This window comes from Dendrobates tinctorius, unplaced genomic scaffold (genome assembly GCF_039654945.1).
Source record: "Dendrobates tinctorius isolate UK_male_01 unplaced genomic scaffold, ASM3965494v1 ptg000028l, whole genome shotgun sequence".
Taxonomy (NCBI): Eukaryota; Metazoa; Chordata; class Amphibia; order Anura; family Dendrobatidae; genus Dendrobates; species Dendrobates tinctorius.
Window position 1 is genome coordinate 49,136,155 of NW_027361696.1, and position 125,963 is coordinate 49,262,117.

At 45.4% G+C, this 125,963-nt stretch overlaps 4 protein-coding genes across 5 annotated transcripts; 3 read left to right on the top strand and 1 right to left on the bottom strand.

The window, feature by feature from the left end:
- Nucleotides 1–1,179: 1,179 nt before the first annotated feature.
- On the bottom strand, nt 1,180–77,818 carry LOC141084921 (uncharacterized). The gene is made up of 9 exons (XM_073569867.1): nt 77,611–77,818; nt 71,552–71,743; nt 46,868–47,017; nt 42,905–43,051; nt 30,730–30,870; nt 29,963–30,082; nt 27,770–27,916; nt 27,099–27,242; nt 1,180–1,690 (listed from the first exon to the last, which is right to left on the bottom strand). Exons 1-9 carry the CDS (start codon nt 77,660–77,662, stop codon nt 1,476–1,478), a joined length of 1,308 nt encoding a protein of 435 aa, XP_073425968.1. The 5' UTR covers nt 77,663–77,818; the 3' UTR covers nt 1,180–1,475.
- A 2,387-nt stretch (nt 77,819–80,205) lies between these two features.
- Nucleotides 80,206–84,771, top strand: LOC141085356 (uncharacterized). Its single transcript, XM_073570643.1, has 6 exons — nt 80,206–80,221; nt 80,502–80,616; nt 80,935–81,054; nt 83,134–83,277; nt 84,132–84,275; nt 84,418–84,771. Exons 2-6 carry the CDS (start codon nt 80,565–80,567, stop codon nt 84,600–84,602), a joined length of 645 nt encoding a protein of 214 aa, XP_073426744.1. The 5' UTR covers nt 80,206–80,221; nt 80,502–80,564; the 3' UTR covers nt 84,603–84,771.
- A 10,796-nt stretch (nt 84,772–95,567) lies between these two features.
- Nucleotides 95,568–110,449, top strand: LOC141085357 (phospholipase A2 inhibitor gamma subunit B-like). Its single transcript, XM_073570645.1, has 5 exons — nt 95,568–95,698; nt 97,577–97,696; nt 101,869–102,015; nt 106,099–106,245; nt 109,406–110,449. The coding sequence occupies exons 1-5, from the start codon at nt 95,650–95,652 to the stop codon at nt 109,564–109,566; spliced, it is 624 nt and encodes a 207-aa protein (XP_073426746.1). The 5' UTR covers nt 95,568–95,649; the 3' UTR covers nt 109,567–110,449.
- Nucleotides 110,450–113,665: 3,216 nt separating this feature from the next.
- On the top strand, nt 113,666–118,286 carry LOC141085358 (uncharacterized). Of its 2 annotated transcripts, XM_073570646.1 has the most exons (6): nt 113,666–116,101; nt 116,173–116,236; nt 116,374–116,457; nt 116,555–116,765; nt 116,964–117,120; nt 117,236–118,286. In XM_073570646.1, the coding sequence occupies exons 4-6, from the start codon at nt 116,651–116,653 to the stop codon at nt 118,209–118,211; spliced, it is 1,248 nt and encodes a 415-aa protein (XP_073426747.1). In that variant the 5' UTR covers nt 113,666–116,101; nt 116,173–116,236; nt 116,374–116,457; nt 116,555–116,650; the 3' UTR covers nt 118,212–118,286. The 2 variants fall into 2 exon arrangements, with proteins under 2 accessions (XP_073426747.1, XP_073426748.1); XM_073570647.1 differs by lacking the exons at nt 113,666–116,101; nt 116,173–116,236; nt 116,374–116,457 and having other exon boundaries at nt 116,482–116,765.
- Nucleotides 118,287–125,963: the final 7,677 nt, after the last annotated feature.

A 125,963-nucleotide genomic window follows, 5' to 3' on the forward strand; every position in this document is an offset into this window, starting at 1 on the left:
ACCGCTCCCCCGGCTTTCTGGACAATGACTCATCTTTAAGTCGAGGGGGGCGTTTTCAGCACAAACAAAATGTGCTGAAAATCTCGACTTATACACGAGTATATACGGTAGTAATAACTTGTGTTGGTAGATGAAGGCAGCAAGACTATACTTTTCTACAGAGTCTTAAAAGCTTGTTTGGAAAAAGAAGAAATGTAGAGGATCAAAGAGACAGAAAACATTTATCCAAGATCTTGGTAACAAAGCCAAAAAAAATGGGTGAGAACTAGAAATGCATGGTAGTCATTAGGTAAATTTTCCTCTACTCCTCGCCTTCTTCTCCAAACTGCACCATATTGCCGTTTCTAAGGGCATTAAGTAAAAAAAATAAAAAGAAGAGGTATGAACTAGAAATGCATGGTAGTCTGTAGGTAAACTTTCTTCTAATCCCCGCCTTCTTCTCCAAACCGCACCCTATTACCATTTCTAAAGGCATTTAAAGGGTTTTTCTGTGCAGATTCCTTGAATTAATCATTGATTATGCAGATATTTGCACTGTGAGGATGAAGGCGTGTGCTAATAAGGTGACATTGTGCATGTGGGTCACAGAGGAAAGTTGCAGGAATTTTACGCTCCATTGATTCCCACAATGATCAATGCCCCAGATAATGTTAATTACATGGTAGAAGTTCCACTACTGTAACTAATCGGTTAATCCACCAGCAATTACTCATCTCCTAGGACTCTATTGTCTCTTCTCTGTACCCATAGCGGTGCCCACACACCCAGCCAGAGATTGGCACAGAGAACAATCAGTCCTCTCCCAAAAAGCAGAAGTTTACATAATTCAGTTGAATGGAAATTCTGATAGTGGTGAAATTAACGTTTCATAGTAATCATTAATTAGGGGGCAAGTTGCTGTTTGTCTGGGCTATTGATTAACTACCCAAGACATTGCCAGCAGGTGAAACCTTTTGGGGAATTTCAGAAGTGCCACTTTAATAACCCTGGGTCTAAATTTTACAGCTCAGCTATTTTTTCTTCATCTAGGTGGCAGTACCAGACGCAACCTACAGACAAGAGTGGCACTGTTTCTGGATAGAAGAAAAACATTTTCCTAATTACACCTCCTTTTATTTCTCATGCAATGTAACAATATAAACACCAACGATCGACTTAATTTTAGAATTAAATCCACTTAACTAAACATGCAGGAAGGATAGTTCACTGCCTAGGGGTAGACGAGGTGAAGGGGGCCTGGCATTTCCAAACTCCAATTTCTAATTCTGAAAGAAAAGTTTTGGATGGGATATTTTGGCTCCATGACACCCAGCTATCCCCTTGTATGAGCATCTTACGCATTCAGAGAACCTCAGGGGCGGGGCTGCCGGTGATTGGTGGCTGCACAGAGAGTGAGGCTTTATTGCTCTGTAGACATCAGCATTGGAGGAATTGTAATTATTTCCCAAAGAGAAAAAAAGTCAGGACATGCGATTTTATGAAGATGCGATGTGTGTTAGGATAATGAATGTGAGAGCCATAGAACACAGGATAGTGCAGAGAGGAGCCCTCCACCCCACCGCACTGCTGCACATAACGGAAGTCTTTATGTTTCTGTGGTATTGTCCTTTTGTGTAGGTTATGGCTGATCCAGCTTCACAAATCTCATCAGTGGTGCAGCCATGTAAGCTCTCTGTGGTAGTGGCACTTTCTATCAGAAACCAAGAAAAAGAAAAAAGATATAACTAAGGATAAACTTAAAGCTGAGTCACTATATATATACATTACTTAATCTCCGAAGCAAAGAGGAAAAAAAGAACAGCACTAGGGAACACAAATCACCACTTAATAGACCAGGAACCAAATAAATCTGAACACCACTCAAAGCATAGCTGGTAGTGGTGCATAACGAAAACAGACGAGATCCAAGGAACAATAGAAGAAAAAACGTAGCACTCCCCAGCATACATCAGTTCCAATAGTCCTTTATTCACATAAGTGCCATGGACAGAAAGTGGACAAGCAGGACTTGTGAGACGAGCGGGGGAGAGAGGACGACAGCCGTTTTGCGATTACTCGCTTCTACACCTGGATTCCTCATGATATTGGCATTGCAGCTATAAAAGAGATTCTTATGAATACTGATAAATCTCATGTTTGTGTCTCTTTTGTGGTTGAAGCACTTGATTTCACATTGACACACGATGCTTTCAAGTAGTGGCGTAACTACAAAGTTATGGGCCCCGGTGCGAACTTTCAAATGTGCCCCCCCATGCCAAAATACACGCACATCTCCACTCTGCCCACCTTGTACATGCACGGCTCCACTCCGTACATGTGCGGCTCCTCTCCGTAACCCCGTACACGTGCGGCTCCGCTCCGTACACCTCGCACACACAAGGCTCCACTCAGTACACACATGGCTCCACTCCGTACACCTCGTACACACGTGGCTCTGCTCCGTAACCTCTCTGCTCCGTACACAAACGGCTCCACTCCATACACCTCATACACACGTGGCTCCACTCTGTACACCTCATACACACGTGGCTCCGCTCCGTACACACACGGCTCCGCTTCATACACCTCGTACCCATGCAGCTCCACTCCTTCCACCTCGTACACACGCGGCTCCGCTCTGTACACTTTGTACACACACAGCTTCTCTCCAGCCACCTTGTACACACGCGGCTCCACTCCATCCACCTCATACACACGCAGCTTCTCTTCGTACACCGCATACACATGTGGGTCCGCTTCATACACACATGGCTCCGCTCACCTCGTACACACACAGCTGCGCTCCATACACTTTGTACACACGGCTCTGCTTCTTACACCCCATACATGCGCGGCTCCTCTCTGTCCACCTCGTACACACATGGCTCCATTCCATCCACCTCGTACACACGCGGCTTCTCTCCATACACCTTGTACACACACATCTCTGCTACATCCACCATGTAAACTCCTCCTGACCCCACACATAAACTTACCCTCATCCAGTGAGCAGCACCATGACAACCAGCAAGCAGAGTCCTGCATACACATAGGCTCCTGATCATGTGACCCCTGACTCCTCCCCTCCTGTGACCTCATCACAGGTAGTGTGCTCACAGAGCAGCCATTGCGTCAGGCCAATTGCAGCCTGGCAGCCAATCAAAGCACGCAGCTGCACAGCCAATGAGCGGCTGCAGCTCTGACTCCTCCCCTCCTGTGACCTCATCACAGGTAGTGTGCTCACAGAGCAGCCATTGCGTCAGGCCAATTGCAGCCTAGCAGCCAATCAAAGCACGGAGCTGCACAGCCAATGAGTGGCTGCAGCTCCGCGATCAGGCCCCTAAGCATCCCGGGCCTCGTCACAGCTGCAATCGCGGTAGTCATGCCCCTGCTTTCAAGTTCTTAGATAAGTGGTATCTTCAACAAATCGGTACAGCAATGGGTACTCCTGTATCATGTGTTTTTGCGAACTTATTTTTAGCCAGATTTGAGGAATGTTACATTAGATCTCGTTCTAATCCATATCTTAAATATATGCACACTTATCTGCATTTTGTGGATGACATATTTATTATCTGGGATGGCTCTGAGGGGGATTTTGTGAATTTTGTTAGCTATTTGAATGAGGTTAATCTTTATAATATGCGCTTTACCTCTTGTTTTGGAAGACAAACTTTGGAATTTTTAGATGTCAAAATTTGAGGGAGAGATGGGAAATTACAAACAGAGGTGTTTAGAAAACATACAGCAACTAATAATGTTTTACATTACAATAGTTCTCACCCATGGCACACTAAAATAAAGTCTTCCTTATAGTGAGATGTTGAGGCTACGTAAAATCAATAATAATGAGGAGATTTTCAATAAACAGATTATGGAACTGAAAACACGCTTCTTAGAGAGCGGTTATCCTCTAAGCTTGTTAGATGAAGCCCATGAGCGAGTAAAAAAATTTTCACAGTTTGATCTGTTGAATAAAAAAGTGAAAAAATGTGATGACCTACTGCAAGTTGAAAAACCGCTAAAATTCTCCTTTTGTTTTAAGCATAGCCCTATGGACAAGTTCATTCATGCGGCTATTATGAAGATTTGACACCTTATCCGTTCAGATAAAGTTCTTCAACAGATGGGTATGCTAATTCCACAATTTGCTTAGGGCCCCGTTACACGCTTCAATGTCCCAGCGATCCCACCAACGATCCGACGTGGATGGGATTGCCGGGACATAGACAGACTCACCAGCGATCAGGACCAGCGAGCAAGCTGGTATCCAAGGTAAACAGCGGGTAACTAAGAGCCGCACGGCTCTTAGATACCCGCTGCTTACTCTGGAAACCAGCGTGTACGCTGGTATCCAAGGTAAACAGCGGGTAACTAAGAGCCTCGCGGCTCTTAGCTACTCGCTGTTTACCCTGGAAACCAGCGTGCATGCTGGTTTCCAGGGTAAACAGCGGGTATCTAAAAGCCGCATGGCTCTTAGATACCCGCTGTTTACCTTGAATACCAGCTCCCAGCGTCGCTGCCCAGCGGGAGACCAATGATCAAAAAATGGCCCAGGACATTCCTGCACGATCAGCGACACCCGGCGGGGGGGCCGGTCGCTGATGTGTGTCACACACAGCGATGTCTCTGGAGAGATCGTTGTGGTGTCACAAAATCAGCGACCTCGCTGTGTGATGGGGCCTTTACAAGACAGCACATAACATAGGAGATTTATTGGTGGCATAATCACTTGCTTCCCTCTGACAATAATTGGTTGCGTTCCAGCTTACCACAAGGTAATTATAAATGTGGACGCTGTAAATACTGTCATCTGCACTTAACATCTAATCCCATACATTTTGGCTCTGTTAAGCATACGGTTCAGAATTATATTTCTTGTCAAACCAAAGGTGTAGTTTATATTCTATTCTGCCCATGACATTATTTCTATATACTGTAGGTAAGACTATCCGGCCGCTGACTGTGTGGTTTAGTGAGCATTACCGTTCTATCAGTACAGGCAAAGGGTCACTGAGCCTCATTAAACACATTAATGAAAAGCATAATGCTAATCCTGAAACTTTAAGTTTTGCAGGTATTGAAAAAATTGATTTTCCACCGCAAGGAGGCAATTTTGAAAAAATTTTATTAAGACAAGAAGCCTGTTGGATTTTAAAGGCTAATGCGCAGGGTCCGCTTGGTCTGAATGACAGAATTGATCTCTTGTTTTTTCTATGATTGTGCTTTAAAGCTGTCTTGATATAGTACTATTTAATGTCATTAATTCTGATAATATATTGTACTCTACATATAGTAGTAATCATGATTAGTGTTGAGCATTCCGATACTGCAAATATCGGGTATCGGACGATATTCACTGTAACGGAATTCCGATACAGAGTACCGATATTTTTACAATATCGGATACCGGAATTGGAAGTTCCCATAATGCAATGAGCCAGTGTTGTGGCTCCGATTCGCTGCTGAAATGATGTCATCATGATGCGTGGTCTTTGCGCATCATGATGCACGGTCTGTGCAGGCCTGCCGGGGGTCTGTGCGGGCTGCCAGGGGTCTGTGCGGGCTGCCAGGGGTCTGTGCGGGCCTGCCAGGGGTCTGTGCGGGCTGCCTGCCAGGGGTCTGTGCGGGCCTGCCGGGAGTCTGTGCGGGCTTCCGGGGGTCTGTGCGGGCCTGCCGGGGGTCTGTACGGGCCTGCCGGGGGTCTGTGCGGGCTGCCAGGGGTCTGTGCGGACTGCCGGGGGTCTGTGCGGGCCTGCCGGGGGTCTGTGCGGGCCTGCTTGGCGTCTGTACGGGCCTGCCGGGGGTCTGTACGGACCTGCCGGGGGTCTGTGCGGGCCTACCGGGGATCTGTATGAGCCTGCCGGGGGTCTGTGCGGGCTGCCGGGGGTCTGTGCGGGCTGCCGGGGGTCTGTGCGGGCCTGCCGGGGGTTGTGTGTGTGTGCAGGCATCGTCCGATGGGACTACAAGTCCCATCGGGCTATGCCTGCTACAATGACAGTGATTGACACATTAGCCAATGATGGGACAGTAGTAGTCCCATCATCCGGCTAACGTGTTGAATGTAAAAAAAAAAAAAAAACATACATACTACATATATACAACATTCATACAACATACATACATACATACTACATACATACTTCATATATACTACATTCATACAACATACATACTACATATATACTACATTCATACAACATACATACTACATATATACTACATTCATACAACATACATACATACATACTACATAGATACTACATTCATACAACATACATACATACTACATATATACTACATTCATACAACATACATACTACATACATACTACATACAATACATTCATACATTCATACAATACATACATACATATAGACATACAGTACATATAACACAGAATACATACTCACCATCACTTGTCACTTTGATCCCCAAAGCTAGAGTCATCTGTAAAAAATATTAAAATAACAAACAAGCAATATACTCCCAGATCCGCAGAAATCCACGAGTGTCCCACGACGATCTCCTGCAGTGCATCACTGAGAGGTTACTATAGTTCACTGGTCTCACTTTATGGCAAAAGCTGCGTGGGAGTGGGAACTTTCTCACACAGCAATGCCAAAAGTGAGACTAGGGACTATTTTTTTACAGTGGCGGAGGAATACAGTGTGGAAGGATACCTACCTCCCGTCATTGTATTCCTGGAGCCCCTAGAGAGCGGTGGCATCAGCTGATGCTGCTGTTCTCCACGGGAGATCATCATGGGACACTCGTGGATTTCTGCTGATCAGGGAGTATATCGGTTGTTTGTTATTTTAATATTTTTTAAAGATGACACTGGCTTCGTGGATCAAAGTGACAAGTGATGGTGAGTATGTACTCTAGGTTATATGTACTGTATGTCTATATGTATGTATTGTATGAATGTATGAATGTATTGTATGTAGTATGTATGTTGTATGTCTGTAGCATGTTTTATGTATGTTATATGTATGTAGTATGAATGTAGTATATATGTTGTATGTATGTTGTATGAATATAGTATATATGTAGTATGTATGTAGCATGTAGTATGTATGTTGTATGAATGTAGTATGTATGTAGTATGTATGTAGTATATATGAAGTATGTATGTAGTATGTAGTATGTATGTATGTTGTATGAATGTAGTATATATGTAGTATATATGTAGTATGTATGTATGTTGTATGAATGTAGTATATATGAAGTACAGTCATGGCCAAAAGTATTGACACCCCTGCAATTCTGTCAGATAATATTCAGTTTCTTCCTGAAAATGATTGCAAACACAAATTCTTTGGTATTATTATCTTCATTTAATTTGTCTTAAATGAAAAAACGCAAAAGAGAATGAAGCAAAAAGCAAAACATTGATCATTTCACACAAAACTCCAAAAATGGGCCGGACAAAAGTATTGGCACCCTCAGCCTAATACTTGGTTGCACAACCTTTAGCCAAAATAACTGCGACCAACCGCTTCCAGTAACCATCAATGAGTTTCTTACAATGCTCTGCTGGAATTTTAGACCATTCTTCTTTGGCAAACTACTCCAGGTCCCTGATATTTGAAGGGTGCCTTCTCCAAACTGCCATTTTTAGATCTCTCCACAGGTGTTCTATGGGATTCAGGTCTGGACTCATTGCTGGCCACCTTAGAAGTCTCCAGTGCTTTCTCTCAAACCATTTTCTAGTGCTTTTTGAAGTGTGTTTTGGGTTATTGTCCTGCTGGAAGACCCATGACCTCTGAGGTAGACCCAGCTTTCTCACACTGGGCCCTAAATTATGCTGCAAAATTTGTTGGTAGTCTTCTGACTTCATAATGCCATGCACATGGTCAAGCAGTCCAGTGCCAGAGGCAGCAAAGCAACCCCAAAACATCAGGGAACCTCCGCCATGTTTGACTGTAGGGACCATGTACTTTTCTTTGAATGCCTCTTTTTTCTCCTGTAAACTCTATGTTGATGCTTTTGCCCTAAAAGCTCTACTTTTGTCTCATCTGACCAAAGAACATTCTTCCAAAATGTTTAAGGCTTTTTCAGGTAAGTTTTGGCAAACTCCAGCCTGGCTTTTTTATGTCTCGGGGTAAGAAGTGGAGTCTTCCTGGGTCTCCTACCATACAGTCCCTTTTCATTCAGATGCCGACGGATAGTACGGGTTGACACCGTTGTACCCTCGGACTGCAGGGCAGCTTGAACTTGTTTGGATGTTAGTGGAGGTTCTTTATCCAACATCCGCACAATCTTGCGTTGAAATCTCTTGTCAATTTTTCTTTTCCGGCCACATCTAGGGAGGTTAGCCACAGTGCCATGGCCTTTAAACTTCTTGATGACACTGCGCACGGTAGACACAGGAACATTCAGGTCTTTGGAGATGGACTTGTAGCCTTGAGATTGCTCATGCTTCCTCACAATTTGGTTTCTCAAGTCCTCAGACAGTTCTTTGGTCTTCTTTCTTTTCTCCATGCTCAATGTGGTACACACAAGGACATAAGACAGAGGTTGAGTCAACTTTAATCCATGTCAACTGGCTGCAAGTGTGATTTAGTTATTGCCAACACCTGTTAGGTGCCACAGGTAAGTTATAGGTGCTGTTAATTACACAAATTAGAGAAGCATCACATGATTTTTCGACCAGTGCCAATACTTTTGTCCACCCTCTTTGTTATGTTTGGTGTGGAATTATATCCAATTTGGCTTGAGGACAATTCTTTTTGTGTTTTTTCATTTAAGACAAATTAAATGAAGATAATAATACCAAAGAATTTGTGTTTGCAATCATTTTCAGGAAGAAACTGAGTATTATCTGACAGAATTGCAGGGGTGTCAATACTTTTGGCCATGACTGTATGTATGTAATATGTATGTATGTTGTATGAATGTAGTATATATGAAGTATGTATGTAGTATGTATGTTGTATGAATGAAGTATATATGTAGTATGCATGTAGTATGTATGTTGTATGAATGTAGTATATATGAAGTATGTATGTAGTATGTATGTATGTTGTATGAATGTTGTATATATGTAGTATGTATGTATGTAGTATGTAGTATGTATGTTTTTTTGTTTTTTTTTTTACATTCAACACATTAGACGGATGATGGGACTACTACTGTCCCATCATTGGCTAATGTGTCAATCACTGTCATTGTAGCAGGCATAGCCCGATGGGACTTGTAGTCCCATCGGACAATGCCTGCACACACACACAACCCCCGGCAGGCCCGCACAGACCCCCGGCAGCCCACATAGACCCCCGGCAGGCCCGTACAGACCCCCGGCAGGCCCGTACAGACCCCCGGCAGGCCCGCACAGACCCCCGGCAGGCCCGCACAGACCCCCGGCAGGCCCGCACAGACCCCTGGCAGGCCCGCACAGACCCCCGGCAGGCCCGTACAGACCCCCGGCAGGCCCGTACAGACCCCCGGCAGGCCCGCACAGACCCCCGGCAACCCGCACAGACCCCCGGCAGGCCCGCACAGACCCCCAGCAGGCCCGTACAGACCCCCGGCAGGCGCGTACAGACCCCCGGCAGGTTCGCACAGACCCCCGGCAGGCTCGCACAGACCCCCGGCAGGCCCGCATAGACCCCCGAGAGGCCCACACAGACCCTCAAGAGGCCCGTACGACCCCGCCCGCACACACAGACACGCACAGTGTCCGCCCACGCACCGCCCACACTCTTCCCCCCTCCCGAACTGGATGTACAAGTAAAGAAAGGGTTTTTTTTAATTCCGATATTTCTGTCCCATTGACTTGAATGGGGTTTCCGGTATCGGAATCGGCGATACCCGATACTTTTTGGGTATCAGGCCGATCCAATCCGATCAGATACTTCATGGTATCGGATGGTATCGCTCAACACTAATCATGATATGTTTTTATGTATTTCTATATTTGTGAATGTCGGTGTAAGTTTGCACAGATTGTTATAATTTGTTAAGGTCTTGACCTCTATAAAGGAATTGACCTGAGGTTGATTATTGCACCTGGACCCGTAGAAGCGAGGAATCGCGAAACGGCCATCGTCCTCTCTCCCCCACAAGTCTCACAAGTCCTGCTTGTCCACTTGCTGTCCATGGCACTTATGTGAATAAAGTACTATTGGAACTAATGTATGCTGGTGAGTAGAGATGAGCGGAGTTCGAGTCGAACTGTTCGCCAATTTCAAATCCGAGTTGTTTTGGGCGGTGTTCGATCCGTTCGCCGAACTCGAACACTTTGCTTAAAATTCGGCTGTTCGAAGTTACGTTCGAGAACGGTTCTTCACCAAAAGCGTAACTTTATTTTCATAGTAATAATGGTTTTCAAGGTTAAGATACAGTTTCATGTCATAGTTTCCGGGGATGGGGGGCGGGGGATAGATCTGTGCTCAAATAATGCACATCTCCTTTTTTTTTCTTTACAGTGGGGCGGTGCAGTCTCTCAGCCTATCAGCAGTGCACACACACAAAGCAAAGTGCATGTTTTTTCACACAAGCAAGGGCATTGGCTGTGTATGTCACATGTCCTTGCCCTATAAGAAGCAGCCATTTCCCCCCATCATCACCATTTTATCACTGCTGCAGCTTGTGTTAGACGGCACCGCTGCTGCTGTGGGCGCTCTACAGTAAAACCGTGTGAATTTACAGCGAATTCAAGCTTACATACAGAGAGAGATTTAGGGAGTACGGACTAGTTGTAATTACAGCACTTTTCAGGGCTACGTTACAGCAGTTCATAGCAAGTGTAGGCAGGCAGGTCTGTGCCAATGCTGTGCTAGTCTTTTTCACAGCATCTGTCCAAATCTAGCTCAACCAATCCTAGCATTGTCTGTTACTCAGTGGTGTAGTCCACCTGTCAAGGAGCTACACCGTGTGTGTTTCTAATAATTTTTTACCGCATCTTGTTCAGAAAAACCTTTTGGGCCTAGTAGCGGTGTGTGCTACGCAGCGGTGTAGTCCACCTGTCAAGGAGCTACTCCGTGTGTGTTTCTAATAATTTTTTACCGCATCTTGTCCAGAAAAACCTTTTTGGCCTAGTAGCGGTGTGTGCTACTCAGCGGTGTAGCCCACCTGTCAAGGAGCTACACCGTGTGTGTTTCTAATAATTTTTTTACCACATCTAACCCAGAAAATCCTTTTGGGCATAGTATCACAATTTGGTCGCTAAGCTCTGCTTTTTTTCCATCCATTGTTATTTGGGCAAACATCTACAGAGTTGCCAATAAATAGCTTAACCACCAAATGAGTGGCAAAAGGCCTGCTGCTGGTGGAAAGGGGAATAGGCGTGTTGCAAAGGGAAAAAAAGGTTGTGTCCATGCGGTAGGTGCTAAAGCAACTGTAACATCTGCCAAAGAAAGACCATCTTCCAGCCAAAGTAAGATGTCTACTTCTTTTCGTGGACAATCGGATATGATCCCTTTCTTGCGGACACGCCAATCACAAATTCCTGATGAGGCACAAAAAGAGCAGGTGCTTGAACGCATATCAAGTGCTCCCTCAAGTGGGCTCTCCTCCACCTCAACTACAACCTCACAAATACGCCAGTCCTCAGAGTTGTCACCCCCAGCGCACTTGCTTCCTCACAGCTCCCAAGTCTCCAGCCGCCCATCTGAGTATGGCGTATCACAGATGGTTGAGTCTGCAGAGCTGTTTACTCATACTATCGCCTGGGAATCAGAGGTCTGCTCCAAAGCTTATGTGAGTCCAGGCGAGGAAATGATGTGCACTGATGCCCAGAAGCTTTGTGAGTCAGATCCAGGCCCAGATGAACAAGATTCTCCTGAGCATAATCTAGACCCTCGTTCCCAAACTGTAAGTCATGTTTGTGGAGAAAATGAGGAAGATGATGATGAGACTCAGATACCTGATTGGTCACGGCAGGAAGAGGTCGGTTCTGAGGACGAGGGGTGTGGGAACACAGAGGGTAATGATGACGAGGTTGGAGATCCCACTTACCATCAACCCACAGTCCTCCAGTCGATGAGGTCAGCAGAGGAGGTGGAGGAGGATGATAGTGACGAAGAGGTTAGGTTGCGCCTTCCTGGACAGAGACGGAGTACTGGAAGCACGTCAACTGCATCCTCAACCACAACTGTACCTATGAGCAGAAGTCATGGTGGCTCCTCAGGTCACATGGTCTCTAAGCCTTGCATAGCCTGGGCATTTTTTTAAATTTCAAAGGATGACCCAACGCATGTGATCTGTAAGATTTGTCACCAAAAGCAAAGCAGAGTGCAAAAACTCACTAGTTTGAGTACTTCATGCATGAACCGTCACATGGATATGAGGCATAAGGTGCAGTGGGAAACTCACTGTGCTACAATGTGGCCCAGCGGCCCTGCCCAACCACCGTCTGCCCCAACTTGTGCATCCGCGGCCTCTTCATCCTCTGTGACTGGGGGGACAGCAGGCACACATGTGTTTGGACGCAGAACATCCACCTCTTTACCCGGAACAGCCAGTGTGCTTGGCAGGTCGTCCTTTAATTTGGAAGTGGAAACACCTGCTGGTGTCTCTGCGACCTCGAGAGCACCACATTCAGATCAAGGCAACATAATTGTTCCGCCTGCACCTTCCTCGCAGACCAGCAGTTTGCCGGAGATACCCTACTCAACCCCGTCTACGCCTGGCAGCCAACCCTCTGTCCCTTAGATGTAGACAAGTAAAAGACCATTTCCTCCTACCCATGACAAAGCTAAGAGGTTGAATTTCACCATCTGCAAGCTCTTGGCTACAGAAATGCTGCCTTTCCGCCTGGTGGACACAGAGGATTTTCGAGACCTTATGTCGGTCGCAGTGCCCCAGTACCAGATGCCCAGTCGCCACTACTTCTCAAAGAAAGCTATGCCTGCGCTACACCAGCATGTTGCACACAACACCACCGCTTCCTTGAGAAACTGTGTGTGACCGGGGGCATTTCACCACAGACACGTGGACGAGTAGGCATGGATAGGGGCATTACATGTCTCTGACTGGGCACTGGGTAACTATGGTGACAGCAGGAGAAGGGGCTGCTGTCCAAGTCTTGCCGTCCCGACGAGTTGTGCGTCAATCCTCTGTAGGTCGAAGTTCCTCCACTGCTTTTGCCTCCTCAACCTCCTCTCGGTCCTGCACCCAAAGCCTGTCTGGTAATGCCACCTGCGTTGTAACTGCGCAGAAGGAATCCTGCACACCTCCTTACTAAGTTGGCACCAGGGCTCAATGGCATCAGGCGGTGTTTACGTTAAAATGTCTGGGAAATGTGAGTCACACAGCTGAGGAGTTGTGGTCAGCTCTGGAGACCGAGTTCCATCGATGGCTGACTCCACTGAACCTGCAGCCAGGGAAGGCCATGTGCGACAATGCTGCAAACCTGGGTGCGGCCCTTCGCCGGGGCAATGTCACACACATGCCTTGTATGGCTCACGTTTTGAACCTGGTTGTCCAGCAATTTGTAGCCCGCTATCCCAGACTAGATTGCCTTCTGCAGAGAGCATGGTCGCTGTGTGCTCACTTCCGCCGTTTGCATCCCGCAGCTCAACGACTCACATCTCTCTAGAAGTCGTTGGGCCTGCCAGTCCACCGGCTAAAATGCGACGTGCCAACACAGTGGAATTCAACTCTACACATGTTGCAGCGACTGTGGCAGCACCGACGAGCCCTGGTGCAATACGTTATGACGTATAGCCTGGGCCACCGGGATCCAGAGGTGGGGCAAATCACGCTGCAGGACTGGTCTCAGATCAGGGACCTATGCACCCTTCTGCAGAGTTTTGAAATGGCGACAAAAATGTTTAGTGCTGAAGATGCCATTATCAGCATGACTATTCCCATCATTTACATGCTAGAGCACATTTTAAACATTATTCGGAGTCAGGTGATGGGACAAGAGGAGGAGGAGGAGGAGGAACAGGAGGAGTCGTATGCGGAAGGGACAATATCTCCAAGGTCCAGACGGTCGGCAGTACCAAGGCAGCTGGCATTGGAGGGTCTGGGAGAGGGAATAACGAGGGCGCATGGTAGCAGCCAAACTGTTGAGGAAGGCGCAGGAGCCGAGGAAGAGTTGGAGGATGAAATGGCGATGGGCATGAGGACTCATCAGATGAGGGAGAGCTTGATGATATTTCTATTGTGCGAGGTTGGGGGGAGAGGGCAGAGGAACGAAGCATGACTCTTGACTTGCTGCCACCAAGACAACAAGGACTTGGTCCTCCTGGATGCGCAAGACATATGAGTGCCTTCTTGCTGCACTACCTGCAACATGACCCTCGGATTGTCAGAATCAGAAGTAATGTTGACTACTGGGTTGCCACTCTCTTAGATCCAAGGTACAAGCGTAAATTTGGCGAACTAATTCCTACCATAGACAGAGATTCACGCATGCAGGAGTATCAGCAGAGGCTGTTACAGAATCTTACATCTGCATGTCCACAAAACACCAGTGGTGCACGTAGTGAATCTCAGAGTTCTAACTTGTCAGCGGTGGGACTGTCGAGTCATCGCTCAAACCGTACCACTAACATCGTGTCTGGTGGTAACAGCAATTTTTTGCAGTCATTTCACCAATTTTTTTGGCCATCCTTTGCAAGGCCACAGGAAACGCAAAGTCTGACACATAGTCAGCGCCTAGAGAGGATGGTACAGGAGTATCTCCAAGTTAACATCGATGCCATGACTGTGGAACTGGACCCTTGCTCTTTTTGGGCTTTCAATCTGCAAAAATGGCCTGAGCTTGCCACTCACGCCTTGGAGATCTTGTTGTGCCCCGCAGCCAGCGTTCTCGCTGAACGTGTGTTCAGCGCTGCTGGTGGTGTGCTGACAGACAAGCGCACGTGGCTCTCCACTGACAATGTAGACAGACTTACGTTCATAAAGATGAACAAATCGCAGATCCGCAAGGAATTTTCAATCCCTGTGTCATCCTGGGGAGACTAAAAGCGTAATGATTTATGAAAATCACCTCAGCAGAGTCAGCAAGCATTTTAAGCAACTCTGGGACAAGTGAAGCCACTTAAGTGGTTTTTGTGCCCCAATTTTTGGACAAAATGGAGACTCTTTTTGGAGTCCCCTTGCTGTGTTTTACATGGCGTTGGCATCGGCAATTCAGGGTGGGTGGGGTCACCCCCCCTTTTAACCTTAAGAAACTACATAGATTATGGCTTGGGGTTACACAGATGGGTGAGTCTGCAGGCCTGTGATTCAGAGGTCTGCTCCAAAGCTTCAGTGTCTGCTAGTCAGTGGAGTAGCCCACCCGTGAAGCAAGCTGCAACGCCTGTTAATGTAAGAAATAGTTTTTAACTCCATTTAGCCCAGTGAATACTGTTGGCCGAGTACCTGTGTCTGCTACTCAGCAGAGGAGCCCACTAGTCAACCAAGCAACCTAGCCCATTCAATCTTTTTGGGCCTTGAAGCGCTGTCTGCTACTCAGCAGAGGAGCCCACTCGTCAACCAAACTATGCCGCCTGTTTATGTAAGAACTAGTTTGTAACTCCATTTAGACCAGTGAATACTTTGGGCCTAGTACCTGTGTCTGCTATTCAGCAGAGGAGCTCACCCATGAACCAAGCTATTTCAACTGTTTATGTAAGAACTAGTTTGTAACTCCATTTAGCCCAGTGAATCCTTTGGGCATAGTACCTGTGTCTGCTACTCAGCAGAGGAGCCCACCCGTGAACCAAGCTATGCCGCCTGTTTATGTAAGCACTGTCTGCTACTCAGCAGAGGAGCCCAACTGTTAAGCAAGCTACAGCACCTGTGCTTTGGACACTTAATTTTCTCATTCTTTCAGGAATGCCTGTTAGGCCTAATTCCGGAATTCCGGTTGACCTGCACTTACTGGGAAATCGTCGTTCATGGGGAAGAATTGGAATCCCAGATCCCCATCACTAACGGGGTTCAGCGGGTTACCCGCACCTGTCAGCGAAGAGTAGACACACGCTTCAGTGTAGCGCGCGTGCAGCCCCGGACATGTAAGGGCATGACAGACCTGTTATTGCTCGATCACGTGTGGCAGAGCCTCGCGTGTCCCTCTAATAAGATGGATGCGGACCGCGGGGGCATGCCGGAGTCTCGTTCGTTAACGGAATTAAGCTGACAAATCGCTAGCACAACTAAAAACGGCCATGCACCACCACCCACAGAATCGAGAAAGCTTGCAATCTTCAATGCTTTCCGTGGCCGGCCAGGGTGAGGTTTCCCGTGTGGAGTCCAATTAAGCCACAGGCTCCACTCCTGGTGGTGCCATTCCGGACATTCCTTTAAGGTTCAGCTTTGCAACCATACTCCCCCCGGAAACCAAAGACTGTGCCTTCATGGACGCTGTTCGGAGGGTCGTGGGAATAACGCCGCCCGATCGGCAGTTGGCATAATTTATGGTGGGAAGTCCGACGGTATATGATCGTCTTCGATTTTAGAATTTTTTTTTATTTTAGATTTTTATTCCAGCCTTTCTTGATTTTATAAGGGCATGACATGCCTATATCTGTGTCTCCTCCTCTTCCTTTTACTCCTCTACCTCTTTTCTATATGTAGTTGTCCCATTTCCATGTGTTATTTGTATCTTCTGAGCAGTTTGTCTGCTTTGGGACACCTTTGAAGGTGTTTTGTATGTGTTTGTATGTGTTTGTGTTTGCCGGCCATTGTTTTCAATGGGGTTTGACGGTGTTCATCGAACCTTCGACGAACTTGCCTCCTGTTCGACGAACCGAGCTGAACTCGAACACTAGGGGTGTGGCTCAACACTACTGGTGAGTGCTACATTTTTTCTTTTTTTCTTCTGTATACATTACTTATCTTGTACTGATCCCGAGTTGCATCCTGTTTTATACTGCAGTGCTACACTCACTATTCTGCTGCTGCAGTCACTGTGTACATACATTACATTACTGATCCTGTACTGATCCTGAGTTACATCCTGTATTATATTCCAGAGCTGCACTCACTATTCTGCTGGTGCAGTCATTGTGTACATACATCACTGATCCTGAGTTACATTCTGTATTATACTCCAGAGCTGCACTCACTATTCTGCGGGTGCAGTCACTGTGTACATACATTACATTACTGATCCTGTACTAATCCTGAGTTACATCCTGCATTATACCAAGAGCTGCACTCACTATTCTGCTGGTACAGTCACTGTGTACATACAGTACATTACATTACTGATCCTGAATTACATTCTGTATTATACTCCAGAGCTGTACTCACTATTCTGCGGGTGCAGTCACTGGGTACATACATTACATTACTGATCCTGTATTGATCCTGAGTTACATCCTGTATTATATTCCAGAGCTGCACTCAATATTCTGCTAGTGCAGTCACTGGGTACATACATTACATTACTGATCCTGTACTGATCCTGAGTTACCTCCTGTATTATACCTCAGAGCTGCACTCACTATTCTGCTGGTGCAGTTGTAAGGAGGTGTGTTATGAATGGGTCACTGAGGAGAAAAAAGAAAAACAAGCTAAGTCACAGAAAACCAGAGAGGTTGGTAACTATGCAGATTGCAGATCGCTGATCCTACCACACAACTATCAGCAGCCGTGCCGTGTACCTACGATGTTCCTAGACGCTTCGTCACAGCCGGAGGACTAAATAAGCCTGAAGCATGAAAAGGGGAAAACTAGCTGCCCCAGAGCAGACCCCAAAGGAATAGATAGCCCCCATTCATGTATTGACGGTGAAACAAGATGAAGGCACAAACACAGGCAGGAAAATAGGCTGAGAAAACGATGGGGCCCAAACTAACTAGAGAGGAAAGGAAAGACACTGTCTGCAACCTGCAAAAAACCCTACAAAAATAACGTCCAACACTTCTGATAGCAAAATTAACCCTGAAGTCACTACACTTCTCCCACTATATCAGCACTCTGAAATATTCTGAGATAGAGCAAAAAGAGACCAAACTAGTAAGGGACAAAAAGCAAATTGGCAAAATACTGATAAATAAGAGTGGAAATTCAGCACAGCCCCCAGCCAGGGCTGGCTGACCACACCAAAAAACTGAATAGACCAACAAAATCAAGTGTGAACATTAGCAGAAAAACTTAGCTTTAGATGACTGGAACAGAGCTGAAAACCAAGAGCTGACAAGCCAGAAGTAATCACCAGCAACTGAATAGGGCGTCGGCTGTCTTAAATCCAATCTGAGACTCCTGAGGTCAAATCGTCATCCTCATTCTCAGGTGGCAGATCTCCACCGATCAAATAAGCCTCACTAACTCCTGTTACCACTAGAGGGAGTCTGGAAGGAGAACTCACAACTGGTGAACCAGAGAATGAACTCACAACAGTACCCCCCCTTGAGGAGGGGTCACCGAACCCTCATCCACACCACCAGGCCGATCAGGATGGACCCGATGAAAAGCACGAACCAATCTATTGGCATGAATATCGGAGGCAGAGACCCAAGAATTATCCTCCTGACCATAACCCTTCCATTTGATCAAATACTGGAGTCTCCGTCTAACCAAACGAGAATCCAATATTTTCTCTACCTCATATTCCACATTGCCTTCAACCAACACAGGGTCAGGAGGTGCTGCCATAGCAACCACTGGCTCAACAAACCTCTTCAACAGAGATTTGTGAAATACGTTATGGATCTTGAACGTAACTGGAAGAGCCAATCGAAACGAAACAGGATTAAGAATTTCCAAAATCTTATAAGGACCAATAAATCTTGGCTTAAATTTTGGAGATGCAACTTTCATAGGAATATTCTTAGACGACAACCAAACCATATCACCCACTTTAAACTGGGGACCAATGGTCCTATGCCGGTTGGAAAATCGCTGGGCCTTTTCCTGAGAGAGTGTCAACTTATCCACCACTTGGTCCCATATCTGCTGCATTCTCATAACCACAGTGTCCACACCTGGGCAGGACGAAGATTTCACTTGCCCTGAAGAGAATCGAGGATGAAACCCAAAATTACAGAAAAAGGGTGACATCAAAGTGGCAGAACTAGCTCTATTGTTCAGTGCGAATTCGGCCAAGGGCAAAAATGAGACCCAATCTTCCTGATCAGCAGATATAAAACATCTCAAATAAGACTCCAAGGTCTGGTTTGTTCTCTCAGTCTGTCCATTGGTCTGGGGATGAAACGCAGAGGAGAAGGATAACTGAATTCCCAGATTGGAACAAAAGGTTTTCCAGAATCTGGAAACAAACTGGACTCCTCTGTTGGACACAATGTTCTCAGGAATCCCATGTAACCGAACCACCTGTTGTAAAAACAAGGGCACCAACTCAGCGGAAGATGGCAACTTTGGGAGTGGTACAAGATGGACCATCTTCGAAAATCTATCACAAATCACCCAGATAACAGTCATTCTCTGAGAGACAGGAAGATCACAAATAAAATCCATTGAGATATGGGTCCATGGCCTCTTGGGCACTGGCAAGGGCATCAGCAACCCACTAGAACGAGAACAGGGTTTAGACTGAGAACAAGTCCCACAGGACTGCACAAAATTCCTGACGTCACGAGATAAGGCAGGCCACCAAAAGGACTGACTCACCAAATCTCTGGTACCAAAAATACCTGGATGACCAGCCAATGCGGAGCAATCAATTTCAGACATCACTCTCTTTCTCCACTAGTCAGGAAATACAATTTTCCCATAGGGCAACGCTCAGGTTTATCCTCCTGAAATTCCTCCAGGGCGCGTCTCAAATCGGGCGAAATGGCAGAAAGAACTACCCCCTCACCTAGGATGGTAGTAGGCTCGGACACACTAAGAGAATCGGCAAAGAAACTCCTAGAAAGGGCGTTTGCCTTAACATTCTTAGTGCCCGGAAGAAAAGAGACCACAAAAGTAAAACGCGTGAAAAACAAGGCCCATCTAGCCTGTCTAGGATTCAAGCGTTTGGCCGACTCCAGATAAATCAAATTCTTGTGATCGGTGAGGACCACAACTTGATGTCTAGCTCCCTCCAACCAATGTCTCCACTCCTCAAATGCCCACTTCATGGCCAACAATTCCCGATTCCCCACGTCATAGTTGCGTTCAGATGGGGAGAACTTTCGAGAAAAGAAGGCACAGGGATTCATCTTAGAAGTCACAGGGTCTCTTTGGGACAAACAGCTCCTGCACCAATCTCAGAAGCATCTACCTCCACCTGAAATGGAAGTGAGACATCAGGTTGCCGTAAAACTGGAGCTGAATTAAATCTCTGCTTAAGCTCCTGAAATGCTGAGATAGCTTCAGGAGACCAATTCAGCACATCAGCGCCCTTCTTGGTCAGATCAATCAGTGGTTTGACAATACCAGAAAAATTACCTATAAATTTACGATAGAAATTAGCAAAACCCAAAAACTTCTGGAGGGCCTTCAAAGAAGTAGGCTGAACTCAATCATAAATGGCCTGTACCTTGGCCGGATCCATTTCAATAGTCGATGGAGATAAGCTAAATCCCAAAAATGAAATCCTCTGTACACCAAAGAGGCATTTCGATCCCTTAACAAACAGGGAATTCTCCCTCAAAATCCGGAACACAGTCCGGACATGTTCCACATGAGAATCCCAATCACTAGAAAAGATCAAAATATCATCCAGATAGCTGATCAAAAACTTATCCACAAAGTCACGGAAAATATCATTCATAAAGGACTGGAAGACAGAAGGGGCATTAGTGAGCCCAAAAGGCATCACCAGGTACTCAAAATGTCCCTCCGGAGTATTAAACGGCGTCTTCCATTCATCCCCGAGCTTGATGCGAATAAGATTATACGCCCCCCTGAGGTCAAGCTTAGTAAACCAGCAGGCACTCTTAACTCTGGAGAATAAATCAGACATCAGAAGTAACGGGTACTGATATTTAACCGTCATCTTATTAAGGGAATGATAATCAATACATGGTCTTAATGAACCATCTTTCTTGGCCACAAAAAAAAACCCAGCACCTAAAGGTGACGAGGATGGTCTAATATGACCCTTCTCCAATGACTCCTTAATATAGGATCGCATAGCATCATATTCGGGTACTGATAAGTTGAAAAGCCGACCCTTGGGAAATTTACACCCAGGCATCAACTCAATTGCACAGTCATAACTCCTATGAGGAGGCAATGACGCAGACTTGCTCTCACTAAATACATCAGAAAAATCGACTAGATAATCAGGAATATCATGAGACTGAGGAGAGGTGGAGAAAACAGGAGCGTCCCTAAGAACATACTGACAACCCCAAATCACCACAGACCCAGATTTCCAATCCAAAACTGGATTATGAGTTTGCAACCAAGGAAAACCCAGAACAATAGTATCATGCAAATTATGAAGCACCAAAAATTTCCAATTTTCTGGGTGGTCTGGAGCAACTCGCATTGTCACCTGGGTCCAAAACTGAGGTTTATTCTCCGCCAAAGGAGTAGCATCAATACCCCTCAAAGGAATAGGCGTCCGCAGAGGCGTCATGGAAAAACCACAACGTTTAGCAAAGTCCAAATCCATCAGATTCAACGCTGCTCCTGAATCCACAAAAGCCTTCGTGGAAAACGTGGATAAGGAGCAGATCAGAGTAATTGCCAAAAGAAACTTAGGTTCTATACTGCCCACAGCAAATGTGTGTTCAAAACGTTTCTCTCATTTTGGGCAAACAGAAATAATAGGAGAGGCGTCTCCACAGAAAAAACACAGCTTATTACGCCTTCTAAACTCCTGACGTTGTGCCCTAGACAAAACCCCACCACATTGCATAGGTTTAGACGTTTGTTCAAAAGGTGGCAGCTCCTCCCGTGTAGTTTTACGTTCACGTAAACGCTAATCAACTTGAATGGCTAATGACATAGAATCATCCAGACCAGAGGGAACAGGAAATCCCACCATAACATCTTTTACGGTCTCTGATAAACCCTTCCGAAAGAGAGCTGCCAATGCACTATCATTCCATGTAGTAAGGACCGCCCACTTTTGGAATTTTTGACAGTATAACTCTGCAGAATCCTGACCCTGGTTTAATGCCAACAGGGTTCTCTCAGCTTGATCAACAGCATTAGGTTCATTATACAACAACCCCAAGGCTTGAAAAAAATGCATCCACATTAGTCAGAATAGGATTTTCAGGTGTCAGAGAAAAAGCCCAATCCTGGGGATCGCTGCGCAGCAAGTAGATGACAATTTTAACCTGCTGCACAGAGCTCCCCGATGAGTTAGGCTTCAAGGCCAGAAATAATTTGCAATTATTCTTAAAATTCAGAAATTTAGACCGATCCCCAGAAAACACATCAGGAGTAGGGATCTTAGGTTCAGCAGCATGTGACTGAATGAGGTAGGTGGAAATTCCCTGCACTTCAGCAGCCAGCTGCTCCACACGATCAGACAATTGCTTAATCTCCATTAGGAAAAAGAAAAAAAAAATCCTCCTACGGCCCCAGAGAAAAAAGAGGAAAAAATATAAAAAATAAAAACTCTGACAATTTTTTTTTTAACAACTTTTTGCTGCTTTTGAGTACCCTAGAATCTGCGGTATGGTTGGTGATTCTGCTATGAATGGGTCACCGAGGAGAAAAAAGAAAAACAAGCTAAGTCACAGAAAACCAGAGAGGTTGGTAACTATGCAGATTGCTGATCCCTGATCCTACCACACAACTAGCAGCAGCCGTGGAGCGCACCTACGATGGTCCTAGACGCTTCGTCACAGCCAGAGGACTAAATAAGCCTGAAGCATGAAAAGGGGAAAACTAACTGCCCCAGAGCAGACCCCAAAGGAATAGATAGCCCTCACACATGTATTGACAGTGAAACAAGATGAAGGCACAAACACAGGCAGGAAAATAGGCTGAGCAAACGATGGGGCCCAAACTAACTAGAGAGGAAAGGAAAGACACTGTCTGCAACCTGCCAAAAACCCTACAAAAATAATGTCCAACACTTCTGATAGCAAAATTAACCCTGAAGTCATTAGACTTCTCCCACTATATCAGCACTCTGAAATATTCTGAGACAGAGCAAAAAGAGACCAAACTAGTTAGGGACAAAAAGCAAATTGGCAAAATACTGATAAATAAGAGTGGAAATTCAGCACAGCCCCCAGCCGGGGCTGGCTGACCACACCAAAAAACTGAATAGACCAACAAAATCAAGTGTGATGATTAGCAGAAAAACTTAGCTTTAGATGACTGGAACAGAGCTTAAAACCAAGAGCTGACAAACCAGAAGGAATCACCAGCAACTGAATAGGGTGTCGGCTGTCTTAAATCCAATCTGAGACTCCTGAGGTCCAATCGTCATCCTCATTCACAGGTGGCAGATCTCCACCGATCAAATCAGCCTCACTACCTCCTGTTACCACCAGAGGGAGTCTGGAAGGAGAGCTCACAACTGGTGAACCAGAGAATGAACTCACAACAGAGGTGGACCAGACCGTGGGTACCTGCATGCCTGGTCTGGAACTGAAAGGGCTGCATCCTCTGTTTCTGGGGGGAAGCCTGAGGGAGGTGGACCTTCCCCTACTGCAGGAGGGAAGGAGAGGAGAGGTGGAGTTTCCTGCTGACAGGAGGGGGCGGGGAGAGCCCAGGGAGAGCACGCTGACACAGGGACATAGGAAGAAAAAGCGCGCGCTGTAGCAGGAGTTGGCACAAAGTCAGTGCAGCACGCAGAGAAGAGTGCACTCTGTTCCCCCTCCAGAGAGTGCTGGCCCTGTGACAGGCCGTGCTGCTGCTGTCCGGAATGGGAGCTATGATGCTGGAGGAATAGCTGTGTCAGCAGCTCGGAGTTTGCGGAGCCGTGCCAGCAGAGCGGAGCATGCAGAGCTAAGCCAGGTGCCATACACTAGGAGACAGTGAGTACCGCACCAGCTCTGCCCAAGAGTGACTCAAAAGAGCCCTCCTGCTGAGCACTGAAACAGACCGACAGTACGCGGTGAGCGCCCTCTGTGTAAATGTGGACCCGCCAGCCTCCATGACCGGAGGAGACTCCTTTGACAAGCCTGAGACAGTCGCTAGTGCGTGCAGGCCCGGCGTGCACAGTGACAGATCTGTGCCCCTGAGAGTAGTAGCTGGACTGACCGAGGAGCACGGCACTGTTCCTGCAGTGACACGTTCTGAGTATGGACTTATGACTAAGAGTGGTGAGAGCAGGACCCTCTCTCCACCACCCAGCATCCTGTTGTTTTCCCCGGAGGCTGTTTCTTTATTGTGGACAGAGACTGCATGTGCCACTGTTTTTTGGTGTCACCGTTGGATTCCCGCCTGTCAGAGACTGCGACGAGATGACCCGCGCCTCTGTTGCCACCGTTGGAACCCTGTACTCCCTCACAAAAGAAGACTACAGTCTGATAAGTTTAACCTCTTTGTTACTGAGCTCTCGTTCGTCCCTCACCTACCTTGCCAGCCTACCAGTTCTGCCCCATTCCTCGCTGTCACCCTACAATCCCTCACTCACTGCGTGGAGCACATCTCCCTGTAAATAAACCTGTTTAACCCTTGCTCTGCCTCCACGCGCGTGACTGCAGGTTATTACACAGTCACGGTGTACATACATTACTGATCCTGTACTGTTCCCGAGTTTCATCCTGTAATATACTCCAGAGCTACAGTCACTACTCTGCTGGTGCAGTCACTGTGTACATACATTACAGATCCTGTACTGATCCTGAGTTACATCCTGTATTATACTCCAGAGCTGCACTCACTATTCTGCTGGTGCAGTCACTGTGTACATACATTACATTACTGATCCTGAGTTACATCCTGTATTATACCCCAGAGCTGCACTCACTATTCTGCTGGTGCAATCACTGTGTGCTTACATTACATTACTGATCCTGAGTTACATCCTGTATTATACCCCAGAGCTGCGCTCACTATTCTGCCAGTGCAGTCACTGTGTACATACATTACTGATCCTGTACTGTTCCCGAGTTACATCCTGTATTATACTCCAGAGCTACAGTCACTATTCTGCTGGTGCAGTCACTGTGTACATACATTACATTACTGATCCTGAGTTACATCCTGTATTATACTCCAGAGCTGCACTCACTATTCTGCTGGTGCAGTCACTGTGTACATACATTACATTACTGATCCTGAGTTACATCCTGTATTATACCCCAGAACTGCACTCACTATTCTACTGGTGCAGTCACTGTGTACATACATTACATTACTGATCCTGAGTTACATCCTGTATTATACTCCAGAGCTGCACTCACTATTCTGCTGGTGCAGTCACTGTGTACATACATTACTGATCCTGAGTTACATCCTGTATTATACTCCAGAGCTGCACTCACTATTCTGCTGGTGCAGTCACTGTGTATATACAATACATTACTGATCCTGAGTTACATCCTGTATTATACCTCAGAGCTGCACTCACTATTCTACTGGTGCAGTCACTGTGTACATACATTACATTACTGATCCTGAGTTACATCCTGTATTATACTCCAGAGCTGCACTCACTATTCTGCTGGTGCAGTCACTGTGTACATACATTACTGATCCTGAGTTACATCCTGTATTATACCCCAGAGCTGCACTCACTATTCTGTTGGTGCAGTCACCTTGTACATACATTACATTACTGATCCTGAGTTACATCCTGTATTATACTCCAGAGCTGCACTCACTATTCTGCTGGTGCAGTCACTGTGTATATACATTACATTACTGATCCTGAGTTACATCCTGTATTATACCCCAGAGCTGCACTCACTATTCTGTTGGTGCAGTCACTGTGTACATACTTTTAGGCGTCGGATTTCTGTCGCTGCACAGCGAGAATCCCGAGCCTTTCTTCCGGCGGTCTCCCATTCTTCTTCAGCCGCAGAGGAGCTTGCTCAGTAAACTCGTTGGTCCCGGCGCTCTGCCCAGACCAGCTCCGTTGGTTTGCTTGCTGCTGCCACCTCTGGCACAGCTATGGCAATGCATGCTGCTCAGCAGCGAGATTCTCCAGGGACTAAGTCCTCATGTCAGGCCACTGAGCATGCCCGTGGTGTGATCTCCCATTGGAGATCGAAGGTCACGTGCTCAGGTCATGCTCGTGTTCAGATTGGCCCATCCGAGAAGCCAGGAAGATCCCGGACGCTCGCGGCTGTAAAAGATTCGCATGGACGCTCGGCCATGCGCTAAGATAGCCAGTATTTTCTGACTATAAGAAGTGAGTGATGGATGCACGTATGAATGTCTCTGGTGACTGACTCATTATGAAACCCCTACCCTTGGTACACATGTGTTGTGCAGCCTAGCCTGATAGCGCCCAGGCTTAGGCGTAGGTAGGACAGAGTTGAGTCAGATATTAGTCACTATCAGTGACTCGGCATGCCTCAGAGCAAGTGCTCCGCACTCCTTAGCCAGCGTCTATAGCGGCGTTCGTGGCAGCGACGCCACGCGCTCAGTGGCCTAGAAGGACTCTAACCCCTTGCCTTGGGGTGGAGTTCTGTGGCTGTTTGCTGTGCGCTCTGTGAGCTAAACAGACTCCGGCATTCACTTTCAAGCGGCTGTGCGGTTCTGTGAAGTAACAGAATCCGCTCCTGTTCACACTGGGTGACGTAACCCACGTGTGACTGTTTTCACGCCGCTCTTCCCTTCCACCATTACCTAGCAGCAGGGTACCACCTCTGCACGGTGGACCCTGGGCTGCAAACGCACTCTCTACTATTTTATAATCTGGTGCATTCTGCCAGCCCTAACACATACATTACATTACAGATCCTGTACTGATCCGGAGTTACATCCTGTATTATACCCCAGAGCTGCACTCACTATTCTGCTGGTTGATATGAGATAAAGTCAACAAGCTTGTAGACTGACACTCTGATGTGCTGCTATAATTAAGTACTAACAATGTGTTTTTCCTTCGCACATTTGCTGCAATGTCAAGTATAAAGATATAATTTATCCTAATGCAAATCACCAAAGCAATCTCTAGAGAATCTTAGACAATGATCCAGGAAAGAATTCTGAGATTTTTCAGCTCTGCAGCCTACTGATCTGTGAATGCAGCTCTGAAGTACATTATTGTCATTTAATGTGCACGTTTTTGGTGACATTGCTTTCCACCTTTATCAAACACACTATAGATTTGATGCCAAAGTATCATCAAGTTTTTACATTTCTAGCAAGTTAACTACTTTTATTCCACTTTCCTCAGTAATAGTTGGAGCACTTACCACGCACTTCGGTTCTCATGTAGTGAATGCAACGTTGCTCATTCCCGGTACATTTCAAGTTACTTCTTCCTAGACAACGGTCTGAGTTTGGGACGAAGCATGCTGGGCATGTAAGACCATTTTCATCATCGTTGGCTTGGGGCACTAAGAATGAGAGAGCAAAAGACACAATATACTTGCTGGTGCCCCTGTACAATTCCCAATTGGTCATAAAGGTCTACAGTTGTCAAGAATTCCAGAATGATCTCCAGATATATTATAGATACACAAGAGGGGCTCACAATGCTGGAGCCAGTGAGTCTTTAGACCACCTTAGTTTTATGGATAGAAAGGTCTATAGACCACTTAATACCCTACACCAGATTTGAGATGGTCAATGATGGACTTCTCTAGGGATGAGGATGGTCATCATACGGCTGACACTTGTGTAGCCTTCTCAGAAGTCTCCATAAGTCAGAAGTTAATTAAATCTGGATTTTCTTGACTTGCCCTAGTGTTCTTATGGACAATTATTGTCTCACCTGACGACACCAAAAGTTGCAAAAGTCTTGATCCCTATGGTTAACATTATACATGATGGAAAAGTCCACAATGATATCATAGAGGACAATACTCTATCCAGCAGATAGACTTCTTTTCATAATAATGGAATGATCCATGTGGACACTTACATGTTGGTAATGGCGCCTGGCACACATTATAGTCACAACACGTGGTATTCATGAAAATAGTCTTGGTTGAACTTCGTATGGTGCCACTTCTGCTGCATTCGTTGCTTTTCCCACATCTTTTAGTAATTGTTACTTCTTCTCTACCATCTGGAAAAAACAAATAAATCCAACATATATTCTGAGGAAATATGGTTATGACCAGTTATCATATACAATTGTGCTGAAAAATTTACATATCCCGGCAGAATTTTTGCTTTTTTGGCCTTTTTTCAGAGAATATGAATAATAACACCAAAACTTTTTCTCCACTCATGGTTAGTGGTTGGGTGAATCCATTTATTGTCAATCTACTGTGTTTTCTCTTTTTAAGTCATAATGACATCCCAAAACTTCCAAATAACCCGGATCAAAAGTTCACATACCCTGGTGATTTTGGCCTGATAATATGCACTGAAATTGACACAAATGGGTTTGAATGGCTACTAAAGGTAACATCCTCACCTGTGACCTGTGACAAATACCAGGAAAATTGTTCGGGATGCAAAGAAAAACCCACAAATAACATCAGCTGAAATACTGGACTCTCTGAAAACAAGCGGTGTGGCTGTTTCAAGATGCACAATAAGGAGCTACTTGAATAAAAATGGGCTGCATGGTCACGAGGGACACAGATTTGACATTCTACAGGGTGCCAGCTTTGGGGACCATGGCCCTGGCTGGAACAATACAGATATGCTCCACTGACCATCACTGAACCCATGGATATGTTTGGGGAAGTCAGGTTTTGGACCAATCAGTCACCTGAGCCCTATGGATAAGTTTGGGAAAGCCAGGATTGGGACCCACCGGTCACATGGCTCCATGGAGATTTTCAGAGAAGCCGGGTTGTGACCCTTCAGTCCTTCAGACCCTTGAGGCCTTGTACCTCAATGGACTGTCAGCTTCCTAAGCTTGTCATTACCTCCTCTCTGTGTGTGTAATAACATGCAGGAGCGGTATATGTCACCACGGAGCAGGCGGACCAACAGTAAAAGGTGAGGTTTATTTATAGGGAATAATACTGGTAAAACAGGCAGTATAGAAGTGAATATGATAGGAACAGGTTATATCAAACAACAGAGAGGCATATACGGTATACAAACAGTATAGTCACCGCGACGCTGTACGTAACACAGTCTCTCTGTACAGGTCACTGTCCCGTTCCTGAATGCCCCTTGGTCACAGGAGAGCATCTCAGCAGTTAACCCGGTCTCTCTGCGAGGAAGCGTCTGGTCGCGGGACACAGTCTCTCTGTGGGGCGATGTCTTGTCAAGGAGTGGAGTCAGCAACCTTCCTGTCAGTGCAGTACTAGGCTTCACGTACTCACTGACCATCGCCTGTGCCCGTGCTCTCTCTGACTCCAGTGGCTGTCTCCGTGTACTCTCCCCTCCTGCGTCAGTGTCCTCTCCCCTCTGGTCTCTGCGCAGCTCCGAGGAAAGCGCGCGCAGGTTTCCTGCTCCCAGTCCTCCCCTCTTCCTGTTCCTGGCTTCAGTGCAGTCTCCTAAAGTGCCCCCCCGGGGAACCTAACGCCCTGCTCAATGATTCCGGGCACGGAGCTGAGAAGGCAACTCCCCCTTGGCTCCTTCGGTGCTTCACCCCCTTACATGTGCCACAGGTGTGGTGGTTGGCCCTGGAGGTTGCCACTGCTTTAATTCTGGCGAGTCAGAATAATAATTTTGCAACATCTTGGGTATTCTGCTTGGACTGTTATATGTGTTATTGTCTGTTTGTGATTCACGCTGTATTACCCTCACCCAGTGTTATCTGTGTAATGTTATGCCCATGATAAAGGGAGTGTGGGCGTTCTGTGGGATGAGCCCTGGTCCAAACCAAATTTATTATTCAACACAAATGAAAAAAAAAAACTATACAACTTACTATAGTAGTGTCGTTGTAATTGTACTAACCTGACCTCATTTTTACCACATTTCATCACATATTGGAATATTTTTTTCCCTTTTGAAGTATATTTTATAAGTAAAATGGATGATGTCATTCAAACCTTCAACTTGTCCTGCAAAAAAAACAAGTCCTCCCACGGCTATATGGATAGTTCTGGTTCTTAGAAGAAGGGGAAAGTAAAAATGAAAGTGCAAAAAACAAAAATGGCAGAGACTGGAAGGAGTTAAAGAGAAAAAGGAATGTTTTTTTTACCGTATATACTTCTTACTCTTTCAAACACACATACGTCCTCCTCCGGCTTGCATAGATATGCCTTGTCTGAGCAGTTGTTGACATTGTAATCGTGACAGAAGAAGCACCAAATGAAATGCCCTAAAGCACAAAGAGGAAGAAGAATAATTATATTGGGACATATGGTGGTGTCCAACAGAATAATAATTAAAGGGGTTTTCCTAAGTCAAGTGCTTATATTATACCTACCAGACAAACACCACATTTTGAAAGAATAGGAGCCTTAATTAACAATTCAGGCAGTCAGCATGAATAGGTGGAAAAAGAGAGTGTTAGAGTAGCCCGATCTACTCCACAAAGTGTGAATTCTACAGATTGTATTCAGTAGGAACGGCCGGAGTGCAAAGAGTCAACCCATTAGTTGTCTGGTCAATATGGCTCTGAGGGAAAACCCAGAGTTGACTTTTCTTCTACCAAGTAGTTCAAACCTTGAGCATTTTTACAAAGTGATATATAAGCAATAATACATTCCTGTAAATAAGCCAGAATCAAGATCAAAAAGTTACGGTCTCTTGGAGTACTGTCAATACATCTACCAGCACATCTGCATGTAAATCTAGGCAAGACATATTTAATCAAGCAATAATGATTATTAAATTAATACTATATCTTTAACAAGTTGCATGCATGGAAATCTATGGGAGTTCTGGAAAACAAGACAAGCAAAGTAGGTGCATCCATCAGAGTTGACCCATCAACCATATATACCCATTGACCAATTTACTCACCTGTCTGCAATTGCTCGTTGTGAGTCACAATATGGCACTTGACTTCTTCCAATAATCCAGGTTTGCCTAAGTTATGCAGCGCTCCGTTTTCTGTGCAAACATTTTTCGAGGCACAACCCATTGCATAGACATAATTGGTTTCTACAAGAGAAATATGAAAGTTGGGAATGAAAAGGAGGTCCAACTTCAACATTGGTAACTAAGTACAAGAAGCCATGAAATTCAGAGAAGTTTAGTTGGAGCATGGGTAGCAATCATCTAACATTGTTCATCATCATGTACTGACAACACATCAATAGGATATGCTACAAATATCCAATAGATGACATATCATCACAGCACTTTAGTTGTCATCCATACCGTACATGGCATGCTTTCAGACATGGACATGTGCAGTTCTTTGCTGCAGTGCAAACGATAACAGGCACTCACTGTTAGGGCTGGTGGAACGCACCAAATTATAAAATAATAGTAGGTTCGTTCGCAGCCCAGGGTCCACCGTGCAGAGGTGGTACACTGCTGCTAGCTAATGGCGGGAGTATAAAGCGGTGTGGAAAGGTCACACGTGGGTTAACGTCACCCAGTGTGAACAGGAGCGAACTCTGTTAACTCACAGAGCCGCACTACCGCTGAACATAAATGCTGGAGCCTGTTTAGCTCACAGAGCCCGGCCAATGAGCGCACAGAAAGCGGTCACAGAACTCTGCCCCAAGGACATGGGGTCAGAGTCCCTCTAGACCTTCTGAGAGGTGGCGTTGCAACTGCGGTCGCCGCTATAGATGCTGACTACAGAGTGTAGAGCATGTGCACTGAGGCGTGCCGAGTCACTGATGGAGACTGATGCCTGTCTCAGACTCTGTCCTACCTTCACCTAAGCCTGGGTGCTTAACAGGCTAGGCTGCACAACACATGCGTACCAAGGGTACGGTTTTCTTAATGAGTCAGTCACCAGAGACATTCATACATGCATACAACACTCACTCCTCATAGTCTGATAATGCAGTCTGTACTAGCGCATGGCCGAGCGGCCATGCGAACCTTTTATAGCCGCGTGCTTCCGGGACCTTCCTGGCTTTTGGCATGGACCAATCCGAGCTGGAGAAGGACCTGAGCACGTGACCTTCAATCTCCAATGGGAGATCACTCCACGGGCATGCTCAGGAGACTGACAGGTTGACTTAGTCCCTGGAGAGACTCGCTGCTGACCAGCATGCGTTGCTATAGTTGGGCCAGAGGTGGCAGCAGCAACAAAACCCATGGAGCTAGTCTTGGCAGAGCGCCGGGACCGACGAGTCTGCTGAGCAACTTCCTCTGCGGCTGGAGAGGAATGGGAGACCGCCGGAAGCAAGGCTCAGGATTCCCGCTGTGCAGCGACAGGAACCCGACGCCTAACATTACCCCCCCTCCTAGGGCCCCCTCCTCTCTGAGCCTCACTCTGCTCAAATTCCGCAATGAGAAGTGAAGCGTGGATGTTCTCCACTAGCTCCCAGGTCCGAGCCTCTGGACCATGACCCTTCCAATCCACCAAATAAAACTTTTTGCCCCGCATCACCTTGCATCCCACGATGGCATTGAACGCAAACTCGTCCAAAGACAGGTCTAATGTCCCGGCAGATGACTCGTAGAACCGGGTCATGTGAACAGGCTTAAGGAGGGACACATGGAACGTGTCAGAGATAGCCAAGTGTGGTGGAAGGGCCAGACGGTAGACCACAGGGTTGATCAGCTCAAGGACCTTGAAGGGGCCAATGTAGCGTGGTGCGAACTTAGCGGACTCAACCCGCAGCCTGATGTTTCGGGCGGAGAGCCACACTAAGTCGCCAGGGGCAAAGGTCGGAGCAGGGAGCCGGTGTGCGTCAGCGGAGGTCCTCATTCTCTCCTTGGAGGCCCGGATAGCATCCTGAGTGCAATCCCAAATGTCACATGCCTCCACCGCCCAGTCTGCCACCCTAGAGTCAGTGGATGACACGGGCATGGGCACAGGGACGCGCGGATGCTGGCCGTAATTTAGGAGGAATGGGGTCTGACTGGTGGAGTCGGCCACAGTGTTGTTCAAAGTGAATTCCGCCCATGGCAGCAAGAATGCCCAGTCATCCTGCCTGGCCGAGACAAAATGTTGTAGATATGTGACCAGGGTGTGGTTGGCTCTCTCTACCAACCCGTTCGTCTTCTCGGGATGATAGGCTGAGGAGAGATTTCGCTCAATGCTGAGCAGGGAACAGAGCTCTCTCCAGAACCGAGAAGCAAACTGAGGACTCCGGTCACTGACAATCTTATATGGCATGCCGTGCAGGTGGAAAACATGCTTAATAAACAACGCTGCCAGGCCCCGTGCAGAAGGTATTCGAGAGAGTGGTACCAGATGCACCATCTTGGAGAAATGGTCAGTGACAACTCAAATGACGGTGCTGCCACTGAACTTGGGCAGTCCCACCACAAAGTCCATAGCAACCACCTCCCAGGGCCTGTCCGCTTCCGGCAGGGGGTAGAGTAGCCCAGTGGGCCGCTGCCAAGAGGACCAATTCTGGGCGCAAGAGACGCACGTCTGAATATAGTCCCTGACGTCACGGGCCATATGCGGCCACCAGTACGTCCTCGCTCAGAGGTCCTTTTGGTCCCAAAATGTCCACCCACCCTGGGCGAATGAGCCCAAGAGAGGACCTCCGGTCGCAGACGGGCAGGGACAAAAGTCTTGCCCGGAGGTACAGACTCGAGGGCGACCGAAGCCATGGTCCTCAGACTCTCAGATGGGACTATCAGCCGAGGCTCCTCCTCCTCCTCTGATGACACCACGGAGTGGGAGAGAGCATCGGCCTGGACGTTCTTCTCCCCGGAGAGAAAATGCAGGGTGAAGTGGAATCGGGAGAGGAACAAGGACCATCTGGCCTGGCGAGATATCATCTCCTGATGAGATTGAGACACCGAGAGTAATAGTGGAGTGGTTTGGTGGGTAATCTGCGAGGGCAGGGTCGCGCCTTTCACTACTCTGATGGTGACTGGCTTGGACATCATAACCAGTGGTATCGTGTGCCGTTGAGCAAAGGCAGATGACATAAAATTGCCCTCCGCTCCGGAATCTACGTAAACCTCCACCACCAGAGTGGAGGAACCAAACCCAAGTGTCCCCTTAAAGGACAACTTGGAGGAAAACGCTGTGGCGACCGGACTGCCGGCAACCATGACAGATCACAGGGGCTTGAGCGGGCCAGGGCCTGGATCCCTCGCGGGAAGCCCCCTGACGCTCGGACGCCCGATCGGGAGATTCCAGAGGTTTAGCAAAACTGGGTGCCAACTGTGAGAATCATGTGGGAATAGTGGATGAGGGAAGGTATATCTCGCCCAGATTCCTTTCCTATGTGGCCTAGGCTGGTCAGTATCGCACCTGCTTACTAATGAATAATGGGAGGTGGAGGATGCCAGGTGGTTGTGTGAGTGTCTCAGCCTGGGAACACAGAGAGTCTGTTTGTGTGAGAGACACACGTGAGTGAAAGCAGTGCCCACTGCAACTGTGGTTTGGCTGGACGGGAGAAGCCCGCCAGTTGGTAGTTAGGTTGTACCTTGTTTAGTTAGTGCCGGACAGGCAAGGATTTGTTTTATGTTTTATTTCTTTATGCATTGCTTTCACCGTTAATAAACCTGACCCAGTGTCAGTTATACCCGAATCCCAGCTCTGCGCCTGAGTTTCATGCTGAACGCACGTGACCTCTGACCCCAGCAAAGGCGATCCCGGAGTGTTTTATCACATTGTGGTGGAGAACGTGGGCATCACGTTGCAAGCATGAGCATGGAGGACGTGGTGAAAGCGCTGGTACAGTCCACCGCCGTCCAGCAAGAAGCTAATCGGGTGATGATGGCCCAGCTGAAGGAGTTGGTGGACATGACAGCTACCGATCGTTCGCTTCTCCAGCAGGTGGCGCAGCGCCTGCCAAGCTTACCTGACGTTAACCTGGAAGCAGAGTCGAGAGTGATTCACGTGAGTCGGTACTGGCAGAAGATGACGACCGAAGATGACGTCGAGGCATACCTGACCACGTTTGAACGGACGGCGGTGCGAGAAAAATGGCCGAAGGCACGATGGGCCGGCCTGATTGCCCCGTTTCTTTCCGGTGAGGCCCAAAAGGCTTATTATGACTTAGAGCCTGAAGCTGCGCAGGACTTTGACAAACTGAAAGCCGAGATCTTGGCCCGGCTGGGAGTGACGACCGCTGTCCGTGCACAGAGAGTGCATCAATGGACTTATCAGCCGGATAAACCACCGCGGTCACAGATGTTCGACCTGATCCACGTGACGAAGAAGTGGCTACAACCCGAGGTGCTGACAGCGCCAGAGATAATCCAGAGAGTCGTCATGGACAAGTACCTGAGAGCTCTACCGCCAGCCCTGAGGAAGTGGGTAAGCCATGGAAATCCTACGACGGCAGATCTACTGGTGGATCTGGTTGAACGTTACTCCATGGCGGAAGGACTCCGAGATGACGCTACCCCACCTCGTTCTTCATCGTCTCCACGTGGAACCGGTAAGACTGTTCCAGGGAGTAGGGGAGATGGAAAAATCCCTAAGACAGTGGGGGAGGAAAACGGGACTGGCCACACTGCGAGGCCGAGAGTAACGAACTATGGTCTAAGCAAGGGGCCCGTTAGGTGTTTCTGCTGCCAAGAGATGGGCCACATTGCTGCGAACTGTCCGGTCACTACTGAACCCATGCAGTGCGACGTCACAGACTCTAAAAACCGCATGTCTATGGTTGCACGGGTAGTGAGTGTGAATGCTGGTGAAAAGGAGGTGGAAAAACACTTGTGTGATTTGACTGTTGATGGAAAAAATGTGGTGGCATTGTTAGACTCGGGAAGTGTGGTGACTCTGGTGAAGGCCAGTCTGGTGTCAGCCCCGACTGGACCGGCAGACAAATTTTCTGTAACGTGTGTGCATGGAGACACCTGTTCGTACCTCACCACGGTCATATGCATTACTACTTCCTATGGGTCTTTGCAACATAAAGTGGGACTCGTCCCGGCGTTATTGCATGATGTTATCCTGGGCCGGGATTTTCCCCACTTCTGGCAATTGTGGGAGAATCAGCTGATACCCCAGGGTAATAGTGTACATGATTCTTCTCCCAGGGCGAATGTGGGTCCCGAACCCCTGGAAGAGGTCTCCCCGGAAGACTCGGGGGAAGAGTCTGCTGGAAATGACCTGCAGTTCCCGTTTTCAGTCATGGCGGGTGATACGGAGGAGAACAGGGAAGAGGAGGAGGCCGACAGCCGTCCACCTCCCCGTTTGCCGGATTTAGAAGTTCAGAAAGATGACTTCCAAAGCGAGCAAATAAAGGATCCTACCCTTTCTCAGGCTAGGACAAATGTAAAAGTGATAAATGGGGTACCCGTAGAACCTGGCTCTAGGCTGGCATATCCTTACATGGTTCTGGAGAATGATTTACTCTATCAGATAGAGAAAAAGGGGGAAGACACGGTGCAACTATTAGTCGTGCCAAAACCCTACCGGCAGAAGGTGCTGGACCTGGCCCACGGACATGTGATGGGAGGTCACCTGGGAGTCCAGAAAACCACCGAAAGGATATTACACTGTTTTGTTTGGCCAGGCATGCATCACGATATTCGTGTATATTGTGAGTCTTGTCCTGACTGCCAAGCCTCTGCGCCTAAGCCCCGGTTCTGTAGCCCTTTGGTACCCCTACCTATTATTGAGGTCCCGTTTGAGAGGATTGGGATGGATTTAGTTGGGCCCCTTCCACGGTCTGCACGTGGACACCAACATATCCTGGTCATCTTGGATTATGCCACTCGTTACCCGGAGGCCATCCCTTTGCGTAACACGACCACCAAGACGATTGCCAAGGAACTGGTGCATGTGTTTAGTCGGGTCGGTATACCAAAACAGATACTCACCGACCAGGGGACCCCCTTTATGTCCAGGGTAATGAAGGAGCTCTGCCGGTTGTTACAAATCGAACCATTACGCACATCCGTGTATCACCCTCAAACAGACGGGTTGGTCGAACGGTTCAATAAAACTCTGAAGCAGATGCTGAGAAAGGCGATAGACAAGGATGGGAAGAACTGGGACTATTTACTTCCGTATTTGCTTTTTGCCATCAGGGAAGTGCCCCAGTCTTCCACGGGGTTCTCGCCTTTCGAGTTGTTGTATGCCCGACGTCCTCGCGGACTGTTAGACGTCGCCAAAGAATCCTGGGAGGGTCAGGTCACTCCGTTTAAAACGGTGATAGATCACGTCACACAAATGCAGGACCCTATTGCGGCTGTTATGCCTATAGTCAAAGAACACATGATGCAGGCTCAAGGAGCCCAAAAAAGAATCTATGATAGGGGCGCCAAGATCCGTACGTTTGCACCCGGAGATAGGGTGTTGATCCTGGTCCCCACGGTGGACAGTAAGTTCCTGGCAAAGTGGCAGGGCCCCTTTGAGATCAAGGAAAGAGTTGGTGAAGTAAACTACAAGGTATACCAGGCAGGTAAACGGAAACCTGAACAGATTTATCATGTAAATCTGATAAAACCCTGGAAAGATCGGTCTGCCTTGTCAGCGGAGCTGGCCCGTCCCGTCTGCTCGCATACCGTACCGGAGGTATGGGTTGCAGAGACTCTCTCGGAGTGGCAAAAGACTGAGGTCAGGCAGTTTCTACTTCACAACCAAAAGTTTTTCTCAGAAAAACCCGGGCAGAATACGCTAATGAAACATGACATCATAACGGAACCTGGTGTCACTGTTCACGTGAAACCCTACAGAATTCCGGAAGCGCGCCGTGAAGCCGTTTCCCGAGAAGTGAAGGCAATGTTAGAGTTAGGTGTCATTGAGGAATCGCACAGTGCTTGGTCCAGCCCGATTGTGTTAATTCCTAAACCGGACGGCACAATCCGGTTCTGCAATGACTTCAGGAAACTGAATGCGGTCTCAAAATTTGATGCCTACCCTATGCCCCGGGTCGACGAGTTAATAGATCGGTTAGGTAAAGCCCGATATATTACGACCCTAGACCTAACAAAGGGGTATTGGCAGATCCCTCTGGCGGAGGCTGCCAGAGAAAAGACGGCATTTGCTACGCCGGAAGGTCTATTTCAGTATGTGTATATGCCGTTTGGACTGCACGGAGCACCGGCAACCTTCCAGAGACTGATGGATCGAGTCCTGAGGCCACATAGGCAGTACGCTTCGGCCTATTTGGATGACATTGTCATTTACAGCTTGGACTGGGAGACTCATCTCCAGAAAGTACAAGCTGTGATTGATGACCTGTGGGAGGCAGGTCTAACCGCGAACCCCAAGAAATGTCATATCGGGCTAGAAGAAGCCCGGTATTTGGGGTATGTAATTGGGAGGGGTGTTGTTAAACCCCAGGTTGATAAAATTCAGGCGGTTCAGGACTGGCCACAACCTGTCAACAAGAAGCAGGTGCAAGCCTTCCTGGGGATCGTCGGCTATTATCGCTGGTTCATACCCAATTTTGCAGCCATCGCTACCCCCCTGATGGATCTTACAAAAGGGAAAGACTCCGTCATGATTAAATGGAGTTTAGCGGCTGAAGAAGCCTTCCATAGCCTAAAACGGGCACTTTGCTCTCAGCCCGTACTGGTGACTCCGGACTTCCGCAGCGAGTTTGTGGTACAAACGGATGCCTCTGATACCGGTATCGGGGCCGTACTGTCACAAGTGAGGGACGGAGTGGAGCACCCAGTCCTCTATCTCAGCAGTAAGCTGAATAAACACGAGCAAAGGTATGCAGTCATAGAAAAAGAGTGCCTCGCCATTAAGTGGGCTCTAGAGGCCCTCAAATATTACCTGGTGGGCCGGAAGTTCAGGCTGATCACTGACCATGCCCCTCTCAAGTGGATGCACTTGAACAAGGAACGGAATAGCCGGGTGACCCGGTGGTTCCTTGCCCTGCAGGCCTACACTTTTACGGTGGAGCACCGCCCAGGGGTACAGATGGGGAATGCAGATGCCCTGTCCCGAGTGCACTGTTTGGCAGGTGTCATTGCTCGACCGGAGTGGTCTGAGCAGAGGGGGGGGATATGTGAGAATCATGTGGGAATAGTGGATGAGGGCAGGTATATCTCACCCAGATTCCTTTCCTATGTGCCTAGTCTGGTTAGTATCGCACCTGCTTACTAATGAATAATGGGAGGTGGATATTAAAGGATGCCAGGTGGTTGTGTGAGTGTCTCAGCCTGGGAACACAGAGAGTCTGTCTGTGTGAGAGACACACGTGAGTGAAAGCAGTGCCCACTGCAACTGTGGTTTGGCTGGATGGGAGAAGCCCGCCAGTTGGTAGTTAGGTTGTACCTTGTTTAGTTAGTGCCGGACAGGCAAGGATTTGTTTTATGTTTTATTTCTTTATGCATTGCTTTCACCGTTAATAAACCTGACCCAGTGTCAGTTATACCCGAATCCCAGCTCTGCGCCTGAGTTTCATGCTGAACGCACGTGACCTTTGACCCCAGCAAAGGCGATCCCGGAGTGTTTTATCACACAACCTAAACCTCTGCCTACACTGGGACCGCTCCAACCTTCGCTCGGCAAAGCGAAGTTCTATATGGGTGGAGACGGTGATAAGCTCCTCCAGTGTAGCAGGAATCTCCCTGGTGGCCAGAGCGTCCTTCACATGGCCAGCCAAACCTCTCCAGAATGCCCGAATGAGGACCTTATCTGGCCACTCTAATTCCAAGGCCAGCGTCCGGAACTGGATAGCAAAGTGGCTGACCATGGACGCGCCCTGTGACAATGCCAGCAGCCGGAGCGCGGTGTCATGGGTGACTCGCGGTCCCAGGAAGACCTGCTTCAGAATGTCCAAGAACTGTGAGGCACTCTGCACCACATGATCACCACGCTCCCACAGCAGTGTAGCCCACTCCAAAGCCCTGCCCGACAAGAGGGAAATAATAAATCCCACTTTGGCCCGCTCGGAGGGGAATCATGCTGCCAGCAGCTCCAGCTGTATAGAGCACTGGCTCACGAAACCCCTACAAGAAGAACTATCACCCGAGAACTTCTCGGGCAGAGGGAGGCAGGACTAAGTCAGGGCAGGGATGGCAGTGGTCACACGGGAGACAGCCTCTGTGGCTGCCTGAACAGCGACCGCAGTAACATCCGCAGCTGAGGCTGAACGCTTGAGAGCCGTCAACCTGCCCTGCAGCTGCCGGATGTACTGCAGCAGTCGCTGTTCGTCCGCCATTACTAGCCAGACCCTGGCGCTAGTATAATGTTAGGGCTGGCGGAACGCTCCAAATTATAAAATAATAGTAGGCGCATTCGCAGCCCGGGGTCCACCGTGCAGAGGTGGTACACTGCTGCTAGGTAATGGCGGGAGTATAAAGCGGTGTGGAAAGGTCACACGTGGGTTAACGTCACCCAGTGTGAACAGGAGCGAACTCTGTTAACTCACAGAGCCGCACTACCGCTGAACATAAATGCCGGAGCCTGTTTAGCTCACAGAGCCCGGCCAATGAGAGCACAGAAAGCGGTCACAGAACTCTGCCCCAAGGACATGGGGTCAGCGTCCCTCTAGACCTTCTGAGCACGCGGCGTCGCAACTGCAGACGCCGATATAGACGCTGACTACGGAGTGTAGAGCACATGCACTGAGGCGTGCCGAGTCACTGATGGAGACTGATGCCTGCCTCAGACTCTGTCCTACCTTCACCTAAGCCTGGGCGCTTAACAGGCTGGGCTGCACAACACATGCGTACCAAGGGTAGGGGTTTCTTAATGAGTCAGTCACCAGAGACATTCATACATGCATACAACACTCACTCCTCATAGTCTGATAATGCAGTCTGTACTAGCGCATGGCCGAGCGGCCATGCGAACCTTTTATAGCCGCGTGATTCCGGGACCTTCCTGGTTTTTGGGATGGACCAATCCGAGCTGGAGAAGGACCTGAGCACGTGACCTTCGATCTCCAATGGGAGATCAATCCATGGGCATGCTCAGTGGACCGACAGGAGGACTTAGTCCCTGGAGAGACTCGCTGCTGACCAGCATGCGTTGCTATAGTTGGGCCAGAGGTGGCAGCAGCAACCAAACCCACGGAGCTAGTCTGGGCAGAGCGCCGGGACCGACGAGTCTGCTGAGCAACCTCCTCTGCAGCTGGAGAGGAATGGGAGGCCGTCAGAAGCAAGGCTCGAGATTCTCGCTGTGCAGCGACAGGAACCCGACGCCTAGCACTCACATCTTATTAAAAGAAATGCTTTATTGATACAGTAGTATAAAACGCACAAAAAATAGTTGAACACAACAGCACAAAAATTAAAAAGGCAGTAAAGAAATATCTGCTGCACTCTGAGGCAACATGTTTCATACCTGCATGGTCCTTTCTCCAGACTTGACAAAAGACCATGCCAGTCTGAAACATGTTACCTGGGAGGGCAGCAGATATTTCTTTTCTGCCTTTTCAACTTTTGTGCAGTTGCATTCAACTATTTTTTGTGCCTTTTTTACCACTGGATCAATAAAGCAGTTCATTTAGGAAGATGTGAGTCCGGCTGTCGTTTGGACTGCTGCTATTGTTGGAGTATATTGCCAAGCACGTGGGCAGGTGAGCTGATTGCTCCTTTTTCACATGTAAGAACAGAATCCACTGATATATAACAGTATATATGTCAATTGCCAGACCAATGCCTATACCACAGGACAGATACAAAAATCAATTGGACACTCCAAATAAGCATAAATCCTAGAAAAACAACGGAGTATTCTATTCCACAATGTAATAAAAAGCTGATTTATTTTTACAATCAAATGACAACTAGAAAACAGACTCAAGAACAACAAAGCGTATTACAAAGGCTCATGTGTGCTAGGACAAAAACAGCACTGTTGTAACAGCAAAGGGACAACAAGCAAAAAACCTCAATAGATTTCAAAATTCATGTGCACAAAGTGCTAAGTGCATGTAAAGTGCGTGTAAGGTGCATAAAAGGGAAAAGGGCTGAATAGTAATCCCCATTATTCTTTAGTTGAATGGCATTCAGGCCTCAAACCCTAATAAAGACCAAAATAAAGTCCAAAAATAGCGGTATGCAAGTCTTACCCATATTTTAGCTGCCAGTGTGTGTCCTCTAGCAGCCCCAACACGCGTTTCGCGTGGGCTTCCTCGGGGGGCTGCCTAGAGGACACACACTGGCAGCTACAATATGGGTAAGACTTGCATACCGCTATTTTTGGACTTTATTTTGGTCTTTATTAGGGTTTGAGGCCTGAATGCCATTCAACTAAAGAATAATGGGGATTACTATTCAGCCTTTTTCCCTTTTATGCACCTTACACGCACTTTACATGCACTTAGCAGTTTGTGCACATGAATTTTGAAATCTATTGAGGTTTTTTGCTTGTTGTCCCTTTGCTGTGACAACAGTGTTGTTTTTGTCTTAGCACACATGAGCCTTTGTAATACGCTTTGTTGTTCTTGAGTCTGTCTTCTAATTCTCATTTGATTGTAAAAATAAATCAGCTTTTTATTACATTGTAGAATAGAGTACTCCATTGTTTTTCTAGGATTTATCCTTTTTCACATGTATTTCCATTCATTTCTATGGGAGCTCTGAAAATTTCCAATTACCAATTTTCTATTGATGTTCCATAAATGTCCCCCTTTAAGTTATTCCTTTCTATCATGCTTCAAAAATTCTATCATTTGCCATCATATTTGATTATCTATAGAGATGACTTCCACTTTAACTACTACCAAAGTGGCTGTCATTAAATCGCTTGCTCTTGTGCTAGGCGTTTTTGAAATATATTGATCCAGAAAAAAACAAAGTACAAGCCTTGTGGCAGCCATATTAGTTGTCACCCTTTAAATGCCAGGTCGTTAAAGGGCACTGAAACCGGATGTACAAGAGTTCAATGAATGATGGAACAGAAGTGGTGAAAAGACTTGGTGGGAAGTAAGAGGGTGCATAAACCACTCTGATCAAACTCCTTGAGTGATAGGAGATGGAGTCTACACCTTAAAATATCTGGCCCATATGGGCAATAAAAACTATACAGTCAAAACAGTGATGCCTTGTGATAGGACTCTACATGCAGTCATCTACTACTATAACTTCCAGTGAGACCTGCAGGGAATTTTACACCTGGAAGTTTAACGTGTGACATGTAGAGAAACAACCACCGATTTTAGGTTTAGCCTTCAATTACCAAATGGAGCCCTCCTTTCATAAGCAATGCAGTATTTCTCCTTTCCTGTACACGTCACTGAGTATTTGGCTTCACAATTTTCCATGGTGGACGAAAGAAAGCAGGACTGGCACTGCACTCCATTTTCAGTGTTGTTTTCTGGTGGCACTAAAAGTAAAAATACACAATCTTGTGAAAGAGAAAGGAGAGGTTGTGATGGATAACACCAGAGAAACCACTCAGAATCCCACCGCTGCCACCACTTGTGAAGGATGGCGCTGGAGAGATCACACAGAAACCAACTGCTGCCACCACATGTGATGAACTCGCACCTAGCCACCCGCCTGGCGTCACAATTGCGACAAACGGGTCATGTAATGCGGTCTCCCCACTATCACCAATGAGAAGTTAGGACCTCCTGGGGAAATGCAAGGTCAACTTTATACAGTTTTATACAGTTGCCCCCCTATCCACACAGGCCAAGGGAGGAAGAGGATGTGGCCTAGGCAGTCACTGACGTAGCATCACACTCGTGTAGATTGCTAGCAGGTGCGTAGGATGCAGTGACGAGCAGGAGGCAAAGCAAGTGTTAACGGGTGTTTTTTATATAACAAGAGGAAAAGAATGACAAAGCTTTCTCCATGCAGGGAGTTGATATGTACAAGTCACACAGCAGTATTGCGCGGGCAGATATGTGGAAGCACAGTATAATGCAGTGACAGCCTGACTTCAGCTGTCAACAACGGTAAACAAAGAAATAGCTAACGGCGGGGAATCGAAAAACCATAGGGTTCAACTTATCAGACTCTGACGTCCGGAGGGAGCTGGTTGGAAGATCCCACGATGGCGCCGTAGACGGCGCATCACATTGAGGAAGCGGTCCTGGATGTATCGGAGGCACTGTCTCTTGGCCGCGGAGAAAAGTCTGGGAACTTTTGGTGGGCCGCTATATGTCTGGGTACCAGTGGCTGGTGTTTCAGCTTATGAGGAGGAGGGAACCGGTCTCAAGGCCGCAGCTGTAGAGTTAGAGTCTCCAATGGGGGCTTTGCACTCCAAGCCATCAACGGTCAAGCGTTGTGCAGTACGGTCAGAGTTTCCTGCCTGCGGTCACATAGGGTCCACGTCCAGCAGCGGTAAGCGGTCTCAGTGCTGTTGCTGGGAGCAGGGTAGTACACACTCAAGCGTAGTCTGCCGTCTGTTGGATTGCCCGCAGGGAGGGAGCAAACCTTCACCTGCCACAGCTCCTGTCTTCCTGCCAAAAGCCCCGGGATCCTGCACCCAGCCCCTTTTATAACAGACCTGCCCTTGGCAGCAGGGGTCACAGGTCTGTCCCAGTCAGGTTCTCTCTTCCTCTGCAACAATAGTGGCAGTCCCAATGGTTCCGGCCAAGAGACACCTTTGCCTCTATTGTTCTGGTCCTTCCTCCCACACTCGTTCTCAACTCTGACAGGCTGAGAAGCCCCTTTCACTAGCACCAGTGAAACAGAGCACTGCCAGCCTGGTAGGATTGCCACGAGTTTCTCGTTAGACATAAGCCCGGTCTGTTAACGTGATTATAATGGGACAGAAACCAGCCCCGGGAGCATGGAAAGTTAAACTGAGAAACGAATGTGTGGATTTGTGGATCGAGATAAAAGAGCAACCCAAGGGTAAATTATATATTTAATGGACTTAAGGGCACACTAGTCAATACATTATATACACAATAGTTACACATATATAATGGTCAGATATGCAAATACAGGTAAGACAAAAGATATAAGCAGAATATATGTCAATTACTGGGTTGATGTTCGACTGTGTGTGCTGGGCCACAGGGGGCATATGCTCCCAGCTGTCTCCTTGGTCCCTTCTCAGCATGTTACTCAACACAGTCCCCACTTTTGAAGTGACCAGCAAGCATAAAAGAGAGAGAGAGTCTACATGGCCTTACACACACCTTTATCCCCTTTGGGTCACTCCCCTCCTGCCCTCTGAGATGAACCTAAATCCCCCCTTGCCTCTGGCAGCTAATAATGCCAAAATGTAAGATGAGTCATAAATCCTTAATAGATGATCCTAGGGAGGTGTTCTTGGCGCCATCGTAATCAGCCGGGACCCTGCTACGAGATAAGATCAAAAACAGCTTTCCTACCTGGTTTCTACTATGTGTTCTATGTATCTCCATACCCCTGGGTGCTAGAACGGGTGAGACCCAGGAGGGCATTCGCCGTGTTCTGGAGATCTTAGAAATATACACAATGTACAGCTAGAACGTAGAGTATCTCCATAACTCCTTATGAAATCATAGCTGACTCAAGAAAGCAGTTAAATCACATGGCTTGGATCCAGCAGGGAGTCTTTCTGTAGGAGCTAGTTGGTGGGGGTGTGAATTCCTTCTTTGAGCTGGGAAGCTGGGCCCTCCTGTTGAGTCAGGTGTCCTATCACAACTGCACATTTTCAAGAGGATTGTAAGCTGTCAATCAATCCCTCCATCCTTCACAGAGGTCATAAAGGTTGCTATTCTGGTGTAGTCATGTTAGGATCTGTGGGGGTCAATAATCTACATAGAAGGAAAGGGCTCATATAGAGAAGATGAAACTTGGCCTCTGATTATGGTGCTGGGACCTGCTGTTTCTATCCACCCTAAATGCCTGTAAATCTTGGGCTGAAACCACATACATTTCTTTTGAAAGGAGTGTCCTGCACAGGTTCTCATACCCCAACAGCAAAATGTAAGAGACCAACCAGGACTTGGCCCACACTCTCTATGAGCTCCATTGCAGCCAAACAAACTGTCGATAATTTGCACTTCCTTTACTTAGATGATACAATAATGTCCTCTCAATTACCTGGAGAAAGGAGTCTCACTGGTATTATGTTACGCCACATGTCACGCTTTAACGATCTTCAGTAAGGAAGGGGGCATCCAACTGTTGCTGGAACTGGGACTGTAAGGATCCGTGTCCCGGAAGGTAGAGAGGTGCAAGTCTCCAACCTCACTATGCTCCTGATAAACCTTGATCTCTTCCCCCTCCCCACTCCATGAGGCATGGGACAGAATTGTAAGGTAATCAAAACATAAAGACAAAACAGGGATAACGGAAAACTTATCATACAAAAGCACTAACCAACAAAAGGGTGGAGGATAGGGATAGGGAGAAATAAACTAAATGGCGACAGGGAGCAGGAGATAAACACACACATACTACAGCAACCACAGAACACTACTGCAACAACTCTATTCCAATCACTTAGATTAAGCACACAGCACAGGAAGACAAGTCTTTCATGGGCAAGTAGAGACAAGAAGCTCTGACCAGTCTTTATAGGAAGAGATGATGACCAGATCAGAAAAAACTATAGTGGAGCTGCATTTTTTTGACCTGTATAGAAAGGGTCATTAACTTCTTCAGCACCAGAGGAAACTAAATCCATTTAACATGGGACACAAATCACACCATCTCTAAAGAAGACCTGCGATTCATTACCGGACATGACCGTCTAACTCCAGGTCTTCCAGGGGGACATGACATCATTGTGACACCACCATTTGGCAAACAATTGCATAATCTTTTTTCATGTATTATATTCCAGAGCTGCACTCACTATTCTGCTGGTGCAGTCACTGTGTACATATATTACACTCCTGATCCTTTACTGATCCTGAGTTTAATCCTGTATTATACCCCAGAGCTGCAGTCACTATTCTGCTGGTGTAGTCACTGTGCACATACAGTACATTACTGATCCTAAGTTACATCCTGTATTACACTCCAGAGCTGCACTGACAGTTCTGCAGACATTAGAGCTCAACTTTCTTAACATTCTCTTTTTGTTCAGTGTTTGCTTCTGATTTGTATCATTTGTAGCAAAAAAAATGACTGCCCAAAGTATTAAAGGAGTAAATCTCAGCTGCATTAACATTACAAAACACAGGTGAGACCTAGAAAGTGAATATAATAAAAAAGTGTGTGAAATACTAATAAGTAATGAGACACTTACAGATCTGCGGGGCAGGTGTGCAGTTGTCAGTGTTACAGCAGGTGACAGCATATAACGTTTTTAGCACTGGGGTGGTGAAGCTCTCGCTGACGTTACATTCTTTCGCTTTTATACAGTCTCTTTTGATGAAGATTTCCTGCGATTGATCATCTATGAAAAAGTAAAGATAACAGAACTTCAGACCCTCGAATGGCCGATGAATAAAACAATCCCATTGGCTCCCCATGTCGTAGCAGATGCTGGGATTCTGCAGCCCCCTCACCCGGACACGCAAGAAAACTGTGGCTCAAAGTCGTCATCTACAAGGTGTCCTGCATTCATATTCTGTAGATGTGAAGAAGATGGAGATGGGGCTGTATGGCACTGTTATTTGTACACTGTATGGTACTAGTATTTGTAACGATGTATGACACTACTATTTGTGCACTTTATATCACTATTATGTGCACATTGTATGACAATTATTTGTACACTGCACGGCACTAGTATTTGTACACTGCATGGTACTAGTATTTGTAACGATGTATGACACTACTATTTGTGCACTTTATATCACTATTATGTGCACATTGTATGACACTTATTTGTACACTGCACGGCACTAGTATTTGTACACTGCATGGTACTAGTATTTGTACACTGCATGGTACTAGTATTTGTACACTGCATGGTACTAGGACTCACAGGAGGAAGGTCCTGTTCAAAAATCTGCCTTGTCCGAGTCTATCCTGCAGGCCACAAGGAGAAAGCCCTCAAGATATGCGCAATCCTGGATGACCAAAGTAACAGGTCCCTAGCCAGGTCCATCTTCTTTGACAACTTCAGTATTGTAGGCCCTGGTTCTCCCTACAATCTGAGGACGTGTTCAGGTACCATTGAGTCAGGGGGGGAGAAAAGCTACCGGATACAAGGTGGAGTCCATAGATGGCCAAACCTGCCTATCGTTACCGACCATCCTGGAGTGCAACCAGATTCCTGGTGTGGCGCCCCCAGGAGTATGGTCGCCACAGTGGCATTACCTTCCTCCTAGGGAGTGTGATGTTATGCTTGGAAGCAATGAAAGGGTCTCTATCAGGTAAATCTAGCACACAGCACAGTTCCCACTCCAGGCCAGCAGATGGAGCTCTGAACCAAACTGGGGGAGGAGCTGCTCTCTGTGGCCAGGAAGGGGAAGTTAGTTCAGTTTGTGTGGAGAGGGAAAAGAGTACAGATGTGGAGAGAGGAGCTGGAGGACTGAGCAGAATTCAAGCTCACTTCTAGTTATAGCGCATGGTCCGGAGTCTGGTATCCGAGGTTGTATGGATGCTGATGGTCCTGCAGCAAAAACCAGAGGAACGAGAGGCTGTAAATGCTCTGTTCCCACATAAGACTCGGAGGCACAGCAGCAACGTGTGTGTGAGCCAGAAAAAGGCGGCTATGGCTGTCTGCCATACGAGGGGAGTTCTAAAAGAGAGCAAGCAAGAGGAACTTCAGTGTAACTCGGTACTGCAAGTGCCTCAGATAAGTGCTAGAAAGGAGACTGCACAACTCATCTGCATAGAGAGATTCCTAAGTTGCTTTCAGGCTGATCAGCTCCTGTTCCATCTGTAATCTGGATCCTGGACTGCACTTACAAAGCAAAGTAAAAAGGTAAAGGAAACTGCAACCTGTTGTGTCATTGCCTTCTTCCTGCAACCCCTTCAGCACTGCTACATCTCTGTGCCTAACACTGCACCCTCTTCCTGAACACCTATTACTACTGCCCTGGGACTTCAGCTCTACCTGTGGGGAGCTCTAACATCTTGCAGCCTTATAGCACCTGTCCCAGAGGATCTGCCTGCAGCGTCGGCTTAACCCCTTCATTGCCGAGCACCACAGGTGGCGTCACGTATCATCCACCTATAAACTTTATTCAGCCACGTTTCACCCCTTTTGCATGGACGCCCAGGGCAACGGACCGGGTCACCGCCACTGTGACACATCCCTCTGAGACACCTGCCCAGTACAGAGTACCCCACTGCCCTGGCAGGCGATCCACTGGCAACAGGTCAGAAATACCTTCACGGGAGGTGGCGACACATCACCCCCATCTAAAGCGTATAGCCCACCTGATACCAGACACTACCGCTGCTGCTGCTCTTTCATATGGTGGACTACACTTCTCTCATACCCCAAGATTAGACAATAGAGCAGGTAGAGGCGTTGGTCTGCTCCTATCACCAAAATGTACCTTTCAGGTTATCCCTCAAGTACCCTCACTTGTCTTCCCTTCTTTTGAGGTCCATGCCCTCAGACTCTACACCCCCTTCTCCATGCGATTGGCGGTAGTATATCGTCCTCCTTGCCCCTCCCATCAGTTCCTGGATCATTTTGCCACTTGGCTTCCACATTTTCTCTCCTGTGACATCCCTACCCTCATCATGGGTGATTTCAACATCCCAATTGCTCTTCCCCTCTCCCCATCTGCTACTCACCTTTTATCTCTAACCTCCTTGTTTGGCCTTTTGCAGCTTACTAATTCTCAAACGCATGATGATGGAAACTCCCTCGACTTGGTCTTCTCTCGTCGTTTTTTGCAGTGGATGATTTTGCAAACTCCCCTCTCCCGCTCTCTGACCACAACCTTCTTTCATTCTCTATCAAGAACTGCCAGGCTACTCAGGTCACCCCCACTGTCCATATTTATAGAAACATACAAGCCATTAACACCCAGAAACTTATGAAGAACTTGCGGTCATCATTGGCCCCTATCTCCTCCTCTCATGTCCTGATTCTGCATTGAAGCATTAAAATGAAACACTTCAAAGTGCCCAGGATGAATTTGCACCCCCTATACATAGAACACCACAACACAGACGGCGACAACCCTGGCACACCCTGCAAACACGTTTCCTGCAGCAGTGTTCCAGGTACGCTGAACGTCTGTGGAGAAAATCCAACCTACCCGAAGATTTCATCCATTATAAGTTTATGCTTCGAACATACAACACTGCCCTTCACCTCTCAAAGCAAACCTATTTCAACACCCTCATCACCTCACTGTCCAATAGCCCTAAACGTCTCTTTGACACTTTTCATTTTCTACTCAACCCAAGAGTACAGGCCCCAACCACGGAGCTTCGAGCTGACGATCTGGCCAATTACTTCAAAGAAAAAATTGACCAGATCCGACAGGAAATTATCTCCCAATCACCTCATACCATGCACTGTCCTCCCTCCCTCACTGCATCTAGCTCACTCTCTGATTTTGAACCAGTCACAGAAGAAGTAAGCAGGCTCCTTGCATTTTCTCGCCCAACCACTTGCACAAGTGACCCATTTGCGTCACATCTACTCCAGCCCCTTTCCTCTGCTGTCACCCCTCACCTAACTAAAATATTTAACCTCTCTCTCCCTTCTGGTATCTTTCCCTCCTCATTTAAGCATGCCGTTATACATTCACTACTTAAAAAACCATCCCTCGACCAAAACTGTGCCGCTAACTATAGACCTGTCTCTAATCTTCCCTTCATCTCTAAACTCCTGGAACGCCTGGTCCACTCCCGTCTTATCCACTATCTCTTTGTTAACTCTCTTCTCGACCCTCTCCAATCTGGTTTCCGCTCTTTACACTCTACTGAAACTGCCCTCACTAAAGTCTCTAATGATCTACTAACAGCTAAATCAAATGGTCATTACTCCATGCTAATTCTCTTGGATCTCTCTGCAGCATTCGACACTGTGGATCATCATCTCCTCCTCACTATGCTCCGTTCCATTGGCCTCAAGGACACCGTTCTCTCCTGGTTCTCCTCCTATCTCTCTGACCGCTCCGTTACTGTATCTTTTGCTGGCTCCTCCTCCTCTCCTCCTTACTGTTGGGGTTCCTCAAGGATCAGTCCTAGGCCCCCTCCTCTTCTCTTTGTACACTGCCCCTGTTGGTCAAACAATCATTAGATTTGGTTTCCAGTACCATCTCTATGCCGATGACACCCAATTATATGCTTCTTCTCCTGACATCACGCTTGCCTTTCTAGAAAACACCAGCGATTGTCTAAACGCTGTGTCTCACATCATGTCCTCACTATATCTGAAACTGAACCTGTCAAAGACTGAACTCCTTGTGTTTCTTCCCGCTACTAATGTACCTATACCCGACATTGCCATTTCCGTGTGTGGTTCCACTATTACTCCCCAGCAATATGCCCGCTGTCTTGGGGTCATGCTTGACACCGAGCTTTCCTTTGTCCCCCACATACGATCACTGGCTCGCTCTTGTTATCTGCACCTCAAAAACATTTCTAGAATTCGACCTTTTCTTACTTTTGACTCCGCAAAAACTCTTATTGTTTCTCTTATTCATTCTCGTCTCGACTATTGTAACTCTCTTCTAATCGGTCTCCCTCTTACCAAACTCTCCCCCCTCCAATCTGTCTTGAATACTGCTGCCAGGATCATATTCCTCGCCAATCGTTACACCGATGTCTCTACCTTGTGCCAGTCATTACATTGGCTATCCATCCACTCCAGAATCCAGTACAAACTTATTACCCACACCGACAAAGTTCTTCATGGCTCAGCACCACCCTACATCTCCTCCCTTGTTTCAGTATACCATCCTACCCGCGCCCTCCGTTCTGCTCCATACAGTCAGGGCAACTATTACCACCCACCTTTTGTGTCTCCCTTTTTTCCTCATAGATTGTAAGCTTGCGAGCAGGGCCCTCATTCCTCTTGGTATCTGTTATGATCTATGTGATTATTGTTATGCTGTAATGTCTATTGTCTGTATAAATCCCCTCTGAAATTACCTGAGATGGAACCAGGAACTCCAATAGCTCTACTTCTGGGAAGAGATATCCTACAAGTCCACAAGGCTGGAGAATGTATAAATGGCTCCAGGAACGCTCCGTACGCACAGAGGTATGACCTTGGATGGGTCATCATAGGAGATTTCTGCCTTGGAAGGGCACACAAGCCGGCCTTAGTCGACGGCATGCTTACCAATACTTTTGAAAATGGATGTCCATCTCTCTTCCAGCCATGTTAGAGTAGCTTCCTGGTAAAAGAATTGCTGCACAATGCTCCTCTACCTTGTCCGTTAGCTAATCCTTCCTGTGAAGACCACACATGTGACGGTGACCAAGAGAGACATAGGGTGCACAGTTTTCCACAGAACAAGAGAGGACAACAAGGTAGCAATGTCCATAGAAGACAGACTGTTTTTGGACATCATGGATCGAGAGATGGTAAGAGATGAGTCAAAGAGTTGGATGGCCCCTCTACCATTTAAACCCCAGAGGCAACGCTTACCCAACAACAGAGAACCTGTCTATGGTCGATTTGTCTACCTCAAACGCAAATTTCAGAAGGAACCTGAAATGAGAGAGCATTTTTTTGCCTTCCTGGAGAAAATACTTCAGAATGGCCATGCAGAAATTGCACCTGTGCTTCAAGATTCCGAGGAATGTTGGTATCTACCCATTTTTGGCGTGTATCATCCTAAGAAACCTGGTCAGATGAGGCTACATGCACACGCTGCGGAATGGGGTGCGGATTTGGCCGCGCGGATTTTGTAAAATCCACAGGTAAATCTGCAGGTCAAAAGACCTGCGGTTTTACCTGCGGATTGCTCTGCGGTTTTGCCCTGCGGTTTTTCATCTCCACAATGGAGGAGATGGCAAACCGCTGCGGAATCCGCAGAAAGAATTGACATGTCAATTCTTTCTGTGGTTTCAAAACCGCAGAAAAACAGCGCGGAAAAATCCGCACCGTCTGCACTGCGGTTTTGTATTCCCATAGGGAATAATGGTACTGTACACCGCAGCAAAAACTGCTGCGGGTCCGCAGCGGCCAAATCCGCAGTGTGTGCACACACCCTAAGAGTAGTATTTGACTCAAGCGCCAGATATGAAGGTGTCTCGCTAAACAATGTCTTTTTGTCTTGCCCAGACCTCAACAACAGACTTCTAGCAGTACTTCTTCCTTTCCGCAAAGATGCAGTGGCATTCATGGTTGACATACAACAGATGTTTCATTGCTTCCTTTCTTCTGTCCTTAGCGCTTTGTTATAACTTTGCATTCCACTTAAGGGCCTGTCACACTAAGCGATATCGCTAGCAATATTGCTATAACTTGTGACGTTATAGCGATATTCCTAGCGATATCGCTGTGTCTGATACTTACCTACGACCCGCTCCCCCGCTGGTTATCGCTGATCGCGCGAGAACGTCCAGGACTGTTTCTCGTCGTCAGCTTCCTGCGGCGCTTCCTGCTGTGACGACGAGCGTGGAGCCGGGCGGGAGGATGTCAGGATCGCCTGGTGTGACAGGTAAGTAGCGACCCCCATCCCCAGCGATGTTGCTGGTGAGATCTGCCTGTGTGGCAGCTCACTAGCGACCACTTAGCGATGTACCAGCGATCCTGACCGTGTCATATCACTGGTCGGGATTGCTGGTACATCGCTAAGTGTGACAGTACCTTTATTCTTTATGCAAACTGCAGACACTTCTTCGATTTCTCAGACGACTTTACATACAGTATATTTTGACTAAGGCACATCTATATTTTTCTACTTATTCTTGTATCACCCTGATGGCAGACTTTATGTATTTTTATGTTACATCGCTCTTATTTGTATACTATATGGCGCTGTTATTTGTATATTGTATGACACTTATTTCTACAATATATGATACAGGTATTTGTACAGTGTATATATCATACTTATTTGTATGCTGCACGACACTGATATATAAATACTTATGGCAGTATAATTATTACAATGTACAGCATAATGTATGATCTTACGCTGACTTGGCACTCCTCCTTAGGAGACTTTCAGGCCGCACGATGCTCCTCTGGGAATTTAAATATGGTAATAGCCTCTTGAGAAGGATTTGATCTCTGGCACCACCTAGTGGATCTAATTGCATAATGTTCAGTATATCACTGTATGACAGTCTTATTTCTATAATTTATTACACGGTTATTGGTATACTGTGTATAACTCTTATATGTATATTGCATGGCACTGTTATTTCTACACTGTATGAAATATAACACTGTTATTTCTACACTGTATGACACTATTATTTCCACACTATATGGCATTGTTCTATCTACACTGTATGATATAATTATTTTCACACTATGTGGCACTGTTATTTCTACACTATATGGCACTGTTATTTCTATACTATATAGCATTGTTATTTCTACAATGTATTACATTATTTCCACGCTATATGGCACTGTTATTTCTATACTGTATGACACCATTAATTCCACACTATATGTCACTGTTATTTCTACATTGTATGTCACTATCTATTATTTCCACACTATAAGGCACTGTTATTTCTACAATGTATGAAACCATTATTTCCACACTGTATGTCACTTATTTCTACATTGTATGCCACTATTATTTCCACACTATATGGCACTGTTATTTATACACTGTATGTCACTAGTATTTCTCCACTATATGGCACTGTTATTTCTACACTGTATGTCACTGGTTTTTCTACGATGTGTGACACTATTATTTCCTCACTATATGACACTATGTAGAAATAACAGTGCCATATAGTGTGGAAATACTAGCGACATACAATGTAGAAATAACAGTGTTATACAGTATAAAAATAACAGTACCATATAGTGTGGAAACAATAGTGTAATACAGTGAAGAAAAAGTGTCATAGTGTGGAAATAATAGTGTCACAAACTTTTTTCTTCACTGTATTACACTATTTTTCCCACACTGTTATTTTTATACTGTATAACACTTATTTCTACACAGTATATCACTCTTATATCACTCTTATTTGTATGCTATATGGCACTGTTATTTTCACACTGTACTACACTACAATTTCTAGACTGTATGACACTATATTAACACAGTATTTCACTCTTCTTTGTGTGACACTATCGTTTGTCTAATAATGCCCAAACGACGGCACTTTTTCACCTGCTTTTTCCCAAGTGCTGTCCATTTCTAGTATTAGATTACCAGACACAGGATTCAAATTAACAATACAATTATTTTCTGCATAAAATGCAATGTAGTAATCCCCAGGAGTTTCCTATTCCCTTAGATCTATCCCATGTTGGATCTTTGGGGTCCTGATATTGGACATGCCTGAGACTTTTCTGCTGGGTCACCCCAACCCTGTATATTTTTTGGTGCCTGCTGAGAAGTTTTATGCCCAATGTTTGAGATCTGGAGGCTCTTCTTGGTGATTATATCGCACACACTAAAGATCTGGTGTCATGAATGATCATCTTCCCTGGAGATTTCACCAGCTGCTATCCATCTGTTTATCTGCAGCATTATGAAAAATGGGACATTGCTCATTGAAAACAACATCACAGGTGGTCATAGCCTGCCTTCTGCTGTCCACAATAGTCCACTGAAAAAGTCATTTAGTGCCCTACGCAAAGTAGTAGTCCAAACATTTCCTACTGCCTGCTACCAAGCACACACCAGGCCATTTTCCCCACTGTTTTTGTGGTCCCAGCCTGCCTTTTGATGTCCACATTAGTCCACTGAAAAAGGCGTTTAGTGCCTTATGCAAAGCAGTAGTCCAAACATCATCAGAGCTGTGGCAAGCTTTAAAACAATAGACCGATCAGTGGCTCTCCCTGCTGCACCTCCAACCCGATTTGGTCATCTGCGATAATGGGCGTAACCTGGTGATGTCTTTGAAGGTCAGCAAGCTGGTACACGTGCCATGCATGGCTCACGTGCTGAATCTAGTTGTTCAGAAATTTCTGAAAAGTTACCCTGCCTTGACGTACCTACTTGAGAAGGTGCGCCGTGTTAGTGCCCATTTCTGCCATTCCGCTACCGCTTTTACTGGTCTTACAGCTCTGCAAAAGCACTTGAATTTGCCAAGTCACCGACTCATTTGCGACTTGCCCACGTAGTGGAACTCAACCTATCATATGTTGGCGAGGATTAGTGAGCAGCAGAGGGCAGTAGCTGAATACCAGCTTCAACATGCAAGTCAGACAGAGAGTCATCCACCACACATAACTGTCGAGTAGGTATGGGTCGCTGGCATTTGTGAGGTTCTTGAGAACTTTAAGTACTGCACCAACCTCGTGAGCGGTGATCGGGCTATTATCAGCGTCACCATTCCGCTGCTGTGTCTCTTGAAACAATCTCTGCATAATCTCAAAGAGGAAGCTTTGAGTGTTCAGCATGTTGGTGTGGAACTAGATTTCACAATGGGTGATACTACCCAGCCCAACCAATATTCTGAGGCAACACTGGGTGATGAGGAGGGAGAGGACTTGTTTTTCTGTGCTACCGAACGGACTCCTAATGCTACAGAAAGGACACCTAACCCAAGTTTCATGTCTGTGCAGCCTGGATGGGCTGGACAGGAGGAGGTGGAGGAGGAGGAGGAAGTGAGCCAGCATGAGGAGAGGATGGGTACTGTTCCTACATTTGGGGACACAGAACATTTGCCTTTTGCAGCTTGGCTCACATGGCACAGGTCATGATACACATTTTATCCAACAACCAATGCTAGTTGGCCACCTTTCTCGTTCCATGGTACAAGGAGAAAATAGAATTAGTCTTACCGGTAATTCGGTTTCTAGGAACTTTCCACGATAGCATACAGAGGTTGCCTCTTAGCCTTGATGGGGGACAGGAAACACAGAGAGGTAAAAGGCCCTTCCACCTCCCACTTGCCAGTGACTTACAACTGAAACCATAGCACCGGTTACCTTCTGAATCTCAGATTTTTTTATCCAGGAACATAGGGAGGGGATTAGCGCTGTCGTGGTAGGTTCCTAGAAACCGAATTACCGCTAAGACTAATTCTATTTTCTCTAGTCACCTTCCACGACAGCATATGAAGGAATACCAAATAATTCTGCGCTAGGATAGGACAACGGCCTGGAGTACTTTGCAGTCAAAGACTAAATCCCTATTGGACGATATGTCAAATCTATAGTGTTTGGAGAAAGTATGTAGCGAAGACCATGTCGCAGCCCTGCAGATCTGCTCCGCAGATGCGCCTGCTCTTTCTGTACAGGAAACTGATGTAGACCTTGTTGAGTGGACTTTGACCCCTGTTGGGGAGGACTTATTTTGAGGGTGATATGGCTCTTTTGATCCAATTAGAGAGTGCTCTTTGTCACCTTTTTCCCTTTATTCTGACCGGACTGATGGATAAACAGGTTCTGATCAACTCTCCAAGAGCTGGATTGCTCCAAGTAATGTAAGACGATGCATCGGACGTCGAGAGTGTGGAATTTCTCCTCTTTCGGGTTTGCTGGATTTTGGCAAAAGGATGGTAGGACAATTTCTTAGGAACGGTGGAAATCAGAGACTACTGTCGGGAGAAAGGAAGGATCGAGACGAAGAATTATTGAGTCATCTCTAATTAATAAATAAGGCTCTCTTATTGATAGGGCTTGTAATTCTCCTACCCTTCTAGCCGTGGTTATAGCCACCAAGAAGGCCGTTTAACAGTATATGCAAGGAACTGAGGAGAACAGGAGGACAAGGGTTCGAACGGTGGTCCTGTGAGCCCTTGGAGCACTAGATTAAGATCCCATGAGGGAACTACTAATTGTTTCTTAGAGTTCATTCTGAGGGCCAAAGTCGTGAATCTTTTGATCCAGCGATGACCGACTAGATCCTGGTCGAAAACCGAGCTCAGTGCAGAGACTTGAACCTTTAGAGTGCTAGGTCTAAGACCAGTCTCTAGACCCTTCTGTAGAAAATCCAGGATTTGTGATATATTTGGATGAAGTGGATCCGGTAGGTTAGGAAGACAAAAGGATGAAAATTTCTTCCAAACCTTGTTGTAGATAGCGTTGGTTATTGGCTTTCTGGACCTCTGTAGACTGGTATTTACTGAGTCCGACAACCCTCTGGCACTCAGAACCTGGGCTTCAGTAACCAAGCAGCTAGTTTCCTCTTCTGAGGGTCCAAGTGATGAATGGGTCCTTACAAGAGGAGATCGGACTCCACCGGCAACTGAATTGGACCGTCTATCTGCAGCTCGATGACCAGATTGAACCAACTTCTTTTTGGCCATAATGAGGCTACCAGGATAGTGGGGGTCCGATTTTCTCAGATTTTTCACAGAACTTTCGCTAGTATGGGAACATGAATGAATCCAGAATAGAACCAGAAGGGAACAGAAGGTAACTGGAAAGAGTCACTGTAAACAATGTTTCTGTTTGTTTCCACTCTGACCCCTATAATCCTTCACTTTCTGATAACCCCACTAATCCCTACACCAAGCAAGGAACTGTTCGTGTCTTCTTCAATCCTTCCAATCCATCTCACCTCTTGCTCAGATCTGTTTCTCAACATACAATCCTCTGTCTCCAAACACAGACAGCCCCGTCATGCCCTCTCCTGCTCCCACCTGCTAACACTCTCTCTACTCCTCCTCACTGCTGGCGAGATCTCTCAAAATCCTGGTCCTCCTCACCACATTCCCACAGTCATTTCTACCTCCCATCCATGCCCAATCACAACTTTCCGTAACCACTCCAACCTTATACACATTTGCCCGGCCCCAGCTTCCCCTGTCCCACTAACAGGAGCTCTTTGGAACGCTTGCTCTGTCTGCAACAAACTTTCCTTCATCCATGATCTTTTTATTACTAACAAACTTTCCTTCCTCGCCATCACGGAAACCTGCTCACCCCCTGTGACACAGCCTCTCCTGCTGCACTCTCGTATGGTAGATTCCACCTTTCCCACACCCCCCGCCCCAGCAGCAAGCATGGTGGAGGAGTTGGTTTTCTCCTGTCAGATAACTGCTCCTTCACCCCAATCCCACTGCCACCCTCTGTTACCCTCCCTTCCTTTGAGGTGCACTCTGTGCGCATCTACTCCCCCTCTAACTTCCAACTAGCTGTCATATACCGCCCTTCAGGGCCAGCCACCACCTTCTTTGACCACTTCACCACCTGGCTACTTCATTTCCTTTCCACTGATATCCTCACTATCATCTTGGGCGACTTCAACTTCCCCATTGACACTTCCCTCTCAGCTGCCACTAAATTTCTATCTCTCACTTCCTCCTTCAGCCTCACTCAATGGTCTTCTGCAGTCACTCACAAAGATGGCCACAAACTAGACATCATCTTCACCTGCCTCTGCTCCCTATCTAGCTTCTCTAACTCACCTCTTCCACTCTCTGACCACAACCTACTTACATTCTCTTCCCTCTCCTCCTCAGGTCCACAATCCCCACCTCAAAAACTTGCACACCCTCGCAGAAATCTTCAACACCTCGATCTACACTCATTGTCTGAATCCCTCCTCCCTCTTACAGACATAAGTTCCCTACACAATGCAGATGCCGCTGCCGCTCTATATAACACCACAATAGCTGTGGCTTTGGAATCAGTTGCCCCTCTCAAACATACCAAAGCTCGCAAAATCAACAGACAGCACTGGCACACCAGTCTGACCAAAGAACTGAGGCGGGCTTCCAGGGCTGCTGAGCGGAGATGGAAAAGATCCCATTCCAATGAGGACTTTATCGCATTCAAACAGTCCCTCACTACTTTCAAGGACACACTCGCTGCAGCAAAACAAACCTACTTCTCATCTCTCATATCCTCCCTGTCTCACAACCCTAAACAGTTATTCAACACCTTCAATTCTCTCCTCCGCCCCCCAGCACCTCCTCCCTCCCCACTCATCTCAGCTGAAGACTTTGCCTCATTTTTCAAAGAGAAGATTGATAACATCAGAGACAGTCTTGGTCAACAACCCCCAGTGCCCTTCCTCCTAACTGCCCTGCCCTCCTCCTCCAAAACCAACTTCACCACTCCACCATTACAGAAGATCGACTCTCCACTCTACTCTCAAGATCACATCTCACTACCTGTGCACTTGACCCGATCCCATCCCACTTCATCCCAAACCTCACCACAGTCTTCATCCCAACCCTAACCCACCTCTTCAACCTGTCACTAACAACTGGTGTCTTCCCCTCAAGCTTTAAACAAGCCTCAAAAAGCCCTCTCTTGACCCATCCTCTGTATCTAGCTATCGCCCCATATCACGTCTCCCCTATGCCTCAAAACTACTGGAACAACATGTCCATCTTGAACTGTTCTCCCACCTCTCTTCTTGCTCCCTCCTTGACCGATTACAATCTGGTTTCTGGCCACACCACTCCACTGAAAATGACCTAAGTTTACCAACGACCTACTAGCCGCCAAGGCCAAGCGACACTACTCTGTCCTCCTCCTGGACCTGTCCTCTGCCTTTGACACAGTGGACCATTCCCTATTACTACAGACCCTCTCATCTCTTGGTATCACAGACTTGGCCCTATCTTGGATTACGTCATACCTAACAGACCGGACATTCAGTGTCTCCCACTCGCACACCACCTCCTCACCACGCCCCCTATCCATCGGAGTCCCACAAGGTTCAGTCCTAGGGCCCCTGCTCTTCTCCATTTACACCTTCGGCCTCAGACAGCTCATAGAATCTCATGGTTTTCAGTATCACCTCTATGCTGATGACACAAAGATCCACATCTCTGGAACAGATATCACCTCCCTACTAAACAGAATCCCTCAATGTCTGTCTGCTATTTCATCCATCTACTCCGCTAGATTTCTAAAACTTAATATGGACAAAACAGAATTAATCATCTTTCCCCATCTCATGTGACCCCTCAATGGACCTATCCATTAAAGTAAATGGTTGCCCACTCTTTCCAGACCCACAAGCTCACTGCCTCGGGGTTATCCTTGACACTGATCTCTCTTTCAAACCACATATCCAAGCCCTTTCCACTTCCTGCCGACTTCAACTCAAAAATATTTCACGGATCCATACATTCCTCAACCAAGAATCTGCAAAAACCCTAGTCCATGCCCTCATCATCTCCCACCTTGACTACTGCAACCTCCTGCTCTGTGGCCTCCCCTCTAACACTCTCGCACCCTTCCAATCTATTCTAAACTCTGCTGCCCAACTAATCCACCTGTCCCCCCGCTATTCCCCAGCCTCTCCCCTCTGTCAATCCCTGCACTGGCTCCGCATTACCCAAAGACTCCAGTTCAAAACTCTAACCATAACATACAAAGCCATCCACAACCTGAGTCCTCCATGCATCTGTGACCTCATCTCACGGTACTTAGGCCGGTTTCACATTCGCGCTTTTGAGCGCAGCGACGGCCTGCGCACGGCCGCCGCTAAGCCCCGCCCCCTGCCCCGCCTCCACCGGTATCTCCGCCTCCGGGCGCATGACGTTGCATGCGTCGTGCGTCCCCTATCTTCATCACAGAGGGCGCAGGCCGTGCGCAGTCTGCGCACAGTCTGCGTTTGGCGGCGCATGCGTCCTTTTGACGGTGCGCCGAGCACAACCAAAATGCAACAGGTTGCGTTTGGCGCTGCTCGGCGCACCGTCAAAAGGACGCATGCGCCGCCAAATGCAGACTGTGCGCAGACTGCGCACGGCCTGCGCCCTCTGTGATGAAGATAGGGGACGCACGACGCATGCAACGTCATGCGCCCGGAGGCGGAGATACCGGTGGAGGCGGGGCAGGGGACGGGGCTTAGCGGCGGCCGTGCGCAGGCCGTCGCTGCGCTCAAAAGCGCGAATGTGAAACCGGCCTTACCAGCATGAAACCTCCGATCCTCACAAGAACTCCTTGTGTATTCCCCTCTTATCTCCTCTTCCCACAATCGCATACAAGACTTCTCCCGCGCATCCCCCCTACTCTGGAACTCTCTACCACAATATATCAGACTCTTGCCTACCATGGAAACCTTCAAAAAGAACCTGAAGACCTACCTCTTCCGACAAGCCTACAACCTGCAGCAACCACCGATCCACCAAACCGCTACACAACCAGCTCTACCCTCACCTACTGTATCCTCACCCATTCCTTGTAGATTGTGAGCCCTCGCAGGCAGGGTCCTCGCTCATCCTGTACCAGTCTTGACTTGCATTGTTTAAGATTACTGTACTTTTATGTATTATGCATACCCCTCCTCACATGTAAAGGGCCATGGAATAAATGGCGCTATAATAATAAATAATAATTGGTGGGAATGCATAGGCCAGGCGAAAGTCCCATTTTTGGGCTAAGGCTGGAGTCACACTAAACTATTAAAAAATCGGTCTAATTTTGACGGACCAAAATCGCACGAAGGTTTCTTCACCAGGGATCCGTCTGTCAGCCGAATTTCGTGTGATGATGCGATTTTACTCGCATCTAAGCATCCGTTCGACATCCGTCTGGCGAGATTTTCTCGCAGGCTAGCAAAATGGACATATAATGGAGCCCAATGACAGGTTTTCCAACACAAACTAAAGAATAGATCTAGACACATAGAATACACATATATATATATATATATATATATATACACACATGTCATATAGACACATTTATATATATATTTCTAATTCATACAGTTCTTCATAGCAGTATAGCCGCTGAAACATTTGCCGGCTTTTGGAAAATCATTCTCCTAACCGACATGAAATGACACATGGTTTACATACAGTTAACCATTTCATTTCATGTTTTTTTTAGATGTCTATCACTAGTAATTAGATGAGGGTTTGTGGGTTAAATTTTGGAGTTGTAGGGGTTAATTTAAGGGGTTAATTCATTGTATAAAATTGCGGGGACTCCCGCTGACGTCACTGAGGCTGCAGGGAGTCCCCGTAATTTTATACAATGAATTAACCCCTTAAATTAACCCCTACAACTCCAAAATTTAACCCACAAACCCTCATCTAATTGCTAGTGATAGACATCTAAAAAAAAACATGAAATGAAATGGTTAACTGTATGTAAACCATGTGTCATTTCATGTCGGGTAGGAGAATGATTTTCCAAAAGCCGGCAAATGTTTCAGCGGCTATACAGCTATGAAGAACTGTATGAATTAGAAATATATATATAAATGTGTCTATATGACATGTGTATATATATGTGTATATATATATACACTCACTGGCCACTTTATTAGGTACACCATGCTAGTAAGGGGTTGGACCCCCTTTTGCCTTCAGAACTGCCTCAATTCTTCGTGGCAGAGATTCAACAAGGTGCTGGAAGCATTCCTCAGAGATTTTGGACCATATTGACATGATGGCATCACACAGTTGGCGCAGATTTGTCGGCTGCACATCCCTGATGCGAATCTCCCGTTCCACCACATCCCAAAGATGCTCTATTGGATTGAGATCTGGTGACTGAGGAGGCCATTTGAGTACAGTAAACTCATTGTCATGTTCAAGAAACCAATCTGAGATGATTCGAGCTTTATGACATGGCGCATTATCCTGCTGAAAGTAGCCATCAGATGTTGGGTACATTGTGGTCATAAAGGGATGGACATGGTCAGCAACAATACTCAGGTAGGCTGTGGCGTTGCAACGATGCTCAATTGGTACCAAGGGGCCCAAAGAGTGCCCAGAAAAAATTCCCCACGCCATGACACCACCACCACCAGCCTGAACCGTTGATACAAGGCAGGATGGATCCATGCTTTCATGTTGTTTACGCCAAATTCTGACCCTACCATCCGAATGTCGCAGCAGAAATCGAGACTCATCAGACCAGGCAACGTTTTTCCAATCTTCTACTGTCCAATTTCGATGAGCTTGTGCAAATTGTAGCCTCAGTTTCCTGTTCTTAGCTGAGAGGAGTGGTACCCAGTGTGGTCTTCTGCTGCTGTAGCCCATCTGCCTCAAAGTTCGACGCACTGTGCGTTCAGAGATGCTCTTCTGCCTACCTTGGTTGTAACGGGTGGCAATTTGAGTCACTGTTGCCTTTCTATCAGCTCGAACCAGTCTGCCCATTCTCCTCTGACCTCTGGCATCAACATGGCATTTCCGGCCACAGAACTGCCGCTCACTGGATTTTTTTTCTTTTTCGGACCATTCTCTGTAAACCCTAGAGATGGTTGTGCGTGAAAATCCCAGTAGATCAGCAGTTTCTGAAATTCTCAGACCAGCCCTTCTGGCACCAACAATCATGCCACGTTCAAAGGCACTCAAATCACCTTTCTTCCCCATACTGATGCTCGGTTTGAACTGCAGGAGATTGTCTTGACCATGTCTACATGCCTAAATGCACTGAGTTGCCGCCATGTGATTGGCTGATTAGAAATTAAGTCTTAACACACAGTTGGACAGGTGTACCTAATAAAGTGGCCAGTGAGTGTATATATATATATATATATATATATATATATATATATATATGTGTGTGAAGATCTATTCTTTAGTTTCTTTATTTAACCGGTCAGTGTGATTTTACTGTATTGTAAGAAGAATTGCGGCTTTTGGTAAAGGACACCGGGTGCGATTTTTTCGCAAGTCACACATCTGGTCCGTTTGTCATCCGATTTTTTCTCACCCCCATAGACTTGCATTGGCGAGTCCGATATGAAAATCGGTGACAATCGCAGCATGCTGCGATTGTCTCGGTCCGAGGAACGGATCCGACAAAAAAACGCATGATGGGAGCAGCACCATAGAATAACAATGGGACGAATGCAATGCGATTTTTTATCGCATTGCATTCGTCCGATTTAATCGCTAGTGTGACTCCGGCCTAAGGTATTTAATCCCCTGGAATTGTCCCTGCGTTTAGGAAAAAAAAGGCTTTGCTCTATCTCTGGTAGGCCCCACCAGTCTACCAGTATTTTGAAGATTCACCTGTTCAGGCTCCATTTCCCCGTCTGGATGTCCTGGCGACTTAGAAAGTCTGCCTGTATGTTGGAAGAGCCTTTCAAATGGACTGCTGTCAGGGAGAGTTGGTGCTTTTCAGCCCAACAAAATATTCGGTTGAAAACACTTCGGTTGTTGAACCTTTTGCTTCCCTGATTCTTGATATGAGCTATTGTAGTCATATTGTCCGATTATACTCGGATATGTTGTCCCATGATCTGGCGACCTGCTTCCAGGAGGGCCTCCTCTACAGCCTTCAATTCTCTTAAGTTGGATGATTTTTCACTCATTCTTTGATCCCAGAGTCTCTGGAAGGGGATATGATTTATCATGGCTCCCCGGCCCCTCTAGCTGGCATCTGACAAAATTGAAATCAGCGGGTCCTGAGTCCAGCTCACGCCTCTGTGATGGTTGTTGGAGTTTAACCACCATGCCAGGGAGGCTCTTACACGACCAAGAGTGTGTATTCTCCTGTTCAGGGTACTGGGAAGTCCGTTCCAGTTTCCAAAATATGAGCCTGAAGAACTCTGGAGTGGGCTTGTGCCCATGCTACCGATTGAATACAGGCTGTCATGGAGCCTAAGACCAACATGCCTTCCCGAAGTGTAGGGGATCTTTGCTATTAAGACCAGACGATGGTACTCTGGAAGAAAGGATGTTTGTTTTGCAGAATCCAGTAGTACTCCCAGGAATTTCCTGGTCTTGTAGGGCTGCAGCTGAGATTTTTTTCTGGTTCGGAATCCACCCCAGAGACTATAGGACGTGGAGAGTCTTCGATACATGAGATTCTAGGGTCGCCGTGGTGGAGTCTACTATCAGTAAGTCATCCATGCCATGTAAGACACTATACAGATGCCTTGACTCTGGATGAAGGGCACTGCCTCCGCCATTATCTTGGAGAAGACTCTTGGCGCTGAAGAGATGCCAAAGGGAAAGACATTGAATTGATAGTGCTCCACCTGCCGGTTCCCCTGCACCGCAAACCTGAGAGATTTTCTCTGTCTCGGGTGGATTGGGACATGGAAGTGAGCACCCTTCAAGTCGATAGTCGATATGACAAAGTGAGGTCCGATCAGAGGAATGGCTGACTTTACTGACTCCATTTTGAATTTGCTGTACTTTACATGCCGATTCAGCCCATTTAAATTTATAATGATACGTGCCTCCCCTGAAGGCTTGTTTATCAGAAACAACCGGGAGTAGTGGCCTAGACCCTACTCTGACTCTGGAACCGTAGCGATTGCATTTGATTTTACAAGATTTCTGAAGCCTACTAGCAGCATTGCTTGGTCTCTTGGAGCTGGAAGGGAGGTGACTTTTAGACCCTGTGGAGGGGAGGAGTTGAACTCTATCAGTAGACCCTCTTTGATGACATTGAGGATCCAGTGACAACAGGCGATGGCTTGCCACTGGTGAACATATTTTGAGTCTCTCCCCCACCGGGTCGGAGTTATTCTTTATCCTGTTGGGCTGTTGCTGGGGGATATTTTTCCGTCTACTTTTGGCGTAGCTCCACCTCCTGGTCTTACCCTTCCCCCTTGATTGGGAGGTTTGAGGCTGTGAGGTACGAAAAAAATGCTTTTTGGATGGTTTTTGTCTGGGAGGGCTTTTTTCTTGTCTGTGGCCTTTTCTAGAATTTCATCTAGAGCGGGCCCAAAAACATACTGTCCTTTAAAGAGTATGGCGCATAATTTGGCTTTGGAGGTGATATCACCACTCCACATTTTGAGCCAGAGAGCTCTTCTAGCGGAGTTGGATTGTACAAGCGATCTGGCGGCAACTCTGATGGACTCCATAGAGGCATCTACTATGAACCCAGTGGCTCTATGAAGTATAGGCAGGGAATCCAGCAATTCCCACCTAGAGGTGCCCTGGGATATATGAGTTTCCAATTCCTCTAACCAGCGGGAGAGAGCTCTGACCACGCAGGTGAAGGATATGTTAGCCTTTAAAGCAGAAGTGGATGTTTCCCATGACTTTTTTAGGAGGCTCTCTATTTTTCTGTCAATTGGATCTTTTCAATTGCGAGGAATCTTCTAAAGGGAGTGCGGTTCTTTTCGCAGCCCTTGCCACCTGTGCGTCAACTTTGGAAATGTCACATTTATTGGAATATCCTTGCAGGGGAAATCTATTTTTTTTAACTCTGAGGAAATGCTGAGGCACTTCTCTGGCAGTTCCCATTCCTGTGCAATCATGTCAAGGATCTCACCAACAAAGAGTTAATCCGCACAGCCGGGAAGCTTATTCACCGCACAAAGAGTTGTGTAAACGGATACTGCAAGTATGCGTATTGTAAGAAGTGCACCAGAAACCAGGGTGCCACTCAAAAGCAATTAGTCACAGCAGCTATACCAGAAAGGAAAACGGATGGCACTCACCGGTTAAAATCTTCTTTATTCAGATACTTTAAAACAACGGCATACGGAGGATGGGAGCAGGAGTGGAAATTACGACAGCCGTTTCGCTCTGCAGTAGCGCTTCTACTGGTGACTTTGGTGTGACCAGTAGAAGCGCTACTGCAGCGTGAAATGGCTGGTATAATCATGTCAAGGATGTTAGCATGTACTTGGAACCCTATACGTTTCCCCATTTTCAGCCTGCCAAACATTTGGCACTGAATGGACTGGGGTTCTGATTCCTCTTCCAACCTCATAGTGCTGCATACGGCAGACACCAGCTCCTCTATATGATCAGAGGAAAAAAGGTATTTTCTGTTTTCGACGGCTTTAGGTGATACCGGTTCCTCCCATCTCCCAGAAGATGATGTATAGGACAGGTCTGATTCAGACTCAGAGGCCTCAATTTGTATTTTCCTTTTCTTCTCTGGAGAAGGGGGATGTGGCGGTGGAGGAGTAAAAGCCGCCAAAGAGGACTGCACCTCCTGTTTGACCAGAGAGCGAATCTCTTCAAGAAGGGAGGGTTGCTCTGTTCTAACTACTTTGTCAATACATGTTTGGCAGAGCTTCTTATCCCATAGGGAGGCTTTATGCTACAGATGGCACATTTTTTCTGGTTAGTAGCTCTGAGGGTAGACTTGTCTCCCTAAAAAAGAGGGAGAGCGCTATCAGAAGAAACCCCCTAGGACTATCCTCCCAAGGACCCCTTCCCCGTGTACACTTAGGATCCCGTTTAACATAGCGATGCACCAGCGATCCCGACAACGATACTACCTCATAGGGATCGCTGGTGTGTCACTACATGGTCGCTAGTAAGCTGCCAAACAGGCAGATCTCTTCAACGATGCACCAGCGATCCCAACAACGATGCGACCTGGTAAGTATCGCTGGTGCGTTGTCACACAGCAGCTATTCTGAATGATTCCAGCCTGCGTCCCTGAGTTCCGCGTCGCCAACGAGGTCGCTCGTCGGTGTCAAACATAGCGATGCATGCTGGCCAGCGGGAGGCCAATGGTTAAAAAATGGCCCAGGACATTTGAGTACGATCAGCAATATCCAGCGGGGGGGCCGGTCGCCGCTATGTGTCACATGTAGCGAGATCGCTGACGAGATTGCTGTTGCGTCACAAAATCGTGACACATCAGCGATCTCGCTATGTGAGACGGGGCAGCGCTGGTGCAGGGCATGAAGTGCCTTCCATACTGGTAGGGTATTAGTCTTACTTCTGTGGCAACTTCGGGAAGGTTTATATGGCGGCCAGCCCCTGCCCCCAGCGTGGTTAATCTCCCCTCCCCCTTCCTGGGTCCATGTGCAGGTTGGCGCAGCATCCGCAAGCACCGTGCACTGCTCAGCCCCCAGCAGATAGCCGGAAGTACAGGTGCGTTCCAGTGTGGAACGCAAATCCCGGAAGTGACGTGCGCGCACCAATGACGTCACTTCCGGGACGCCGAGCAATGCGCAGTGGAGGGGGAGAAGACCAGGGGAGCTATGGGAGGCCCCCGGTTGGGATCCCTGACCTGCTTTGCCCTCGTGGGGGCGCGGGATGGCCAGGAGGGGTCCAGAGGCCACAACAAGCGGGCATGACGGGAGCAGCCTGGAGGAGGCACAGAGCGAACACCGCTGCCCGGCAATACAGGAGCTGCCTGTTTTTTTGGAGGAAATATTTGCATGCAGCAATCCCATCTCTGTGAGGAATGTTGGAGTATAGGGACTGTACATCCATGGTGGCCAATATTGTATCCTCTGGAAGTGGGCCCAGTGCTGACAAGCTCTAAGGTACATTCGGATCTGTTCAGACAACGAGGATAGAAAACTACACCTACTATCACTTAGGAAAACATTCCTACACCAAGGATATCATCCACTTGTAACTGATGAACAGATCCACAGAACTACAAGGATCCCAAGAAGAAGACTCCTGGATTACAAACAGAAGGACGATAACAACAGGGTGCCGCTTGTGGTCACGTACAACCCTCATATGAACATTTTAAGGAAAATTGGTGCTGACCTCCAACCCATATTCCACAGAGACCACAGACTGAAAGCAATATTCCCAGAACTGCAACTGCGCTCCTACAAACAGCCTCCCAACCTAAGGAATATCCTTGTCAGAAGTGCCCTCGCATCACCATCAGAGACAGGCTGTAACAGTAAGAAATGCAAGACCTGTACCCACATATCACCAACAGATAAAGTCCACATACCCAACACAAATCAGGACTATAAGATCATGGACTATTTTTCATGTACATCCTCCAATGTCGTGTACATGATACAATGTACAAGGTGCAATGCAGGGACATACATAGGACAAACTAAACAAAAACTTCAAACAAGGATGAATCTGCATAGACATACGATAAAAAATGAGCTGGACACCCCTGTAGGAATACACTTCTCTAGACCTGGACACAGTATGGCAGATCTAAAAGTCCTAATTTGGAACGGTCATTTCAATAGTGACAGAGAAGGAAAAATATGGGAGTTCAAATTTATACATATGTTTCAATCTCTAACAATAGGACTCAATTTGACACCTGGATTAATGACTCATTATATGGACACAGTTCACATCTCCACAAGAAGGTCTTCTGATGTCTGACAGAACACTTCCAGTTCACACCTCTACAAGAGGATCTTCAGATGTCTAATAGAACACTTCCACCTCATTTGCATGTATACGAAAACCTTAATTTGATTTCCTTGGCCTATATTGCGAGCATCGCTCATGTCTTTGTATAATTCCTATATAAATGTTGCCATCTCTTCTCAGTATATGCCTGATGAAGGGGCCTTCTGAGCCTTGAAAGCTTGCACGTATAATTTCTCTGGTTAGCAAATAAAGCTAGCATTCCTTGAATACTTTTCTCAATTTTTTGGGGGGGGACATAAGTGTGGCGCCCCCAGGAGTATGGTCGCCACAATGGCATTACCTTCCTCCTAGGAAGTGTGATGTCATGCCTGGAAGCAATGAAGGGTCTCTCTGACAGATAATCTCTACATACAACACAGTTCCCACTCCAGGCCAGCAGAGGGAGCTCTGAACCCATACTAAGGGGAAGAGTTTCTCTCTGGGGGCCAGGAGGGGAAATTGGTCAGTTCTGTGAGGAGGGCGAAGTGTGTGGACGTGAGGAGAAGAGCGGGGAGATTGAGCAGAGAGTTGATGCTCATTCCCAGCTAGAGCACATGATCTGGAGCCTGGTCTCCAAGGTTGTATGGATACTGACGGTCCTGCAACAGAAACCAGAGGAATAGGAAGCTGTAAATGCTCTATTCCCATCTAAGACTCGGAGGCACTACAGTGACGTGTGAGACAAAGGAGATAGAAGGCTACAGCTGTCTGCCATATGAGGTAGATACAAAAGGAAAGAAGAAGGAGGAACATCAGTGTAACACAGTACTGCATGTACCTCAAGTAAGCGCTAGAGAGGAGACTACACAACCCATCTGATAGAGAGATTCCTAAGTTGCTTCCAGGCTAATCATCTCCTGTACCATCTGTATTCTGGACCCTGGACTGCACTTACAAAGTAAAGGTAAAGAAACTACACTTTGCTGTGTCCTTGCCTTCTTCCTGCAACTTCTTCAGCACTGCTACATCTCTGTGCCAGACACTGCACCCTCTTCCTCAACACCTATTCTCTTCATCTAATCTGCCCTGGGACTACAGCCCTGCCTGTGGAGGGCTATACCATCACTGCTGCACCCCACCATCTGTCCCAGAGGATCTGTCTGCAGCGTTGGCTTAACACCTCCCTTTCCGAACACCACAGGTGGCATCACAAATCACTCATAAACTTTATTCCATCACTCAATCCTCTTTTAGATGCGTACCCAGGGCCACGGACCGGGTCACCACTGCTGTGACATTCCCCTTTGAAGGACCGGCCCGGTACCAAGTACCCCACAGCCCTGGGAGGGCGACCCATTTGTATTTACATCTATTTTTCTGGCTAACACAGTACCACAATATTATTTTGTATTATACATCATAGGAATTCAGAATGAAAGTCGTAAAACACTGAAGAAATCACACAGACAGTGTGTCTATAGGTGCTCAGAAAAAAAAAATCAGTATTAAATCTGCTTTTCAAGATACTTTACAATTATGATCATAGGAAACTGTATTTGGTCCTGTACATTTTTTAACTGCTAATGTAGAGATAAAAAAGCATATTGATGTAAAAATCTGACATACGGATAAAAAATTGGATTTTTTTTTATACGCTGGCCTGAAATTATGTCTAAATGGCCATATTGAAAAGTGGACAGACGACCGGTGAGTACACCAAGCAAAATTGATAATAAAAGCTGCGTTGGCATTAAAGAGCTTGAAGAAGGGTAGGATACAGTTCTTTGAGACCTCTGAGCGTTACATGTGTTTTTTCAGGGCAATTGGAAGGTTTTCAATACTTTACACTTTTGATGGACTGAAATTTTGGTAAAAAATTTGTCGATTTCAAATTTTTTAACAAATGTATTCCTCTCTACAAAATACAGTTTAGTGGGTGAGTTATTTTTGTGAAATGGGTGGATGAAGACTCCTAAAATACAAAATACTCAAAAGTGAAATGACTGGATTTACTTAATATTGTTTTTAAAATCAAACGTGGACTCACATTTTGTTGTTTTCACATATATAGAGCCACAGACTTCCTCCGGTGAGGTACACGTGTAGTTAAATCCCAAACAGATCGGCTGCCCGTCGACAATATCCTGATAATGGACCTTGTTGCCATACTCACTGGCGTAAATTTCATCGTTCGCTTTTTGTAAAATCCAACTACAGGTCGTGCACTGGAGGCAAGAAGCTGCAAGAAAAAAATTATATTGAGCCATCATTGGGGAGGAAAGAGCCAACCGAGGAAGAAGCACATGATCCTATTACATATTTATTTTTACGTTTTTTCCCGATGTGTCTTTTGTGTTGGTGTTTTCAGTCAGCTTCTTTTTTTTTTTTTTTTAAGGTTTGCCTATCGTTTATGTGACATCTCTTTTCCTGACGTCTTCTGGTCGTTTTTTTCCACCTCATAGAATAATGAAGAAACCGCAAACTGTTTTGCTTTTTAGGCCTGTTTCACACATCAGTTTTTTCAGTCAGTCCAAATCCGCCAAAATAGCGGAAAACGGATCCGCAGGCGGACTGACAGAAACGTGTGCCGGCGGATCGGCGGATGTACGGATCCGCCGATCTTGCAAATTTAAAGGAACCATGCCTGGTTAAAAAAGAAAAAAAAATACCGGTGATGTAGTGTTCACCATGTCGCTGCCGAGATCTCGCGGGAGCTGGGGTGGGAGTAATGGAGCGGCTGAGATCTGATGGGAGCCGGGACCAGGGAAAATGAGCAGGTGTGATGGATTATCATGGGATGTGAGCGCAAACCAACACGCGATTTGGGGAGCAGACATCACGGGAAGTGAGCGGTGATTATCGCGGGATATGTGGAGCAGGGATGCCATGAGAGAGAGAAGAAAAAAAAATATATATATATTTTATCCAGCAGCCAGACAGAAATGCGGGTTAAATCAGTAAATAGCGGATCCGGACACCAAAAGACGTTACATGCTCCGTCTGGCCCGCTGAGCGGACGCCAAAATCTTGGCGGATACATACAAAAGCAGATCGAACGGTCGACCATCCGTCAAGATCCGCCGATAATGCAAGTCTATGAGGAAAAAAACGGATCCACCAAGAAAAATGGCGGATGCGTTTTTTTTTTCAAATCGGCGGATCTTGACTGATGGTCAAAAACTGAAGTGTGAAACAGGCCTTAACGTATAAAAATACGGTCTGTAGTTTACGGTCGTAATACGCAGAAATGTTCTCTGAACAGTGATCCGTATGTCATCCGTTGGAAAGGCGTTGCTGCAATTTTTGAACATGAGACACACACAAAAATATATATATATATATATATATATATAAAGCTCAATGTGTGTGTGTATGTTTGTGTGTATGTCCGGGATTGGCATCTGCACCGTCGCAGCTACAGCCACAAAATTTTGCACAGTCACACATCTTGTCCCCGAGAGCATCATAGGCTATGTTGTGAGGTGAAATTTTAACCCCGCGCGTTCCAATTCACCAAACAATTTGGCCTATTATTCTTATCATTTCTATGGTGTTATCGTCCTTCTGTAAATCTGGAAATAACACAATTTATTACCGTGCCAACACAGACCACCCTCTGACACAGACTGCAGGGGGCGCCCAGTATCAGGATAGGATTAGATACACGGCTGAGCAATCAGTATCACACAGGAGAGGATTAGATACACGGCTCAGCAGTCAGTATCACACAGGAGAGGATTAGACACACAGCTCAGCAGTCAGTATCACACAGTATAGGAATAGATACACGGCTCAGCAGACAGTATCACACAGGATAGGATTAGATACACAGCTCAGCACACAGTATCACACAAAATAGTATTAGATACACAGCAGGTCAGCAGACAGTATCACACATAATAGGATTATATACACGGCTCAGCAGTCAATATCACACAGGATAGGATTAGATACACGGCTGAGCAGTCAGTATCACACAGGATAGGGTTAGATACACGGCTCAGCAGATGGTATCACACAGGATTGGATTAGATACACTGCTCAGCAGTCAGTATCACACAGGATAGGATTAGATACACAGCTCAGCAGTCAGTATCACACGGGATAGGATTAGATACACAGCTCAGCAGTCAGTATCACACAGGAGAGGATTAGACACATGGCTCAGCAGTCAGTATCACAGGATAGGAATAGATACACGGCTCAGCAGACAGTATCACACAGGATAGGATTAGATACACAGCTCAGCACACAGTATCACACAGAATAGGATTAGATACACGGCTCTGCAGTCAGTATCACACAGGATAGGATTAGATACACGGCTCAGCAGTCAGTATCACACAGGATAGGATTAGATACACGGCTGAGCAGTCAGTATCACACAGGATAGGATTAGTTACACAGCTGAGCAGTCAGTAACACACGATAGGATTAGATACAAAGCTTAGCAGAAAGTATCACACAGGAGAGGATTAGGTACACAGTTCAGCAGACATTATCACACAGGATAGGGTTAGATACACAGCTCAGAAACAGGATGTGCCAAAGGAGAGGACATTTTCATTCCAAGAATTCCACTCATTCCATCTGATTTGTTTTTTGATTTTAAACGCCTCCAGTTTCCAGTTCAACTGCTATTTGCAATGTCCATTAACAATGCTCAGGGACAGTCCTTGAAAGTAGTAGGGATCGATTTGCAATCTCCATGCTTTTCTCATGGTCAACTTTACGTGGTCTGTTCAAAAGTTGGAACTGCCAAAAATCTGTTCATGTTTGCACCGAAAGTAAAAACCAAAAATCTTGAATGATTTGAAAATAAAATACTATCAATACTTGGGTAATCGTTTAGTTCATTTGTGTTGCAAATCTGTAGTGTTGAATATATGATGTGAAATGTTTTTATGTGCAATATAATCATTATAATTTGTTATAACTAACCACAGTTGGTTACTATGCCCAGGCAACGCTGTGCTCTTCAGCTTGTATATATATATATTTCATAGAGTTCTACATAGCAGAGTAGCCGCTAAATCAATTGCCGGCTTTTGCAAAATCAATACAAAACCCGACATGAAATGACACATGGTTTACATACAGTAAACCATTTCATTTCATTTACTTTTTTATGTCTTTGACTAATAATTAGATTAGGGTTTGTGTGTAAAATTTTGGACATGTAGGTGTTAAAATAAGGGGTTAATTCGTTGAAAAAAATTGTGTGGGCTCCCACAGTAATTTCTCCGCCAGAGAGGGAAAGCCAGTGAGTGAGGCTGTGTGGAGTCCCTGGCTGACCGGAGGTGAACTAATGAGCGTGGGAAAAAGTTCCGGAACTTTCCCACGCTTATTAGTTAATCTCCGGTCAGCTGGGGAGGCTGAGCAGAGATGAACTCATTCATTCTGCAGTGGTTTACAGTGGGACCGGTTGCATTAGCACCAGTCCCCGTTGTAAACCAATTAACCCCTTGTGATGGATTGAAGTGGGGGACCTGACTGAATGGCGGAGAGGTGTGTATATTATTGCTGTTTTATTTTTTATTTTTTTACAGAACATGGCTTTTTTTGTGGATTAGCTGAATAATAAATTTTGGCAAAAACTTGGTGTAATTATTTCATTAAAATACTTTTTAATTAATGTGTGTCTTTTTTTAACCCTTTACTATTCTAGGGTTAATAATGGATAGGTGTCTTATTAAATTTTACACACAAATCATAATCTAATTATTAGTCAAAGACATATAAAAAACTAAATGAAATGAAATGGTTTACTGTATGTAAACCATGTGTCACTTTATGTCGGGTTTTGTAACGATTTTGCGACGATTGATTTAGCGGCTATTCTGCTATGTAGAACTCTATGAAATATAAATATATATATGTGTGTTTTAATGACATGTATATATATATGTATTCTATGTGTATATATCTATTCCTTATTAAACATGTCAGTGTGATTTTACTGTATCACAAAATGAATGGTCAGCTTTTGTTAAAGGACACTGGGTGCGTATTTCTCGGAAGTCATACGTCTGGTCCGTGTGTAATCCGTATTTTTCTCGCCAATTGCAGCAGCATATTTTTGGAGGAATACGCTGACAATTGCAGCATGCTGCGATTTTCTCAGCCCGTAAAATACGGCCGAGAAATAAAATCGGCTGATGGGAGCTGCCCCATATAGAAACATTGGTCCGAATGCAATGCATTGTTTTTGCACCTCTCACTCATCCGTATTTCCCTCTAGTGTGACTCCGGCCTTAAATAAAAAATAGTGGCGCCAAAAACCGTCAGGACATCATTTGAGCCTTTTCATTGCTTTGTATTGTAAAGTAAAGAGCAGTAAACGCCAGAAAAATGGTTAGGTCATTTCTTTTAACCTTTTTGGCATTTTTAGAAACCTGAAGAGGTTAAAAGACATTTAAAAGTTCCAATATATGAAGGGATTTTTTTTCTATGTTGAAAATGCAGATGTTCGTTCGTTTGAACGTTTTTTGATAGGTGGCCGGGAGGTTTCCGTAGTGGACTTCACCAGAAAAGGGATCGTAGTCACATAGCCAAAAGGAGGGCATATCTAGAAGCGGTTTCCACTCGAAAGCTCATCATTTTTTACCACCTCAAAAGAACTCTGTGTACATATAGCCGAAAGGCTAAAGGAAGTGACTGGTCCATTCTACAGGGGGATTCTGCTCTGAAAATGCTCCATATTTCAATTGGAAGGCTCAAAAGATGCCTGCAAGACGTTTTTGGGGGCAATTTCCCTAGCATTTTTGTTTACAAAAACCTTTAGAGGCTTTTTCATTGTTTTATGGAGTTCAAAAAACATCTGAAAAATTGCAGTAAAAAAAAGACACAACAAAACGACGCAAAAAGCTAACAAAAAAATAAATCAACTACAAGTACAAATGTTAAAAAAGACTCTTCAGGGGAAAAAAAAAAAACCACTGATGGTTGCTAAAGCGTCATTCTCTTGAAAATTCCAGTAGGCTCACACGCCTATAAAAGAGGTCATGTATACATACCCTAAGGTTATGATCACACATTGCATTTATGCTACTTTTTTTGTCATGCATTTTTTGTGCAAATTACAAGTTGGATTGTTTTTTTCAGTTGCAGCAAAAGTTATGAGATTTCAGAAATCTCATACACACAATTATTTTTTATTTTCCTGACTGAATCAGAAAACTGCTGCTTTTTTTGACAATTCTTTCAGCATTTTTGCAGCTTTTTTTCCACCATAGAAAGCAACTACAAAGTGCAAAAAAATGAAACCGTGTATTTTCGCTGCTTTTTTGGTGACTGAAACTAACTTTAATCAATATGTACGGTGGACAAATATGCACGAATACGGCTAGTTTCACATTTGCGCTTTTGAGCGCAGCGACGGCCTGCGCACGGCCGCCGCTATGCCCCGCCCCCTGCCGCGCCTCCGCTGGTAGCTGCATGCGTCCTGCGTCCCCTATCTTTATCACTGGGGGCGCAGGCCGTGCGCAGTATGCGTTTGGCGGCGCATGCGTCCTTTTCAAGGTGTGCCAACCAGCGCCAAACGCAACCTGCTGCAGTTTGGTTGCGCTCGGCGCACTGTGAACAGGACGAATGCGCCGCCAAACGCATACTGCACACGGCCTGCACCCCCAGTGATAAAGATAGGGGACGCAGGACGCATGCAGCGTCATGCACCGGTAGGCGGGGTTACCAGCGGAGGCATGGCAGGGGGCGGGGCTTAGCGGCGGCCGTGCGCAGGCCATCGCTGCGCTCAAAAGCGCAGATGTGAAACTAGCCTAAAGCAGCAAAAATAGAGCAAAACCTGTTTTTTTTTAAAACAGTTTTTTTTTACTGACAAGAGAGCAGCTTTTGGCTGCCTGAAAAAAAAAAATACAGAAAAAAAAATGCAGAAAAAAAAAAGCAACAAGTGAACATAGTCTATAGGGGTTGCTGCAAAACTAGGTTCAAGTCAATTTTGCTCCTTTTGGAGAAGATCCATTTTTTAAAAAAATATTGGATCTACTCCAAAAAATGTGATATGATGATCGGAGCGATGACGACCAATTGCGTAATTTCCTAATAAAACTTTGCATGCATTCACTCCAAGAAAGTGATCTTTTCACGCACCTGTAGATATGAGGGCGGAGATGACGCATACAGCCCAGGCTGCGTTATTCATGGTGCTGACAGTGCGGCCGCTGTCTGTACAGTGCTGCAGAATATGAGCTGAGAACAGGTGTTTGTTCAGTCCATCCCAGAACCGATTCTCTGGAGACGCCAACCATTTACCAAACAGGAACTTACAGCAATCATGGGAATTGCAGGAAAAAGCAAAGCTGGGTGCACATAGAAAAAAAAAACATATTGCGATGTAACAAATAAAGTCTGTGTAGATTTTTTTCCCGTCACTCCAAAATCAAATTAATGTTAAAAAAAAGTAACTCAGTTAAGTAATTTGCAAATACAATTGATTACATGCCTATTCAGATGGTGGAATTGCAGCCATTAAAGGGACGAGAAAGAGAAAATCTTTTTTTTAGTTTGCATTTTCCACATGCACATACTGTAAGGCTATGTTCACATGTTGAGCTTTTGCTGCTTTTTTATTCTGCAGGCAAAACATGTTTGCTGTGTTTTTGTTATCTGTTGTGCATGCTGATAAAGTTTAGTGGCCCAAAAAAATCAAATCATGTTACCTATGTTGTTGTTTTTTTTTTGTTTGTTTTTTTGTTTTTTGCACTTACTCATTACTTTCTATGGGTGAAAAAAGCTGGAAAAAACGCTGAATGAATTGCCATGCTGCAGCTTGCAAAAACACAGCAGTTTTCCAAATCAGTCCGAAGCAAAAAAAACAAACAATGCATGTGCATGAGATCTCAGAAATCGCATAGCTTTTTCTGATACTGTAAAGCGTAGCTTAAAATTTGCTTAAAAAAGCAGCAAAAATGCAACATGTGAACATAGCTTAGGCCGGAGTCACACTGGCGAGGAATACGGGTGCGTGAGAGGCGCAAAAAGCACGCATTAGACACGGACCAATGATTCTCTATGGGGTCCCTCTCACCAGCCGTATATTTCTCCTCAGTATCCTACGCTCCGTGCCACTCGCAGCATGCTGCGATTGTCAGCGCACTACGCCCGTAATACGCCAATGCAAGTCTATGGGTGCGCAAAAAATACGGATTACACACGGAACACACGTGTGACCTGCGAGAAATACGCACCAGGTGTCTTTTAGCAAAGCCGGCAATTCAGTGCGCTATACAGTAAACTCACACTGACTGTTTTAATAAAGAAATGAAAGAATAGATATAGACACATAGAATATATATATATATATGCATTCTATGTGTCTATATCTATTCTTTCATTTCTTTATTAAAACTGTCATAGGGTCCATTATATGTCCATTTTGCAAGCCTGCGAGAAAATCTCACCATATGGATGCCATACGGATTACATACGGATGCTGACATGCGCAAAATACGCGACCACACCTTGATTACGGATGACATACGGAGCACTGTTTAGGGGTCTGTCATCCGTATTACGCATGTAAAATACGGAGCGTATTTTGCGCAGGTTAGTGTGACTCCAGCCTTAAAGGGAATCTGTCACCTCATTTTTCGTATATAAGCTGCAGCCATCTGCCTCAATAGGGCAGATAAAGTACGCCTTCGCAGGAGCGCGACAGAAGCAAGGAGAACGATGTTAACGCTAGAAGATGGGAGGCGCCGGACCTGGACCGCGATACCCATCGGACCGGACCCCCGGGTGAGTATCATATAACTCGTTTTTCTTATCTTTCAGGTTACATCGGGGGCTTAGCTACAGCATTACAGAATGCTGTAGATAAGCCCCTGATGGCAGTGGCCGTATATATATGCAAAAAAATAGGTGACAGATTCCCTTTAAGGCTATATTCAAGCATTCCAAAATTTGACGAGTTTTTCAAGTAAAAACCCTCTTTCTTGGATGAGTTTTCAGAAAACATTATCTTTTCCTGCAGTGGATTTGCTCCTTTTTTTGGTTGGAAGGCACCTTGTTTGGAGAGGTTTTGTTTGGGACCTGTTTCAAAGATGTGACACGCAGGTTTGTGCGCACAACATACAGTATTTTGCAGGCAGCTTCCACAAAGCACACGGAAATGTGAAAATGACCTTGTCTTAAGTAACTTCTTTCAGGGGCTTCAGGGTTTAGAAAACTAGGCTAAAACTTTGGCAAGTTTGAGGCTATGTGCGCAAGTACGCAGAAAATTTCTACGTGAAAACCGGACTCCTTCCCAGAAAACGTGCGTTTTTATGCGTTTTTTTTCCGGGTCAGCCCCAGTCTCATAGAAAATAGCTAGAAATGCAGATTGTTCCGCAAAATTAATGAGCATGCTGCGTTTTTTACCGTGATGCTTTTTTTCACAGAGAAAAACGCATCAATATGCACAAAAAGTGCAGAATGCATTAAAATGAATGGGATGCTTCTTTTAAGTGATTTTTAAGCGTTTTTGCTGGTAAAAATGCGGAAAAAATGCTTACGTGTGCACACACCCTGAGGATGTGATTGGCCCGTTTACCTATATGGCTTTCCAAACTCAGATTTCTCTAGCCTAATTTGTTATTACTGCAGTGCAGCTGGCAACCATTGATAAATTAGCTGGAGGGATCACGGCCTCTATAGACCAGTGCAGGTTGCGCCAACCACAGCAGAGGAAGGAGATGGTGGGGGTGCTGTGAAAGGTTGTGAGGTGAGCAGTATGGGAATAATAATGGTGAGGTGACCCTATCACTGGGTCTACTGCCACCAGTGACTACTTCAGCTGGCTGTGTCTGATGACTTTAAAAAAATCTCGATTCTTGTTGACTTGTGGTTTTTGTTGTAGGCCAGCCCTGTCACGCTTGTCTTTGGCACACTGACAAGTACACTTGCATGTGACAAAAAATCTGTGTTGACCAGTGATGTGGATTACATTAGTTTGCTGTGTATTGGTAGGTCACAAAGTTCTTGCTCTTTGCCTTGCTTCTAAGATCTCCCTAATCCACTGCAGGGAGCTGGGAACCATACTCTTGACTTGCACAATCCTAATCACCATGAAGATGTTTGTCACCATTGTTGTGTTCGTGTTCAGCCTCTATTCCACAGGTAAGGTGTGGTGGGGTGTTCTTATTTGGTTGGGATTGTATAATTTTGGTAAATCACGGCTCTAGTGATTCATTATGCATTCCTATGGACTGCCACCATTTTGCATGTCTACTTTACATTCATATGACATTGCAAAAAATCTAAATTACTGTAGCTCCTCCATGTGAGACTGATCTTCAAAACTGAGCCAATTTCACAGTCCAGTATGTCATGTTCCCTGACTAACACAAGGGTAGTGGCTCTATAACTAAAAGTTAGCAAATACAATGTATATTTCTAGCCCTTTATAACACATTTGTTGTCTTATCTGTGTATAAGGGCTCAGTCTCTCCTGCATAGAATGCACCACCGATGCCGCTACCTCCTGCAAGGGCAATGTGACAACCTGCATCGGCGCTGAATTATGTATGTCCACCATTACCCAGACAACTGCTGCTGGTAGGTGCTTCTGTTTAACTTGGCTGATGGCTGTCATCAGACTTGTGGGCTGAAAAGGTGGTGTTTCTCGGGGGTGATGGGGATGGAGGCAAGACCTAAACAGTGTTTCATACTAAGGTGAGACCTACTTGTCAACTCTTCTGGAATATCTGATCCTTCCAAATATTAAGACTCCTCCAGGAGCTCTTGGCAAGACTTCCTCCATGTGAAACCAAAAAAAAAACTGGTATATAGTGCTTGCAGATGGTTGCCCTTCATAAACTGGGCATGAAGGAGTTCTTTGGTGTGATGGTCTAAGGTGTGGCTGCTACAGACAACAATCTGACGTTTTCTAGAAAGCTGGTAGTAATGATGGTAGCCATGTATGTGTGAGGTAACAGCAGGCATGTAAGATACAGTAACGGACCTTATACAGACCAAGGATAACAGGGGTTTATTATACAACAGTTACTCCATGCAGGGAGGGTATACTTTTCTTAATACAACTAGAAGCAGCGGATAACTGTAGGAACAGTATCATATTAAACAACAAACTCAACGTTAATACACTTATCACTCTGGCGCCAGTCATGGTTGGATCTCTGAATGTCACGCATTCACTGACACAGTAAGGGATTGTCCCAATCCTGAGGATGACTGTGTTATCATATAGTCCTGATGATGATGGTGATTTCTTGTGGTCTTGGGTGTAGTAGACATGAAGGCAGAGATAAAAAAAAAAAAAATAAATAAAAAAAAAAAAAAAAACATCCTTTATACCCAGCTGAGATTGTACCCACGCTACAGAGGTGTGCAGCTCTATCAAAACCTAACTCCCCGCCGGCTGCCTGGTTTTTAGCACCGTATCAGGGTGTGCCTACGTCTCATTCGCAGACCTTATCCCTCAGTCAGGGATGTAGGTGGGGTCAGCTGCGGCAGCAGTGTCAGCGGTATCTGCAGAGCCGGTCCCGAACGCTGGCCACCGTCTCATTTTGTCTCTCTCGCTTCCCAGGCTTAGACCTGATCTCCCCTGTCTCCTCACCACTGAAATCTCCTCACAGGCTACTTGTGCACCTGTCATTCCTGCCCAAACTGTCTTCTCACTCGTGCGCTGCAGCTCCCTCTGCTTAGCCACATCCCCCTCTCTTCAAGGGCAGGTTTCAATCCTGGGCCTTAAGCGTTGCGCCCTACAGCTTAGGTGACAGCCCCAACAGTTCGGGAACCACAGTGAAGGGAGCATGCCTAGCTGGGTTCTTCTCCTTGCATAAGGTTCCCTCAAAGCCATGGAAAATGGTGGTGCACTTCTGAATGTTAAGTTCGTGTAGATTGGTAAACTTTGATATTTCTCCTGCACGCTCTACATACTTGCATTTCACTACCCACAGAGCTATAATCAAAGCTGAAGAACTTGCCATAACGACACCTGTTCCTTGGCCTCCAGCATTATACTGAACTCGTGTCCACATGCTACATGTAGGAAGCTACTGAAAGTACTTGATGAAGTGAAGTCTCCATGAACCGACCGAATAGGACCTATAACTTGTCCTTTTGATACCTCTAAGAACCACTTGACATAATGGCACAAGATGCAACCTTTAATTAGTACAGTTACTTGCAAATTGGGCAACCTATCAGAAAGCCATTCCAATTAGGACTGACTGGAAGATCCATACCCAACTCCTATGGTTGGAATTATAGCAATGCTGCTGCCTAAATGAGGGTGATAATGGACAACCCACTATCCATAAGATGGCTGATAACTCTGACCATGGAGATCTTACCAATTGGCAGAATGGGGAATATTTATCTATTGCACAATAGAGCAACAGGTAGGACACCCAACCACTGTTCTGTACTTCATTCTTTATGGGGCTAATGGGGGGGGGGGGGGAGAGCTGAGCACAAACACAACCCTGAGCACTGAGTCATGTAGACTTTCTGCTGGGAGAGCAGGCTGCTCCACTGTAGATTCTGGACTGCGTCTATAACTTTACCACATTGTAACAAATGATCCGGAGTGTAACTCCACTGCACTACTACACTCAAATATTCCTTTGAAACTATTTTATGTAACCCTATTTGTTTTTTTGTTTTTCTTAGATGGTCAGAAAACCTTTACTTTTGACAGATATTGTGGCGATGGGGCTCAGTGTAACACTATGGGAAGCCTGACCAGTTTCCTGTCCACAGAAACCAATAGTACTTGCTGCAATAAAGACTTGTGCACCCCACCGCAGCCAACCTGTGAGTAACAGTGTTGGAATGAGTTGGGTCTTCTGCTCACTGTTTCCACATCCCTAAATCCAAAGGATGTTCCTCTACATCAATCAACTTTCCCTCAGGTCAAATTCACTTGCTGGTGGTCAAGTATGGGCCAAATTGTCTGGATCGGCTGCTGGTCCCTTGACATGAACTTGACTGCTTTCTTATCATGGGTCTGGATACCCACGGCTAGCCTGTATTGTAGTCCATGCTCAGACCATTAATGTTGATGTGATGTCTGACCCTTTTGAAAGGGGACATGATGTATAGTGATGGGTGGGCTAATGATGCTACTGCTCAACTTGCTATGAGTCATGCTTGATCAAAGATATGAGGTTGTCAGGACTTGTAAGGTCTACCTGCTTCATGGCAGGGCTGGACAGTGGCACCAAAAATGGTCATTAAAAATGCTTCTTGGGATGGAGGTTAGTCTCCTTCCTGAAACTAATCGGTCCATAAAATCAGTGACCTTTTATCCAGTAAAAATCTTATTGACTGTGCACACTTTTGCTCTGACAACTGCACGTGTCGTATATCTGTAGAGGAGTACATCACTGGCAGGTGCCACCAGCGGCAATTTATTTCTAAGGGAAAACTCAAAAGGATCTGATGGTGAACATCTGCTGGCAAGTATCTGGAGGATCCCCATACACTAGATGGTGGTTCAGTCCTACAAAACTTCAGATTTATTACTTTTCATAGTATGGGGCCCACCAAACTTCCCTTTCTCATACCTATAAAAAAAAAAAAAATTCTCATGTCACCAGTGGAAAAAATACACTGGTGTCACAGATGAAATAAAAAAAAAACAAAAATCTTTTTTTTTTCCTTTCCAGTGACTAAAAGAGAGGCATCAGAAAATTCAGTCCAGTGTCAAGTCTGTCTTGCCCATAGTACAACCCAGTGTCTTCCCACAAATGTAAGAAACTGTACAGGAGATGAGAAGTATTGTGCCGTGTACAAGATAAAAAGTGGTGCAGGTAGGTGAACAGAACTGGTATATACTGCTAATACCAAAAAGTGGTTACATGACCATTTTGCATAGTCTGAACTCAAATCTTTGGACCTTCCTTTGAAAATGTTGACAAATTGCATTAAAATTACTTATATTTTTTTTTTCAGAAAATACTGTCATTATGGGCTGTGCCAGTGAGTCTTTTTGCCGTTCAGCTCAAAATCAAAAACTCGTCAATGGAAAGAACATACGAGTGGTGGCAAGCTGTATCCGAAGTGGGTGTGATTATCTGAAGGCCCAAGTCTTCTACCTTCTCCCTTTTCTTCTGGGGGTATTGGTTCATGGTATCTAAAAGATATATTTTTGTTCATGCTGGGTTCTGCAGGAAGGACATGTGGGGGTATTATGTAAATTCTGTGGGTACTGAAATCTGAAGCGGCTTTGATGTTTATAGTTGTATAAGTTTTCTATGAAGGGTTTTGTATCTTTGTTAACACTTAATAAATATAATTTATGAAGTATTTTTGATCCTGATTCTGTCTTGTGCCCAGAAATTGATCATGGGGGGGGGGGGGGGGTTTGTGGTGCTTGAGGTTGCATGTATAAAGAGGTGGTGAGGACCCTCGCATGTCTCCTCTCTCCTAGTTGCTGCTCCCAGAATTGCGTGTGGCATCTCATTGTTAATGTGAAAAGTTTATGTACTGTAATGCCATGTATCTAAAGTACTGTGTATAGGCTTAGGGCTAAGATAGTATCTTAGATGGTATAGGACTGTGGGGGGATTAGAATAGGGGTGGGGGCACATTGGAGAAATAGACTAGAATAGACAAGAGTGTTGGCTAGATATAGGCAGCATAGGGGTTAAGCAAATGGGAGGGGTCACAGAGCAAGGAGATATAGGATGGGCACTTCCTGAGAGGTAGAAGCCCAGGCATCCTTGCCCAGGGCAGGGTGCATGCAGTTTGGAGTCCAGACAGATTGCTGGCCATGGGGATAAAGCTGCAACAGCAGTAAAGGGGCCCTAGGCAGAGAATAGTGCTGTCAGGCACCAGCTCAACAGGACCACTCCCAAGAAGGATTTTGGGGTGTAAGAACAGAGCGAGAGCAGCTGAGATGGCATTCCTGGCACCTTTGCTGATGGGGAGCTGGTGATATGGAAGGCACAGATGGGACAAGGACTGTCCAAAGACTGCCTGGATGGCAGGGAAAAGGAAGGCACAGGCAGAACAGTCTGACTAGAGGTATAGCAACAAATGCCAGGAGGAAAGGGGGAGATTACAGGAAAGAATGGTCTGCCTGGAAGGCAGGAAAGTGCAGAATACATGGCTGTGTGAATTGTGCTGTCCTTGTGATGAATATACTGCTGTCTAGTAAAGTTGAGCTGCTGGGGAAAGACCATCTCTGAAGTGATTTGTGGAGCTCATGGATGCGGAGCTGACATGACAGCAGCTGAGGGGAATCTGACAGAGCCTGGAAGTGTGCTGCGGCACATGCAGTAAAAAGGACTTTGCATTTCATCTGTGGGGTGCCAGGGTGTGGCAACACTACAGCCTGTTGCCATGACTTCCACCCTGGTCGCCTTACACATGCTGTTTTTTTGCTGTCTTCTCTATAGAAACTGGTGTTCTGGCCCTCAAGCAGCAAAGCTGATGGCCATAGTGGCAAGTCTGACCATGCCTTCACAACATAGGGTGTTTGGTGTTCAGACATGCTACTGGGCTTCATTTGCCATCACTGATGTGAGACTCATGAGGGGAATGTAGGGCACCAATTGGGGGGGGGGGGGGGTCACTCTTCAGTATTGTCTTGAAGAATGCTTTAAGGTTGGGTTTACACTTTGCCTGGTGGATTCTGTTCTCAAAACCTTAAACTGTATTGACATAAACTTAAAGCAAGCACCAAATTTATCCTGGTTTTTCCTGAGGAAGTGTTAATACTTCAAAACATGTTTGCTGAAACTGTCAAATTTTCTGAAATTGGTGTCTTCAATCAGCAGCATGAGCAAATCCTTGTATCTTCTGGGAAGATTGAGAAATGCTTATTAATTGGCCAAGGGTCAGAACACAGTGCAGCCTGACCTACAGCTCAGCATGTGATCAGTCTGAGCATTGTGTTGCGATTCCTGCCCATTTAGTTGGCTGTCTGACATTCCTTTGTCTCAGTAATATGGAAAGTCTGACTGACTGAATACACATTTCTAGGTCACCACCTGACAGCACCCTTGGAGGATGGCCTTCTCATCCGCAGTGGGACAGGAAACCACGAGAGTTTAAAAGGACCCCCCCTACAATCCCAGTGTTTTTCCTGTCCCACTGCGGATAGGAACGACGAGAGGAAGATCCAGCCATTCCATGCAGAGGATCAGGGGGCCAGCCTTTCCCTTCCTATCTGAGAGACTCTGCAAGCTGAAACCTGGCACAGGGTCCCTCAGCCCCTCCAGTGTAGCGCTTCTCCTGGAGAAGGGGTCGCTTCCTCCCGACGGAGGCTCTCGACCCCGGACGCCACTGCCACCACCGATGTTGGTACCGGGGCCGCCTCTACGGACTCCACGTGCCCCACAAGCGGACCCCGGCAGAGGATCACCGCACCTCTCCCCCTACCCGCTGTAAGGAGCTGTAGCAGCGCCATGCCTGGGACCTAAGCACGCTACTTCTGTCCATACCAGCAGGGTTCGCGACATCCAGGACGGGCGGGACTTCCGACCCGGACGTCTCTTCTGGTCGCGCCACCAAAGTCGACAGCCCGGCATTCAGGAAGTGCTGGCACCATCTCTGAGAGGGGGCGGACTCTGGGTGGTGGTGCAGCAGGAGAGACAGCGGTATGCAGGGCCCTGCGGTGTAAGAACCGGATACCGCCTCCCGGCCACTTACACGTTTTGGTGTCTCCGCAGCAGACAGCCACAAGGAACCTTATCTATCAAGGATGGAGGACCAGACAGACAGGAACAGAGAGCCAGGGTCACATGAGTAGCTTCATATGAGGTCATGGCAGGGCCCCAGTAAAACCAGACCCCACAGAACACGTACTTTGTGTTCCAGGGGGGAACCTCCACCTCAAAGGAAGAAGGATAAGTGTCCAGTCTGCTCTAAGAAGTTAAAGGACACGTGGCAAAAAACCCTCTGCGACGCATGTACAAAGCGCATAATGGGGGGAAAACGGGCTACGCTCATGTCGAACACGAGGGCAATAATTAGAGAGGAAGTACAGGCCTCGGTATCCGGAGCCATGTCCCAAGCCCCGCCGGTGAACCCTCAGGCATCCAGAAAGAGGCAGAGGGAGTCGGGCACGTCTTCTGAGGACATCCTGTCCGAATTAGACGCAGAGGAGATCAGAGAACACCTGTAAAGGGGAAGAAAGTATCTCTTTGCATCTGGCAATACAGATGAGCTATTAGGGGCAGTCCGGCAGACTATGCAGATAGAGGAACCCCCGACTACCCTCTCAATACAAGATGAGATGTTTGGGGGGGCTGCGCTCCCAGACCTCAATGGTCTTCCTAGTAAATACCCATATATGGACCATGATATTGGATGAATGGGAGGAAGCAGAGAAAAAATTGACTATCCCCAGAGACTTCAGGCTTCGCCTGCCGTTTGACCCAAAAGAGGTCCCTAAAATCGATATCCCAGTAGCGAGGGCATCAAAAAAGACAGCCATTCTGTTCGAAGACTCCAAGTTTAAAGGAGCCCCTAGATCGGAAGGCAGACGGGCTCTTGAAGAGAGCCTGGGAAAGTTCAGCAGCAGTCATAAAGCCAAATATAGCCGTGACATCAGTGGCACGTTCCATGCATCTATGGATAGATGATTTAGAGGAGCATTTGTCAGAACTCCGAGGGAAACTATTCTAAAATCCCTTCCCTTGCTAAAATTGGCCACGGGGTTTTTGGCTGACACCGAAGCAGAGTCCGTTAGATTAACGGCTAGAACCCAATCATTGTCCAACACAGCCAGAAGAGCTATCTGGCTTAAAAGTTGGTCTGGTGACATGCAGTCAAAGAATGCTCAATTCCCTTCTCGGGAGGTAGAGTCTTCGGACCTGTGCTTGACTATATCTTAGAGAAGGCGTCCGATGGAAAAAAAGGGGTTCCCTGAAGAGAAACGTAAGAGGTATCAGCCCTTTCGTAGACCCCGTTACAACCAGAGAATGGACTACAGAGGGAAGGGGAAGTCAGGTCGATGGAGCTACCCCAAAGGGGGTGAGGGTAGAAATAGGAGCAGAGATACCATCTTCTCCGGCCCAGGGTCTAGCTCCTGGAAGAAATGATGCCACCAGGGTAGGGGGTGACTGCTCAGGTTCAGGGAAGAATGGCGAGAGGTTACCACCAGCCCGTGGGCACTGCAAGTAATTTCTCAAGGATACAAGATAGAATTCAAATCCCTACCCTCGAACAGGTTCCTAGTGACCAGCTCTCGACTCTGTTCGACCTCCCCCATGTGGTTAGATATCCAGGACCTCCTAGAAATGGAGGCAATCATACCAGTTCCCACGCAAGAAGAGGGAAGGGGACACTACTCGAGCCTCTTCGCGATAAAAAAACTGTCGGGGGAGACCAGGACCATAATAAATCTCAAGCCCTTAAACAAGTGGGTATCATACAAACGCCTCAAGATGGAATCAATAAGATACACGATTCCGCTCCTGGGAGAAGCGGTGGTAATGTGCACTTTAGATCTAAAAAGCGCATATTACCATGTCCCCATCCACCCAGACCACCAAAAGAATCTCAGATTTGCGGTCGAAAAGGAGGGCAGGGTTCACCACTACCAGTTTCGCTGTCTCCCCTTCGGCCTAGCATCAGCCCCAAGAGTTTTCACGAAGGTAATGGTAGAGGTTGTGGCCTACCTAAGAGCCCAAAACATCACGGTGGTCCCGTACTTAGACGACTTCTTGATCGTAGCAGATTCAGCAGCTCAGCTCAGAGTCGACTGTCAGTCCTCAATCGCCACACTGCAAAGGTTGGGTTGGATAATAAATTGGTCAAATTCAGATCTTATACCCAAACCCAGAATAAAATTTTTAGGGGTCATGCTGGATTCGGAAAGAAGAATGTCCTATCTTCCAGAAGAAAAGCAGACCAGCATACCGCCAGTTCTCAAAAAACCGGGTGTCGATCAGAGACGCAATGAGGATTCTGGGGCTGATGACTTTGTGTATCTCCTGTGTCAGATGGAGTCAGTTCCACTCCTGCAGACTACAACAGGCAGTCCTAGCATCCTGGGACAGAAGGCAAGGCTCACTAGAAAAGAAGATACAATTAATTCCCCAGGTCAGAAGGTCGCTGCTGTGGTGGACCGTCCCAAGAAACCTAAAAACCGGTGTCTCATGGATTCAGTCCCCAGTGATCATAGTAACCATGGACGCAAGTCTGTATGGCTGGGGGGGACACATCGGAGGAGAGTACTATCAGGGGCCATGGAGTCGGGAGGACCGCAACAGGTCCTCCAACTTCAGAGAGCTACTTGCGGTCTGGAAGGTACTACTCGTTGCCTGGCCTCTGGTGAAGAAAAAGCACGTCAAGATATTTTCGGACAATACCACGACAGTAGCCTTTCTCCGCCATCAGGGCAGACCGAAACAACCAGCACTACAGGGCTTAGCAGAGCAGATCTTCAGATGGGCAGAAAGAGAGGTCCTCTCAATCTCAGCAGTATATCTGGAGGGCACCAGCAACCAGGTGGCGGACTTTCTCAGCAGAAGAAGAATAACCGCAACGGACTGGGAACTCAACGAAGAAGTGTTCAGCAGCCTGTGCGATCGCTGGGGACAACCAGAAATAGACCTGTTTGCGGACAAGGGGAATACAAAGGTCAAAGCCTTCTACTCCCTAAACCCGGCAGGAAACCCGACAGGGATAGATGCTCTATCGCAGTCCTGGAACAGGGGCCTACTGTACGCCTTCCCGCCTCTAGCTCTCATCCCAAGGGTTCTCAGGAAGCTCTACGAGGACAGAGCCAGGGTCATATTGGTGGTTCCCTATTGGCCAAGAAGAAGATGGTTTCCTCTGCTCAGGAAGATATCACGGGAAGATATCTGCCAAAAAGAGAAGACCTTCTTCACCAGGGTCCGGTCTTCCACAAAAGGCCAGAAGCCCTCAAGCTATCAGCCTGGATCCTGAGCGGCAGATCCTAAGAACAAAGGGTCTTTCGGATGAAGTTATAACCACTCTACAAGCAAGTAGGAAGCCCGTAACAGCAGTAATATATAACAAAATTTGGAAAAAATTTTGCAGCTGTTGTGGAGAGGCGACAGTCGAAACTGACCAACCCCAGATCCCGAAGATCCTTGACTTCTTACAGGCAGGGTTCAAAAATGGGCCTCAGACCCAGCACCCTGAGAGTGCAGATTGCGGCCTTAAGTGTGTTCTATGACACAACCCTATCATCTCACCCCTGGATAGCCCGGTTTTCAAGGGCTGTGCAGAGACTTAAGCCCTTGATAAGAAGGACCGTCCCTCCTTGGGACCTTAACCCTAGTCCTTAACGCGCTATGTAGACAGCCATACCAGCTAGGGGTAGAAATAACTATCGGTGACCTCTCTCTGAAGACAGCGTTCTTAGTGGCTGTTACGTCAGCCAAAAGATTAGAGGAACTTCAGGCCCTATCGGTTCAGAATCCCTACATACAAATATTCGACGACCGGTTAGTCCTAAAACTCGACCCGGCTTTTCTCCCCAAGGTGGTCTCAGACTCGAACATGAGTCAGGAGGTAGTGCTCCCCTCATTTTGTCAGTTTCCTAAAAATAGCAAGGAGGAAGCTTACCATAACCTGGATGTCAGGGAAACAGTGCTCAGGTACCTGGGCGCAACCAGGCCTTGGATGCAGGATAGTAATCTCTTTGTCCAGTTCAGAGGCCCTAATAAGGGGAAAAAGGCATCGAAATCCACAATAGCAAGGTGGATTAAATCCGTTATTAGCACAACGTATAGAGCACAGGGTCAGAACCCCCCGGGGAGCCTTAGAGCCCACTCAACTAGGGCCATGGCCACATCATGGGCAGAGACGGGCGGAGCCTCGGCAGAACAAATCTGCAGAGCCGCATCTTGGGCCAGTCTCAGTACGTTCTCTAAACACTATAAATTAGATGTGACCTCTGCACAGGTGGCTTTTGGGAGAAAGGTACTCCACGCGGTAGTCCCACCCTAGGATTTATATTCTTTGGTACTACTCCAAGTGTGCTGTCAGGTGGTGACCTGGAAAACGGTAATTAGACCTACCGGTAATTGTGTTTCCAGGAATCCATCCTGACAGCACTATTAGTTCCCTCCCGACAAACGCCTCCATGCAATTGTGATGTAACGTGTATGGAAAATGTTGGTTTGAATAAAATTTTTTGTTGAATCCATCCAGAGGTGTTACTTTGTGAAGTCACTGTGGGATGGTAGGGTCCTTTTAAACTCTCGTGGTTTCCTGTCCCACTGCGGATGAGAAGGACGTCCTCCAAGTGTGCTGTCAGGATGGATTCCTGGAAACACAATTACCGGTAGGTCTAATTACCATTTTCACCATACCTCCCAACTTTTGAAGAAGGGAAAGAAGGACAAAGGCTGTGTCGTGGCAAATTTTAGACCATGTCCCTGACCACACCCATTTCACAACTAGTCACACCCATTTAGCACTGCTGATCACACTGACTGGTACTGAAGGCACAGTGGCTGGTACTGTGGGCACACTGACTGGTACTGAGGGAAAGAAAGGGGGGGAACAGGAGGAAGAGAAAAACATTAGAGAGAGAGAGAGCAAAGAGAACAAGAAACAGAACAAAGAGAAACATTCTATAAAGATACTACAGCAGCCCAGCTCCCACTGTAATGCCCACCTGAGCCTCCCAGTGCAGGACATATCATGATCAACATGGCTGACATCCGAGTCCAAAGCAATCCCACTGTCCGCACTGTTGGAGGAGGCCACTGTGATGGATCTGAAGCATTCCCTGAAGTGCCTCCATGGCTCCGTCACAATCTCCTCCTGTAATTACCTCATTTCCGGTCAGCTTCTAGCACATCACTTCCTGTGGAACATCACATGCGAATTTTAAAGTGCTCCTCAGGGCTCCGCCGTGTACTCCTGTGTCTGCGGGAAAAGTAAGCTCCTGGCCGGGGTAGAGGGGCAGACACTCAAAATCGGGACTGTCCCGCTGGATCTGGGATGGTTGGGAGGTATGAATGCTCCCAACCATACACCTTGCACACGCATGACCCAGCACACCTCATACACACACAGTTCTGCTTTATATGTCTCGTACATATGCGGCTCTGCTCCATACACCTCGTAAACCCCACCTGACCCCACACAAACTTCCCTCATCCAGCACTATGACAACCAGCACAGCAGAGTCCTGCATACACCAAGGGCTGTGGGCACAGGACCTGTGATGAGATCATAGGAGGGGAGAAGTCACATGATCAGGGGCTTTGGACCAGCCCAGCGACATCATTGCTGGGATTTATCAGTGAGGGGCTGCGGTAGCCGGTGGGTCTCTCTGGGAGGGCGAGGATGGGGTCAGTGCATGGGGGGGCGTGGCAGCTCAGTGCAATGCGGTAAAAGTAAGCTCCCAGGCGGGACAGCAGGTGGGAGGGTCAAAATCGGGACGGTTGGGAGGTATGATTTCACCCATAGAGAATGAAGCAGATTCCTGGTAAACGTTAGTATACAAATTATTGAGTTGTCAGGATAATGTAAAAATGACGTATGGTTTTCGATATCACACCTTTTTAGAACTTTTCACACACTGAGTTCTGCTACATTCATAGCTGCACAATCACCAGCTTCCCCTCTACCCTGTCGCAGCTGCGAGCCTGTTGCTCACTTCTCACTCCCTCTGCCTGCATGTGTGTAATGCTAAACCCTCCTATCCCTCCCTCAGGAATGTGGTAATTAGCAGAGAGCAGTTCTTTGTGTAAAAAAAAAAAAAAAAAAAAAAAAAAGGGCTCTTTGTTACATGTGGTAATTATTAAAGATGGAATAACTCTGTCCCATTCAGTGACAGATGTAAAAATTACATATTTAGGACCCAGGATGCTAAAGCTACACTCCAGCGACTTTGCCTACACTCTAGCACCAGAAGAATCTGAGAAATGGATTTTTCCTGAACCAAGTCAAATAACTACTCCATGTTTAGATTTGATAGAAAGCTAATTCCAAAACAAGATAAGTGATGGTTCTGCCGTTATTCTGCTAGGTTTTCCATCCGAGCTTTGCTAAGAAAACTTCTTAATTACAAGTTTTCAGCTCTAAGAAAGAGATTTTCCATAGCTCAGCCCCTTCAGTGATGTCATGACTAGGGGGCATAAGGTAGTGTCAGTAAACACTGCCTACCTTTTGTAGTAAAATATATAAAATTACTAATTCGTTTCTCCTTGCTCTATAACAAATCTGCACGACCTCTGAAGTGAATTACGCTACTAAATTGGGTTTGCTCCAGATCCGTGATTAATTAGGAATCAGAGCTGGTGGCAACGAAGTGTGTTCTGGGCTGGTTAGGTAAATCTGGCAGTCACATAACGGGTTTTATAAGCTGATTGCGGATAAGAGTAGTTATTTCTCTTACTGCAGCTTGCCTAACAGCCAGTACATGTCCAGGCGGCCCGTGTGGCGATTACTTATCATAGGTGCAGTTCCCTGACTGACCTGAGGGTAAGGGGGGTGCCGGAGAGCTGCAAGTTCCAATCCGGAACTGGAAAGCGGGATATACATAAATCCCTGCAGATGGGATAACTATTAAAAGCCCACCCTACAATATTGGTATTTTTCATCACACTTGGTGGTAGTGGTGGGATTACTAAAATAAGCCCCCCTGCGATATTGGTATTTTTCATCACACGAGTCATAAACAAGTTTCTCAAAATTTATCAGGATTGACTTAATCTAATAGAAACAGACTTGTGTGACTCTGCATAATGGATGTCTGACTTGTGTCATTAGAGTTGTAATAAATAATAAAGTTAATTACTTCTATATTTAGTCTTGGTGTAAGGTCAATTTCACACATGTGTAACGCAGGCTGAAAAACAATCGGTGACATCCATGATTGAAACCCACATCCTGCTAAATAGTCTTGTTTCAGATGGCGATTCCCAACCATTATCCTCTCCAGGGTCAGCTCCCCAAACTCGGATGGTTGAGGTATATCACTTGACCAACAAAGCTTCTTCAGGACAAGGTTTAAAATTGAATATTTGGGGAGCAGAGAACCTTCTTCCCTACTCAATCCTTCCATTTTTGTAGCGGCTGAAGGATTTTTTAAGGTCTTGCAAACCTGAAGTGGAGACAAGCTCGGGAGTATGGACGTAGGGGGCATCATACAGTGTTGGGTGCAAGTTCTGAGGTACGCTGTTGGCAAGGACCTTGTTTGCACTCAGCACTGAGCATCACTATATGGTTAGAATAAGCCTTAGGCCAGGATCACACATGCGAGAAACTCGGATGAGTCTCGCATGTTAATACCCTGCACTGCCGCCAGCACTCAGGAGCGGAGTGTGCGGCTGAATGTATTGCCATATGGCCGCATGCTCCAATCTGAGTGTCGGTGGCAGTGCTGGTTATTAACAAGCGAGACTCGTCCTGAATTTCTCGCATGTGTGATCCCGGCCTTACTGTACTAAACAGAGCATTAAACAGTGGCACATGGTGGTCCTTATTGACCCAACATGCCATGGGTGCGCATCCTAATGGAGCGCTCTACAGTTGCACTTTCTACCATACGCTTGGATGGGAAGTGAGCACATAGGCTGGAGAAGATGTCAACACAAGGCTGCATGCAGGATCACCACAAAGCAGGTGCGGGACCTGTCAACACCTGCACAAACGTCTACTGAAGGGATGTCCATGTACACTCTACGGTTGAAGTGTATTGCAATGCAGAGACCTGTGCCCCCTCCCCCACCAGGTTCATACACTGTAATACATTCTGCCAATCAGAGGCCAACAGCTGATGTCGACATGCACGACTGGGGGCACATGGAATTAAAATTGCACGCTCTCATTGCTTGCAAGAAGTCAGCTGCCGCTTCAAAAGAGGACTTGGTGGGTGAACAGAGGTAAGGTGAGTAGAATCAAAAAATAGCGGTAGGATGGGGCCCAGGCTGGGTGACCTATATACCAGGGCCCTCATCGGGCTCTAGTTACACCACTTGCTACATGGCCCCATCTTTTGACATGGCCCTCGTAAATTTTTATATATAGGTGAAGACATTTTTTATGATCTAAAAATACCTAAAATCTGCATAACTCCAGCACCACCATAGGTCAGTGATCTCATGGCAGGAATGAGAGCGGTCCAGCCTGTTCTATTCAGCAGACACCCTTTATAATTGACAGTTGTGTAATATCAGTAACTTAAGTACAAATACAATCAGGAACCACAGGATCAAAATTGGAGATTGTGAGTCTGCATTCGCCATGAAGATGCTACCAGTAATAGTCTATGGTGTGACCTTCATCACTGCAGGTAAGTGACTGCTCCGAGGCACCAAGACATCGTAAAACTGCAGGTTCTGCACCTTGTTTTCTATATTGTTTATTACAGGGTAGGCAGTTTATTCTGTAATTAGATGTTTCTAGGTAATTATGTTCTTATCATAAGGAGCCAACCTCAGCAGAGCTAGGTTATATGCACGCAGAACAGTTTTCTAGTGGAAAACCATTTCAGGAAAAGCTCCTGCTTTGCATTTTTTTTTTTTTTTAGAATTTTTGTTTTTTTAAAGTTCAAGTTTTTTTGTTTTATTTCCCTTAAACTTTTTTTGTAGCCTTTTGATTGAATCATGCACCAATCCTCTGGAATGCTCTACCCCAAGAAATTCGGACTGTCCATAATTTGCACAGTTTTAGGCGCTCCCTCAAAACACATCTGTTCAGAGCAGCCTATCACATTCACTAATCAAAGTCATTCTATGTGTAAGTGTGTGTGTAGCCCATTCACTATCTCCATCCCCCACCATCTCAAGTTGGCTGGACCATCATTGTAAATACACCCCTGTACTTTGTATCTCCCCCACCTCATTGTAGATTGTAAGCTCTCACGAGCAGGGTCATCTTTTTTTTACTTTAATTATTGTATTGTTAACGTTGTTACCTATGACTTGTTTTGAAACTGTTAAACTATAAAGCAATGCGGAAAATGTTGGCGCTATATAAATAAAGATTATTATTATTATAAATCAAAGCATATGCTTCAAAGATGTAACACACACTTTGCTTTTTTTTGGCCACCAGGTGTTTTTCATAACCTGAACGGGAAGAAAAATGCTAAAAAGACTGAGCATATGAGGTGTTTTTGTCTTATTTTGTGTATCAGCTCGAATCCTTCTAAAATTCTGTGTGCATATATTCTTCTTGGTGTGCCATCATGTGAAGGTCGTAGGTGACTGCCAACACCAAGGCCATGATGGGGCTTGGCTAGGTGGTCAAAGCTTCACTTGAAGCCCAGTTCACATCAAGTTGTAGTCAACTCCCAACCAGTTCTGTAGAGTCAGTAAGACAAGGGGCCAACTAATTAGTAACAATAAATTTCCTGTAGTGAAATGGTAACCTCACTGTATCTGGTACAAATATGGCAAATTTTGATTCGGTGATCATTTCCGATCATATTCACTGAATTCTATTTCTGAGCTGGTTGATACAGTTGACACTGGAGAGTGATTACTACGATTGGACCTAAAGCCCAACAACACTGTTGAACCCCTAAAATTTCACAGTCAAGAGTGACCACGGTATTTTAAAACCACCAATATGGCGGTAATCACTTCGGAGGCCATTGGTTTTCCATGCAGTGAGATTTGTTGGGTGCCAATGGGTTGCCTTTAGAGCTGCTAAAAAAAAGGAGCCTGATCCAGGGGCCTCATTGGTCATTACCAGACCAGAGCACTAGGCACCCCCGTCTACCTGACGGCCGCCTGGACCCTTTTCTGATTAGCGATCTTGACACCCTCATGATATTAACCCAAGTGAAATGATCAGAACAAGAGCTATGGCTGCCGGTAGGTACGAGTGGTTTCCTAAAGCTTTGCTCTGGTGGTAATAGACTACTGATGTCCCCTGTACCAGAGTCTGGCAACTTTTTGCTCAACTCTAATTGGAACCAGCTGAGTTATACTAGACAGCCCCACAGTCAATGAATGGAGGTTGAGCTTGCGCACCCCATCTTGGGACCGTTGGAGGTCCCAGTGGTTGGACACCAGCTATCGGCAAATTATTCCCTATCTGTTGTCAATGAATGCAAACATTTAATGTTTAATTCTAGATGCTAAACAAATCATGCTGATTGTGTCAATGTGGAAGGTAATCTCTATGTGATCGTTAACAAGAATAAGCGGATTATGTATTTTAGTATCCTCCTTGATATGTGAGACCTGCACTGCGGAAAATGCAGCTACTTGCTCTGGCGACCCCTCGGAGTGCGACCCCTCGGAGACTTCATGTATGAGCAGCATGTACCAAATATCATACAGTAAGTGGATATCAGATGGGAAAGAATTCTGAAAAAATGGACTAAAGTAAAGTCAGTCCTAGTATTGACAATGGGGGGAGGAGAAGGAAAAGAGAAGCAACTGTCTAAATAATCGCCATTTAAAAAATTGTCTACCACTATTCTGTGGCAGAGTGTCAGTAAATCCTTCAACCAGCTGAGATCTCTGCAAAACTGAAAGGAAATCAATTAGTGCTTCTGGTTCTGACAACTTTCTGCTCTCTTCCTCCTTTTTTCAGATTCTCTCTTTTAAAGATAAGGAGATTGACTGGTACACAGATTTCCACAATGTGGACAGGGAGAAAAGTATTTACAGTCTCAGGGAGGGCAGAGAAAGTGGGTTATAGACAAAGAGGGGTGCACAAAATTTGAAAATAAGTGCAGGATAGAAGCAGTACCTGGGATACATAAGCAGTAAAGACTGCAATACACTAGATACCCACAGGAATAACATCCAAAAATATGAAAGTACATTTTTATTTACAATAAGATTACTCTATTAAATATAAAAGTGCCCCTATCTTCAAGGTTTTAAATGTACTCTGTTACTCTAGAGAGTGCCTTTCTGGCTCCTATCACACTGTTAATACATACCCTGTGTATTATCTACTGACTTACTGCTATGTTGAATCAGTAGGCTTGTGCATCCAATCAATTTCACATGATTTACAAAAAATTACATAAACATGAAAAGTAGGCACATTTTGGTGATGCAGCCATCAGGTGGCGCTATGTTGGTGCAGTGCTACAGTGTATAACAATGGCTCAGTTCTGTCAGTGACAGCTGTTATCAACTGATACAACTGGGCCAGGATGTCATAAATAGGGGATCGTCATTTGTAAAAACAGACCCTTATACCACCTTTTATTGGGCAGTGGTCAGATCCACTGCAAACATCTAACTCCACCTTCGAAGGACTGGAGGACTTTGCACAATATGGTTATCTATCATTTGAAATGACACCATGTAGTACCACATTTGTCCTTTAGTGGCCACTACAGGAAAAAAATGCAGCTGCCTGCAATATCCTCAGCGATCACCAAAGGTTTCATCGGCTAGAAGCAGTGTTCCCCCAAACTCCAGTCCTTAAGAGCCACTAACAGGTCATGTTTTCATGATTTCATTAGTATTGCCCAGGTGATGGCATTATTGCCAGTGCAGGTACTGCAATTGTCACCTGGGCCATACTAAGGAAATCCTGAAAACATGACCTGTTGGTGGTTCTTGAGAGCTGGAGTTGGGGAACACTGTGCTAGAGACTCAGACATTTGTTGAAGGCCAGTGAAGCTTCGGAGAATAGGTTGTCCATTTAAATATCAGCATCATCTTCCAGATCAGATTCTGTACCAATAGTATCTATAGGTTGTTTACATAAAATAAACCATTTTAGGGCACCCTCTTCTATGAAGGCTAGCAGAATTGCTAACTGTGTGTTTCCATTTATTATGGACCTTAGTCACCCTATCACCAGCTGATTGTCCGGCTTTTCTGAAGTTAGACTCCTTGGTAATCAAGTCATAGCAAGAATTTCAGATGAAAAAAATCCCTTTTAATGGATTGGTATTTTTAAAGTTTTATTTCCAACTTTGGAGATGGATGTTGTTGGATAGTGAAGACAAGCACTTTTGCAATTTACTGCTGATCAAAATTTGCAACCGTTCCTGAGATATTAACACTTTTCTTTTGTTTACAGCTCGTTGCCTAGGAGACCGACCACTGCTGCAGTCTAGCTTGTAAGCACTGTGCTAAAACTAGCGAAGATTAGGAGATGTTAGCATGTTTCAGAGAACCTGGTGAGCTTCAAAACAGTGCTTCCAAACTCAATAGAAAGGAGCTTGTAGGCACTGTGCATTTCTGCTGTCTAGCAGCAGTGGTTGGTCTCCAAGGCAACGAGCTGTAAATAAAAGAAAAAATAGTTAATATCTCAAGAAGGGTTCAAAATTTTAACAAGCAGCAAGTTGCTTGTATTTACAAGAACTATCCGACAATATACATTTGAGAAGTAGAAACAACAAGGCACTCATCAAAAAGGTTCGTGGAAGGTGCACAAGTAGGGTCTCCAGCCCATGTAACAATATAAAAGAACTTGGTACTCAATTAGCGAATAAAGTGAATCTTTGTTTTATTTGGCATCCAGATTATATGTTAAACGTTTTCGATCCAGCAGTGGATCTTCATCAGAAATCCTCTAGAGAACATACATAAAAATAGAAATTAATCTATATCATGATCATAAGAGAATATATTAAATCATATGATGCATATTAGAACAGAAATACATAGAGAAAAATTCTAGTACGTCATATAAAATTAAGCATACGGTATCAATAGGATTGCTGAGATTTAATCTCGGGTGCATATGGTCCGTGAGAGAAAATTTTTTGCAGAGTGGTATTAAGGGAAATAGCCAGTAACTTTATTCATAGTTGCTATTGTAAGAAATGAGGAAAAAAACCACATTGAGGCTAAAGGATATTGGTGCTTCCGGTTATTGAGTGCAGGTTGTGTCCGGAAAAATATATAGGTGCTCATAATAAGGTGGTTTAGTGAACGCTGGTCCTTCTATGAGGAGACAGAAAGGAGAAAAACATCATAAAAGGCCTTATAGTATCATACATAATAGTTATTTATATACTGGTAGTCCATGTGATAAGGTGAAATGCCCATAACATGAAATGATCTCTTATATTACCTGGACGCTGTGTATCAAGATATAGGGGAGAAAATGCGCTTTAGTATAGCGACTTAAGTCGCTTTTTGTATGGCGCTGTAATGAAGAAATAGATATAAAGCTTACTATAGGCCCTTTTCAAATAGCCAAAATGCGCAGTATAGGGATAAAAATGGAAAATTACCTGCTCCCTGTGGCCCCTAGGGCATGCGGTGTATACCGCTGTATGGAGGACGCCAGGCCTAATGAGGTACTTCCGGGTTTATATAATCGGGCGGGGATCCCCCTGGCTGCGTCATAACGGTCACGTGTTCATGATGTATCACGCCCCTGACCGCGTCATTGTGGTCACGTGTCAGCGCTACTGCGCATGTCAGGCCATCCGGTCTGTTATGTGTGTGCTTGTCTCCTGACTGCATAGTAGCGGTCGCTAGGTGCGCCTGCGCTGTAACGTTAAATGACGTGTTGTAATGATAAATGATGTGCGTATGTCAGGCTGGGGCGATCTTGTGACAGGAACAATCGCATCTGTTGCTAGGTACTGCGATGTTCACAATTGAAAGTACCTGGGGAGACTATTAGTATAACAAGATTGCGTCTAAAGGTAAAAAGGAAGGGGGCAGGCTAGTTTTTCGTTATTGAGTCAGGTAAAGAGAACAATAGGCGAAATAACCAGTACTTTTAAACAATAATCATTATATTTGCATTGTGGATCTTTGGCCTATGTTTATTATGAATAAAGAGAAAAAATGGTGAAGGTATACTATACCAAATAAGGGGGGGTTTCTATCACCAACATGGTGATACTGGTATTAAAAGGTAACTTCACATCTCAGAGAGAGAGAAGAGTCTGTGAGTATAAATTTATGACGACCTTTGACACTCTCAATGCTGGAATGAATGTGTCGCATGGATTTATGTCTTTTTACATCAGTTAAGGAATTTGCTCCGAAGACCTTGTGGGGGCATCACAACACATTAGGAGACCCCAATCAGAGGACAATAAAACATCCGGACTCCTTATCTATGAACTGGTCCAATATTTATGTTTCTCCCTCTCCCATAATCATAATTCTGCTTCACGTCACTTGTCTCATCTATTGCATTTTTTCTGTGTTGTATTGTGCAGAAATATGTGACTCTTCAGATTTTGTATTAGTCTAGCCTGATGAAGAGACCTGAGTAGTCTTGAAAGCTTGCAATGTGTTACCATCTTTTCAGTTAGCCATTAAAAGGTATCAACCACTGAGGACTCTCAATTCTGAATATTTTTCTATCTACTGGCTAACACGGTACAAAGATATACATCTTTCCTGTATAACCAAGATGAAGCTTTAAGATACAACTGTGAAAAAAATCGGAGACGGTTTCAGAAATCAGAGATGGAGCTTAGCTTTGGTCTGATATAGCAATGGAGATATTACATATATGATAGAAATATATCTGATACTAACATAACATTTTCACTTGATGTTTCACTAGAAACGATGAATGTAACAATGCCTCGAAAATCCTGCAGCTTTCCAGAGATTTGTAACCTTTCCTATTCATTCACCTTAAATGACGTACATATGGCATCGGAAGGCAAATGCTGCAATACAGATCATTGTAACAAGGACATTCCACAGGGTGAGTATAAAGAAACCATCACCATAGTCCTCTCACCGACATTCATGTAACCCTCTGCAACCAAACAGATTTCACACCTGCAGAAGGTGACCATGCTCGTCTCCACTCCAGAGATGATAGATAGAATATAGATGAGAGATAAATTATAGATAGATAATAGATAGATAATACATATATAGCTGATAGTAGATAGATAGATAGATAGATAGATAGATAGATAGATAGATAGATAGATAGATAGATAGATAGATAATAGATAGTGTAGTGAAGCAGTGTCCACACTACAGTAGGGTGACCGCAAAAAATCGATGTCGGAATTTTGTCCGTCTGGACCCCACAAAACGATTCCCCTTTCCAGATATTGAGAGAGCCAAAATTTGAGCTCGATCAAACGACGTTAACCCGTGCCGCTCGTCACTCAAAGTTTGAAAAAATCCAAATTGAAGTATTTTAAGATTTAGGTATTTTGCATAGTCTGTTAGACTATAAAGAATGTGACAACAACATTGCAGAAATAGCCCTGACCAAATTTTCGAACCATTGGTGGTATTTGAATGCAGAGTTGGTGGGATTATCGTTTTTTGATCCCACCATTACAGACAATGAAAAGTTGTTAATGGCTAATAAATTGCTCAGTAGCACAGATGAACCATCAGAGCACGCTAGGGTTGTAAATCCAAAAGTTAGGAAAGAAAAATTAAAAGAGGTAGGAAGTAACCGACTTTAACGACCTTCTGACAAAAGATGAAGAACAAAAGCAATATGTCCTGCAAGTTGTAAGCAAATGCCGAGCATTATATTCTGACGTTTCAAAAACTACTTTAACAAAAGCTCTAGAATAGATTAGATAACTATGTAAAATTATCAACTCATGTAGGTTAGCGTGCTCTGATGGTTCATCTGTGCTACTGAGCAATTTATTAGCCATTAACAACTTTTCATTGTCTGTAATGGTGGGATCAAAAAACGATAATCCCACCAACTCTGCATTCAAATACCACAAATGGTTCGAAAATTTGGTCAGGGCTATTTCTGCAATGTTGTTGTCACATTCTTTATAGTCTAACAGACTATGCAAAATACCTAAATCTTAAAATACCTCAATTTAGATTTTTTCAAACTTTGAGCGACGAGCGGCACGGGTTAACGTCGTTTGATCGAGCTCAAATTTTGGCTCTCTCAATATCTGGAAAGGGGAATCGTTTTGTGGAGTCCAGACGAACAAGATTCTGACATTTTTTCCCCCCCATATGAGATCCGGTCACCCTACTGTACAGTAATGAGGCAGTGACCCAGCAAAGTTCAAAAACAAAACATGTTTTTATGTCCAACACACATAAATACACAGCACACGGTATCTTCTGGATTGCAGCCGGGAAACAAGACAGTCCCCCTTCAAATCGCAACCGGGAAACTCGACAGTCCACCTCCGAGACTGTTGCTGTGGGTGACTGCACTGTCGTTCACGCTGAGGGGTGCCAGGCCTTTTGGCTCCATTGGCCCTGTCTTGCCTCACACAGGTGGAGCTCTGCAGAGCCTCCTGCTCTGCACACTTGCAAAGCCAAACTGACACACCCAACCCTCTGCTTCAGGGGTTTCTACAAGGAACCTGTGGCCGTAGGCCACATGGAAAACCCAGCCATAGATGATAGATAAATAGATACATATATCTATAGATTTATATATAGATAATAAATTAAATAGATAGATACAATGGGGAAAAATAAGTATTTGTTACACTGCTGATTTTGCAAGTTTTCCCACCTACCAATGGAAAAGTCTGTAATTTTTGTCTTAGGTGCACTTCAACTGTAAGAGACAGAATCTTAAAAAAAGACAAATAAAAAAGACTGAAAATAACATAGTATGATTTTTTAATAATTAAATTGCACTTTGTTACATGAAATAAGTATTTGATCACCGACCAACCAGCAAGAGCTCTGGCTATCACAGACCTGTTAGTTGTTCCTTAAGAAGCCTCCTACTCTGCACTCATAGCTGTTTGAACTTGTTACCAGTATAAATGACACCTGTCCACACACTCAATCAATCACACTCCAACCTTTCCACCATGGCCAAGACCAAAGAACTATCTAAGGACACCGGGGACACAATTATAGACCTGTACAAGGCTTTGATTGACTACAGCACAATAGGCAAGCAGCTTGGTGAGAAGGCAACAACTATTGGCACAATTATTAGAAAATGGAAGAAACACAAGATGACTGTCAGCCCTCGTGGTTCTTTCCTAGCTGGTCTCCAGACCTGAACCCAATAGAAAATCTTTGGAGGGAGCTGAAACTCAGTGTTTCCCAGCAACATCCCCAAAACCTGAAAGATCTGGGGAAGATCTGTATGGAGGAGTGGGCCAAAATCCCTGCTGCAGTGTGTGCACACCTGGTCAAGAACTACAGAAAACGTCTGACCTCTGTAATTGCAAACAAAAGTTTCTGTGCCAAATATTAGGTTTTTTATTGTATCAAATACTAATTAATGCAATAAAATGCAAATTAATTATGTCAAAATCATACAATGTGATTTTCTGGTTTTTATATTTAGATTCTGACTCTCACACGTGACGTGTATCTATGATAAAAATTACAGATTTCAACATTCTTTGTAGGTAGGAAATTTTTTTTGTGTATCAAATACTTATTTTCCCCACTGTAGATAGATAGATAATAGATAAAGGGATAGATAATAAATATACAGATAATAGTTGATAGATAATGGATAGATAGATAAATAGATAGATACATATTAGATCGATTAGATGATAGATAGATAATAGACAATATATAGATAGATAATGGATTCATAGATAGATAATAGGTTAATAGATAATAAATAATATATAATAGATAGATAATAGATAGATAACAGATACATACTAGATCAATAGATGACAGATAATAGATAGATAATAAATTAATATATAGATAATAGGTTAATAGATTGATAGATAATAGATTAATAGGTAGATTAATAGATAGGTAATAGATAGACAATAGATAGATACATAATAGATCGATAGATAATAGATAGATAATAGATTAATAAATAGATAATAGATAAATAATAGATAATAGATTTGTGCTGAAAACGCACCCCCCCTTGGCTTATACACGAGTCATTGTCCCAGAAGCCGGCGGGGGAGGGGTGCGGTGGAGCTGAGGGTCACAGGAGGCAGGAGCCAGCGCCTGCAGCTGTAACTGTGCCTACTGCTAAAGATAAATGAATATTCAAAGGCAATGAATAATTATTTCTCTTATAGCGCACAAAGTTACAGACGCAGCCGCCGTCTTCCAGCAGCTGTAAAAAAAGAACAACTCCTACTTACCTTCCCTGCGAGCCCTTGCAGCATCTTTTCCGGCTTCCAACAGCTCCTGCGGCTGAGTGAACACATGTCCCCGGTGAGTGGAGTGAGGTGAATATTCATTACCTTAACGAGCGGAGACACGTCATCGGCTGGCCGCAGAAGCTTCTGGAAGCCGGAAGAAAAGATGCTGCGAGGGTGCGAAGGGAAGGTAAGTAGGAGGGGTTTTTTATGCTTTGCTCATGGAGGGCCATGCATTCAAGGATATGGATGAGCAACCATGCATACCAGGACAGGGATAAGGAACCATGCATACAAGGATAGGAATGAGGAGCCATGCATACAAGGACAGGGATGATGAGCCATGCATACCAGGACAGGGATTAGGAGCCATGCATACCAGGACAGGGATTAGGGGACAATGCATACTCGGCTTATACTCAAGTCAATACGTTTTCCCAGTTTTTTAGCCAACACTAGGTGCCTCGGCTTATAGTAGGGTCGACTTATGCATGAGCATATATGGTAATAGATAGATAATAGATAGATAATAGATAGAGAGAGAGAGATAAAAGATCAATAGATGATAGATAAGAGATAATAGACAGATGATAGATTGATAATAATCGATAGATAGATAGATAGATAGATAATAGATTCATAGATAGATAATAGATAGGTGGATAAATAGATACATTTGTACATGATTGCTTTTATCTATATAGATCTATAAATTGCACACCCATTGATCATGTTTTATCTTTCAGTTGCTTCATGGAACTTGACAAAGAACGGATTGAAATGTCCGTTCTGCTTGCAGGAAGGGCTGAATGGCTGTACACCAAAAAATCAGATCCTGTGTACTGGTTTAGAAGTCATGTGCCTCAAATTTTCAGGTTACTTAAGTTTTGGAGGTAAAGATAACTTGTTTGAATTGTTTGGTTCTTAATCTTTTCTATTTTTCTTGCCTTATTACAATGCAAATGCTATTACGCGTATAATGTTTGTCCCATGCCATTATGCAGTATATTAATGTATACTATACCTGCTGTGTAAAATGCTAACCTGATGTTAGGAGCAAACTGTAATGCCTGTATAATGTTTATTGTTGTTGTTATACTACCTGTGGATCGTGCAGGTGTTTCAGGAGGTGCAGACTCGACGTCATCAACGCTCAACTCGCAATAAATGTACACAAGCCCCTGATATCATCGAAGAGATCATGAAAGGATTCTTTTTCCCACCAGCAGACATCAGAAACACAGGCTGGAGAGGCAAAAGTTGTGCAGCCCAGCCACAGCCAGGGCCGGTTTTAGGCAAAGTGGGGCCCTGGGCAAAAGTTTAAAATGGGGCCCCAAATGCTAACATATTGCACATCACACAGAAATATTTCGGTTGTACGATTTACATGTGCTGAGTTCAGACCCCTAAAGGAGTGTGATCGACAATATTGAAGTCGTTCGCTTGTTTCCCGGCCTCTTTACACCGACTGAGGATGAATAATGGGGACAGAACAATTACTAATAGATCAATCTGTCCCCATAAAGTATCATGTTATCAGCAGCACATCTACAGTTTTCACAGGGCATGTGCTGCTGAGAACAATGATTTTTGTTCCGGCATAAACAAGACAATCTCTCGATGAATAGGCAGCATTTTGTTTGTTTAGTATAATACACCCCATAGTCCTCCACATATTATAATTCACTCTATAGTCCTCCACATATTATAATACACCCCATAGTCCTCCACATAGTATAATTCACCCCATTGTCCTCCATATAGTATAATGTGCACCACAGTCCTCCATATTGTATAATGCACACCCCATAGTCCTCCATATAATATAATGTGCCATATAGACTGCCATATAATATATGTCCCATAGCCCTCCATATAGTATAATACACTTTCCATAGTCCTCCATATAGTATAACACACTCCCCATAGTCTTCCATATAGTATAATGAACTCCTCATAGTCCTCCAAATAGTATAATACACTCCTCATAGTCCTCCATATAGTATAATGCACCCCCACAGTCCTCCATGTAGTACAATTAACTTCCCATAGTATAATGCCCCCCATAGTTCTTCATATAGTATTCCCCATAGTCCTCAATACATTATAATGCAGGTCCCATGTAGTACATATAGTATAATGCACTGCCCATAGTCCGATAGAGTATAATGCAGCCCCCATAGAGTATAATGCAGCCACCCCACAGAATATAATGTAGTCCCCTCATAGATCATAATGCAGTCACCCCATATAACATAATGCAGCCACCCCACAGAATGTAATGTAGCCCACTCAGAGTATAATGCAGCCCCCATAGAATATAATGTAGCCCCCTCATAGAGTATAATGCAGCCCCCATAGAATATAATGTAGCCCCCTCATAGAGCATAAAGCAGGACTCACATAGAATAGAATGCAGCCCCATCATAGAATATAATGCAGCCCCCTCATATAGTATAATGCAGGACCCCCATAGAATATAATGTAGCCCTCTCACAGAGTATAATGCAGCCCTTTCAGTAGAATAAAATGTAGCCCCCTCATATAGTATAATGTAGGCCCCTCAGTCTATAATGCAGCCCCATCATAGAATATAATGTTTCCCCCCCATTAGGGTATAATGCAGCCCCCCATAGAATATAATGTATCCCCCTCATAGGGTATAATGCAGCCCCCATAGAATATAATGCAGCCCCCTTATATAGTATAATGCAGCCCCCATAAACTATAATGTGGCTCCCTCATATAGTATAATAAAGCCTCCTCAGAGTATTATGCAGCCCCCCATCATAGAATATAATACAGCCCACCCCTTGTAAAATATCATGTAGCCTCCTACCCTCCTCCATACAATATAATCCAGCCCCACAGTCCAGTACTCACTGATATATTTAAAAAAAACACTCTCCTCTCCTCATTCCACACACTGCTCCAGGCTTTGCTCCGGTCTCGAACCACCAAAAAATTAATAGGGGCAAAAGAATCAAACAAGCAAACCAAAGAGAGAAAAAAAACCTTAAAAAATATCTTTTAATTCAATAATTAAAATCTCAGAATTCAATATCAGAAAGCAAAAAACAAAAGAGTGTTAGGTTCAGACAATTGCTTATCCACAAAAATCTAAATAGATACCCAATTGAAAAGAGGAGGAACTAATCTCACGCTAGTGGGCCCTAGCACTGACCCTACCTGACTGCGGAGGTTGGCACCCTAGTTGTTGATGATGTGGCACCCCCGCTTAACATCGGTAGCCCTAGGGACCCTAGGACACCCTACAAACAAACAAAAATTGGGATACACAGAAAACACCCCACACACACACCTTTAAATAGCCGAAAAATACCCCTAGTGGGGAGACTAAAAATGTCTAAAGGCCCGCCACTGGCTGGGGTCCCCTGGGGGAGTGGGGGCCATAGGCAGCTGCCTAGTCTACTTGGCGCTAATGCTGGCCCTGGGGCCAGCAGAAAGTGTCTGCATGACAGCTAGATAGGAAGTGGGAGTGAGTAGCTCTAACTAGGGCCATAGGAGAGCATGTACAGAGCTTCAGCCTGTACTGATGTTCATGTAGTTTGTCCCACACAAGGTGGCATTAGGTAATGATATGATAATGACAAAGACAAGGGTAGCCACCACAGAAGGGAGTAGAGAGGTTTATTCTGGGTGAATAGTGCAAATTTTAGTTGACCACAAAGGATAAGAAGTAGCCTCAGAGGGAGTTTGTATGCTTATGCCTCAGTGTGAAGAAAGTTGCCACGACAGAGTGAGAGTGAATCCTGAGTGTGAGGAACTGACATGCAGTAACAGTGTGAGTAGACCGCAGGGGTAGGCAGTAGTTTAGTTATCTAAATTAAAATATCAAAGATATATCCACATATCCACATCCAATGAAGGTAACCCTAAGACTGCTATCCAATTAACATAGAAACAGCGCCACTCTTTTCCGTGGCTTGTGTCTGGTATTGCAACTCCGCCTCATTAATTTCCAGTAAGACACAAGATGACAGATTTGACCAACGAAAAATTAAGTGTTTGAAATTTGTATCTTTTTTTCAGAAACATGGAAAGATATTTCATTTCAAGGTTGTGCCACTCCAAGCGCCTGTCCGGCCACCCCGTCATCGCCAGATCCAGAGAGTAAAATCATGATCAGCTGCACTAAAGGCTTCCACCACTGCTTTGAAGAGGGCGACAACAGCCTCCCTGTCATCAGCTAAACATTTCTTCCAACATCAGAAAAACACATTTGGAGGGGAAGACTAATAAAAACAGACAATTCTATAAAATATAACAATGTTGAGGGTGTGATCAATGAATAGAATTTCTAGAGCAGGTTCTCAGTTCTCTATGTGCTGACATCACTTCACATTCTCTCTCTCTTGATGCCTGCTGAGTGAGTGTGGTCTTCCTGGTGCCATGTTCAGCCAATCAGAGCACTCACTGCTCTGTTTCCCCTCCCCTTCCCACTTGCAGTCTCACAGACACAAATACTGCAGCTGCATCTCCCTCCTCATTGTCTCTTACTCATCCGTCAGTATTTTTGAAGGAATGAAGAGGTGTCTCAGGATAATAGCACCTCAATGGGGTTGTGTATTCTTCTGAAAAGCCTAATTATTAAACATTTTATTCAATAATCAGTCACCAAATAGGAACATTTAAAAAAATTGTCAATTTCCATAAATATGTAACCTGTTCCAAATGCCGATGTTCTCCTGAATCTGGCATTGTCTTTATTTTGTTCGTGTGCCTCTCCCTCCGTTCCTGAGATCTGACCTCATTTACCTTCTGTGTCAGGCAAGATTTGTTAGCCAAATGGGCATGGTCCTCAATACTTTTTTTGTGCGTGTATTCTTGATGACCACACCCCTTTGGCTGATAAGAGTAGATTTATCCAGAGCGAAGAGGGAAATAAAGTTTCCCCTCCCCTTCCCACTTGCAGTCTCACAGACACAAATACTGCAGCTGCATCTCCCTCCTCATTGTCTCTTACTCATCCGTCAGTATTTTTGAAGGAATGAAGAGGTGTCTCAGGATAATAGCACCTCAATGGGGTTGTGTATTCTTCTGAAAAGCCTAATTATTAAACATTTTATTCAATAATCAGTCACCAAATAGGAACATTTAAAAAAAATTGTCAATTTCCATAAATATGTAACCTGTTCCAAATGCCGATGTTCTCCTGAATCTGGCATTGTCTTTATTTTGTTCGTGTACCTCTCCCTCCGTTCCTGAGATCTGACCTCATTTCCCTTCTGTGTCAGGTAAGATTTGTTAGCCAAATGGGCATGGTCCTCAACGATTTTTTTGTGCGTGTATTCTTGATGACCACACCCCTTTGGCTGATAAGAGTAGATTTATCCAGAGTGAAGAGGGAAATAAAGTATCCCCTCCCCTTCCCACTTGCAGTCTCACAGACACAAATACTGCAGCTGCATCTCCCTCCTCATTGTCTCTTACTCATCCGTCAGTATTTTTGAAGGAATGAAGAGGTGTCTCAGGATAATAGCACCTCAATGGGGTTGTGTATTCTTCTGAAAAGCCTAATTATTAAACATTTTATTCAATAATCAGTCACCAAATAGGAACATTTAAAAAAAATTGTCAATTTCCATAAATATGTAACCTGTTCCAAATGCCGATGTTCTCCTGAATCTGGCATTGTCTTTATTTTGTTCGTGTACCTCTCCCTCCGTTCCTGAGATCTGACCTCATTTCCCTTCTGTGTCAGGTAAGATTTGTTAGCCAAATGGGCATGGTCCTCAACGATTTTTTTGTGCGTGTATTCTTGATGACCACACCCCTTTGGCTGATAAGAGTAGATTTATCCAGAGTGAAGAGGGAAATAAAGTATCCCCTCCCCTTCCCACTTGCAGTCTCACAGACACAAATACTGCAGCTGCATCTCCCTCCTCATTGTCTCTTACTCATCCGTCAGTATTTTTGAAGGAATGAAGAGGTGTCTCAGGATAATAGCACCTCAATGGGGTTGTGTATTCTTCTGAAAAGCCTAATTATTAAACATTTTATTCAATAATCAGTCACCAAATAGGAACATTTAAAAAAAATTGTCAATTTCCATAAATATGTAACCTGTTCCAAATGCCGATGTTCTCCTGAATCTGGCATTGTCTTTATTTTGTTTGTGTACCTCTCCCTCCGTTCCTGAGATCTGACCTCATTTCCCTTCTGTGTCAGGTAAGATTTGTTAGCCAAATGGGCATGGTCCTCAACGATTTTTTTGTGCGTGTATTCTTGATGACCACACCCCTTTGGCTGATAAGAGTAGATTTATCCAGAGCGAAGAGGGAAATAAAGTTCTTTGAGTAATACAAAATAGTTTTAAAGGGGAAGTTGAGGCTTAAGGAGGTTGTCTGTTTGGTGGTGCACTGCTAGCTTCTCTCTTTCTTGGGGGTGGTGCATTCCCGATGATTGATAGCTCAGGTCAGTAGCATGGTCACGCTGCTGGCTTGTACTGTGCATATTCTGATGCTGCAAGCAGAGGCAACAAAGGGGCACTACAGCTCATGTGATCAAGGGATCTAGTTAAGATTTACAGCAGTGCTTACAAGCTCTATAGCAAAGAACTGGAAGAACTCCTTGCTTAGGAGAGCGACCACCACAAATGGACTGTAGAGGTAGCTGGCAACCCAGGCAATGAGCAGTACACTATAAAATCAAAAAATCCTCCATTCTTGAGAACAGAGAGGAAACTGAATAAGAAGTAAATTGCTAAGTTGCTCATTTGTACAATTACTTTGCCATTGTACCCTTTTAAGAATTCGAGACAACCGGTTCAGGCTCTGACCACAAGTTTAATAGTATAATTTAACTTTTTTTCATTTTTAATTTCAGAGTTCAATGCGATAGAAAAAATTGAGTAATTTTGTTTTACGGATTGCTTACTTAGTTGGAGTTACTTAAAGGGGTTTTCTGGGACTTTAATAGTTTTGACCTATTAGAACAGATCATTAAGGATCAGATGCACCAATAAGGAGATAAAAGCAGCACAGCACATTATGTTCTCTAGTGGCTGTGATTGTTACTGCAAGTTCTTTCCCATATAAGTAAATGTCAGTACCATTCATGGCCTCTACGTAGTATACAGCTATGAGCCACTTATGGTGCGCAAACCTCCTTAAACCCCATCACGACATAGACAGTATCCGTTTTTGCGTTTTTGTTTTTTTCCTCTCCTTCTTCCCTGAGCCACACACTTTTTTTAATTTTCTGTCCACATAGACATATGAGGGCTTTTTTTTGCAGGACGAGTTGTACATTTGACTAAAACACCATTCATTTTTCCACATAGTGCACTGTAAAAACGGGACAAAAATTCCAAGTTTTTTTAAAATTGTTTTTACGGTGTACCTTTAGTGGCAGAAATGACCTTAAAATATAATTATGCTCATCAGTCTGTTTACAACGATACCAAATATGTGTATTTTTTTTATTTTAGTGGTGAAAAAAAAATCCAAATTTTACAAAAAAAATGTTGAGGGTGTTTTCGCCATTTTCTGAAATCAGTGACGTTTTCATTTTTGGATGGAGCTGTGTGATGGGTTATTGATACCATTTTGGGATATATGACGTTTTGATCACCTATTACCGCAATTTTTGTGGTATTTCAGTGACTAAAAAATACTACATTTGGTGTTCTTGAATTTTTTTTTTGCTTACAGATCTGGTTATTTATTTTTATATTTTAACAGATTGGACATTACTGAACATGAAGATACCACATGTGTATTTTTTTAATTTGTTTATTATTTTCATTTTTAATGGAGGTTATTAAACTTTTTTTATATATATTTTTCATATTTAAAAAAAATAATAACTTTCCCCTATACTCGTCAGTCCACTTAAGGACTATAATCTGTGATTGTCTTAATGCTTGTGCTTTATACAGCAATTGACCTGCTCACCCAGGCTCTAGGCGAGTAGAAGAACGGGATCCATTAGATCACTTATAATGTGAAAATAGCAAAATCCAACTTCTTAAAATTGCAAACATTTTATTGGAAAAAGTCAATGAAAAATTGCATGTAGAGCAACGTGTTTTAAATGTAGTTTCACACTCCGCTTACGGCCATGCCTCTTCCGGTCAGACGTATGACGCTGCATGCGACCTGCGTACCCTATCTTTAGCATTGGGTAAGCAGGCCGTGTGCAGTTATGCGTTTGCCAGCGCATGCGTCCTTTTGGCAGTGCGCTGATCGCACCAAAATGCAACACAGTGTGCTTGGCGCAGGTCGGCGCGCTGTCAAAAGGACGCATGTGCCAACAAATGCATATCTGCGCATGGCCTGCATACCCAATGCTGAAGATAGTGTACGCAGGTCGCATGCAGCGTCATGCACCCATAGGCGGAGCTGACCGGAAGAGGCATGGCCGTGGGCGGAGCTTCACGGCGGCTGTGCGCAGCTCCTGGAAACGCTAGTGTGAAACTAGCCTAAGTCAGACCGAATGCAAGATATAAAAATAATGAAGGTGAGGCATACAATCACATGATTTACACATATGGAAACGTAACAATGAAGCATTAAAAACATCAGAAAAGATGCAAAATTGTAAAAAGCAAAGCAAATCTGTGAGTGTTAAAAATACAATTAAAAAAAAGAACAACAATTCAATAGTGGAACATAAGATCCTTCCACATATTTCGACCGTTCAGGTGACGTATTCAAAATATCCAATATTCTTCACTGTCACATAAATCCCTTCTGATTCCAACTCTCAAAGTTATGAATACAATCCCAAACACTTGAAACGATTGGGTCTCACGATGGTCCTGTGTCGACTATCACCGCACTTGACAAATCCTGTGCAGTTGAGCCAAGTGTGGCCTTGTGTCGACGATTTAGGCGAGTTGGAAAACAGAATGTTGCCCAAGGTTTTTGCTATTACTGAGCAACCATAAATGAGAATTTTAGAGATGATAATAATATCCTCATGTAATAATGGTAAATAATTCAATATGATGTTTTTGATTTCATAAAATTGAGGACTAAATTGAAGGGAGAGAACCGGTTTGTTATTTAGAAAATGTCTTTGTTAGGGTACTCACATGATTAAATCTGAGCGATTTTTTTTCCATGAACTACAGTGACGAGCAAAAGGGTAACAATGTTTTGAACTTTTGACTTTCAGGCTCCATATCTCACCATCCATTACTGAGTTTCTTACAATGCTCTGCTGGAATTTTAGACCATTCTTCTTTGGCAAACTGCTCCATGTCCCTGATATTAGAAGGGTGCCTTCTCCAAACTGCCATTTGTAGATCTCTCCACAGGTGTTCTATGGGATTCAGGTCTGGACTCATTGCTAGCCACCTTAGAAGTCTCCAGTGCTTTCTCTCAAACCATTTTCTAGTGCTTTTTGAAATGTGTTTTGGGTCATTGTCCTGCTGGAAGACCCATGACCTCTGAGGGAGACCCAACTTTCTCACACTGGACTCTACATTATGCTAAAAAATTTGTTGGTAGTCTTCAGACTTCATAATGCCATGCACACGGTCAAGCAGTCCAGTGCCAGAGGCAGCAAAGCAACCCCAAAACATCAGGGAACCTCCGCCATGATTGACTGTAGGGACTGTGTTTTTTTCTTTGAATGCCTCTTTTTTTCCCCTGTAAACTCTATGTTGATGCCTTTGCCCAAAAAGCTCTACTTTTGTCTCATCTGACCAGAGAACATTCTTCCAAAACGTTTTAGGCTTTTTCAGGTAAGTTTTGGCAAACTCCAGCCTGGCTTTTTTATGTCTCAGGGTAAGAAGTGGGGTCTTCCTGGGTCTCCTACCATACAGTCCCTTTTCATTCAGATGCCAACGGATAGTACAGGTTGACACTGTTGCACCCTCAGACTGCAGGGCAGCTTGAACTTGTTTGGATGTTAGTCGAGGTTCTTTATCCAACATCCGCACAATCTTGCATTGAAATCTCTTGTCAATTTTTCTTTTCCGTCCACATCTAGGGAGGTTAGCCACAGTGCCATGGGCTTTAAACTTCTTGATGACACTGCGCACGGTAGACACAGGAACATTCAGGTCTTTGGAGATGGACTTGAAGCCTTGAGATTGCTCATGCTTCCTCACAATTTGGTTTCTCAAGTCCTCAGACAGTTCTTTGGTCATCTTTCTTTTCTCCATGCTCAATGTGGTACACACAAGGACACAGGACAGAGGTTGAGTCAACTTTAATCCATGTCAACTGGCTGCAAGTGTGATTTAGTTATTGCCAACACCTGTTAGGTGCCACAGGTAAGTTCCAGGTGCTGTTAATTACACAAATTAGAGAAGCATCACATGATTTTTCAAACAGTGCCAATACTTTTGTCCACCCTCTTTTTTATGTTTGGTGTGGAATTATATCCAATTTGGCTTTAGGACAATTCTTTTTGTGTTTTTCATTTAAGACAAATTAAATGACTATAATAATACCAAAGAATTAGTGCTTGCAATAATTTTCAGGAAGAAACTGAGTATTATCTGACAAAATTGCAGGGGTGTCAATACTTTTGGCCACAACTGTAACTGCAATTACATTGATGTGGATGAACTCACCAACCGGTACCGCCTAATTAGTGTGTTTTGGATGTCCATTGGCCCTTTGTTTCTCTTTATTCAACAGCCGCCCAAGAGATGCAGCAGCAGCAGCACTGGCAGCAGCAGCAGCACCACCCACAGGCATGGAGTCTGGCCAGCAGGAGGACACCACATCTTCTTCTGGGAGCCCTCCCTCGCATCGTCAGCGTTTGACGGTAAGTTTTTATTTCCAAAATCCATCATCTCTGTAATATATGTCTATTCATTGGCTTTTATTTCAAAACAGGAATCAGGAGCTCCCAGAAGAAGAAGAAAGGGGTGGACAAACACCTGGAGTGGGCTCACAATTGGTAAGTTTTTTGCATCAAACGCAGAAACACAATATCACACTACACACAACACATAGAAAACAATGTACCGCAGACATCACACAGCAAACAAATATGCCAACATCCAAACACATAAATATTTTTCTTTTCTTCTCTAGTCTTCCCAATCTGGTGCTCGGCCAAGAGGTCCTCGCAGTGCCTCCCAGGGTCGTCGGCGACAGCAACGCGGCGGTCACCAGCGTGTAATTATAATATTTAAGTTAAATTTTGGTACACTTTTTATTTCATGTCTTAAAGTGTGGTGCCTAATTTTGCTATTTTTCTCTTTTACTTTAACAGCCTTCACAGCGTGCTCCCGACTCTGACGGTGAGGATGGAGGAATAGATGTGGACCACCTCATCGATCTCGTCAGAGAAAGGGAGCCGCTATGGAATATGGCTGACCGCCGCCATGCTGACCTGATAGTTACCCGACGGCTCTGGGAGGAAATCTGTTCGCTCCTTGTGGACCGCTGGGAGGACCTCGATGCTCGGGCCCAGATTAAAGAGCGTAAGTATATACAGTACCTGTTGCTTGATGTAAACAAGTGTTTCCCGAACTCCAGTCCTCGTGGTCCCCACGGATCATGTGTTCAGGATTTCTATTTACTATGAAAATCCTGAAAACATGACCCCTGGGGACCATGAGGACTGGAGTTTGGGAAACACTGATGTTGTATACTAACCACTTTGTCCTTTCTCGTTTCAGGGGAGAGAATTGTGAAGCAGTGGCTGTCTGTGAGGGATCGTTTCAAGAAGGAGTTCAATAAAGAGATGCGGGCCCCGAGTGGATCTGGAGGACGCAGGAGCAAGTACAAGTACGCACAAGCCCTGTCGTTCCTCCGGGATACAATGGTCACCAGAAGGTAAATATTACACACCACATGTAAAAAAAAAAATGTTTAGATGTAAAAAAAAATTTTCAGCCAGGGCCATGCCATGTCACTATTTTAATTGTTTTTTTTTCTCTTTATTCCACAGCACGGTGAGCAGCACTTGGGAGCCTGCACGGTTGGACCCTTCTGAGGCGATCCCTGAGGAGACCGGCACCGAGGGACACTTCGACCGCCCCGGTACAACTGCACCTTCCCAGCCTTCCCACACATTAGACCCATCTGTCCCATCCACCAGCACCGGAGCATCGTGGCCGACAACATTCCATGGAGCTGCTGGTGAGGAGATCGCTTTCCCTTTACCCCACCCTTCTGTCCCTGCCACCTCTAGTACACCTGCAGGTACTGGGCGGCAGCGGCAGAGGGGTCAGGAAAAGAGTTATGCGCCAGAGTTCTTGCATCTGAATGCATCTTTCCAGAACAGTCTAAAAGTCTTGTCAGAGCAAATCTCCGCAGGCTTTCAGCAGATCAACTCCAGCATTCTGGAGGTGAAGACACTTCTGCAAACCATGCATTCAGAAGCAAGATCTTCGCCAAACCACACCTTTTTCAGGTCTGTTGTGGAGCGCATGGAAACGCTCTCTCCTAGCCAGCAGATGCATGTAATGCATTCGTGCCACGGTGCTCTCCAGCACGTTACCTCCCAACCTCCTCCTCCCACCCCAGTAGTTCCTCCACCTGCACCCCCTCCAGCCACTTTCCATCCTCCCCCTCCTATTACATACCAGCCACCTCCCCAGTACCAGCAACCTCCCCTTTACCAGACATCTCCCCACTTCCAGCAACCTGCCCCGTACCAAACTCCTTCCCCGTACCAAACTCCTTCCCCATACCACTTTCCATCCACATCATCTGCTCCTACAGTCCCTGCCCAACCCTCCACTCCACCACCCACCACCTCTTCTGCCTCCCACATGTCCACCCATTCTCTAGCTTTTTCCACACCTTCACCTCTAACTGTTCCTTCCCCACCACGATCCCAGTCCTCTCTCCACACTCCCAGTGTCGAAGTGTCCCGCAGCCCCTCCAGCAGTATTTTCACCCCACACTACACAAATTTATAATGTGTGTATTTTAATAAAAAAGACCAGTTTTATGGTTTCAAAGCTTTATTAAAAAAGTTTATTTAAATTTAAAAACAGTTTACTCAAAAAAATTATTGTTTACACTGGTTGTCTGTCATTTCTTTCTGCGGCGAAATATGTTAAAAAAAAAAAGGTTAAATACAGGGTATTTAAAAGGTAAAAAGGTATTCAAAACCAGGTATATAATTGTGGGTGAAAGGTAAATAAATTTTAGCTTTTTGCCACAGTTGTGTTCCTGGTTGTGTTTGAAGCAAAGTATTTCACCTAAAAAGTTGTGTTTATTGTTGGTGATTTCCTAACAATGTACACAACTTTTGTTAAAAGGTGAAATACTTTGCATAAAACACAACCAGGTACACACCTGTGGCCTAAAGGTAAAAATAGTAAGACCATGACAAGATAGCCAACTTTGGTTGGCAAAGGTATATACTGTTGGTACAGAAGGTACACAAGTTTGGTTAAGGGCACAAATCTTTCACACTCTGTCATCCTGCCAGTGTACTCTGCCTTGAGGTGACATAAAGTATAGTGCAAAATTGTCCCTCATTACTGAAACCGTCACAGAACTTCTAGTGGTAATGTTCTAGTAATCTTGCAAGGTGGTTTCTTCAGAGGTGTCCTCAATGGAAATGGGTTCCTTGCAGATAACAAAATTGTGGAGTACCACGCAAGCTTTGATCACCTCGTCCACAGTTTCTGTCTTGAGGTTGATCGCAGTCAATAGGACCCGCCATTTGGCTGTCAGAATACCAAAGGTACATTCAACCATTCTTCTTGCTCTTGTGAGGCGGTAATTAAAAATGTATTTTGTTCTTGACAATCCTCTGCTACCGTACGGTTTCAAAAGGTGTTCTGACAGCTGGAAGGCTTCATCCCCTACACAGACAAATGGCATAGGTGGTCCAGATATTTGCGGCAGCGGTCTAGGGCATGGGAACTGGAAGGTGTTTCCATACAGTTTACGCCCCATGGCAGACAGTTTGAAAACTTGAGAGTCATTTGAGCGACCATAGGCCCCAATATCAACAGCAATAAATTTGTATTCCGCGTCAGCGATGGCCATGAGGACAATTGAAAAATATTTCTTGTAATTGAAATATTCCGATCCCGATCCAGCTGGCTTTACAATGCGGATATGTTTCCCGCCCACAGCGCCCAAGCAGTTCGGAAACTGACATATCTGTTGAAACTTTTCTGAAATTTCAATCCACCTCTCTGTTGTGGGCTCTGGTAAAAACTCTTCAGCTAAGGAGTCCCACAGTGCACGGCATGTGTAATTCACTATTCCAGATATGGTGGAAATCCCGAGTCTGTACTGGAAATGCAGTGACGAAAGGGATTCTCCAGTTGCAAGAAATCTGTGGGGAATTAAAAAACAATCAATTAGTTTAAAATAACAGCATTACATACCAAAACTCAGCTATAACACTTGGAGATACAAACTACCACCAACAAGATTGCAGTGAAAGTGTGCTCTGATGCGAGCATATCCAATAAATGTGGCTTACCTTAAAGTCACCATCAGACGCTCTGCGGGTGAAACAGAGAAGCGGCAATAGGTGTCCGATTTTCTTATGAGGTGTGCAATGCGCTCCACCAAGTAATCAAAATTCTCCATTTTCATCCGAACATATCCAAAAAATTTCTCTGGGTTTCGTCTAAGGTCCATGCAGAGTGTAGAATAGACCCCACGCGTCATTCTCTTGGCTGTGATGGGGTGGATCCACAAACGTCGTCTACGATGCCTGATGTGCTGCTGTCTCGCTCTCTCCTTCTCCAGAACAATCACCCTCAAACGATTCGCCTCCGCTGTAAAATCCGCCAAATTCTTCAAAATATTTCCAATCACAACATCCATCTTCGCCAGTCACTTGCTCTTCTCTCCAACCTGCACTTTCTCCTCTACAACCTGTCAAAGAAGGGCTGTAGGAACACGGTATATATAGTTTTTCAGCAGCCAATCCCGTTCGGAAGGCCACAAGGGGCCTTTTTAAAAACCGGATCTGGCGTAATCTGTCGAAAAACGGATCGAAAACAGGATGAACCGGATGAGACGGATCCGGTTTTGGCTGTCATGCGCAAGACGGATCCGGCAGAAAACCGGATCCGTCACATCCGGTTTTACAAAACATTTGCCGGATCCGGCGCTCCGGCACGACGCCGGAACGCGCCTGACGGCGAAAACCTGATGTGTGAAAGTAGCCTTACAGACCAAGATCTCATCATAGATAGGATCCACAGACTTCCCAAACCACAGAATATCGATAAAGATCTACCTAGAGATACCATCTTATGGGTACACTTCTTCAAGATTAAGGAAAAAATTCAACAATCGGTTAAAGATCTAGGAGGTTTTCCAGAACCCTATGCTCACCTTCCGCTATTTACGGATCTTTCAAAGGAAACGACTGAAGGAAGAAAGTCTTTTAAGCCAGTCACTTCCACCTTGAGGGAAAATAATATCCCCTATAAATGGGGCTTCCCACTTAAACTTTGGATAATCTACAAAGGAAAGATGACCGTCCTATTCTCACCTAAAGAAGGAAGAGATTTCCTGTCCTACTACAGGATACCTGACTGCCATAAAATCTCCAACTCTCAAGACCCTGGGCCCTCGTCAGAGAAGGGATGATCCAACGGAGAGACCTAGCCAATATATTTACTCACCTTGTTATAAGGCCTCTCTACACTTCTTGATTATTTGGTCAATGTATTGTACTGTACTGCTTATTATTCTTCTTTCCACAGGTTTTCTCACTTCTCTACTACTTTATGGACTCATATATCACATGAGATTATTTTCCTTCTGGGAATAGTGTTGTTATGCCAAAGGATGCCTCCAATGGGATCCATACACAAACTTTCCCCACTAAGGAATTAGAGCCTTCTGGATCAGCTCTTCCTGAAGGACAATTTTGTTCTTATTGTTTTTGTGTCTCTTTTGGTTTTGGTTTCAAATAGGTAAATAGTTTGAGGTTTTTGGACAACTAAGTTCTACAAAGGTAGGTGCACTCTGGTTTCTGCATTTCCTCTACCCCACTTCATACGAACCCAGCCATTCTTGTAACATGAAAATAAAATTCGCATCATACAATGTCAGGGGGCTAAATAGCCCTTGGAAGAGATTTTCCATTGGTAGGGAGATTAACGGGATGCATCCTGAGGTTGTATGCCTTCAGGAAACCAATTTAAAAAAAGACAACCACCCTTCTATAAATCTCAAAAATTTCCCATTTGTATTTGAATTTTGCGGCCCACGAAAGAAAGCTGGGGTTTTAACCTTGATTAGTAACTCAATTTCCTTTGAATTGCTTTCTGAAGTAAAAGACGAAAAAGGACATTATCATATTCTCCTGTGCAAATTGAACGGCCAAACCTTCACAATAGTTAATACTTATGTTCCCACCATCAGACAAATTAGCTTCCTGAATTAGCTAATGAAAAAATTAGACACCTTACGATCAGGAACCCTACTTTTGTTACGGGACTGTGACGGACTCAGCTCCTGCTGAGCCCATTTTTTGAGTGGACCCTCTGGGTCATGGCACCCACCCACCGAGGGCGAGCTTACCTTGTGAGAATCCACCCCCTGTACAGGGAGTGTCAGGGGCAAGACCAAGGGGGTGAGCCACCACGACTGCTGGGACCAGACGGCCGGCTCAGGGGACACTAGACGAGTGTCTGACGACAAGGACAAGCAGGAAGCAAGACGAGACAAGACATAGGTGCAAGGTAACTTCATTAGGATAACATACAGTGTAAACAAGCAAACGTGCAAGGTGCGCGCGTGGGCACGCCAAGGTCCATAGAATGGTACGTGCCAGGTGGCACGCCTAGGTACAGGTATCGGCACGATGGCATCGGACTCCGGACTGCTGGCAACGATCGACATCATCAAGGCATCAGGCTGCGGACATCAGCTCCGGACGTCAGGCTGCAGTCATCCAGCTCATGATCTCTGGCAGCGATCGGCAGGTTCCGGGCATCCGGCAGGCAAACCAGGTTCCAGGCAAGGAGGCACGACAGATATCCGGGCATGGTGCGTGATAGGGAACACGCCGAGGTCCAAGGCTAGGTGCGTGTGTAGGGGACACGCCAGGGTTCAAAGCTAGGTGCGTGTGTAGGGGACACGCCAGGGTTCAAAGCTAGGTGCACGTGTAGGGGACACGCCAGGGTTCACAGACAAGACACGCCAAGGCATGAGACAGAGTGCGAGTGTAGACACACGCCAAGGCACAAGGTACGAGACAGAGTGCGTGTGTAGAGACACGCCAAGGCATGAGACAGAGTGCGTGTGTAGAGACACGCCAAGGCACAAGGTACGAGACAGAGTCCTAGGCGTGCAAAGGGCACGCCAGGGTCAGGCGAGGCAGAGTCCTGCGCGTGCAGAGAGGCACGCCAGGAACAGGGTTCAAGGACCAGGTTAGGACCTGTGCGTGCAAGAGGGCATGACAGGGTACATGGCCAAACCTGCGCGTACTATTATAGAAGCACGGGGAGGTATGCCATGGGCAGGCGAGGGCCTGCACATGCTTTAGAGAGCACGCAGAGCACAGTGTGGAAACAGCGTGAAGTGCAAGGGAGCACAGAGGGCACGGCTGGGGCACTGGCTAGCTGATCGGGCTGCGGCACTGACAGACGGGCAAGACTCCAGCAAACCCGACTGAGGCATGGCAGGCGACACAGCTGTCACTTACCGACGAGCACGGCTGAGGCACAAGCAGGCGGGCACGGCTAGGGCGCACACGGCTGAGGCACAAACAGGAGGCTAGGAAGGCCAGGCGCATGCAAAGAGCATACGAAGAAACAGAGCAAGGGAAGACAAGACGAGAAACAAGGCAGGGCTTAAGCAGAGTACAGAACCAGGAACGGAAGCAAATCAGAGCAAGAACAGAGCTAGCAGCGGAGCGTAGGCCGAAGCCCAGAGCCGGGCCAAGGGAGAACCTTGGGACTAGCCTAGAAACGTGCAAGAGAGCACAATAGGAAAGAGTGTAGCAGCGGAGCGTAGGCAAAGCCCAGAGCCGGGCCAAGGGAGAACCTTGGGACTAGACATGGAAAAGAGAAGAGGAAGGGTGCGTGTGCCAGGGAGCACAACAGAGCACCATAGGAGAGAGCGAGGCAGAGCAAGCAAAGACCATAGGGAAAAACAAGGCAGAGCAAGACAAGGTACGGAACAAGGCATAGCGAAAACAGGCAAGGCAGAGAAACAGAAGGACTACAAGTCCAAGCAGGACAAAGACGAACATGGCACAACAGACAAACATAAGACAAGGCACAGGACAAGAGATGGAGTACGGGCACGGAGCGTGTGCAGAGACGCACGACAGGGCAGAGTGCAAGGGCACAGAATAGAGGGAGTGCCCCACAGACCAAGCAGCCATGCAGGGACACCACACAATACTCAGGCCCTGAGCAAAGGAAGGGGCGGCCTGATATAGGGCATAGCACCTCCTCTTCCAGGTCAGGACCAGGGGAGCACTTCCGGGTTCAGATCCACAGGATAACAGAGCACAGTCACATGATCAGAGTTCCAGACATGACGAGACGACTGCAGATCCAGTGCTGAAACCTAGACAGGTCACATGATCAGAGTTCTAGACATGACGAGATGATTACCGAACCAGACAGTGCAGGATCTTTAGGAAATGTCACATGATCAGCGTTCCAGACATGACGAGATGATTGCAGAACCAGACAGTGCAGGATCCAGGCAGGGACACATGATCAGGGACTCTAGACAAGACGAGAAGATCACAGAAGGCAGAGCAGAAACGCAGGCATCCTGCAGCTCAGACATGAGGTGAGAGTGCACACTGCTCTAGTGAACATGCAGGACAGCAGACAAGATATGCGCATGCACATCGCTCCAGGAGTTCTTGAGACAAAACAGACATGGCAGACATGGCGGACATGACAGGGACTTTAATATGGTGCCAGATGGTGTACTAGACTCCACCTCTCCCAGCAGACAAAAAATGCAATCCTTGAACAGCTGGATTTATAATCACGAGCTATTCGATTCATTCCGCTGTTTGAACACCACATCTAGAGAATTTACTCATTTTTCTGATGGCCATCAGTCGGCATCTAGAATAGATCTGATACTCTCAGATGTCTTCTCCTTGCCAAGGTTCTCCTCCAGCTCCATACTTAATAAATCTATTTCAGATCATTCCCCGGTAACTGCAGAACTGATAATAGGGTCCCCAATTCATGTGGAAATTCAACTCCTCTCTGCTTTATAACCCCACCATCAAATCTGAAATCAGCTCAGCCTTATAAAATTATTTTAGTGAAAACGAATCAAACCTCTTCAGTCCGTTTACCTATTGGAATGCTCACAAGGCGGTGTTGAGGGGAGTCTTGATTCAAATTTCCTCCAGACAAAAGAAAATTAATAGGGATAAAATCCTTACCCTACAACAGTCTATTAAATCTAAAGAAGAGGAACTATCTTGATCCTCTGTTTCCTCTAACAAACAAGCTGTATTATCAGAACTTACTGATCTCAGGTTGCAGTTAAGGAAAATCATATTCAATTTTTACGACTCAGCTATTAGATCAGCAAAATGCAAACATTACTTATCTATAAATCGCCCTTCAAAATACATGTCAAACAGAATTAAGAATATACGGAAACGGAATAGAATTGACAGTATAACGTCCTCTAATGGTACATCCCTGGTCCACCCTAAAGATATTGTAGGAGCTTTTGCCGATTATTACAAAAATCTGTACAATATCAACCAAGACCACCACAATATGCAGCCATCTACCTCAGAGATTGGATCATTTCTTTCCAGCATGAACCTTCCAAAGCTTAACCCTGAAGACTTATCATTTTTGCCTTCTCCCTTCAATGTACAAGAAGTCCTAGATACTATAAAAAAACTTAAAACATTCAAATCACCCGGCCCAGACGGGTTTAGTAATGATTATTTCAAGTCTTTTAGTAATATATTAACCCCCCACCTTGTCAAAGTATTTAACTCAGCTTTCCAAACAGGTCAATTTCCTAAAGAGATGCTGGAAGCGACAATTATCGTAATCCCAAAACCAAATTCTGACACTAGCCAAATTTTTAATTATAGACCTATATCCCTTATCAATACAGACGTAAAAATGTATGCAAAGATCCTGGCCAATAGACTAAATCAATTCCTCCCGAGTTTAATTTCCAATGATCAGATAGGGTTCATCAAAGGAAGACAATCCATAGATGGTGCGAGAAGACTCATTAACATAATTAAGCTTATTTCCTCGAACAAACTCAGGGCCATTGTTACTCTCTTGATGCTGAGAAAGTGTTTGACTGCCTTAATTGGTCATATCTCGAAGCAACTCTCAAAAAATTTGGAATGGCTTCTCAGATCACGAGAGGTATTATGGCTTTGTACTCCGGCCCTGGTGCGAGGGTTTATTCCAACAATCATCTTTCCTCTACGTTTAATATAGCTAATGGGACCAGACAGGGTTGCCCATTCTCACCATTGCTTTTTGCATTAGCTATTGAACCTCTGGCCCAACTTATCAGGAGCAGCACAAAGATCTCGGGAATCAAAACTTTGCACAGAGATTTTAAAATAGCATTGTATGCAGACGATATTATTCTTACCCTCACAGATCCAAGCCACTCTATCTCTGCCTTCCAGGACTTTTCCAGCACTATCAGCATTTTGTTTATATACTCGAGTGTCATCTGCTTTATTTTTTGCTTTGGCATTTACTTTG

Bases quoted from the DNA above. Each gene is read 5' to 3' on its own strand.
- LOC141085356 (XM_073570643.1), top strand. From the start codon at position 80,565: ATGAAGATGTTTGTCACCATTGTTGTGTTCGTGTTCAGCCTCTATTCC. The intron at 83,278-84,131 runs GTGAGTAACAGT...TTTCCTTTCCAG, and splicing joins CACCCCACCGCAGCCAACCT to TGACTAAAAGAGAGGCATCA. The intron at 84,276-84,417 runs GTAGGTGAACAG...TTTTTTTTTCAG, and splicing joins CAAGATAAAAAGTGGTGCAG to AAAATACTGTCATTATGGGC.
- LOC141085358 (XM_073570646.1), top strand. From the start codon at position 116,651: ATGGCTGACCGCCGCCATGCTGACCTGATAGTTACCCGACGGCTCTGG. The intron at 116,766-116,963 runs GTAAGTATATAC...TTCTCGTTTCAG, and splicing joins TCGGGCCCAGATTAAAGAGC to GGGAGAGAATTGTGAAGCAG. The intron at 117,121-117,235 runs GTAAATATTACA...TTTATTCCACAG, and splicing joins GATACAATGGTCACCAGAAG to CACGGTGAGCAGCACTTGGG.
- LOC141084921 (XM_073569867.1), bottom strand. From the start codon at position 77,662: ATGAATAACGCAGCCTGGGCTGTATGCGTCATCTCCGCCCTCATATCT. The intron at 30,871-42,904 runs GTAATTGAAGGC...TTTCTCTTGTAG, and splicing joins TGAAAGGAGGGCTCCATTTG to AAACCAATTATGTCTATGCA. The intron at 27,243-27,769 runs GTAAGTGTCCAC...TCTCATTCTTAG, and splicing joins CCAGGCGCCATTACCAACAT to TGCCCCAAGCCAACGATGAT.
- LOC141085357 (XM_073570645.1), top strand. From the start codon at position 95,650: ATGAAGATGCTACCAGTAATAGTCTATGGTGTGACCTTCATCACTGCA. The intron at 95,699-97,576 runs GTAAGTGACTGC...TATGTATTTTAG, and splicing joins TGTGACCTTCATCACTGCAG to TATCCTCCTTGATATGTGAG. The intron at 102,016-106,098 runs GTGAGTATAAAG...TTTATCTTTCAG, and splicing joins TAACAAGGACATTCCACAGG to TTGCTTCATGGAACTTGACA.